Source organism: Phaseolus vulgaris, chromosome 7, assembly GCF_000499845.2.
Source record: "Phaseolus vulgaris cultivar G19833 chromosome 7, P. vulgaris v2.0, whole genome shotgun sequence".
Classification (NCBI taxonomy): domain Eukaryota; kingdom Viridiplantae; phylum Streptophyta; class Magnoliopsida; order Fabales; family Fabaceae; genus Phaseolus; species Phaseolus vulgaris.
In genome coordinates, this window is record NC_023753.2 from 20,985,697 (window position 1) to 21,105,317 (window position 119,621).

Here is a 119,621-nt window from a genome sequence, read left to right on the forward strand (position 1 = left end):
GAATCCCTGCATATAACAAAGTCAGTTTACTTTTACAACCAAAAGTGTAAGAAAAAGGAAGACATGACTTAGCAGATGGAACCAAAGGGATTGCAGAAAAGGATGTCCTATAAATCGACCAAGTTGGAAAGATTTGTTTGGGAATGATGATGTTTTTTGGAAAAAGACCTCTTAAATGGTGAAACCCATTAGGAGGTATGAAAAAATCATCCCTAACATATTTTAACCAAGGTGGTGTTGAAATAGGAACCTTGGGTAATGAAAAAGATAAAGAAGAAGAAGACCTTGGAGGGTCCATTTGAGGTATAGCACGAGTCAACATGATGGATTTAGAGGAGAAAATGGTGTGACTCGGTGTAGTACTTACTTCTTTTTCTTTCTCATTTTCTCTTTTAGTTTTCATTTTTATTTGGTCCTCATGAACCTCTTTGGGAGAGAGGGGTTTTAATATAACCTTGCGCCCTAGGAAGGAAAAAGACATTGTATTGGATAGGCCATCATGTAAAACATGTCTATCATATTGCCAAGGCCTTCCTAAAAGAAGATGAGATGCTTCCATGGGCACAACATCACATAAAACCTCATCTTTATACTTTCCTATTGCAAAGTTAATGAGGACTTGTTTATTCACCATGATTTCACCTACTTCACTAAGCCATTGTAATTTGTAGGGCTTGGTATGAGAGATAGTGGGTAAGGCTAACTTCTCCACAACTCTTGTACTAGCTACATTAGTGCAACTTCCCCCATCAATAATCAAGGAACATAACTTGTTGTTGATAAGACATCGGGTGTGAAAAATATTTTCTCTTTGAGTATCATTCAAAGATTTTGGAATTGTGCCCAACATACGTCTTACCATCAATAAGTCACCTTCACAAGGACTTTCACTCTCATTTTCACTTGATGGTCTAGAAGGTGAAGAATGCCTAGGTGAATTGGAATCATGCTCACTAACTACAATGCCTTCATGCATGTACATACTTCGTTTAGAAGGGCAATTAGCAGCAATGTGACCATATCCCAAACATTTAAAACACTTTTGACTAGACGATATAATTGGGGATTTAGGCCTAGAAGTAGATGGCGTAGGATCCTTGGGTTTGAAAGAAGAATCTTTGGAAGGATGTTTAGAAAAAGAATTTTTGTTTCTCCAAGACTTGGAGTAGTATCCATCATTGGAAGCATTTTTGAAAGAGTTTTTCTTAACAAGTTGGGCTTCCACCTTCATTGCAAGATGAACTAAAGAGCCCAATGATGAATACTCTTGTAACTCAACAATGTCTTGAATATCCTTCCTAAGACCACTCACAAACCTAGCAATCATAGCTTCCTCACTTTCCTCTAATTCAATTTTAAGCACAAGCGTTTCTAGCTCTTTATAATATTCATCCACATTTAGCGTGCCTTGTTGAAACCGTTGGAGTCTCAACATGAGGTCTTTCCTAAAATGTGGAGGCACAAATCTAGCGCGCATTTGATCCTTTAAAGAGTTCCAAGAGTCCACGGGAGGACCCTTGTGATAGATAATGTCCTTTACAATTCCATGCCACCATTTCATGGCATAATCACTAAACTCTAGGGTGGCTAACTTAAGCTTATGCTCATCTTGGATCTCATGGATCTCAAATATTTGTTCACACTTAGCCTCCCAATCTAAATATACATTAGGATCACTAGAGCCATTAAAACAAGGAAGCTTGACCGAAGGTAGCCTAGCCTTTGCATCTTGGTAGTAACCATTGTCGTAGTGATGTCTTTCTCCTTGATGATGAGGTCTTTGTCCATGAAATTGTGGTGGATTCCTCCTTCTCCTATGCTCTTCTTCATGACCAAAATCATTTGAAGAGGCTCTTGAAGATGGTCTATGAGAATGATGCCCATCATGGATAGAAGGTGATGGTCTAGCTTGTTGGACCTCCATCTTTTGCATTTTCTCTTCCAAGCGTCTAATAGTTCTTTGTGCTTCATGTAATTCACCAAGGATTGAAGCTTTGGAAGGAGAATTCTGCTTGTAGGATGCATCACTTGAAAATCCAGCCATTTGAAATTAAAAACAGCAAACACACAAAACAACAAACAAGTCAAGAAGCAAAATTAGCAAAAACAGTGAGTGTTTTAAGCAAAAATGCCGAAGTGAATTGAGGCAGAAAAATAGGTCACTCTCAAAGAAATAATGTCCTTGCACCAATCTGATCTTGAGGCCTTGGAATCCTCAAATGAAAGATGTCAAAGCAAGCACATCAATCTCAAAAGCAACCACCACAAAACCAATGAAACAATAAAGACAAACAAGAAAAGGTATAAGCAAGGAAAGGTAATTGCAAAAGGAAAACTATATGTAAGACAAACTCAAAGAGTAAGAATGAAAGACAATCAAGAAAATAAAGAACTCAATGAGAAAGTAGGCACACAAAATAATACTTGAGGAAAAGCACTAGAGTAGATGAAGAAAACAAAAATTTAGCTACTGGAATTTTTTTTTTTAATGCAAATTGTGCTTGATATTCACTGATTTAACTGGAATGATGTAGAGCGAACTGGATTATGAAATTTAAACCATAGAAACTTCAAGATGTTAACTCAATAATGGCACTGGAATAAATTAAAAACAGTAAGCCAATTAATTGAGATAAATTTTTTAAAATCGCTGCCAGATTACCGTATTCTTTTCGGTAGAATTGTACACTTTTTTTATTTTATTTCATTTTTTTGTGTACTATGAATTTTTGAATGATTCTTTTTTCTACTCTTTTCTAACACTTTGAATAACACAGATCCAGAATTTCAGAATTTTCCAGTGAGTAAATCAATTGCAATAAGGAAAAACAGTAAGCACGTTTTCAGAAACAGAGGAATCCTAATAGGAATGAAAAACAGAATTATGAACTAGCAAAGACATAATGGAAAATGATGTATAGGAACTTGTATAGGTCTAGAATACAAGCATGAACTCAAACTAAAACAGAAAATGCACAAAGGATCAATATCAAATTCAGAAAATTATATGACACTAAAGCAAGAAACAATCAAAAGCAATAAAAGTACTACTAGAAGTGATGACAATTATGGAAAATCAAGACTAAGACAAAACTTGTATGGATTCAAAAAGGAAAATACTCAAACATATGATAGGCACAAAAATTAAAACAGCAAGCAATACTCAAATAAGCCTAAAACAGAACCTTAAATTGCAAGAAATTAAAAGAGCTTTTGAAATAAAGTGCTACACAACTCAACAATTAAACAAGAACACACCTAAACTCTTGATACTACATGATGTGATTCCACTAGCACAATTAGAATGATTCTTGACATTCTTAGGAATCATCTTGAGTTGGTTAAGAGCTAGGCACTTTATCATAGAAATGGATCAAGGTTCTATGAACAAGAACTCACCAAAACTAGTGCCAAAACACAAACTCATATAGAAGATCCAATTATTGTCAAATTGAACCAACAAAAAGAGGTAAAACTTAAATCCACCAAATAGAATTGGAAGGGAAGCAAACTGAACCGAACAAAAATGTAAAAGAAAGGCATAGAACTGAAAATACTTGCTGGAAAAAGAAAAGTACCGAACCAAACACAAAGAAAAATAAGAACAGCTGTTGGAAAACTTAAAAACCGAACCAAAAACAACAAGGAAACAAGCTAAGACAAGGAATTAACAAAGAAGAAAGGAAGGAGAAGAGAATTGCTCATGAAGATGGATGAATGATGAATGATCACGCCACTAGAAGTGTGGTTGCTCCTAGATGAGTGTGTTGCCGCCACTTGAGGACACCATGGATCCTTCAAGATAAGACTAGAGAAGAAGGCTCAAAAGCTCTCCAATGCTCACTCCAATTTTGAGTATAGTTTCTTTAGATAAATTCAAATATGAAATTTACAAAGAGAGCACCTCTATTTATAACCTAAGTTGCTGAAATGTAAGCTACACAAATTCAAAAACTCCTTCCTAAAAAGCTTCTAGAATTGGCGCCTAAAACAAAGCATGAGGAAGGTGTGACCTCTTCCTTCACTTTGGCACCTCCTTTTCTACTCCTACACCTATCTACTAACACACACCCCCTAAGACTCCTAACTAAAGACTAAAAGATGCTTTAACAATAGAGGTTTCTAATGTTTTCCTCTAAGCACCTTCAAACAATATTCTTTATTATTTAAAACTTGGCCTTGCCCTTCATAGGATGGACTTGGGCTTGGGCCTCTCTTTATTTTATGTCTTCTTTTAATTTTGAGAAGACTAGAAGGAAGAACTTCAAGTGTGATGGTGAATTGCCTCTTCCTTCATTAATAAAAACCTCCTTTACTTGACTCTCATCAATAGTATTGTAATACTATACATATATAATTTTGTATCCCTAATTGAATCTCATACTAGTAGGGTTTCTTTTGGTACTAGATGTGTATTATATACAATATGTATGTTCTTATTAGTTAATGCATATTACTGTTGTGTACTGTGTATTATAATAGTAACCGTTTTTCTAGAGTCGTTGTATATTAATATTGTAAAAAAAAAGTATAACCCAAATAATAATATTTACGAAAAACAATCAAAATGAAAAGAAAGATACACATATATTTTTATAATGGTTCGATTTCACAAGAATCTACACCAATCTAAACCTTAATTAAATTATTCTACTATATTCTTAAATTATTCAATTACAATAACTCTAAGTAACTAAAAAAAGAATGAAAAAAAAGAAAGGTTAAATTGTATTTTATTTAATTTTAAATTTTAAAAAACGTTGGAATAATAACAATTAATACCAACAGTAAAAAAAAACAATAAAATAATACAACTAAAGCAAAAGAAACAAGACTATTCAACATCATAATTAGAATTTGTTGTCACACCAACAATATGTGGTGCTTCCTTAATCTTCTATATTAACAAATAAGTCAATTTTACTGCCATTTTACATTAGATCTGTTTCTTAGTTCGGTTTGAGAATCTCTCCCCTTTTTTTTATTTCGTTTCGAAGAGTAACTCTAGATCAATTCAGTCATATTTTCATGTTCCAATTGAATACTTTCCTTTTTATTATTCTAAAAGAAAAAGATTTTTCCTTTTCTTTTTACCAATGGATCCAATCAAAATATATATATATATGAAAATACTAATTGTAAAAAAAAAATATGAATGATAATTGTTGATATGTCCAAATGTCAAATATAAAAAAAAAAACACTAGAGAGTGAGTGATTTAAAAAAGATAATTATTTTATATTAATCAATTATTTATGCAAGTTTATAAATTATAAAAAACATGATTATAATTTATTATAACTTGAAATAATTGATTATAATTAATGAATAATCCAGCAAAATATAATTCTTTAAATTGTAAAAAACACAAAACAATTTGTACATATATCACATAATTCAATTAATAAGTGTGATAACAATTTAAAAATACCAATTATTTTTTAATAACATATCAAACAATCATTTAGGTGAAATATTTGTTGTGACAAAGTTGAACGCAAATTGTGCATGAGACCATATACTAACAACACATTTGTAATGATAATAGATGAAAAACATTTCTAAGTTGTTTAAAGAAATTTGACTGAATTTGTCCTAGTCACTGCTCATTTGTGCCTTGAGAAGCCAGTATTAAGATATTAGAAAGATTTCTTGGCTATAAGACAAATATGCAAAAATAGATTAAAAAGAGATTTTATATTATATTATATTATATTAGATCTTCACACTCCTATGATTTTGAAAATCTCAACACCCTTCCCACTACCAACACCATAATTTCAGATATAACAAACAATTAATACATAACCCTCTTTTCAAACAATATAAAAAAAAAAGCCACAAATAGTAATAATAGTTAATTTTGATATCCGAAAAAACAAATTATTGGATTATATTAAAGGTAGAAATGATGTGTAAATTATAAAAGGTGAGGGGTGAATTATTATGGTGTGAATGAATTGTTGACAGAAGAGTGTTGTTGAAAAGAAGAAAAAAGAAAGAAGATGAAGGGTGAATATTGAAGGTAGGTAAAAATAGTGAAAAACAGTATCTTCTTTGTTCTGTGTGTGTGTGTCTTATTGTCTGCATAAATTTGTTTTTGTAAGGCGATTCCACCAATCATCGCGTTCCTTCTCGCGCCAAATACAAAAAGCACAACCATTTCTCATTCTCCTTCTTCCTCTCTCACTCCCACACCGGTAATAATTTAACTTGCCTCTGTTAAACATCGTCCACCCATGTCACATTTGGGATCTCACCCATCCTTCACTTTCCATCACCAATCAATAATCCTTTCCCACATCCATCTCTATAAACAAACACCCACACACACACTCTGCGTTTTTCCTTCTCCGTTTCTCATCATTGCGTTTTGTAGGGTTTGTGAGATGTCGGATGCGCCAGCCAGCCCGAGTCATGAGAGTGGGGGCGAGCAGAGCCCGCGCGGTTCCTCCTCTGGGGCCAGGGAGCAGGACCGCTACCTTCCTATTGCCAACATCAGCCGCATCATGAAGAAGGGTCTTCCTCCCAACGGCAAGATTGCTAAGGACGCCAAAGATACCATGCAAGAGTGTGTTTCTGAGTTCATCAGCTTCATTACCAGCGAGTTAGTTCGCAACTATACATAACACAACTTTCAGTTCATGTTTCTTGTTTTCTTTTCTTTTGCCAATTGGGGTTTCTCAGAATGTTTGCTCAACATTATTTATCAAACATTTTGTTGCTCAGAATTATTTCTTTTCAGTTTTTTTTTTTAATCTCTTTTGGCAATTGGGGGTTTCTGAGGATTTTTGGTTACTGAATTCCATGAAGGGCGAGTGAGAAATGTCAGAAAGAGAAGAGAAAGACTATTAATGGAGACGATTTGTTATGGGCAATGGCCACTTTAGGTTTTGAAGACTACATAGAGCCGCTTAAGGTGTACCTGGCAAGGTACAGAGAGGTATTCTTTTTTTCTTATAGTTTTTCGAGGGTTCTTAGTTTTTATCCGTTTGCAGTGTTCGCGCTATCTTGATAATTATTTGCTCATATATATAAAATATTCTGTCATTTATTTTTTTGTTTTTAGTTGATATACAAATACGACACTGGGATACACACACACTATTGAAACTTGAGGAGACAATTGGAGTCATCTAATTAAATCGTTGTCTAATGCAAGTGCTGAATATGAATTATTCATCCCAGTTTTCATTTCCCTTTGCATCTTGTGGTGTGGATTAGTTTTTGTTTGGACGAGCTAGGTGCAGGGTGAACTTTTTCAAGGAAAAGATCCTTAAAGTTCTCTTCCATCCCCTTCGTTTAAATGATGGTGTTTTGATAATGTTGCTTATGACATTATAATTAACTGACTTTTTCTTTTTCCTTTTTGTTTGGTTGGTGACTTTGGAATGTGCACAATATCACAGGCGGAGGTTAGTTAGCCCTCCTCTTGGGTTAATTATGTTATTTGTTATTTATCTTGGACTATTTTTTCCTATGGAAATTTTAATGTTTGCGGACACAAATTCTTATAGGGTGACACCAAAGGATCTGCAAGAGGTGGTGATGGATCTGCTAGACCAGATCAAGTTGGCCTTGCAGGTCAAAATTCTCAGGTGTGGTTGCTTAACCTTTTTGGACTTTTGTTTTTAGTTTAACAATTATTACTCTTGTGATATTTTGTCTATGGAAATATGATTTGGTTCATTGCATGCTTTTGGTTAAATGTCTATGGCAGCTTGTTCATCAGGGCTCACTGAACTATATTAGTTTGCAGGTAATGTTCTTTCTTTCTCCTTCTATCTTGAACGCATGAATGCTCAATTTTTTAGCAAACACTTGCAAACCCAATTATGGAGATAGAAAAATAAACATATTCTTATTAAAAAAGAGCAAAATTGAATATTGTGTAGGCTTTTTATTGGCTGAATACCCTCTACCCTATGATGCACATATACAATACGGCAATACAATTATTTTAAAAATATATAATATATTATATGTATGAAATACATGTTTAGAAATATATAAAAATTCATAAAATAATAATATATAATTTCAATTCCGCAAATTCAAATTAAAAAACATACTTCTTGGACATTACTAAAAGCAAAAAAATTGTATCTCATTGTCATTATAAATTACTTTCAATTATTTACATATAGGAACAATACTATCCATTTCATTTCTTCTTTGAAATCATTCATAAAGAGAACAATTTCCACTTTTTATTCATCTAGGGACAATGTTATATGTACTTGCTTTGGTGTTTTATAAGACACTTTAAAAAGTTTGTACACTTTATCGATACATATTAGTGAAGTATCCAAAAATATCGGTGTCAAATATGGATATGTGAAGCAAATTGAAGTATAGGTGTATCATAACCTCTACCCTTGTTTGCTGTATTGATTCTGATTTCTTTGAAGAGGAGGAACGAATGATATTCACTAGCAAAGCTCAGTGTTTATATTCTGATTTCTTGATTTTTTAAATTAAACTTGTGGGTTTGGATTTAGATCTGATCAATATATTTGAAATTGTTAGTTTTATTCCATGAATACTTGGTGTCTTAAGCATACAGATTAGGTTGTCTTTTCAAAACATATGATTTAGAGGGAGCTTTTAACATTTCTAAATTGGGTTACAATTTTATTGGAAACTTTTTGCTTCAGAAAAGCACACTCACTTTGAAGATTAATGGAGAGAGGTTTCACATTTCCGGATATTTAATTGATTTTCAAATTGGTACTTTAACTAAGCTGTCTAGCTATTAAGAGGTTCACTCCAACAGGTTTGTGTTCATTCTTTTGTTTAGTTTTGGGTTCCTTTTCCCACCCGTTTCAATCCCCATGAATAAAAAAGCTTTTTTGAATCGCTCATAAAACAAAAGTGTCTCAATGTTCTTCTCCTTGTTGGATGTTTTTTGGTCTCTGGCGTTTGTTTCATCCATTCTTGTACCTGTTTCCTTATAATTTCTTCTTACACTGGATAAAGACTATACTCAAATTTCATTTCATCAATATTATGACCCTCTTCAATTACTAATGTCAGTATGTTAGGAATATAGATATATAATGTATTTTGTTTTGCTGCTGGGCTTGTGGTATGTAGTTAAGGTGCCCTGGCACTTGATCTATATTAGAATTAAAATATTTATTAGTGGTTTTTATACACTTTCCTTCGGAAACCTCCTTGTTTACAACCTTGTTTCCATATGTAATAGGTATTTGCTTAATCACTGCCGACAATATGCCAAATTAATGGGATGTTAGGGTTAATTTCCCCAAGCTCTGGATGTAATAAGAATGTGATATTCAAGTCAGTTACACACATTCTATGTTCTATTTGCAAAGAGATAAAGTGGTTTTACAAGTTTGTTTGTTTGTTTTTAGATGATAGAAAAATCATTGATAGAGAAAGAAGAAAATTACAATGCATTTGATTGGTAAGACATACTCCGTAAAATAATTAAAAAAAGAAAAAACAAATAAGAATAATGAAAACACATCAATGGCATAAAGCTACCCAATCCCTCTTCATTTTTGAAAAATCCCCTTAAAATACAATGTTTTAAACATGCAAAGAGGCAAAAAACTATAAAATCTTATGAATTCTCTTGTGTTCTGCTCTTGTTCTTTAAAAGGGAGTTACTATTTTTTTTTTTTTAAAAATTTTGTTGCAGAGAGAATCAATTTCCTTTATTTTTATGGAGACAACTTTAAGTTCGGGAAAACATTTTTTTTTGTTCAAGATGATACCGTATCCATTCTCTAGTTGTGTAACCCCTCTTCTCTTCGATGAAAACTTCTAACCCAGAGAAGAAAAAATTGTGCAATGATAATTTCCTTAGCCTTCAAGGCTTCAACCACTTTGGGATACTACAGTGTTGTCGCTTGCTTGTAGTCCTCTAAAATGGCATTATGATGGAATTTTCGTTTCAATTGTGACCTCTAATTAAATTAATTTTCAAGAACCTTTAATTTTTTGTATACATTCTTCTGGTAAGATTTAAAGCTGATCAAATTTCATAGTATATCTTGTGTGGCTTGGGATTTGTTTTTTCCTAGTCGGCATTTATTTATAAATTAGTACTTTGTTGGGTTAAAACATTTTAGGCATTTTGTTGAAACTAGCCAATGTTATTTCAGACCAATGCTAGTGATATTGCAATTTCTCTTTTTAGTGAATTAAAGTTTAAATCCTAGGTTTGGAGAGTCTGTTAGAATTACTGATTTCTCTTTAGACAATTTGTTTGAAATTATATTAAGCCTTTTCAAGGTGCTAGCATTCTGCACTGATGGCAATCGTAGCAGGAAAAATGCTGTATGCTAAAGGAACATTAGGATTATGATTCATTATAAGCTTGGTTCTTGGTACAAACAATGCCCAACGCAGTGGGTAGGGAGGTGTGAATATGTTGATTATTGGTCATGTGTATGAGAAAAAAAAAATTGATTAGAGGTTGTACACACCTCGTGATTTTTTTGTCAAGAAAGAATTGGTCGGTCGAGGAAAATGTGCAGTTATCCTAGTTGTTCCAGGGATTTGAGAGTTCCATTTAGTTATAGCTTTCTATTTAACAATTGGACTTCTTGGCTATGTTACTATGTACATTGATTTGCAAACTTAAGATTTAGGATTGATTTAGTTATAGCTTTCTATTCTCCCTCTGTTCTAATATCCCCGATCTCTCCATCTTTTCCAATCTTCTCTCTTCTCTATTAGTTATTGTTTCTCCACTTCTCCTCATCGAATATGATAGTAAGTTCCACGCACATGGTTACTCGCTCCATTCTCAGCGAAAACCCCTAGATCTGTCCACTACAAGTTATTTACTGGGTTGAGTGATGACTGTCCTAAACTTTCAGGTACTCTGTGTAAAAAGTAGAAAAATATAATAATTCTTTACCTTTCTATAAATAAAATATGGGATGGACTCATTGGGGTCTCTGACAAAAAGAAGGTTAGGTGATAAGATGGTTCTTTTCTAAAGTTGTCTCACGTTCAAACATAGGGGCAAGACATAGTTAGCCTTTCACCATTATATACTAGGCATTGGTATTTCGATCAGGTTTCCTGTGGTGCCTAAATAGGAAATCACTTGGGAACTACTTCAATACTTGTCTTAATATTCTCCTTCAGCTAAAGTCTAGGATTATAGTTGTCCACACAAGCCAAAATATAATTCATAACGGCAAGATTCGATAGCTCAGTATTTTTTTATTTCTATTTGCATGCTTCATCCCTAAAGTCTTCGTTCTTTGAAGATCAAATGTGACTTCTTTTGTTGATAACTGTTTTTAACATTTAAGATTGGCTGGGCATACATTGGAATTCAAATACTTGTTCAAGTGTATGAAGTGTGATTTCTTTGCTATGAGTTGTTGACATTTGTTCTACCTGCTTCTCTGTTTGACATTTCTTAAATCTGTGGGGATTTTCAGGTGCAACCACAACATATGGTTTTGCCTTCAATGCAAAGCCATGAATAGTCTCCACGCATCTTTTTTATTTCACTCGAATGCTTGTACGCATGACATGGATGGAAAGAATGGTGTAATGATAAAAACTTAGGTTCTCGTGTAGAAGGCTTGAATGTCAGAATTTTGTTACGTCACTAATGTAGATTTCTATTAACACATGTCATATTTAACTGCATCACCAACTGAAGGGAAAAACGTGTGTTGGGGTGGGGTTATGCATGTGATTCACCATGTAGCTTGTCATGGTCAGAAGTGTTTTCTTGATATTATATAATATAAGCAGACCAGACCCTCTAGTTCTTTTTTCTTTGCTTCTCTCTTCATTCATCATTTTAAAAAAAATCTTCACTTGCGAAAATACAAATGTCATAGAAAGGGTTCGCAGCTTCACTGTTGTTGTTCAAGTGATGCTGCATAAATTATTATTTTTTTTAAATAATTTTCTGTGCGAATGGATATATTTCTATTTCTATGCATACAGTTATGAGAATTAGTTACTTGCGGTGATTCGGCTTCAGGCCATAGTATGTTTTTAAAGCCAAAATGTTTAGTTATAACTTTGACCAAAATTCATCAAAAAAATCTTTAACCAAAAGAAAAAAAACAGTTAATATTATAACATTGATTTAAAAATTAATAATTTTAATTCCAATAATTAAAAAATAACATACTGATACGTAATTCGTTGCATCTTAACTGCCAAGTTTTTAATCTACCATCATAACCCTAATAATTAGTACATCTCGCTGCTGTAAAAAACATTCCTTCCAATCCTTTTTATAAATATATTGATCTAAAACGTATTTCTTGTTAATTTTTTATAAAAGTATATTTAATTTCTACAAATTTAATAAATAATACTAAACAAAATATATTTTTCTTAAATTTTTTGGATGTGACTTTGCCAAGAATTAAAACTAATAAAAATATCTGTGGGTAAAAAAAACGTCATTAAACTATTTAGAATGGATTAAATCCTTTTTGTTCCTATGGAAGACCATATTTTTACGATCTCTGTCACCATTTGGTCATGGATAGCAAAATTACAATTATTGAAAATATTTTTTAAAATTTTACGATAATCCCAAATGTATTAATCTATAATACTAACTAATAGAAGAATTATTTTTTAATAAACTATTTTTTATCTTTCCACTATAATCAAACTTAATTTTACTCGAACAATCTAATTGTGTGTATGATTATATCTTACATTAAAGTAAGTGTCCCACAAGAATAGTAAATCCAATACGCCTCACTGCATATTTTCTGAACATTATACTGCGTGTTTAGTTTTCCATTTGCAGGACACGAGGAAGTTCACACCCTTAATCATAAATTTTTTTGAACACAACACAAATAACATTTTGCTAATTAGTTTGGCTAAATCAACTGCTTTCTCCACATACTAAAGGATACAAGACCCAGGAAAATCATGAAAAACTAACATGCAATAAGACTAAACCCTAAATTCACTCCTTCAAAGTTACACAAGTCATCATAATAGTTTCTATAATTTTGCTCACTATATTAGTTCTTCAAAACTTCTTTTTGTTATCTACCGACACTATGTTGGGTTTTCAATTTGACACGCTTCAAATTTGTAGAATCTCAATTTTATGATGTGTAAGCTACCTCGTAAGTATGTCTGCACATTAAAATTTTAATTGGAAACTCAGTTTTGTATAAACAAGAGTTTTATATGCAAATTTATTCGAAACATCACCAAGTTCTCCAAAGATTTTCTTATACTATGGCAGTTATTTAGCAATAAATTGGTTCAGCAGTATTATTCAGTTATGTATGTGCTGTTATTTTCAGCACTCCCTGCAATTGCAAATGTAATTTATGTTTGGTATACTTACTATATTTGCTTCTCTTTGAGGTAAGGAGAAATCTACTGGTCTAACCTGCAAAATCAATTTGACAACTCAGTTAGCAGAGTAATAGTGTACTGAGATATGTGCTTTCCTAGTGTCTTTGCATATGATCTATTTATAGGACTCAAATGCAGCTAAAGTCACCATCTTGATGTGAGTGAATCAGCACAAGTATAGTCGAGCTTGGTTATGAAGTAATCCTGTTCGATGCAGGAGCCTCCAGTCATAAAACAGTCCTTGGCAAGCATAGCATGGGCAAGCTCCTAGGAAGCACCCAGAGGTGCTGGATGAGTAGCCTTCTTAGCCCAACAAGGATTAGTGACAATAATTAACTACTTCAATGAATAATTTCTTTGGAAAAGAATATTATGTAAACAATTATTCTGAATCTACCTTACCAGATTCCATTGTGTCTTCCATAATAGAATATGGCAAATTCGCCAAAATATATGCCATGGTCTGTTCTTATCAGAATCTACTGTTGGTGCTCAAAACAATCACATTTGAAGTAAATGACCAAATTGAGCCAAATGAAACAAAAGATGCCAAGTACACAACACAAAGAATCCTAGGAAAACCGAAGTATAAGTATTTTCAACTCTATACTCTACAGTGACATTTAATTTAGGAGGCCCCAAACTAGCTAAACCAAGGAAGATATGAGATCAGATTCCTGTTTCAACCGCAGAAACTGGACTACTTATCAACAATATACAATTGAATGTCAAAATGGATCTATCTAATGTTTTTGATGCTACTGCTCCCAGACTTAAAACTTTCATTTTGTAATGACACATTATCTAGGTAAATAGAGCTCAGCTAACAGAGGATGCATTGGTATCACAATACCTAAATCAATTATCAAATTTGTCCAAGTAATACCCTTGTTTTCTTCAATATTTTTTCTTCAGCAGTCTCAAGATTGTTGCCGCAAAAGTGCGAATTATTTTCCTTTTTTAGACTTGAAATGCCTGATTGAAAACTGAATGTTTGTTAACATCCTCCTCCTTATCTTCCCTGTTCTGTAGTGTTTGTCAGCTGACATGCTTCCTTAAAAACATTAGGTACTAATTCAATTAGTCTCAACTCAAAACTAGGAAGGAAAATAAGTAAGATAATTTTATCTTTAAGATATGCTCTATTGATGCTACTGCATCGTCCATTAGGATAGTATGCAGTTATTATCTCATTCATCATAGGACAAGCGTGCACCAATCAAAATTACCAAAGATTGCATATGCAATAGCAAAAAGTTACTTACCAAACAATTAGACTGTATTATGTTCAGAATTGGAGAGATCAATATGCATATCCTGGTCCAGAGTTGTGGCAAAAGATGAAGCTTTGAATAATGTACTTGGAGTATAGTTAAGCTTGTAATTTACGAGAATTGATCCAAGTATGTTGAAATTTTCAGCCCTGCTGAAAGCAGTCTCTGCATCCGCACACTTCAGAAAAACCACTCTAGCCCGGCTGCTCCCTCTGTCAACTTCTGTCTCAGATTCATTTAGAGGTCCAAATCGCCTAAAAATCTTATTCAGTCTCATTTCTGAGGGAACAGAATCCAGCTCAGCAAAGTTCAAAATAAGTTCAGCTGGGGAATTCTCATCTACACAACCAGAAGGCTTTTCGGGAACCGCAAGATGATTGTTGTCAGACAATTGTTTCCTAGAATAGGACCTACGAGTGTAAACTATAATAGGCGTTTCCGGCTCAGCAGGGGCGTGTTGATAGTCTCTTCTGCTGTTTTTCACTGACTGTTGTTTTTCAGAACCAATCTGGATGCCCATCTCAGTCCTTTCACCTGATCCACCCACAGGTTGTTTCTTCCTTTTACTACCAGCTTTCTCTGCAGGCGAAATTTCTTTTCCAGAATCATTGGCCACAATTATTGAATTCCTGAAATCAGAGAAGAAGCTCACTATAACATTCAAGGAACTATAATCTCCCAGGGGTTCATGTGCTACCCACTGAAGTAAATGTAGCAAATCATCTAGTGATGAATATTCCACTGGAACAATCAAGCTTGACTTCTGAGTCTTCTCAGAATCAGAGGAGAAGACATCAAATCCATTTCTCGAAAAACCTTCCGCACAACCACCTTCCATTTGAGACCTGTCTCCGGTACACTTCAATGTAGAGGGTGGTCCAGTAAGTTGATTAGCAACCCTTAGAATACGTTCACCAATTTTAAATGATTGCTTTGTGGTATTAGAAACTTTGGCAAGGGAAATTGTTTTTCTCCGGTCTCTCATCCTTGAAATACCAGCACAATGATCAATAGTCTTCTTTTTCTTGGAAGAGGCAGGACAAATCACATTTTCAGTGGCATCACTTGAGTGATAATCATCATGTGTAGAATCTGAAGTCCCACCGGCTGATTCAGACAAGCTTCTTTTCTTCTTTTCTTGATATATACCATCTTTCAAATTATGCTTGCGTTTGTGACTAGAGCTGTTCGTTGTTTTCATTTTTCCAGCACCAGTTTCACCAGCTTTTTTACTCGAATGACTTCCATGCTTATTAATTTCACTCAAACTTCTATCAGCATCCTTAATTAACGCATCGGTGTGATTATCCAAACCTCCACAGTATTGTAACTCAGGCAAGCAAGAGTAACCCTTTAAACGGTAGAAAGAAAGCAACTGAGCCTTAGCAATTAAGAGCTCCAATCGATCAAAGCCACCAGTTGGAAACTCGGAGAGAGTTTTCAAGTATTCCAAAAGATTCCCAGGTGAAAAGGAGTCAACATTTAAAGATTGATCCACTCTGCGTATGAAACTTAGTTCTTGCTGAATGCCAGCGTTTTCAACAGTCTGGAGTTTAATCTTGTCATGAGTATCTTCAGGTATGCAGGAACATGCTAACCCAAATTCTGCACGTCTCATGGACTCTTCCAAAGCACAATCTACAGCATTCTGAAATGCATCTGAATTGCACTGCTTTACAATATTAGAGAAATTAGTCCTAAAGGGCTTAAGCTGAGACGAATCATTCCAGGCAAATGTTCTATCCCCAAAATATGCAACCAAATAGCGATCCTTTTTTAAATGCTTCTGTGCCTCCACAGTTGAATCAGAGGGATCAAATATCTGCCCCGGCCACCATGGATGGCTTCTCACCTTGCCCCATACCAAATCATACACAGAAAACTCACCTACCTTGTCTATTGGCAGCTGATAACTTGCCTGAAAAATTATTCCTGAGCTCTTCTTATTTGACACCTGCTTTATGACTTTTCTAACTGTTGTTTTATGCCGTTCAGCATCATCAAAATTTTCATCTTCAATTTCCTGCTCTCCATGTGAATCAACCTTCTCTGAAATGCCACCATTCTCTTTAATGCTTTGTCTGTCATCAGACTCAACCATAACATCGCTAACTGCTTCTTTCTCCACTGATTTATTTACCTCACTGTCATCAATGTTCTTCTGTTCATCTAATGCTTTCAAAGAGGCATCATCTCCACCGAATTCGGCAGTCTCATTCTCATTCTCCTCTTCTAAGGACCCCACAACTTGAGAACCCTCACCAAGAACCAAAACAGCTTCTACACCAGTAGGATTCACACCTTTACCCTCCTTATTCAAACCATCAAAATCCACATCATCATTAAGTTCAGCAACACCCTCACGAATGCAAACACCATATTCTATGCATAAATCAGAACCCACCTTTGGATCCTTTCCATCCACAACCAAAGATCCCTCCTTTACTACAGGCTCTTCTAGGGTTTCTATTTCACCAGCCATGCTTACAATACGGGTCAACGAGGATTCTGAAATTCTCCAAGCAGACAACTTTCATACGTGTGCTTCTTCCCTGGAAACGCTTGGCAGACACTGAAAACATGTTAGGAAGTGAAAAAAAAATCTCCTGAACCAAAAAAATCGGCTTAAAGCAAGAAAGTTATACGGGTAAAAAAGGCCATGCTCTCACACCTAGTAAATAAAGATGCAAACTAAGATGCCCATCAATGAAATGAACAACAAAAGGTCAAAATAAAGGAAGAATAAACAAAACATAGAAGTTGAATACCAGGTTAGATCCTTGGGAAGTGAAGGCTAGCTCCAATTTTGGTTTTTTGGTTATGGTTTTAGTTTGGTAGCCACTAGTTTTTTGGAATAAGGAGAAATATAAAACAATGCCTGTTGAAAGACATGGGCAAGTCTCTTACTGCAGCCAAATCATAACTAAGAATTAAGAATGCACATATAATGGTTTCTTTAACTGAGAGTGAATAAGAGTAAGGAAAGAAAGTAGGAGATTTTTTTTTCTTATTTAGATAAATGGAAACTTACGAAAATAAATAAATAAATAGTTGTGTGTGATTTTGTAAATGGAATCACTTCTAAAATTATTTTTATTTGGAATAAATAAATAACTTATATAAAAAATATTATATTATAATTAAAATTTATTTTTAACTTAACTTTTTATTTAAAAATTATTTTAATATATAAATTAGAAAAATAATCACTTCCCTTCCTTTCCAGTTCGATTTGAAAAAAAAGGGTTTTTGAAAAAAAATCTTTCTTCCATATTTTTTTTATGTCAAAAAAGTTATACATTTTTTTGGGTATGTTTGACATAGTTTGTCTTCTGTTTCTAAATACTTGGATAACAATTGTTGTTCCATCAGGCGTAGATATATGAAAACAGAAAATACATTAAAGTAATATAACAAATTTATGACTGAAATACAACAACAAAATACAAAAAGGCAAATAAAAATCTCCCAAATATTTTGTATCTAGTGATTCTAATTTTTACTTTCTTCCATTTCATTTCAATCAAACTATATCATATCAAACCACTTAATTAATTTGCTAAACATAAAATTATTTATTATGGCCACTGTAATTACTATATAATTCAATATATTAATTTATTTATGTGAATTAAAATAAATCAAATTTAGAATATAAACATATAATAATATCATTAGCATTTACTTATATTATAAATCTTATTCTAGAATTGATAAGGTGATGACCAATAATTAGTAAGAAATTACTTAATAGAAGAAAGTTAAAAGTTAAACTGATACACACACAAGAGCTTAACTTTCATTTTCAATATAGCCAAGCTGTAATATTTTTTTAAAAAATATTTTTATTTTTAAATTTTACATTTTAGTTCCTTGTATTTCAATTGAATTAATCAAATTATTCATTATATTTTCAATTGAATTAATTAAACTTTTTGCTATCTCAGTTGTACAATTTTATATCTTGTTTAGATTTAATAGCGCAATGTTAAGAAAACAGTGCAACATTCAATTTTAGATTATTTAATGTAATACTTAAAAAATATACTTTATAATGATTATGTAACAAATTGCATATAATTACAAAAGTATAAGAATGAATGTACATGTTTATATAATTTTTCTATAAACAAAAAAGCCAAATTTTTTTCATACAAACCATAAATTAAATTAATAAAAAATATAGTATGTGACATGGTTATATCATATTCTATTTTAATAAGTTCTCTTCAAAATCCACTTTCGACATTGCCCATATCATAAAATATGCCCAAATACCAGAGCATGCTGAACCCATATTTTCTATATCATGTAGGCAAAAACCCCCAACAATGTACGTATATTCCTAGAATAATATGTAATTATATTAAACTGCACCATGGGAGGGAAATTTTCACACAGAAGAATATCTCATTAAATATGACTATTATACAAAAGTCTCCAAAAAAATGGCAAAACTTTTCTATGATCCGTAACTACAACACTGCAACTGCAATTAGCACGTAACACTTAGTGGCAGAGACATCTCATGCTAATAGTCAATTAAAGCCATTGAAATTTTAACCAAGGAAAACCTATGGACATGTGAATTCAATATGTTTCTTCTCCCTTTGTTATCAAGTAGTGCCTTTCTCTGTGCTGTTTCTGCCAACCAATTCCCGTAACTGGCTTAACATTATGGAGAAACTAGTCCCTGCAAATTTCATAAACAGACATCAACCTCAACAAACAGATACTCGGAAACTAGAGTTAAAATTGATAATGGTAGATACTGAGAATATGGATATTAGTAGATGTGATAAAAATCAATCCTTGAGCACGCAACTACTGCCAAATGGTATACATAATAAACAAATAGAATATTTTAGATACATCAACATTCCATTTGAGGATAGAGGTACGGAAAGTGTTGGACAAAATACACTGTTATTTGATCAGAAAAGATTACGTTACTGTACAAGGAGAAGGAGATATTTAATAAGATACTTAGAATATTAAGGTGTTAGATATAAATAGGAGAACTATAAGATAGATATGGATTTGTTGTTACTATAAATTGGGCGTTGGCTCTTTGAGAAAGGAAAAATCCTTTGTGAAGGAGAAACCGTTGAAGGAGAGATTTCTCTTCTATTTTATTTTTTATCATATTAAATAAAAATATTTCTTTTCTTTTTCTTTTCAATTATTGATTCCTAGCAAATTGGTCCGACCTGCCCATCCCCAATCATGATGACTAATCAGGTGGGAGCATGGGAGAAAGTTGTCACTGAGCAAGGCTTGCAACTGGCAGAAATTAAAAACTGTTATGGTTTACATAAAAGATTTGCTATTATGGATGAAAAACAAGAAACCATAATCTTTTAAGGGGGATTCTGTTAATAAAGGTGAGAAATCTGCTGAAGAGGGGGGAATAGTGGGTTTGAGGAAGAACATGACTTTCTTCCTTGCTCCTGGGCAAATAAAGTTGAATTACCGACTTTTGAAGGTTCAGTAATCAAGAACCACACCCTTTGTGCTGGAGAAGAAACCAAAAAAGGTGAAAGAAAACTAGCAAGAAAAACAAAGATTGAAGTTGTGATGAAGAAAGAAGTTGATATTTTCATGAATAAGGAGAAACACATAAAAAATGAATTTATCTGCTGGCTGTGGATTGTGAAGAATGTGGATTGTGAAGAATGTGGATTGTGAAGAATGTGGATTGCAGGCCATTTTCTGCTGGATGACCTAGCAGTACACTAGCTCAAGAAGCATGATGAAGATTCAGCCAACAAGCTTGGCAATGGTGCCAAAAACAAAAGGAAGAAAGTCAAAGAAAGTCTTGGTGATTATTATTATACAGACTCTATCCTTGGCTCCATCACCACCCAAGCCTCTGGACATGAGTTTGACTATGGAGGCAAGTGGGTTCTCATTCCCATTTCTAACCTTGAGGACAAGGTTGATTTTTAAGATAGTTAGAATATTAATGGATTAGTTAGTCAGTTAAAGATGTTGGTTGATTTTTAAGATAGTTAGAAAATTAATGGGTTAGTTGTTGGTTAAAGGTGTTAGTTAGGTATAAATAGGGGAAGAAGGATACGAGAGATGCAGATTTGTTGCTATTGTAAATTGAGCAACCCTTGTAGGAAAGACTTCTCTCCTATATCTTATTATTTCCATCTTATTCAATAAAAATCTCTCTTTTTCTTTTCAATTCTTGGTTCCTAACAGATTATGGCTAAATTCTATTGATTTCAGAGCAAGGAAGGTATATTAAAGCAGAATCAAAATATCAAATCCTATTTTCTTACACAGCATATTTGTTGTATCATGTTAGACAACCCAAACAAATAACATACTTAAATATATATTATGTTATCTTCTAAGATAGTAAACATTTGATAAATTTGAAATCTGCACAGATTTTGAGAATTGTGTGTACAATTAAAAGATCAACAATACTACTGAGATAAGAACAAGGTGTTTAAATCGTACATAAAGTTGTGCAAATTTCATGGTTTAAAAATATTACAAAATATTTATAGCTGCCACTATTAGCTATTCATTTAAGCAGAACACAGGAACAGCTGATGAAGACACTGAATCTGTTATCAAATGATGCTAAATTTCTATTGCCAAATCATGTCTATCAAAAGGTTAGACTATTTCATAACATTACACTTGTATTTAACAGTCTTAAATCGGCGATCTTCAATCTTACAAATAAACAGGTTCTATTATGATATAAAGGCTCTGAACAGCCAATGAATGCAGGTTGATCACAAAATAGTAAACAGGAGTCAAATAACTCAAAACTACTGAGCTAAAATATTACTTGTGACACATATTGAACTGGTGCAACAATGGCTAACAACATGGTTGCATACTGTGATGAAAATAGCAATATGGATGGGAAGCGCACATTATATCAAATTTAATATAATAAAAAAATATAAGTAAACTCTCCGTGTGTGTATGAGAAAGCAGCAGCTTATAAAACATTCTTATTATCATATAAACTTAACCAAATCACCAACCATTCATAATCCAAACGTATCAAAACATCAAACATTATGAAGATGTTGAAAGGGTTAGGAACCTAAGTCCATTCACACCACAAGAGTTTATTAGATTAATAATCATAACATTCTTCTCATTCCTAATAAAGATTCAGTAGAACCAAGGCATTTTTTCCCCTGAATATTGTTCAAGATTCAAACAAGTTATTTATGCCAGCCACAGACAGACTGTCTTTCACATTCAATGAAACGAGACAGCACAAAAGAAAGGTAGAGAAAGAAAATGAAAACAATAGACAGTACAAAGGTAAACGTCAAAGGGCTGAGTCTCTAGGATTGTGCTCCTAAAGGCTAGAGGTTGCAAATATGAGGATCATCAAGAGTCAGTTGACCAAATTTATTCACTATTCTCTTAAAATAGATGTCAGCCTCACAAAAACACGACAGATTTTGTGCATAGGGCAAGCAAAAGTTCAGAAAGGTTGTTCATAAATACTATAAATGTCTGCAGAAGCTTAGCTTTGAAACTTATAAAGGACATTGCAAATTTTTTCAAGATAAACTTGCTTCCAAACTGGTTTGCAAGACATAAAGAAATTTGGGATAGATTCTGATACTGATGGCTCTTTGCTGATATAGAATAAAAGACATCAAAAGTTCTCACAACTACTTATGCCTCAGGTTAATACATTTCAATTCAGAGGTCACCCCCCACCTCCAGCTACTTATTATGACATCCAAAACATATATTTTGTTCTTATAAACTCTGAGATGAAGACATCCCAAAGTGTCTACAATAGCTCATTATTGTAGAATAGATCCCTCTGTGGCTCTCTCATTTAGAAGGAAGAGATGGTATTGCGTTAAGGCTTTTGGAAAAAATGTTTGCGAGCATCAGGTTTAGAATGTTAAGGAAATTCAGATGTTGATCTTAACAGACCTGCATAGCTAAATTACTACGAGTGTGTTACCAGGTAAAGGGTTTAATAGTATACATGGAAAAGGAAATTGAGAACTTTCGATTGTTAGTCACACTTGTTCAACCTTAGATGACATTTGTGTACTAGCACCTGAATATCCCACGTCCGTGGAAATTCAAGAATAACACAGCAGACGCAAGACAGGTACATGGGGTTACAGACAGACAAACAGTTGTAGATATGTAGCAATGGAAGAGAATCAACTACAAAGGTAAAAGAACAGAGAAAAAACCTTCTTCAGTGACCTCACTTAATTAGAGCCTTACACAAAACTCAACTCGTAGACCTTCCCATGTCTCCTTTCATAGGCTATAATACCAATGAACTGATACTAACTAATCTGACCCCATAATAAAATGTTATAGACAAGGGAAGGTATCAAAAGAAAAGAAAAAGTAGAAATAAAGTCAATGTAAGGTCTATATATGTTTGGATTAGCGTATTAATAAAACTTAAAATCAAAAACATTTTAATTCACCCTAAAATATTACTAATACAAACATAATCTGAGCATTAGCTTGACAAAGTAAACATTGAACTATATCATTTTAGCAACAGAGAAACCAGGATAAAGTTCAGCAACTATAATACCAAAGCTTATTTGAAGAAACACCATATTAGATTATGTAATTAAATGCAGCTTAGCATTAGAGGTTTACTTACCAATACTTTATCATCCCATCCCAGCCACACGTTGCTACCTTGCTCTGTTCCAAAGGATGCCACGCAGAACCAATGCAAACCCCTTCATGACACTTGAGAGTTCTGAAGACCTTGCAGCTCTTCCAGTCCCAGAACCAACACTTCCCCTCACCATCCCCTGACATGACAAATCGCCCATCCGGAGAAAAATTGACCTGACAGGCATATCCCGCCACAATATGTCCTGCAAACCGCTTCTTCTTGTTAAGTTGGAACTTCTCCCTTGTGCTATAAATAAGTATCTGGTTATCCAAGCTCTGTGCGGCAAGCCAATTAGCATTCGGGTGAAGCGAAATGGAAGGCATGGAGTGCATGTGTGGCTCACTAATATACTTTATCACCACAGGAATACCAAATTCCCACACCCTGAGGGACTTGTCATCACTAGAAGTAACAAATCTCCTGTTGTTATCAACAAAGGTGATGGTGTTCACAGCCCCCAAATGCTGATCATACTCCTGGGTTATCTGTCCAGTATTCATATCCCACTGAACAATCTTCTTATCACTCATTCCAGCCAACAAAACATTCTGCTTGTCCTCATCCGGATTAAGCTTCACCACATAGGGAATTTTCCCTGTGGCAAAAGTGGATATCACCTGCCCCGTCTCAGTGTCCCAATACTTAATATTCTTGTCATAGCCAGCACTCAAAAACTTGGTCCCATCATTGCTGAAACAAATATCCCTAACAGCTTTCGAATGTCCCATGTAAGTCCTCATACACTTGCCAGAGTTGAAAACATCCCAAATCTTAACCTTGGTATCCATGCTGGCAGAGAGAATCAAATGGCCAGAATTAGGGAAAAATCGAATAGCGGAAACTCCTTTGGTGTGTCCACTCCAAGTATGAACCAATCTCTTAGGTATATAGCAATGATCATTACTAGCCTTAGCATCCTTAGGAGCCGCAATCCAAGACCTACCCTGGTAATCCCTCTCCTCTTTCCCATGAAAGGTACTCTTGTCTTTAACAACCTCAACTTTCTCCCCTCCAAACCCACTCTTCTCTTCCCCTTTCTTCTTCGCATACTCCTCCGCGTACTTCTTCTGTTCCTCCGTCAACTCTCCCTGCAACCCTTCCTTCTTCCCCGCCCAGGGGCTCTTCTTGTTCTTCAGTAGCCACGCCTCGGAGGCCGGGTTTTCGATCTCCTCTTCTCCATCCTCCTCCACGTCGCCGCCTTCCTCACCGTTTTGGTCGGCGGATATTTGCTTGTCTTTGGCCTCGGTTTTGCGCCTCTTCTGCTGTTGGCGGGGGATATTATAGACGGAGACGGCGTTGTTGGAGCGGAGGGCGTCGAGGTCGCCAACGTAGTTGTTGGCAGAAGGGTCGGCAGCGTAGCCGAACTTGTGGAAGGTGTTGTACTGCTCGTCGAAGAGGAAGGGTTCGATGGCGGCGTCCTCGACGAAGCCAAGCTTGTGGTTGCGCATGCCCTGGGCGATGCCGTCCTTCGCGTAAGGGTGGGCCGGGCCCTGGATGGGGGCCCAGAGCTGGTCGTAGGAGGGGTTGAAGCTCACCAGGTGCTGAGTGGGGTCGATGGGCCTGGAGAGGGCCGAGGCGGATGAGGAGACGGTGAGGGCCAGCATGGTGTCGTCCACCTTGGGCGCCCCGGAACGGCCCGGGAGGATGCGCGGCGGAGAGCTAGGGTTTTGGGATGGAGAGTCCGGTTCGTCGTCGTTTTGGTCGTCTGAGTATTGGTGAAGGAGATCCATTCTATGATTATTGATGAATGCGAGAATGGGAACTGCGGAAGTGATTTTTCACGATTGCACTCCAATCAATTTCTTCGTTCTTGCTGCTTCCTTTGGTTTAAACCAACCTTTTTATTTTCCCTCTTTCTTTTTCCCCCCAGGATTTTTCCATTTGCTACGGAGGTTTAACATCATCTCAATATATAATCAAAATCTTTTTAAATTATACCTACTCAATTTTTTATCTATATGTTACAAAAACAAAAACAAAAATCAACCCACACATATTATAAAGGACATTAATGGGAAGATGCTCAAAATCTGATTTCTCTACTTCACATCCTACCTAACTGATCAAATATTTGAGGGGTTTAAGTTTAAGAAATTAGTTTATATATTTTAAAAAATAATTCAAATTATATTTTTACAATATTTCTAAAACGAGGTCAATATCATGTACTAATAGTATATCATATTTATAACAATATTATTTGTTTTAAAGATAGTGTAAAAGATAACCAATTATCTCTCAATATCTCATGTGTTGAGATCATTCATGTTAAAAATTCACTAGTATCTACACATAGATACTTTCGGAAGGAAGACTGACATATTGAAATTAGTGTTTAGAGACTTGCATTTATCATATTACCATGTATTCATCACAACATAGTTTTTCCTTCACAAAATTTATCATCATATGACATTAGTAAATTCATATGATATGTTCTTATTAGTTCTTTCAAACCTCAGACTCAGTCATATGAATTTAATTCCACTGATGTTCTTCATTTATGTGATTTCAATATATCAATAAAGTCATTATCGTCCCTTTTACAAAGCAATCACAAATAAATACACTCTCTTAACAATCTAAAAAATAACAAATGTTGTCAAAATGGCTTTAGCTCAGGAAAGTTGGCCAAGCGAATTTGAGACATAAATTTTCCAAAAATTGAAATCTCAAATTTGCACTTGGGATTTGGCTAAGCGGATTTGGGGAAAAAAAGCACCCCAAAAGTCAACTACAATCCACTAAGCAAACTTTGAGATTTAAATTTCTCTTAACTCTGCATGTAAAATTTACTTTAAGCATAGGAAAAAGTTAGGAAATGCACTGAGCGATTATACAATTTTTACATACAAAAATCCAATTTATAACAGTACTCTAACATTTTCAACCACTCAAATATATTTTCAAGTTCTATTTAAAAACAATAGCTTCCCTTATATGGGAAAACTTTCCTCCAAATAGATATTCGAAATCAATAGTAGGATTACTCCAAAACTCTAAAGACACTATTTGAAAATTTGATTAGTTAAAATTTATCTACTTCCTAAACTATTGTGTGGTAGTATTAGACTCTGAAACATACTAAATTTGGGAGAAGAAAAGTGAGGAAGAAAGGACAAATGAGAACAAGGGACTACTCTTTTGTTTTCCTTCTGGATTTTCAAAATTTATATATATATATATATATATATATATATATATATATATATATATATATATATGCTGAGGGGGTTTTGATTTGGAGGAAAAGATTTGTTGTTTTGGTAAGGAAATTATAATTAATATACATTTTATTTTGTGTTCTTATAATTTATCCAAGATCAAATGTTCCTTGTCGAATTACTCATGTCTTCTCTTCAATTCTGATTGCTCTTCTTGGATGGGCGAGAGGGTGAGGTACCTACAAAGATACTCCGACGCTCAAGTTAGATGAGGTCAATTTAGGTGATCTAGTTCAAAGTTCAAAATAATATTACCTTTCACTATGAGGGTCCCCTCTTATTTATATTGTTCTAGTGGACCTTATCCTATCAGAATGATTAAGAAAAGTCCAATGAGCGTTTAATCACGCATTATAACCCCTAATTGGGATTAATGCTATTAACCTGTGATGTGACGTGGACATTGCCTTTTACTAAGAGGTTGTTAGGTCGTCTAGGTAACCGACCATTCGGACTTCCGGTTTTCACTGAGTGGAAGCTTTGTTGTTGAGGAACACTTGGAAGAATTCCAATGAGGCTTTATCACCATGGGGGAGTCGTGCACTCTCCATCTGTTCTTCGACCTGTTGAACCATGAAAACCAGACGTCTGACTCCCACTAATCCTTGGTATAACACTTGCCCCCAGGCTTGAGCTTTCGTGAGAAAGCGAAAAGTCGTAATAAGTTTTAACGGCTTGTTAGTGTTGGAAGTTGTGTCGCGTTGTCGAGTATTAACTGCTTGGTGTTGAGGGATAGTGCTCTACCTATACTGTTGGTGATGTGATGGGTGACTGATGTGTCATGTCAACTTGTGCACGATCGCATCTGAGTCGTTGCCTTCATCTTGATATGACGCTCGAGATTTGTGCGACGTTTGAGTTTCCTTCTCCTTTTCAACGTTATATAACATTTCAAACAATACAAAAAAATACATAACATTTGCCTTAAATTTTATTATGTTGTCAATTTTTCTCATCGGTCTTGGTCTTAATGTATGTAATTTTGCTTCAATATCTATTTATCGACCTTAATTACAACTCTACGATTACTTTAACATCAAATCATCAAACTAAGAGTTCAATACAAAAAAAAAACAAAATTAAGTTTATGTTAATATATTTATGTATCGGTTAGTGTCGTTGTCACGCAATGAAATCAATGTTCTCTACAATATCTTGAAATCAATACCTGATAAGCTGGTTTTGCACTTAATATAATCAACCACCATTGTATTTGGTAGAGTTGTCGTAAAATATGGTTCCAAAACTTTCATTGACACATTTTTTCATTGTGAAGTTGTTGTAGTAGAAGTTTGACTTAAGTCTCAAGGTCATAAATCCTCTTATCATTGGTCTCAATTTAAATTTGATAAAGTCATTCTTTGTTAACAATTTTTTTTTCTAGTCACTTGAAGAGGGGACATTACAATTATCCCCTTTTGAACCACTTCCTAAGATTTCATGCACTATTTCTAAAGCTTCTCATTCTTTAGTTACAACACAAACACATACAATCTGTTAAAAAAAATTAATTTTTATCATGAAAATAGAAAAAGTAATGTATCCATATCAACAAAATGGTTAGCAAATTTCAAAGTACATTATTCGATACAAAGCAACATGTATTTTCATGAGCAAACATTTATACACTCTCATTTAACAAATAGTAAAAAACAACAATTACGTCCACACCAAGATGTTCAACCACCCAAACCTGTTGTCAAAAAACTAATTTTCACTAGATAAGAGTTCTACACATTTAATTAAAAAAAATCATTAAATTTACACTGACCTGCAAGACTGCAACTTAGTCAGCTAAGCGATTCCCACAACATTTTTTTACTAGTTAAAGATTTTGAAGGCCAAGCTTAAACTATTAACCCACACATGACATCCCCTGAATTATACATTTGCAAATCATCTAACTTATCTAACAACTTAGAAGGAAAACAACTAACCGTCTTAAGCATTGTTTTTATTCAGGTGATTATTGTTCACCCAGTAACAAAAGCAAATAATATTTGTGTTTGTATCCAACAATTCATGCGAAATGAGGGACAAAGAAGGGTGCAGAAATAGCCAATTTGGTTCTTAGGTGTAGTGCAATGATTTGAAGAGAAAACCACAACTAAAATGTGGTTTTACAGTGTTACCCTTTGTTTTTTCAAATAACTCATGTCATTCAATAATATTAATATTCCATGCAGAGAAAGATTCTCGTGCAACAGGATTCCCTGATTTTTTTTATTGTCATAAAAGTGGTGGTTGATGAGTGAATGGAATAATAAATAGTGGAAGGGGAGGTGTGTGTGTTCTGAATGCATTGAGTTGAGGGAGGAGGTGTGTGTTCTGAATGCATTGAGTTGAGGGAGGAGGTGAGTGTGATGTGAAGAGTTTGGGCTTGGTGAAAAGGACCTTGGAGGTTGGTGGTGTGTGGTGCAAGTTGGTCCTAGTGGTGATGTGTGGCTCACTGGTGCTGGTCCGTTTGTGATGATCGGTGGGTGTGACTAGGTGTGGTGTGCGGTTGGTGGTCGTCGTTGGTTAGTGGTGCACAATGGTCATGACAGGACTGACTGATTCACTGAGGTACACAAATGAAAATCCATAATTGATGTTGACATGTGAGAATTGATTCTCACACTCAAAATTTGTGGAGAATCAAAATTTCAATAATGAAAACCAGTTTTACACTTTTTGTTCCGAATCGATTATCCCTCATTTTTAAATATTTTTTTTATGTTTATTTTTATTTTTATATATGTATTATGTGATTTGATTTATGTATATACGAAAAAAATAGTTTGACTCAATGAATAATTATTTAATTTATTTTTATTTTTATTTTCATGTATGTATATAAAATATATAATGATAATTAGGTAGTTTGTTTTTGTTGAACAAGTGTATTATTTGTCACAATCTAGCATATTGATTGATATTTGCATAGTGATTGATAATGGTAATTAAGTTTAAAAACATAAATATTTTTGAAATAATAATGAATTAATTAAGATACTAAAATTTGTTTATATTTAACTTGTATAACTGATTTTGATACATATAATAAATACTACTTGTACATTTTAATATGTAAGAAATAATTACAAGTATAAAAAATATTTAAAGATTATAAAATACTACTTGTACGTTTTAGTATTAGGAAAAACCTACTTTATGTATAATATTGATTTTTAAAAAATATCAAGTAAAAAAAACTTTATAAATATTATTTTGAATTTATTAAATAATTAAAACTATAAAGAATATTTACATTTTTGAAAATACTACTTTATAGTATTTATTTTTTTTAAAAAGTAAAAAATTTACAAATATTATTTTAAATTTAAGAAATAATTATAAGTATAAAGAATATTTAAAGACTAAAAAAATACTTGTAAGTTTTAATATTTCGAAAAACCTACTTTATATATAATATATTGATTATTTTTTTTGAAAAATAAACTAAAAAAACTTTCTAAATATTATTTTGAATTTATAAAATAATTAAAAGTATAAAGAATATTTAAATATTCGAAAATACTACATTACACTATTTAATGTTTTTAAAAATCAAGTAAAAAAAGTTTATAAATATTATTTTCAATTTAAGAAATAATTATAAGCATAAAGAATATTTAAATATTTGAAAAAACTACTTTACAGTATTTTTTTTAAATAATCAAGCAAAAATATTATAAATATTATTTTGAATTTAAGAAATAATTATAAATAGAAAGAATATTTAAGGATTTAAAAATACTAGTACGTTTTAATATTTGGAAAGTCCTACTTTACATATAATATTGATTTTTAAAAAAAAAATAAAGTAAGAAAGCTTTGTAAATATTATTTTGAATTTATAAAATAATTGAAAGTATAAAGAATATTTAAATATTTGAAAATACTATTTTACAGTATTTAATTTGTTTTTAAAAATCAAGTAAAAACAATTATAAATATTATTTTAAATTTAAGAAATAATTATAAGTATAAAGAATATTTAAAGATTTAAAAATACTACTTGTACGTTTTAATATTTGGAAATACCTACTTTACATATAATATTGATTATTTTTAAAAAATAAAGTAAAAAAACTTTATAAATATTATTTTGAATTTATAAAATAATTAAAAGTATAAAGAATATTTAAATATTTAAAAATACTATTTACAGTATTTATTTTGTTTTTAAGAATAAGTAAAAAATTATAAATATTATTTTGAATTTAAGAAATAATTATATGTATAAAGAATATTCAAAGATTTAAAAATACTACTTTACATATAATATTTGGAAAAAGCCTACTTTACATATAATATTGATTTTTTTAAAAAAATCAAGTAAAAAGACTTTATAAATATTATTTTTAATTTATAAAATAGTTATATGCATAAAGAATATTTTAATTTTTTAAAATACTACTGTACAAATACTTTAGATATAATTTTTTTTTAAAATGAAGTAAAAATAAGTTGATAAATATTATTATAAATTTATAAAATAGTTATAAGTATAAAGAGTGTTATTTTGAATTTATAAATTAATTATAAGTATAAAAATATTACTTTACACAATAATTTCTTTTAATGAAGTAAAAAAAACTTAGAAGTGAAGAGAGCACAATTTAAACCCCACAATAATTTTACGCTAAGATCTTATAAATTAATTATATAATTTTTTTTTTAATTCACATACTATTATTTTTTTAAAATGTTGTTCTTTAGACTTAAACTTATATGATTGTAAAATATTTGTAACTATAGATAATAATAATTATTGGTTTATTGGTCTATATATTTCGACATGTGGAGATGTCTGACACGAATAACATAAATCCTGATGTTGTTGGTGTCGATTTCACACTAATTTACAAAAGCAAATAAATTTATGGACACAAGTAACAATGAAATTCCTTTGCATGATTGGATATGGATTGAATGTGTTGTGTGTGTTAACAGAGACAAATAATGTTACGCCAGAGTTGGTTCCACAAAAAGAGTGTCGTCGACAATAATTAATGTCGTACTTGGTCCATACTGAAAGATGTCATGGGATTATTCGCATGGATCCGAAAACCTTTATTTATTTATGTCAATGACTAATAGGAACAAGGATGGTTAAAGATACATTTTGATCTACAGTTGAAGAACAAGTGGCTAAATTTTAAGAATCGAAGTGTTTCGTTATTCTTTCATCGACCCGGGGAAACGGTATCTCGTCACTTTCATAATGTTCTGAAGGCAATATTGATGTTGCATGGAGAGTTCTTAATTCAACCATCTAGGACCGAGGTTGAACCTCGTATCTTAAACAATAGTCGATTTCCATATTTTAAGGTATGAATATGAGAAACAATACTTAAATGTTTAATTGATGTTCTATGCATTTCAAGTTATTTATAAATGTGAATTTATTTCATATTAGGATTGTTTAGGTTCCATAGACGATACTCATGTCCGTGTCAAAGTCCCACGAGCTTATGCTCATCGTTTTCGTGGAAGAAAAGACTGACCAACTCAAAACGTATTTGTTGTTTGTGATTTTGACATGAACTTCACATATGTTATTGTCAGGTGGGAAGGAATAACCTCTGATTCTAGGATATTGAAGTATGCATTTGTACGAGAGGATCCATTGGTCATTCCAAAAGGTTAATTTAGTGCTTCGTTACAAGTGCAATAAATATTCATTTGATCACATTACTTATAAGTACTAAGTGTCAATGGATGGTTGTAGGCAAATACTACCTTGAAGGCGATGGTTTTATGCTCAAAGTCCAAGTTATAACTCCATATTGCGGAGTTGGATACCACTTAAAAGAGTATTTCCGAAAAGGTCCACAAAATGCGCGCGAGTTGTTTAATCATCGTCATTCCTCACTTAGAAATGTTATCAAAAGAACATTTGGTGACCTAAAAAACGATTCCCAATTATCGCTAGTGAAACAGAGCCTCATTACTTTATGTACACTATGACTGATATTGTTTTAGCATGTTGTATTCTTCATAACTTTCTTCGCGGGGTGGATAATGATGAGTCTTTGTTGGAGGAATTTGATCGTGACTTGATGCAAGAAAATATACACTCACAAACTCGTGAGGATGACTACAGGCTCGAGTCACAAATTAAGGATACTATAGCAAATGAAATGTGGACAGGTTGTTGTAATAATTAATTTTATGTAACATTCGTGAACTTATATTTATATTGTTGTAAAAAAAATTTCATGGTTTAATGTTGACATTCCACTTTTATTAATATTTGTGTATGCAACTATTTATTTTACTACAAAAGTTCAATCTTTTTTATTAGGTTTTATCTTGGATCGTGGGAAGGGTATTGCTCCGGAGTCATCTATGTTAGAATGGATGGCTTTAAACTAGAGGGGAGGTGAATGATTTAAGAGGGTTTTCGCAAACTTTTAAGACAAGAATGAAATTATCTCAAGAAACATTTGATAAGGAATCCAGTTTTCCAAAACAATAAGCAAAAACAACAGCACCAGAAAAACAATCGGTTGTTTCGCAGAAACAATCGGTTGTTTATACCAGTTTGCAAATATCAAAACTGAATTTAAAGAGTTTAAGGATAGAGAGAATGCACACAGATGTTTATACTGGTTCACTCTAAACCCAGAGCTACATCCAGTCTTCTCAGAAACCACTGAGGAATTCCACTAAGCAATCAAACCTAGATCACTTACAACACAACCAAGAAAGTGACCTTGATCCCCTCAAGACACACACTTCTCTTGGCCAACACACCAACACTAAGAATGCTGATCTTGATCCCCTCAAGAACACACAACACTTCTCAGCAAACACACAAACAAACTTGTTCAACAGAATACAAGGATTACACTTGTTGTAGAAGCAAATTTGAAATCAATACAAGCAGAAATCCTATCTCACACTCTTTGATCAATCTCAATCTCTAAGCAATCTCAACTCTTTGAAAATCAGAAAACTTGTGTTCAAAAGATTGTTACTCAAATCTGTTTTTCTGAATATATTCAAAGATATTGTTTGTTATCAAATCTTAAAAAACTTATTCATTGCATTTAAAAGATTGGCCAAAGCATTAAAGACTGGAGCGTAAAAAGTTAAAGCATTTAAAGCTCAGTCAAAGCTAAAACAATTTTTCTGTTATGGTACCAAAACAAACAATCGGTTGTTTCCTCGAATCAATCACTTGTTTTGGTTTTAACAGCTCAACCATTTGAAAAACAGTTTTCAATCTTTTCTAAAAACATCCAAGTATAAAATAATCGGTTGTTTCGACAAAACAATCGGTTGTTTTTCACTTAGTTTGAAAAATACTTTTCTTTTAAAAGATTGAGAATGCCTATGCTTTGGATTCAATCTAGAGTGGATTACAAGAATCAAACTACCCCAGATCCTAACTAAGACAGCTCAGCAACAGCAAGCACAACCAAGCCTTCAACATCCTTCAAAGGGTTTGGATTCTTCCAAGCTTGAACACCACTTGGTTCAACAATCTATAGGTATCCCTGAACACAAAAAATAGACTACCGACATGGATTTCCAATTGCTAAATGCCATGATCAATGAGGCGTTTATGGGTAATCTCATTAACAGTAGTTGGACGACCCAGGGTTACACAAACATCATTAAATCCATACATCAAAATGGATTGGTAGGGATTACAAAAAATCGTGTGAAGAACAAGCAGAAAAACCTTAAGGATAGATGGCGTGAGATCCATGATCTATTTAGTGGACTATGTGGTTTCGCTTGGAATCAAAGCTCGAAACTTTTTTAGGCTGAGAATGAAGTGTGGGATGTGTTGATAAAGGTAACTGTTCTCGCCGGTTGACCTAGCCGTCGTTGACTTCAAAGGTAAGTGGTGGCTCCTCCTATTTTTGGTGGTTTTTGCGCTTCTTCTTGGATGAGCGGCTCTATTGAAACAAAGGGGGCCCTACCTATTGATTACACTCTGACGATCAAGTCAGTAGTGGGCTAAGAAGCAATGAGTAAGTAAAACAATTTTTGTCTTAGAAATGTCGTACCTTTACCAGGGATCTCAACTCCCTTTTCATAGGTTGTTTTTAGGTTAACTTCCTTGTCCCACTAGAACCTTTCCTCTATTGAAATTAGGGTTACTATGAGGACATATTGTTGCGTTGTTACGCAATCTTAGCGCAGCCGCCGCACAGGACTTTCCTATTCTGGAGTGCAAAAATTAACGGTATGACCGCCAAGGTACCAACTCATGTACCAACTTTGCGGAATCCATCCGTTTTGTAGGTGCCCTAATTCTTCACGTGCCATGCATGCAGCTTTCCCTGAAAACCCTAACGCTCGTGGACTTAGGCGTCTTCAGGGAATATTTACATGTGTTAGACCCGAATGTGCTATATACAACCATGTGTATGGACCATCCTGTGAATTAGGTCTTTCTTGGTGTAAACTTCAACATTTATGATCCCTGGGCCCTGCTTACGTGGCTTGCCATCACAGTCAGTTCACCAAACCGACCTGCTCCACAGGTGCCGATGTCTGATGCCAATGTTCAAGGTCTAACCAGTACACAAGCCCCCCAGGCTCGAGCTGAAAATTGCTTCAACGAAGAGACTAACTGCTCGCCTGTGGCGACCTACTTGGTGAATGAGTGACAGGACGTGCATAGTGCCTCGAGGTGACGTTTCACCACACTTTCTCCCCAGTGTACAAGTGGCTAAATCAACGGTCGAGGCGCGTTGGTGCTTGCGCTGCCCCTTATAGGTTAAACCCTTCGATTCTCCCGCTCCCTTCACTGTTTCATTCCTTCTCTCGTGCATTCTTCGAACATTTCTACTTCTAAAACGCTATGCCTTCTTCCCTAAACACTTCGTCTCGTCGAAGCCTAATCACTCCAAGGTATGTTTTTTATTCCATAATCGCCTTCGTTTTACAATTTCGATGCTCTTAATCTGCTTTAACTGTGCTGGAACTATTTATATTTTACGCATTTACGATCGTTGTTCTTCGTTTTTCTACTTATCTGCTTTCTCTTCTGAAGTGCACACATTTCTTCATATGAGCTTTGCATTTTTCTTCTTCTTCTTTGTTTTAGCTTTTCTCCATAAGATGAATCAAACAACCCCAACTCCTCCCTCCCCGACTACAAATCAATGTACCCATGGGCGCCCAGTTACCGCTTAGGGGAAACCTCTGACTTTACCACCCATGCGAGTATAGTGACATATAAGAAGAGCGAGAGTTGCCATAAGTCTCGTATCTTTGGGAAAGAGCATGAAAAATTTGTGAGGGTTGTGCCTTGTAGGGTAGATTAACCTGTCTCCTGTGATGAGTCATCGGACTTGGAGGGACCATTTTGCTTTATCTATTCCACTGTCTTAAAAAAACTCTCCTTTCGCCTACCCTTTATTGATTTTGCACGAGCTCTCCTTACCGAGATCAACGTTGCCCCCGCCCAACTACACCCCAACAGCTGGGTGTTCGTTAGGGCCTTTTCCATCTTATGCGACCACTTCGGCCATCTTCCGTCTGTGGATGTGTTTCTGTATTTCTTTGAAGCCAAGAGCCCAAGTAAGAAGCTGTGGGTGAGCTTCAATGAGGTCGCTGGGAGAGTATTGTTGACCCTCTTCCAGCATTCGTACAAGGGCTTCAAGGGAAAATTCTTCAAGATTCGTTGCAGCAAGAACGACCCTACCCTCTTGGATGAGTTTCCCCTTTACTAGACGGAGAAATTTGGGCTCAAGAAATCCAGACGCCTCTAGGACTTACCCCACGGGAACGAGAGGTGTGCAACTTCTTCTTCATCCTTCAAGCAGTGTTTAGCTCTGTTGATCTACTTAAATTTGAATACAACCCTACATCTCTTAAGGGCTACATTGGTACCCCCCTTTCCCCTACTCCTGCTAGTGTTTTTCTTGCTTGTTGTGTGTTGCTTTTTTGAATTCTTATGTACCTTTATCCTCTTATGCAGGCATGGTGCTTGACGCGAAGAAAAGGAGACACTTGGTCGTCATGGTGGAGCAAAAGAAGAGTGCTCCAGACCCTTCTGCCCTAGGCCCTTTTGCTCCAGTCCCTAAAGATAAGAGGCTCAAAGGGGTAGCTGAGGTCGCTGACGTGGCTCTTTCTGAGGACGAACATACCTGTTCAGGTCTCGTCTTTAGAAGGAAGCGCAAGGTTGATGCTGCCATCCTTGTGCCATCAGACTCAGATGGTCAAGCCCCCTCTTCTTGGGTAATTGGTGGATGTTGAGTAGAGGGGGTGACTCTTCCTACTATTGCCTTTATTTTGTAACTTGATGAACGTTTGTATATATATTTTTTTATGTATGAAGCATTTCTTTTTCCTATCTATCCCTTTCATGTGTGAGTGCTTCCTTCTTCGAACTTAGTCTTGTGCCTATTCTCAGCTATCTTGCATGTTTTGAAACGATCTTGCGAACTAACAACGCGCTAATGACCGCCCCTACCTTAATAGCACGATCCTTTATAAACCCGCTTTCGTACAATCCTTACCTTTCTTGATCTTAACACATAGAGAGGACTTTGCTCGAAATTTTATTGGTCTTGATCTTGGTGTATAGAGACGAGAGACATGTCTTGCTTTGGAACCATACAATTCTCGACCTTGGTGTATAAAGGCAAGGGAGAGGTTCACTTGTTGTTCTCGACCTTGGCGTATAAAGGCAAGGGAGGCGTTTTACTTGGAACCATACTATTCTCGACCTTGGCGTATAAAGGCAAGGGAGACGTTTTACTTGGAACCATACTATTCTCGACCTTGGCGTATAAAGGCAAAGGAGATGTTCACTTGTTGTTCTCGACCTTGGCGTATAAAGGCAAGGGAGAGGTTCACTTTCTTTACTGTATAACACATCGCAACATGTTTTTCAACTAACTTTTTATTGGGTAAGCTTGTTAAAAACCCTGAGAAGGGAAAAAGAGTGTCCCCTTAACTGCATACAATGATATAACTATTTGAAATAAAATTTAAGGTTGGCCCCATTCCATTTTAAGGGAATTTTTCCACCTTTCAAGGTCTCGAGTTTGTACCCATCACACGGAATGGACCAGGCCACTGGGGAGACAACTTGTTCTTCAGCTGGTAGGATGAGCTTTTCTCATCACCAAGTCGGCGACCTGGAACTGCCGAGGCCTCTGTTTGGACTTGTGCTTGTACTCCATCCTTCTCTTCAAGGCTTCAGCCTTGATGCACGCTTCTTCCTTTACCTCGTCCATCAGGTCTAGGTTCACCCTTCTTTCCTCATTAGACTCCTCGACCACAAAGTTCTAAAAATGAGGTGAACTTTCTTGGATCTTGACAGGAATCATGGCGTCCGAACCATACATCAGGCTAAAAGACGTCTCCTTGGTGGTGGATTTGGGAGTGGTGTGGTAGGCCAACATTATTCTGGGGATCTCATCTCCCCAAGTTCCTTCGGCTTTTTCTAGCCTTCTATTTAGACCCTTGAGCAAAACTCGATTAGCAGACTCAACCTGCCCATTCGTTTGGGGGTGCTCGACTGATGCAAACACCTGCTTGATACCGAGCTTCGTGCATAGTTTTCCCAACTGCTCACTTGCAAATTGGGTGCCATTGTCAGACACCAAGCGTTTTGGAATTCCAAAACGGCAAACTATGTTCTTCCATACGAAGTGTTGGATCTTGTGAGCTGTGATTTGCGCAATGGGCTCAGCCTCTATCCACTTTGATGTCAATCCCTCAGGTGTGAAAAGACCATGGGTTGTGGATCGATCGTAACTCCTCTGAGGGTGCATTATGTCAGTCGGCGTGCCACTAGCACTGCTTGCATCGTTGTGCGTACCTCGTGCAATCCTCCCTCATGGTCGGCCAAAAGTACCCCGCGCGAATGGCTTTTGATGAGAGAGCTCGGCCACCGATGTGACTCCCACGTATCCCTTCATGGAGCTCCGTCATGATCCATGTGCATTGCTCATCACTCACGTAACACAAGATAAGATGAGCGTAACCATGTTTAAACAACTTTCCATCAACCAGAGTGTACCTATTTTCATTTTTCTTGACGATCCTGGCTTCTGTTGGTTCCAGCGAGAGCAAACCGTCAGCCAGTTATCGTCTATAGGGTGTCATCCAGGTTTCACCCTCATCGACTAAGCAGACGTGCAATGTCTCCCCCTTTAATGAATCATATGCACTTATTCTGGGTGTTTTCAATGTTTCTTCAGTCAGCGACCAATGACCTCTCTTATCGCCCTCTGAGATGCTTACTTGTTGGACCTCTAGAGTGCAGTCTATGGTGGTTCGAGGTATCCTCAAGGTCTCCTATATGAATGTCCTTTGTCTGCCCCCCTTACCCGAGCTGGCGAACTTTGCTCGCAAGTCAGCTTGAGCATTCTGCTCTCTGGGAACGTGCACCAGCTCGAACACCACAAAGGCCTCTTTCAGGATTCTGACATACTCCAGGTATGCAGCCATCTGAGGGTTCTTGGCCTAGTATTCTCCTGTAACCTGCCCTGTTACCAACAGTGAATCACTCTTCGCCAGTAGACTCTTAGCATCCATCTCCTTGGCTAGCAACATTCCTACGACCAAGGCCTCATATTCAGCTTGGTTGTTACTAGCTTTGAAGGCAAATCATAGGGCTTGCTCGATTAGTAACCCATTTGGCCCTTCCAAAATGACGTTAGCCTCACTTCCCAGATGGTTGGATGACCCGTCCACGTAGAGGACCCACCTGAAATTTGCTTCTTCTTGATGTGCGACCGCCGAGGAGAGTTCTACCACGAAGTCAGCGTAAACCAGGCCCTTGATATGTCCTTTTTGTTCGTACTGCACATCAAACTCGGACAACTCAATCATCCAATGCACCATCCGTCCTGCCACATCGGGCTTCTGTAATACCTTGCGAATAGGGAGGTCTGTCATCACAATCACAGTGAAACTCTGGAAGTAGTGGCGGAGCCTTCGTGCCGCAAACACTATAGCTAGTGTTGCTTTTATTATGCCCTAGTATCTCACCTCGGGCCCTTGTAAGGCTTTGTTGACAAAGTATATGGGCTTTTGCACGTGGTCTTGCTCCTGGAAAAGGACCGAGTTAATCGCTCGCTTTGTGATGGCGAAGTATAGGCGGAGTGGAGTACCTATCAACGCCTTGCACAACACTATAGGACTGGCTAAATATTCTTTTAGTTTGAGAAACGATTTCTTTGCACTCCTTTGTCCATACGAATATGTTGTTCCTTTTCAAACACTGGAAATAGGTCCCCTATCCCCTTCCGCCGAAACAAACCGAGACAAAGCGGTCATTCGCCCCGTCAACTGTTGTACCTCTTTCACTGAGATCGGGCTCCTCATAACTATAATTGTTGCACACTTCTCAAGGTTCACTTATATTCCTCACTCGGTGAGTAAGAACCCCAAAGCTTTCCTGCCTCTACCCCAAATACGCACTTCTCGGGGTTTAGCTTCAACATGTACTTGGTTATCGTGTTGAATAACTCCTCTAAATCTGCAACATGCTGGTCCTTTACCTGGGAGGTGACGACCATGTCGTCTGCGTATGCCTGAACATTTCGCCCTATCATAAGGGCGAGCACGTTGCCCATCAACCTATGATAGGTTGCACCTGCATTCTTGAGGCTAAAGGACATCACCTTATAGCAATAATAAGAGAGTTCTGTCATGAATGTTGTCTTGCACTCATCTCTGGGATGCATCTGATCTGGTTGTATCTGGAGAAAGCATCAAGGAAACTGAGAAGTTTGCAACCCAACGCGTTGTCCACCAGGGCGTCGATGCTAGGCAGCGGATATGAGTCCTTCGGGCAAGCTTTGTTTAGGTCGTAAAGTCAACGCACATCCTCCATTTACCATTGGCCTTCTTGACCAATACAACGTTGGCTAGCCACTAGGGATATTGGATCTCCCTTATGTGACCAGCACTCAACAACTTATGGGTCTCCTGCCCGATAACCAGTCACCTCTTTTCCTTAAACTTTCTCCGTCTCTGACGTACAGGTCAGACCTGTGGGTCCATGGTGAGACGATCGGGGTCGATGCCAGGCGTGTTTGAGGCAGACCATGCGAAGGCATCCAAATGTCGCGCTATTACCTCGACGATCTGGTCTTGTGACTTATGGCTCGGGGACCCGCCGAGTTTGAATTTCTTCCCCTCAATCTCCCTGCAGGCTCGGGTCGCCCTTCTCGGGTGATCTCAACTCTGGCGACCCCTTCTCCCCTTTGAGGCTGGCTGATGACAGTGCATACTCCTCTCCTTGTCTTCAAACTATTCGCATAGAACTTCTTTGTTGTCTTTTGGTCAGACTTGATGGTAATCACAATCCTCTCTAGGGAGGGCAGCTTCATTTTCATATGCTTCGTCGAGGCTACGACTCCTATCTTGTTTAGGATAGGTCTGCATAAAAGGATGTTATAAGTTGAAGGAGCGTTGACAACTAGGTACCTTATATTAACAATGCGGGATGCATCGGCGTCTGTGAAGGTCGTCCTCAACTCCACGTGTCCTCTCACCTCCACCTGGTCCCCTGCGAAACCGTATAGGCAACATTGTAAGGCCTCAATTGATCAGGCGACAGTTGCAACTTATTGAAGGTTGACCAGAATATCACGTCAGCCGAGCTCCCTTGGTCGATAAGAACTCAGTGCATTCTTCTCCCTACTGTCACCACTGAGATCACCACTAGATCGTTGTCATGTGGGATCACGTCTCGTAGATCGGTCTTCGTAAATAAGAGGTCGGGCTCAGGGGACTGGTCGGGCTCCCTAGCTTCTACTGCCATCACGTCCCTGACGTACTTCTTTCGCTGGGAGGAGATGCATCCTTCCTTCGAGAAACCCCCAAAGATGGTATTGACCTCTCCATGGACTGGTATCTCATGCCCCTGATCTGGCGCTGGGGCCGCTGACGTCGGGGCCCCTTGTTTCTCTTAAGGTATTCCTTCAGAAAGCCATTCCTCACTAGTTCATCTAACTAGTATCCTAGCGTTAAGCAGTTGCGCAAGTTGTGGTTGAAGGTTTAGTGGAATTCGCACCAAGTGTCCTTATTGGGCCACAGGCTTCTGTCAGTCTTTGGGGGTGACTTCAGCTTATCTGCCACGTTGGGGATAGCAATCAACTCCTTAAGGTCTATTCAGAAGTTGTGCTTGGTGGGAGCGCCTTCCCTTGTTCGTGCCCTGGCTTGAGGCTTCATGGGCTCATATGGCGGCTGCTTTGCCGGGGGTTCTTCTATCTTGGACTCATGCACCCTCATGGATTGAGGACAGCTAGTTCCCCGAGGTCTAGCCAGGCCAACACTTCCACGCTTTTCTTTCACCTCCTCTTCTACGCCGATGTGGGCACGGCTCGGCAGCGGATCTCGCAACACGTTTTTGGGTGACACCTTATTAGAGAATCACTGAAAGGTCCCGACAACACTCATCGCCTAAACGCATGTATCATCATGGCTTCATCTTTAGTGTGCAGTTTCACCACCAATGTCCCGAACCGGTTCATAAAATCTTTCAAGGGCTTTCCCTAGTATTGCTTTACGCCAAATAGATCGAAAAAGATCGATGGGGAGGAGCCTGGTAGACGATGAACTGCTCCCTGAACAATGTTGAAAACTAATCAAATGAGGTGATGTGTCCATCGGGGAGACTGATTAACCAGTCCAACATTGTGCCTGAGAACGTTCCCATGAACAACTTACAATGCATAGCGTCGGTTCCTCCCGAGATCATCATCTGGGTGTGGAAGACCGTGATGTGGGCCTCCGAGTCTTCGACACCTATGAAGGTGATTTTTTGGACCATGAAGCTAGCTGGTATTATCGTATCCATGATCGCTTGGGAAAAAGGCATGGGGCGAGCCCTAATTGGGATGAGTGGACCTTGCTCGTCGGTCGTACGCTCCCCCATGTGTTGCAAATCTCTGTGCAGTTCTTCATTGGTCTTGCGTAGCTCTTCATTGTTTGCTCACGACACGGCCAAATCGACCTGGAATCGGTTTTGGCTGGCTGCCTGCTCGGCCTGAACTTCAGTCAAGATCCTGTCCTAATCAGTTTGGACGCCGTCACCGCTTGCTGAAGGGCACGAATGGTCTCCGTGAGTTGTTGCATGGTGAAGTTGTCTCCTTCATCCAAAGCAAATGCACCTTGTCTAGTATTTCTCATACTGTTGGATGGTTCTGAACACGACTGTGGGTGGGATCTGGTTTTATCAGGCCCCACGGTAGGCGCCAGATGTTCTCGTCGGTTGACCTAGCCACCATTGACTTTAAAGGCAGTGGTGGCTCCTCCTATTTCTGGTGGTTTCTGCGCTTCTTTTTGGATGAGCGGCTCTGTTGAAACAGAGAGGGCCCTACCTGTTGATTGCACTTCGATGATCAAGTCAGTACTGGGCTAAGAAACAATGAGTAAGTAAAACAGTTTCAGTCTTAGAAACGGCGTACCTTTACCAGGGATCTCAACTCTCTTTTATAGGTTGTTTTTAGGTTAACTTCCATGTCCCACTAGAACCTTTCCTCTAGTGAAATTAAGGTTACTAGGAGGACATCCTGTTGCGTTGTTACGCAATCTTAGCACAGCCGCCGCACAGGACTTTCCTCTTCTGGAGTGCAAAACCTAACGGTATGGTCGTCAAAGTACCAACTCATGTACCAAATCTGCGGGATCCATCCGTTTTGTAAGTGTCTTAATTCTTCACGTGCCATGCATGCAACTTTCCCTAAAAATCCTAGCGCTCGTGGGCTTAGGGGTCCTCAGGGAATATTTACTTGTGTTAGACCCAAATGTACTATACACATCCACGTGCATAGACCATCCTATGAATTAGGTCTTTCTTGGTGTAAACTTCAACATTTATGATCCCTGGGGCCCTACTCCACAGGTGCCAATGTCTAGATGTCCGAAGTCTGGCCAGTACAGTAACATATTCAATTTGATGTTGAATTATCATATACATTAACCAATAATTATAAATATCAATGTATTTCTTTTCATTAATGAACAGACAAAACCTACAATCGCAAAGTGGCGTGTTAAACCCATCAAGCACTACAACTTGATGGAAGACTTATGGGGGTTAATCGTGCTAGCGATCACGGTAGGAGAACAATACTATAGTCATCAACTCGAACTTAGTCTCATTACTTTAATGTAGATCATAACAATTACAATATGGAGTACATCCCGGAGGAGTCGGATATTGATGTGACCCAATGTGAAACTCCTCGCTCAATTGGCCCTAATGTTGATTAATACAACTTTGACCCTAATTTGACACCCCCATCGGTGCCACCTCGGTCATCCCAACCATTAGGTGGTACTTCTTCTTCTAGGGGATAAAAAAGAAAAGCCACATGGTGGACGTCATTGACATACAATTGGAAAGACTTAATACAAGGTTTGAAGGATTAATTAATATCCTCGGGAGGGGTAGCGATCAGTCAGATAGGTTATGTCATATTGTTGAGCGACAAGCCATTTCATCTGAGGTTGTCGCTTTGTCATCAAAGCGAGTGACTAATGCTATAAAAGAAAATATGCAATATAACAGATTTCATGTTGTAGCAAAAGAAGAATGAAACTCCATATTTCTTGAACACACGTTCACACTTTGCCGTATATTGACTTTCCAGTACTCTAAATCTAATATCTGGAAATGTTAGTGGAGATGAAGATCTGTTGGATAACTATTATGACTTCTTGTGTGGTCATCCTAGGGGAAACAACTCTTTGGCCTGCCTCTCTTGCGACAAATGAGAAAGCTCATAAAGATAATGACTAAAAATCCCTAAACTATGTAAAAATTTGATTGTCTTTTATTATGCATGTGTGATTTTCTTTTCAAATATATTATCTTAATTATGACACGAATTCTATGCACATTTTTATTTAAATATGTTTTAATTCAAGTCTATTTTAACCGTAATCAAGTATTTCATGCTATTATTTTTTTTTTTTATCTATTTTATGTTATATGCTTGTTTTGGTTGTTATCATAAAATTTTATGCAAATCTTCATCGGTGCAATTATGAGTATTATCTTAATTTTGTAGATATGACGTCTTCATCTACAAAGAGACGGCGCAATCATCGATAGGGTAAGGGAAAAACTCTGTTGATGATTTAATTCATGCTACATCTACTCCTAATATTGAGGATGTTCTTAATCATTCTCGATATTTTTCTAACCAAGACTAAATGCTAGAATTTGGAACGGGCTTTGCTCACAAATCAACCGTACCCCCTAAGGTCATGCATTTTGGGTTCTTTGAAGAAGCAGGGTTTGAGTTCCAAAATCATTTGGAATGTCAACGATTAAAACAATTTTTAATGCTGAGATATTCATGCTTTGAAGTTATGATCAAAGTTTTTTATTCAAATCTTAGAATTACAGATGATGATATCCTCTGTTCGGAGGTAAATCGCAAGAGGATTATTATACAACCTCCAGATTGGTTGTCGTTGGTTAAATTTAATTATCAAGGACTTCAATTAAATGGTGCAACCCCTATTGAGCACCTAAACTACGACTATGACATGACATTAGCAGGAATGCTGAGGCTAAGGATGGAGGCTCATAATCTCAAGAATGTTGACGTTCTATCAATGAATGACAAACTACTTTACTACACGTTTGTTCATATTTTGTGTCATCGGCACAATAATTATCTCAATTGCAACACGAAGATATTTTCACGCTATGGGTAATAAAGAATAATATCCCAATTAATTGACCACATTATATAATGCAACATATGGTCAAATGCATGTACAACACCATGCATTTGTCATATGCCATGTTGATCTCGCATTTTATGACAACATGTGAAATCGATTTATCGCTGGAATCATGTATAAATCTCAGATGGTGCCACTCTTTTGGAAAAAAAGTCAATAAAAAAATTTAAATATTCATCAGGTACATGGTGTGTGGAAGCATGGTATGGATGACCAGGAGGATGACGAAGATGATGAAGATGACTCTACAATGTCACCACAAATTTTGAGTGCACTCCAAGCGTTGCAGGAATCCTTCTGAACTATGAACCTCAAAATGAACAGACATTTCGACAACATTGACACATGTTTCGACAAGGTTCATGACCGCATTGATGATATGTAAAAGCAAATTAAGGACTTCCATGACTCTTTTGAATGATACATATCTCAAAATATCCTTCATATAATTTTCTGAAACATTATTATTATTATTATTATTATTATTATTATTTATTTCATGCTTCTTTTATATATACATTTTTAGTGTATGTTTAATATTTGTTACGTATGGACTTTATCCATGAATTTTGCTTTAAATTATAATTTAATGCATCAATATTTATTTCATAAATATTTTTCGCTTTATCAAATTATTCCTCCAACACACTATCGAAATAATATGCTCTAACATAGCAACAAAAATAATATTTTAACTACATACAATTATAATTCACAAATAAATAAATTACAATTACAACTTTTTTTTAAAATAAAGTTTATGACAATCAACATGGTACGAAAATTTTACATCATTTATATTTTTTTCAAAGTTAGTTCTAATAGAGTACCGAAAATAACATTTCAATTACCGAAAATAATACTTTAATTCAAAACAATTGTAATTCAAAAATAATCAATCAAATTATTTTTTCAACAATTTTTAAATACAAGAGTAAATATATAAACTTACATTTTTATTAATTAAAAAATACAATTTCAATCACACTCATCACATCACTCATAATCTTTCATGAATTTTCCCTACACTTTCCACTCCATCTACCTTAATTCAAACATCCTAACTTTCTTCACACTTTCCCTTCAAATCATCTCAAATCCAACCCCTCAATTTCACTCCCTAATCCAAACAAAGCATTAAACATCTAAGAAAAATAAAAAAATGCAAATGCAATCAAAATGTACAACCTACAAAATTCATCTAATTTAACTAACAACCTAAAAGGAAAACAACTAACAATCTTAAACATCTAAGGAAAATAAAATAATGCAAAGACAAGTAAAATATAAAACCTACAAAATTCATTTACATATTGTTTTCTATTATATTCTTCTTTCACTCAATTTCTTAACAATACTACCTATTGATGGTAGATGCCTCAATTCAGGACCAACCATTAGAGTTATGACAAGGAGAATACAAGAAGATTGGAACTCTGATGGTAGAGACACTTTCTTATACATGTTTAAAAGTGTCATGACCTAGTGTAAATTCTAAAGTAAGATTTAAATTTTTTTGCTTGAAAAGTAAAGTAGGATTTTGGCTTGTACTTTTGCCTTAAGTAGATTATGGTTAGGGTTAGATTTATAAAACCTACCCAAGGTATAATTGAGCTTAATTGCAGCCCACATTAAACCCTAGGTTGGTCATTATACCTAATTAGGTCACATGATGCACACTTGATCATGCTTACCTTGTGACTTAATTTTAGGCGCCTAATTCAAACCATTTACATTTGAAATTTCCTACTCCTTTTTGCTTGTAAATGGACGACCTTCTAATCTATAGTGCTTGGCACATGTTTTAGTAGATTAAATATATGAGTGTTATGCTTCCAAATTGTAATCCTAAGCACTCCCTTATCTAGTCTCTCTAGAATAGACATCTTTGGTCTCTTCTCTCATCTTCTCCAAGTGATTTGGCTGAACCAATCACTCTCCCCACTCTTCACTACAACTCCAAGAAATCCATGGCTCCAATGGAGCTCTCCTTGACACATCTCTTCCATTAGCTTTCGCAAACTTTCACCAATCTCCAAGAAAAACCAATCTAGATGAAGAGAAGTTATCACCTACTTTGGTATCTTCCCCGACAAACAAGTTATTCATCAACCCACGACCATCATCCTTCAATTTATTCAATTTATCGGTTCTTCAATAATACACAATCCCAACCCAAAACACATATAAAGGAGTAAGTGGAACCAAATGTTGTTTCTGTTGAAGAAGAGTTTTGATGACTCCAAATCTCCATGGATTGCTTTAAGGCTGATTGTAGCTTAGTTGGATGTGTTCTAGGGTAGTTTGAATTTGTTAATTCACTCTTAGTTTGAATCCAAAGCTGGTTTAATTCAAATCTTTTTGAAAATAGATGTTTTATGAAGAAACATAAAAACAACCAGTTGTTTTATCATTTCAATCGATTGTTTCATACTTAAGGTTTTTGAAACTGGTTTGGGCATATTTGAATTTGGTTGACTTTGCTGTCAAACCAATTCAATCGTTTATTTCGACAAAACAATCGACTGTTTGTTTTAACTGTCTTAACAAAATTCTGTTAAGTTGGTTAAATCTGCTTTAAATGATTTAAAACTGATTTGGCTTTTATAATAAATGTTTTCAACTGCTAATTGAAGTATAAATGTTCTGTTTTAAGCTCCTACCATTAACTTTACAAGATCAATTTTTTAAATCAAGTTTTCTCCAAGATTACTTAAGGCTTTGGATATTTTCTCTAAGAGTGAAGTAGGACTTGCTGTGTACTTTAATTTGATTTGTACCAGGTGTAATCAATCATATTTCTTTCTTCATTTGTAATTCTGTAAGTACTGGTGTTCACAGAGTCAGAGGGTGTTCTGATCTGTGGTGTGATCGTGGTGTGCCAAAGGAAGTGTGAGTTCATGAGGGGATCAAGATCACTTTTTTGGTGGTTGTGTGTTTGTAATATGGTTTTTGATTACTTAGCGGATACCTAGAGGTTTCTGGAAACTGGATGTAGCTTTTGGTATAAGAGTGAACCAGTATAAAACTTCTTGTGTGATTCTTTCACTCCCATAACTCTTGTGTATTGATAAAAACAACCGGTTCGGTTGAATCGCATAAACAACCGGTTGAATTTCTAGAATTCAACTAAAACTGTTTTATAACTTGTGTTCTTTCATTCCTTTATTCCTTTGGATGTGATTCTTCTTTGAATTTCATTATACCTTCAAAGTTTGCAAAAATCGTTTATAAACAATTCACCCCTCCTCTTGTTTAAGGCCATTAATTCTAACAATTGGTATTAGAGCTAGGTTCTTGAAAGATATTCAATTTGATCAAAAATTCTGAATTGATGGCTGATAAACTACCTTTTGGGGAAGATGCTTCTATTAATAGACCACCACTGTTTTGTGGTGTGAATTACCAATTTTGGAAGGTACGAATGAAAATCTTTGTTGAATCTATTGGCAAAGGTATTTAGATTGCAATTAAAAATGGACCTTTTATTCCCATGGTTGAAAATGAAAAAGTTATTTCCGAAAAACCTTGGTCCCAATGGACTGAGCAAGAAAGTAAGAAAGCTCAATATGATTGCATTGCTAAGAACATTATCACATCTGCTTTAAGTTCTGATGAGTTTTTCAGGATATCTCAATGTGAGTTTGAAAAGGAAATGTGGGACACTCTTGAGGTGACTCATGAATGGACAAATGATGTGAAAAAGGAAAGAATGCATACTTTTATAAAAGAGTATTAGATGTTTAGAATGCATAAGGGTGAAACCATTATTGAAGTACAAAAACGGTTTACTCACATAGTAAATCATCTTATGAGTCTTGGAAAAACTTTTGATAAAGAGGAACTCAACATCAAAGTTCTCAAGTGTCTTGATAGGTCATGGCAGCCCAAAGTCACTGCCATATCTAAATCGAAGGATCTCACCTCCATGACCATTGCCTCATTGTTTGGAAAGCTAAAAGAGCACAAGTTGGAGATGGATAGGCTTAGCCTTCAAGAAAATGAGGAAAAACGTGTCAAAACACTGAAGGCTGTTGGGAACCAAAGTTGTCAAGACTCAAGTGATGAAAGTGATGAGGAAATATTTAGCTTGTAGTCCAATAAATTCAACAAGTTCCTCAAGAAGAGAAATAACAAGAAATTATCAATTTTAATTCTAACAAATATATTTGCTTTAAATATGGCGAACAAGGTCATATTAAAACTGAATGTCCTAACAAAGAGAGGAAAGACTTCAAGAAGTATGAGAAGAAAGGAAAATCAAGAAGAGTTTACAATGATAACTCCTCAAGCTTCTCTTCAAATGAAGAAGAAGAAGCAAATTTGGGTTTAATGACAAGGCAAGAAAGTGACGCAAGTAAATTCCTGCTCTTCTATTGATAGTGAAAAATAGAAGAAAATTATAGTCAACTTCTCAATGTTTTTAAAGAAACTAACAAACTGACTCTCTCAAAATTATGTTTTTGAAAAATCTGGACTGGAGTTTTACCCGCTGCACATGAACTTGAACTTATCAATGAATTCTTTAACGCATTTTTTGAAATGGGTGGAGGAGGACACAAAATGCCCATACTGTAACGGTCTAGAGTATACTGTATGTGATTTATGTGGAGGGCAAACTATGGTTTAGGAATGACATACATTTCTTCACCGTTACACAAGTATATATATTCATCAATTTCCTTTCCAATGCACAAAATTTTGCTTACCTATAAATCTTGTGTATTTATTATTTTTTGTTCCTCACCGTTCCTGATTGAACTGATGAAGATACGTAGTCCAAAACAAATCTTATTGTGTGAACGTTTGTGGAACTGTTAAAACCGAACTGATAAATATGAAGTTGATATTATAGAGTTTTTCAGGGCTTTGGAGCTTTCAGAACTGCGTGAAACTCTATAGAAAAATCCCCCAAATTGCAACATAGATTGAACGGAAACAGGCGCTTTTAAAGCTTCAAAATGAATGAGGTCATATTCAGACATACATTTCCCTCTTGTCCGAACTACGTCCATCTCAAATTTTATTTGTTAAAAGTGATTTCCGAGAATCCTTCGAATGACTTCGAAATAAAGGTGGTGTTGGTACCAAACAAACCTTCATGACTTTGTTTGAGCGACTTGAGATTGTGGAGCCTTTGATGATCGTGAATAAAATTGTCGGGAATTAAAACGTGGTTAGCAACAAATAGCCGTAATAACAGTAACTAATGTCCAAGTGACGAATTATTTATTTATTTTAGTCATTCAGTTAATGATAACATTTTCAACTGTGCATCAAAGAGAAACAATTGGTGGTGGTTTTGTTTGATTGGTCGACAATGCTGTTTCTTAATGAAGTTTTGAACGCATCTTAAATATTCTAAAGAAATACATAAAAGAACACCAATACTTTCGGCAAATTGTGTAGGATACCCACAATTTATTTATTTTTTATTAATGGGAAATTAAGTCAGAAAAGAAGAAAAAAAAAGAAACAATAGAACTCCCCAAGAAAACATATTCCTATAGCATGAGCTAAAAGGTCCTGAGAGATTACCGAAGAAAGACCAGCTTGTGCTGACCAATTGAGGTTGATAGCCATGTGATAAGGATGAATTGAAGGGACACTCTTTAATTACATAAATTCAATTCAGATATTGAAAAATGAATTGAAGTGAGTCCTGAGTTAGGCATCGAACTGAGAAGAATACGGTATGTAATATTAGCAAAATGAAAAATTCAATAATAAAATTGATATTATTTTAATTGTCAAATAATTGTATGAGTATTGGATTTTCATTTATAACATTTAAAAAATTGTATTAGGTTAGTCACCACCACCTTCAATGCGCCTTACCACACAAAGCAGTTGTCTATTTGCGAATAACATCCAGCAGCATATATTTATCCTCCTGTAAACCAAAACCATTGTCACCCACATCATATTTAACATTATTGTTGACAATCATTTAAAAAGACATTTTAGAATCTGGAATTTGAGTGATGAAATAAATGTATAATGTACAGTACAACAGTTACAACAGTGAAGGGTGGTGACTTGCGTTGCTTAAACTAATGGGCTATATAAATTACAAGTTACAATAGAACTCTGCTTATTTCTAAAATATTACCCTCAGGCCTTGACCGCCATTATTACAGCTTCTCTAGGAGAGGGTTGGGTAAGGAGTTGTGTGAAAAAAGTTACCTATACAAAAATTTTATGTTCTCTTACATGTTGTCGATCAGCAAGCACAATGAAACACAGAATTGCTAAAACATCTTGCTTTTGTTGCAATCTTTCTCACACCTGTTTCATTATGATGAGAGAATCCGCCAATAACAGGAGACAAGTGGATTCTGTCCATGATATTGATTTTAGGGGCCTCAAGAATTGCCTTGGGCCGATTCCTTGCATATTGCATACCCCAAATGGCCAGGGGCCTCATGTACATGAGGGACCGGTAGTGCCCATCCATTGTCCATGCCTCTGGAGTCTGAAACCAGTACCTGACATGGGATAAAAGAGATGAATGAATTAATTAATTAGTTTTCTAATAGTGAAATAATTTAGATCTGCCACATTTAAACCTCTAAATAACTTACGGAATGTGTGATTTTCATCAATAATTAAAATAATTATCATAGAACAATTGAAACTCTCCGGTGTCTGGAGTGAATACTAATTTGTAAGTTAATTTTAACATATAGATCATAGAAGCACTATGCACGAAGTACTCTTTGTACTTTTAGTGATAAAAAAATATTTCTTTATTTTTATTTACGCATCAGAAAAATCATATCCCTATTTCATAGACAGAAAAGTAAGCATGCAAGTGATAAAAAACAATTATGGATGACAGAGGGCATAAGAAGTTACCCATATCCATCTTCTGACCAGCCGGCTAGAAATATTCCCTCGGCTGTTGTGAAGGCCTCTTCTTCCATTCCAGCAAGTATCATTGTTGCAGCAACTCCATAGGTCACACCTGTCCATACTTCACGAGACTGCATACAGGTGTCATCAACCTTACCGTTGGGATGCATGCCATTTACAGCACCCATCCTACCTCCTTTAACTTTCATTACATTGAAATCATAAACCTTCCGGAGAGCACTTTTGATTTTAAAATCCTCAAAAAGGGAGGGAAGCCCTGAGGATGCAGTATACCATTGCCCAGCCAATTGATCTGCTTGAATGGATTTACTGTTACCACTTGATCCACTGTCGTAGTTAAAATATGAACCATTCCACAGTTTTTCTTCAAATGCTGGCTTAGCCTTCAAAAACTTTCTTTTGCATATTTCCGCAAAATCTCTGTCACCCAGTTCAAGGGCCATTGCTGCGGCAGCTTGTAGAGCAGCAAGCCAAAGACATCCGCAGTATGTGCTCACACCATGGACTGTCCATGTATCATATGTTTGATCAGGGAACCCATCATTCTCAATAAGACCATCGCGATCTCTGTCAAATTGGTCCATGTACTCCATTGCAGCCCGGACAGCAGGCCACACATCAATTCCAAATTGCAAATCACCTGTTGCAGCAAAATCTCGATACACCTGGAGAACAAATTTTGGGTTCAGGTCCTTCCACTTGCTAGTATCATGGATGTTATAGGCATTCATTTCATACCACGGATCGTGTGTCCCCAGATCATGTGGCACTGCCCCATAAACCTTGCGAATTCCCCAATTTCCCTCTGCCAAAAACTTTACTTTTCTTCCATCTTCACACAAGACAGCTCTAGCAAAGTCACGCTGTATATTTAATTCAATCCTAGGAAAGAGCTCTAGAAGAGCAAATGATGCATAGAAGTGCACGTCATATGTGCACCACATGATATATTCCACTCCTTCCAAGTACAAGAACCTTCCAACATCATCATCATTATCATGTCCATATAGCTTTTCATCCACACAATTATGTCCTGTACTAGTGGTAGATTCATAGGTACTATCAGTTGTACGCATCACAACTGTCCTTTTTCTGCCATTTATTTTATCTTCAGTTTCTTTGACGCCTGCATTTTCCAACTCCCTCACCTGATCTTGGTCATTCGGCATACTTGAAGATAGCAAAGGAGAGTCTGGCAGAAAGATTAATCAGTTTTAAAGATCTTATTAAGAATAAAATGATAAAAGGCATCTCCAATGAAAGAAACAAACATTAATTAAAAAAAACGCAATACAATGTGCTAATATTTTATACATACCAATCCAAATTGTTCCTCCGGCAACAAGAAAGTAGAGTTCATTAAATAATGTAAATTTGTACCTGTAAAAATAAATTATAAATACATTAATGTATCTTCTCCTGGAACAATAGAAGCCACAATAAGATAGAGGACAGCTTCACAATCAAGGTAGATGAAGACACAAGATATTACACAAGAGCATACATGATCAATCAGTTTTGACTTTAAACAGAAGTAACACTGTGTTACTAAATGACAGTGATTGAAAACCTCTGACTTAAGGTCCCATAAACCCAACCTTTGAACAAAGGAAACTTGTTACTTTAATGAAACATAATTTGGATGTGTCAAACAGATAGCATTTCTAGAACAAAGTGAAATTTTTTTGCAAGTCTAAAATGCAACTCTTTGCACAAAAAGAAGTGCCAAACATCAGCTGGCAAAACCCAAGTTCTGTTTTGCTTTAAAAAGCTTCCTACAATTGATTCTAAAATAATAATAAACTCAAACAAACAATTCAGTGATATGATACTTTAAAAGTAAAATATTATAGAAGTTAAATTGAGAATTACCATTCTGGTAGTGTCTCATCCTTGAGAATAGGATTCTGCCATTTCTCAATCTCTTCTTCCCACCGACTGTAATCTGTTTAGAATTAAAAAATCTAATAAGGTTTTTAAATGCCACAGATGAAACCATCAATCACTTTAGAAACATTTGTATATTTTTTCTCTTTTGAAATGTGATTATAACCAATGCAAGTAAAGCACAGGCCTGGAGAATATAAATTACAATCGAATCATACAACATACGAGTCAAAGCATCATGGGCCAAGTCCACTGCAGCTTTATCAGAAGTCCCATAAAATTTTGTATATCTCCTGCGGTAAAACAGTCAACCAAATTTAACTTAATAAAATATTGGGTTGTAGGTACGATGCATGTTTGGCAACAACAGGCACAATCTCCTCCAAAAAAACATCTGAGGAAACTAAAAAGATTAGGCTGTCCCAAATAAAGCAGTAGTGAAGTGACACTATTGATTTGTAGCTTCAGTAAAACTTTATTAAGGATAATCATACTTCAATAGGATCATGTACTACAACATAACAAAGAAAGATTGTCACGTATAATAATAATTAGGAGCAGGAAAGTAAGAAATCCTTCATAGAAGCAAAAGATAAGAATAAAATACCAAGAGATACAATGGTCACTTTAAATGCCTCTAATGTAAACGAAGAATTTGATCACATGGATAATATACCATTAAAAAAACAACAGCAGACATTTGGAAAGCATAATATTCAAAGAAAATGGCCTCCCTCCCTAACTAATTATATGAGAAATTGTTTAGCCAAATTTAGTATCCACCACCTGTTTAAATCACAAGGGTTCTGTTGGAACCGGGTGAGACAGATTTCAAAAATCTTCATGTAAGCTTAGCTACTCAAAGGCAGATCTGATTTACCAATAACTAAAAATATCATTCAAACTTAGCTAAAGCTAAAATGCAGCTCATGTAACATCACTGAAGGAAGTTAAATCATATCATGAATTACTTCACTCATACACGGAGGTGTATGCATACAACTATTATTTAATATATGGAGACCTTGGTCAAGGATAAATATTAACTACCTAATATTCTATTCATTACCTATTGAAAGTGCAACCTTTCACGAACTTTACTTTTGGAGATGACCATGCAAGACTAAATGCAACGGTGCATTTTCCATGGGGTTCAACCCAAGCGGAAGCTGCAACAGCAGCACATAGTGTCTCTCCAGGTGATGAGGGCATGCTAGGTCCAGAATTGAAATTCTCCTGGTCAAATTGCCCATCCTTAAAAAATATAATAATTTCAATTAGAACGAACTCTATATACTTTCCGTAACAAAAATATTTGGAAGAATCTAGGGGACAACTATAAAATAACATTAAGAAATCCCCAAAAAAGAGGAGCAACCAGTACCTTCACCATTTTACTCCACATGCCTTTTGCTGTTATGCTACTTCCTTCAGACAGCCCAAAACTTGGCAAAACAGAAACACTAACATTCTGTGTTTCACATGCTGCTATGGAAAAAGTAACAGGAGGGTTTCCTTTTGCTGTCCTGTATATAGAAATGGCCTTAATATATACACCAAAATCCTCATTTACATAGAAATTTAGGAGACAGGAGACCCTAATTACAATTTACAAGGACATACGTACCCCACAAAAACATATTCCGAATATCTACATGCATGCAAATATGTCAAACCAGAATAGTAGAAATTGTAAACTTAAGTGTAGAAACCAAGTACAGACATCATGAAAAAAATATTATTGCAAAATTGATAGCAATAAAGAATTGAAATTTCTTAGTTCATTTCTCAAGTAACCAACTTTTTAAGTCAAGCATTGCAAACCTTTTTTGGTAATTTATTACATCAAAGCATTTTTTATATAATCCATCCAAAATTCACTAGCCACAAATGACTTCTGAATTAACATAAACAAATGATGATCATCTAATAATTTATTTTCACTCACTTTTTATTTCTTTACATAATTTGTGTTCCCTAAATAATAAGTAACCAGCTTTTTCAATCAAGCATTGCAAACCCTTTTTGGTAATTTATTACATCAAAGCATTTTTTATAATCCATCCAAAATTCACTAGCCACATATGACTTCTGAATTAACATAAACAAATGTTGATCATATAATAATTTATTTTAACACTTTTTTTATTTCTTTACATAATTTGTGTTCTCTAAATAATAGGTATACCACAAAAAGACTTCACACAGTTTTGTTATTCCTCCCCTCTCCTCAATTCCAGTAAATCCATAATTTTTTTATGAATACCAGACACCTATCGATAAAAACCTAACTTATGACCACAGTGCACAATATTATTATGACAAAACAATGATCTATAGAGAATGATCCCAATCATAATGTTAGGACTAGCTTTAAATTGTTCTTTTCTTTCTGAAATCAAATCAAAGACCACCAGAAAAAATTGTGTCACCACAACATTAAGTTGTGATCCCATACTACAGCTCACTACAAATTTTCAATCTGCTAAAAAAATTCCTTACTGTTTTTTTTGTCTCATCGTATCACATTGGACAAGCTGGGGAATGAATTCTCAAAAAACAGTAGTAGTCTAAGGAAGGGCATCTTTCTGTTCATATCAGGCTATTGTTAATAAAGACAAGCTAGAGCACCTTTAGACTAATCAGAACCTTTAAGTCACTGACTTATTATCCATTTCCATGTAAACAATAAAGAGAAATCAAACCAACCGTCATATATATCTATAAGGTTTGATAACTTGCTTGTGATATAGAAGTACACCGGAGACTCCATCTTCAGTTCTATAAAAGAAAAATGAAAAAAGGAGTTAAAATATTGTTTAAGGCTTACTCTATTTTGAAGCACCCATATATCAGATTAAAGAAAAAACTTACTGGAATGGTTCATTCACATGATCTCCTGACAGGTGTGAGCTTCCACCAATGGAATTCTGCAGAAGATTAATATGCAATGGTTATTTATCAATGGCCCTGTCATTGTACCCCCAACTCAAGTATATTCTTGTGACAAATAAAGACAACACTTCAGAAAAAGGTAATATCTTACCGCCCAAGTAAATAAAAGGCTGACTTTAGCTCTTTCCTTACCTGCGTTCACCAACTACCAAAGAAACAAGTAAATTTTTTTAATAAGCCTGATAATATATATTACTTCACTCTGAAATTAAACATGGATACATAAGATAACATGAAAATAATGTAAGATATGGAATATTAAGTTCTTCACCCACTTTGCTTAATAGAATGGAACTCCATTAAGCATGATAGTTCAAACAATCACATAGGGAGATTTGGCACCCAAAAGAATTTACCAAGTTGGAACAACGCCCCATTCAACAGCTGATTTGGAAAAATGATTTCTCAAACATCTCAAGGGATGAAAAGAGTCCAAGTGAAAGTAATTTGCAACAATCAAAAACAGCCTTATACAATGCATCTAATCCAATTTTTCAAGAGAGTACCAAAACATAAACAGGTGAAATGTCATTTCATACAAGAGGACACAATAGTAGATTTTACACTAATGTAAACTAAGAAAAATGCAATTAATTTTTCTCTAAAAAGTTAAAGTGCAGCAACTAGTTTGTATTTAGTATATAATATGATGTGTCAACAAAAGGGAAAACAAAAATATCAAACAATAGTGCAAGGAACCTGACCCTTCTATTCTTTTACATACAAATTTAAGTAACAATGGTAAAAGAAAATTACACACCGTATAAACAAAAACAGCAGCAGGTAGACTGCTTTCTCTATAATTATGTGGTACGAATGGGGATATCTGCCGACAAGATATTTTTAGTTCTGGGTCAGGCTCACCTGGGAATAAGAAAACACTTATTAATTAAAAAGGATCATACATGTTTAGCAAAAGACCAATTAATATAAATGAATATACCATCATAAACTGTCCAAGCTCTTGGAAACAAAGCATGGTAGGTTGAGTGCTGCCCACTTAGATTCCATCCCCATGATGATATGCCCTGATCATCAGGTTTCCTGGTAGATCTGAAAAACAAATTAACATGAATTTGAGTCCATGTATCCGTATCTATACATGAAAAGCACCCAAAAACCCATATTTTAAGCAGAATCTAAAATTCAAATGATACTAATCGCCAGTTCGGAAGAGTAACACTTTTGCAACTAGGTTGATGTTGTCAATCTGCTCTCAAGTGTTAAATAGGTAGCAGTTAGCAGTATATTGGTCAAAGCTTGGTAGAGTATTGTGTTATGCCTCTACATAAGAGTTAGAAAGCAAACATATATTATGCTAAGCCCATCAATTATTTTTATCATCAGAAGCTTTTCTCAAAATGCAGATGGAAATATTCTGCAAAATTAGTTTTTTTTTCATACATAACTTCATGTAAGCAATAAAAAGGTCATCAAGACAATCATAGGGCAACTATGAAATCTCAGACTGTCCAATAAGAGAATTTTTTTGGTACAAATGACGGGTAGTAACTTATCAATCATTATCATCCAAGTGAACATCAGATAGTTATACTTATATGTAGGGACTGATTGGGTCTAACTGTACCAATGATATTTTCTATACCACTCATTAGTATTCTCTTAATAGTTAAGATATAAAGACAGGCATAGTGTAACATGAAAAAGAAATTTCTACAAATGCTAAATAGTGTTGCTTAATTTGTTTGCAAGACTTATAGTTATGAAACATTGTTTACAAACTTCTACACAGGCCACCTTACCCTAAACCTTCATGCTGGCCAGGAGCCAAAACTGACGAAAATTTTTTGTTTCCTCCCTCTCTACTTATAAAAATCTGCAAGAAGAGTAAATAAACCATATAATATGTATTATAAACCACATTTCAGAATGGCCACAAACAATACAGATCATTATGGTTAAAAGGGAAAGCCAGATGTTTTACTAGAAGACTCTAACACTATCTTTGAATTAAAATTCATACAAAGTAACAACTAGTGAAACTAGAAACCATGTTCCATACTTTATTTTTCTCTTGTCTGGACAGAGCTCGGGGCTCTATCTCATCAAGTGCATAGCAATTGATACTGATAGAATTAAAAAAACTCATACACAACACACCAATCACATTTGATTAACTTATTCTATTTCCTTTTGCACAAAAGCACCCTGAATCCTAAAATCATCAGTTTGCTATTTTGCATGATTGATTTGTGATCCTTATCATCTTCTTCTATATATCTACCTCCAACCCTCAATATAACTGTCTAACAACCTCACTGACCAACTCAGCCACAAACCATTCCACTGCAAAAATCTTGTATTTATATTTAAATATACATTCCACCTATTATCCTTACTCTGTTAAGGGTGCACAATATAATTTTAAATAATTCATTTAAAAAAGCTACATGCTGAACACATCAGTGACAGTCAGGGAAATAAATCCACACATTTAAGCCATATAATTAGAGAAGAACATAGCACATCAATAATAAGTGGAAAAACAGGAAGACTCACAGAGAACTGATTGGCCATGACTGGTGACGCTTCACATAAGCTAGGAATAATTTGCCATTGTCGGAACTCACCTCTAAATCCTCTTGATATGCTACCACTCCTGTGTAGGAATAAATGATGTTCAAATCAATACAAGAAGAGATTTGTTTGTTCTAAAGGCCAAATGGATAAACCCATCTGTAAAAAATGGTATTCAGGATTAACAAGTCAGGCAATTAATTGGTAGCTTTCAATTGCAACAAATCATACCCCATCCCACCAAGTGGAACTCCTTGAGATGCAGATGGCTTGCAACTCTCGCGAGTGAAAGGATCAATAGGTGCTTTCTGCAGAAATCAGACCAACAAAAAGAAGTCTGGAATCCTAAGTTTCAACCTACTAATATAATGTACCCACCACACAATTAAACAGCAATGAATGACCAAAAAAACAGAGAATTTGAAATTTACCCTTCCATGAGAAGCCTCTTCCCTAACATATGACCAAATACGTATCCCTAATCGAACCTGGAATTTTAAAACACAATAGACAATCAGATAACATAGAGAGAGTTGCAAAATAATAATAAAACCAACTATAAATAAGAATATGCAAAGGAATTCCATCCACTAAACCAGTGAGTCCACGTTATGGGTTGTAGCCTGGGAAAGAGAGAGGGAGAGAGGAAAAAAACTTGCCATTTTTATAGCTTCCATAAAAGTTACTCTAAATTCTTTAAGAAGATTGGCATGGCTGTTCAATCTCCTTCTCCAAGCTTGCTCAGGGGGAGCAGAACTATCATAATCAAACTGCAAAAAACATGCCAGGGACACGGATTACATTTATAAATGAAATCAACTATCAATATAAAAAACATGTGAATGTAGCACCATGTAATCAACTACAATTAACAAAAATCACACGCTAACGTAAACTTTCCAGATAAAGCATCATCACGAAACCAGGACGCCAATTCACAAAACAACGAAGAGCAACTTAATAAATAAATAAAAACAGCACCGAATTTCTAAATGAATTCACTAATCAACAAAAAAAAAATTAGCAACCATGTCGACCAGCTAAGTAATAGTGTTCTCTTAATTCACACTTAACTTCTCTCTTTTTTTTTTTCCTTCGGTTAATTGAGAACGGGCAGATCGTCCGTGTTTTCCGCCAAGAACACACAAACATTCAGACTTTAAAATTAAAATTAAAACCACATGCAAACGCAAAATTTTCAGATATCACAAAAGCGCGGCGTCGTCAGAAGGCAAAACGCCAATTCACCAAAGACGGAGAGCAACTTAATAAAAAAAACAATAAAAAAAACGCCACCGATTTTCCAAAATGAATTAAGTTATCAAGAAAAGCAAAATCGCTACCATGTCAATCAGCTTCAGAAGAATCCGATATTCCAAATACGAGAAAGAGAAAAAGTGAACTATATACCAGCAGCAGAGTGGATTTACTGATATACTCTTCCGGAGGCCACGAACTTTTTCTACAATGAAAAATGTTGCCGCTAACCATGCTTCCACAACACACAACTCTCTCCAAACAACGAAAAATAAACAAACGTGCGGTTTCTTCTCCAAGATCTCGCACACAAAGCGGATATATAATAATAAAAAAAAAAAAGCGTTTGTGTGTGAGTTTGAAGTTGGAGTGAAACAGTTACGAATGAGATCGAATATCTCGTGATTGATCGGAGAAAAGTGATTATCGAATATCACGTGATTTTTCGGGAGATTCGATTCGGATTTAAGCGCAGCGCACCAGAACAAATGATGCGTGGTCAGAGGAGAAAACGCCGCTTGTTCAGCCGAGTTCGCGACTCGCTCCTTCAAATCCAACTCAGATCGATAGTGGAGAAGGAAGAAAGAGATGAAAAAGGTTTTGAATGGAAAAATTGCATAGTTCTGTTAGTGGCCACTCTTTAATTGTTTTTTTTTTATATTTTTCTCTCTCATAATAATTATGATTCAAGATTTGTGTTCGTAAAGTAAAAGTGTGTGTATGTTTGGTGGTGAACAACTTTCATTTGGATTTAAGTCTAAATCACCATTCTCACTTCATCACTTTTAAATAACGGTCCACCTTCATGTCGGTCTCCAACACTCTACATTTTCGTATTTTTCTTCTCTATTTTTACCACCTGCTTAATCTTAAACTATCGATCACGCCGTACAATTTTAGGTAATGATAAAACTGATTAATTTAAAAATAAAATTATTTTCTAAATAATTTATATGAAATCATTATACTAAGGGTGGAATAAAAAAAAATAGGATTATGAAGAATATTTTTTTTTTATCTATAACGCAAACGTTGTTGACGCAGTTTGACACTGTTCCAACGTGATAAATTGCATTAATCGTGACTAAACGCAGTCTCTAAAGTGATTCTTTCGATCTACACACGGAAGTGGTCAAGGGGAGTTGTTACGCTCTTTTTCACACAGAGAGAGAACGCCAACCATAATTTTATAATTTGTTATCATTCTCGTATTCTAACTTATCACCACTATTCTTTTTGTATAAATGCGTTTTATAATAAATCTTCCACGTATACACTTTTTTTTCGCGTCTTTTATATATGCAACAAAATGTAAGTTAGTTAATGATATCATAAATTTAAATTGTATTCTAACTACTTTATAAATTAAATGATTTAAGTGATAGTGACATTGGGTGACTATATAAAATCATTTTTAGTGACTTGTGTTATTAGGCTATGTTTAACAAAATTGATTAAAAAACTAAAAGAAAATCGAAAAATAATTTAAAGTTAAAAAACTAAAGTTTGTAAGTTATTTATTAGAAGCGTTTGATAAAGTTTTTTGTTCAAATAAATGGTAAATATAAGATGATAAAAAGATAGGTATCTTTATATTACTTTAAGTGGTATTGAAGTTAATTTCTTCAGTAATATTTTTTAATTTCTCTATATAAATTAAGTTATCAATAATCCTTACCAATAAAATAATTAAGAACAAAAATTACTTAAATTTATTTAAACTAATGAAATATTATTCTAATAGACCTTCACTCAAAGGAAATATAAACAGATATAAAGTTAAAAATAATTTAGAATCTTTAATTTAAGTTATGAATACCCTCTCTAGGTAACGATTTTTAAAATTAAATAATAAATTATTTTTACTTATTTTCTGTTTTCTTTTCTCTTTAATAGTTGTGGTTGATAATCAATATGGAAATTTATTTTTCTCTCAGGCTTCATGATAAGACTACAGACAAGACAAGGTCTTAGACAATTTAGTTTAGTTTGGAAAATTAATTACACTTAAAACATTCTCTTTTAAATTTTCATGAGTTTAATAATTTAGCTGAGAAATCTAGGATTCATGGCAAATAATTACTTTAATTAAGTTGATTCTCATTAGATACTCATAACGTTGAATGATTGTAAAGTTTTCCTTTAAAGATATATTATATATAAACACAGCTAATATTTACTACACTTTTATTATATCCTATTTTATATATGATACAATATATTGAGATTTTTTTATTGCCAATAATTGTAAATACCTAAGTTTTTTCAGGAATTAAAATATGAATTATGTTAGAAGAATTTTGCCTTTTTTTCAATATTGTATTCTTATTTGAGGACTATTTACCTTAGAAACTCATGGTTTTACCATAATCAGGTGTGAGAGAGACTCTTTGCAATATTAGAAATGAAGAAAGTTATCAGAGAGAAATAAAAAAACTTCTCCACTTATCTACTCGTTTGTTGATGTTGCAATTTTAGTTAGGTAGGTTCAGTAGTGAATTTAGACTTTGTCATATAGAATTTCTTAAGAAATTAGGTAGATAAATAAGAAGATCTAGAAGTATGTGATAAAATAAAAATACGTTTAGATAAACTACTTCCTAAACATCTATAAAGTATAATACTGGAAAGGAAAATAAAATAAAATAAAATAGCTTTCTTCATAAACCAAATTTCAGTTTATAAAAAATATCTCATTTTTTTAAAATGCTTATGAAGAAGTCTGTTCAAAATAGACTTCAATTTGTATATAACTTTTAAATTAGTGGTCATAAAAATTAACAAATGTATCATATATGATAATTTATAATTAAAAATAATCCATACTGACATTACATTTACTCAGTAAAGAAAATCTGTAATAATTGCTTTAGGAAAATAATAAAGTAATAATAAGAAATTTATATAATAGTAATAAATAATATTAAAGTATAAATTCATATAGCTTTGATTTACTTTATTTACAAGAACCGAATCGATGGGAACACATAAACTCCCGTTACTTGATTCAAACTAGATTGAAACTTTTATTTACATGAAAACAATCTACATACACAAACTTTGTTACTGGCATTTCTATATCCCAACCATACATACACTTGCAACATTTTAAAACACATAATGACACTGCTGAGTCATCTTTATAGGTTAATTTTAACCTTAATAGGATTCTGTTTGGAGTGAACTTCAAGCATTGTGCTAAGTCATTACTACTGATAAGGACAATTAACATGACAACATAGATATATGTACTATATTCCAAGTTCTTTTGAAAATCACTACAATCATTAACTTTAGTTTTTTTTTTTCAAATAACTGAGGCACAGAACATTTTCAGCATATGCCCTTAAAGTGAGCTAATTACATTGAAGTGAAAATAACTACACTTTGTGTGACTTGCCTGCATGGAGTAAAAGGCTCAAGAGTACATTGGTATGAAAATTCCTCTCAAACACATGTAAAATGCCCAATTAATGCCAATCTATTATTCCCCCGAGTGTGGTGGATCCCACCCCTTCCCATACTTCATTGGAACCCAATTGCTCATTGTCAACACCTTCCATGTCGTAATCCCACCAGCCATGGCCATTCGCATCTGCTCCAAAAAATTGTAAATTATAATGTCTAACCTTTCAAACCCATTGTCTAGACACAAAATATACGTAAGCAATCATACAGTGATTATAAAGAGGCCTTGGCCTTTTGTTGCCAGACCCATTCTCGATTTGTCTTTTTGGCTTCAACTTTGATTCGCCTCCAAGGACTACTACATGCTTTCGTGCAGTTTGACTCTCCTTTCCACCTATGAAATGCCACGAAATGAAAAACCAAAACCTTCGCAGAAAAGGTCTAGCATGCCTTTATATTGATTCAGATATCATTGTTCAGTTGGAGACCTTGTAGCATCTTTATGTTGGAAGTTTCTCAAAGAACCGTAAACAGTGTAAAAAGTACTTGTTTGTCTTGTTTTTATCGCTGTCCATTTAATCTCAAACACTCCTAGTACATGGTTTCTGGATATATTTTCAGGCAAGCTATATTACATTCACCCCAGTTTTCCAGTAACTAGTCCTAAGAGTGAAAAGTGAAAACTACGTTATGGTCAAAATGTGTCAGCAATCAAGTCAAACGAAGCAAGTTTCTAACCGTTACCACGAATCGCAAAACCAAGCTAGCCACAGCAGAAAGGTGTTTTTAGGATATTGACAACAACCATCTTCTCCTAATACCCCGATAATGTTGTCTACTTTTGTTTCACTTTCAAGGCGAAAAGAATATTTAATAGATGTAAAATATTGTAGTATTTAAACAAAAATATCGTACATCTTTTACTTGTTGCGATAAATTATTATTGTAGCAATTGTTAAATATGTATAGGTGGAAAACAATAATCAATGATAGTCTACATTTGAAAATTATCATTAGTTTTGAGAAAAAAAAAACATCAATAGATAAGTAACAAAGGTGGTAATTCATAAACATAAAGTCAAATAGAGCTTCTCGACCATGACAAAATACTTGTGAAAGTCTCAATTAAAAGCAACGCAAGGTTAGGTTCCCACTTCTCACCAAACTCAGGCCGAACATACAAAAATACTAAATTAGGTTAAATCATACTAAATAGTAAAGTTCCCAAAGGAAAGCTGATGCCTTGGGCAAGGGGGAAAATGACGAAATCAGAGACCTAATTATATTTGATTTTCCAAAGATGGATTTAAATAGGTTCTCAGTAAAGATTTGAAGCAAGATAGACAACCAAATTTTCTTATAACATTAATACATGCTTTTAGGCAAAGAAGCTAATGTGCAACATTATTCAGGGAAGGTTCAGGCAAATAGTACTGTAATTGGAATACTGGTTTGAAAATTCCAATCAGGATAGTGAATAACATGTAAAATAGTAAATGTAAGAGCATTGATAAATAAATCTTTTTACCTCGGATCTGGCTTTCAGATAGTGGATATTCTGCACACATAAAAGGAAAGTAAAACAAGATAAACGTAAAATACGCTAAATTTAACTTTTAAGAACCCCGGAAAGGTCAAATTTGTTAGGACAGGGGGAGGCAAACCTTCAAACCGGATTTTCCTTTTCTTTGAGTCTTGATTGTTATCCGCAACTGAATTTTCTAATTCATCAACACCAATTTGCCTGACAAAGTCTCTTTTGTCCTCTTCAGTGTGCTTGAAGCTTTCAAAAATCACCTTACTATCATTGTTACTGTTTCCCTCCTTTTCAACTTTTTTGACAGTTCCATTTTCCTCCCATTTTCTTAAGCCGAGAGGTGACAGAAAAGGCGTCGATTTCCCCTAAAAAATAGAGAATTTCATGAATAAAAAAAGCAACTTTTATTGTGTTTAGACCGGAGAAAACGTGCAAATTATCTAATAACATATTATGTAATACATCCTCTCAATAACCGATTGGAAGAGTTTACAGAGTTCTCCATGATAACAAGTGAAATACATAAAGAAATCAAATGGGTTAAAAAAACACAAACATGATTAGTAGCGTCAAAGTCAATGATCAAACTGGTTTTGTAAGAGTTAGCATTCATATGTATAGATCCAATTTGATTAACTTGTGGTTGATTCACAGTTTTGATGTTATTGGACTACTAAAGAAGGTCTATAAGAGCTTGATACTACTGTGTTGTTATGCGTATGTCACCACCATTGTCTTTATTCGTTTGTTTCTTGTTGTGATTGAATTATACTATGAAATTGAGCAGTCTTGTTAAAATATTTGTGGCATGGTGGATATCCATGCTTCCGATTGCAGACTTCAATGTGACTGGTTTTCCCTCAAAGACTGCAGGCTTTTTTGTTGGAATTGTATACGTTTTTGAAATTCATGCTTCCTATTGCAAACTTCAATGTGACCTGTTTTTCCACAATGAGTGCAGACTTTTTTTGTGGGAATTGTAAACATTTTTAAAAAAATTGTTTCCTAGGATGGAAGGAAAGTCTGTTTGTTGTAATACATTGCTTCAGTATGACCAACAGAGATTTAATGTTGTTATATTTATCGTTCAGCCTCGAAGGAATTGCATAGTCTGATCCTCATGTTTTCCTCTTAACTATATGGAGAGAACATCACAAGAACACTCGTTTTCACATATGCAAATAAGTTTTGGGCGATTATTATCTAACTCGTCCCATATAATTCTCAACTTGATAAAACACTGTTATAGACAAATCACCTTAATTGAGAGAAGCATCTTCCGATTGAAGTCTACACACACGAAGAAGATCTCTTTGCAAATATCTGCCCTTAAGATTATTCCAAATATAATTGCAGAATCCATCCAAATAATGCTTTGCTAAATAGTAATCGAAAGTGAATGAATGATCCAAGAAGCAACCATCTTGTTGCAATGGTTCCAGGCAGGGCAATTAGCATTTGTTCTTGATGGCAGAGAATGATTTCTATTTATGAATTCTACCTTATTCTTGGCACTAAGGAACCTACTCCAAGGCTGGTAGTTGTTAAAAATCTAAAAGTGGAGAAACAATGGCTGCGTAGAGTTTTCATTTGGATGAAGATACAAGAAGCTATGCACCAACTGTTCTTCTCCCATTTGTGGCGATCAAGGAAGGTAGCAATAACATATAGTATACAATAAATCCTCTCAAGAATCGATTGGAAGAGTTCATGGAGTTCTCCATGTTAGCAAGCGAAAGATGTAAAAAGGGAAAAAGAGAGAGAACCAAAAAAAAAGAGCACATATGTTTTTATCAATGTTCTGCCAAAGACAGGCAAGATGTTTATATATACAGTGAAAACAAAAAGAAAAACTAACTAAACAGAGCGTAACTAACTAACAAATAAGATAGTCTAAACAGACAGACTAGATGGTCTAATATAAAACAAGATGGTCTATCAACAGAACAAACTAGAGAATTTAGTAAAAATAAACAAAGTAAAGGATCTAGTGTTAGATAATCTACTCAAACAAATGGAATGGTCTAGTAGAAAATCATCTATACAAAAACTAGACTCTCTAGCGGAAGACGTCTAAACAGAAACTAGCCTAGCGAAACGCCGTCTATATAGAAACATAACATTCTAGGGAAAGACTTTCTGTACAAATACTAGAGAGGGTCTACCAAAAGACAATCTAAAGAGAAAAAAACAGCGCAAAAAAGAGTTTGAAAGAGTTTATCATTGTGATTTTTTTTTTATGAAATAAAGATGTTCACGATTACATAACTTAAATTCTAGAACGTAGATTAAACTTGAACTATGCGCAACTGATCCAAAAATTGCTAACCAGTTAAGGAAACAATTTTACCATCTAATTTTAATAAACGAAAATAAAATTATTAAAAAAAGAAGAAGAAAATGATAGAAAATAACCGGGACGGGTTGTGGAAGATGAGGAGATTTTTGCTGCTTGAAGGAGAGGAAGTTTGAAAGCGAGGAATGCGAGGTATCGCTCTTGTGTGAAGCTTGACTTCTCACGCTTCCTTCAGAACTGCTTCAAGCAAAAATGCTTCATCACAAAATTAATCAAACTTTTGAAGTTTAGGAACGAAACAGAGGTGACTCACAGAGGATTGCGTGGTGGGAAATTGCGGAACGCTGAAGCAATGGTTCGCTGCCCGAAAGCCCTAATTGACGTTTCGTTGTTTGAGTTCATTGCATTCGTAAAAACGCCCACAACACCACAATTTCAATTCCTTCTATTTTTTTTTTCTTTTCGTTCCTTTTTTCGATTAAGCAAATCGAATGGGCAAACTCGTGTTTTGAGAGACACTCGTAAAAGTTTTTTCCGGGAAAGTGGTCAAATTCAAAATTCTCTCCCTCCGCGCCAAAAGAAAAATTCAAATATATATATCACTATTTACGTACTTATTTGGATTGGTTTGAAGGAGACAAATTGTCCTATTCAGTTATTTTAACTTTTTCTTTCATTGTTAAAATAATTTAAATTCAAATAAGTATAAAAAACATTAAATTAAATTTATTTTTCTTTTAGATTTAATTTATAACAAAAAAATATTAAATAATCTCCAAACAAAACAAGTATAATTCCGTTAAATGTTAAAAAAATAGTTTTGTTAGTTATAATAACCGTATTCAACTCTACTAGGATTTCAATGAAAATTTCTTATATCTGCATAAGAAAAATATTAAATATAATTAAAGTATCAAATATCTTATTTATAAGTTGTTCTATTACTAATAGCACAATATTTTTTCAAATATACAATTTTGAAAATAAATGTATACGGATTGATAATTACACACTATATATATTAGAATTATCTATATATATGTGTGTGTTTTAGATTTTATTTTGTTTCTGTTTCTTGAAAGTTTTTTATTTGATATTTGGTCCCTATATTTTTTTTCTTGGGTTTTATTATTTGTTTCAATTCATTATAAATGTTTTAGTTCTTACAACATCTTTATGTTGAAATAATAATAATAAATATATTAATATAATAATTAATTAAACGAAACATTAAAAAAAATAAAGTTATTACTAATATTTTTAATTATTTTATTTTTGTATTTGTTTTTGTGTATCAAAGGAGCATAAGCATGAATAAGATGTGGAATAATTAGAAGCATCGGAAATATTGAATGAACATAAGGTACACACAGATTTCACCTACATTGTTCGAAGTCAAATATTTATTGAATTTTAACTTTATGTAATTTTATAACTTCAACTCAATAAAATACAACAGTTTATTCATACTTCATTTACTTGTTGCTCAGTTATCGAATTAAATTAAGACTGTGTTTGTCTTTTTATTCGTTAGTCTGAAGATGAGTTAAGAATGTTGGATGAAATAGAAAGAAAAACTACATTTTCAAATTAATTAAGAAGAAAAGAGTTTTATTTTTATTTTTATGCTTTTTATCATTGCCTTTTTTTCTCCGTGTTATAAATGCAGATGATAATCTTCTACTCTCAAATATGTCGCTCTTTTTGACCGTAGAAGTTTGAGCTGAATCTAAAATTCCAAATGAGTTCTTTGAAAAACTTAGCAATGGGTAGACTATGAACAGAAATAACATTTTATTATTTTATTTTATTTTTCTTTTTTCTAAGACAACATGAACATACACTCCTATTGCCTATTTAAATATTTTTTGAAAATCAAGTTGTCGTTGTTTTTAAAGTCAACACCATCATTTCATCAAATATATTAATGAAAGGTTCACTAACAAGTTAGTAATAGTTTTTTATTTATTATTATAGTAGTTTTATTGTCAAATTGATGGTCTCAATCATATTTGTTAAGAAAATGATAATTAATTTTTACATCTTTGTGTAAATATAAAAGGCACATTTATAGAAGGAAAAAATAAAATAGAACAAAATAAAATAATGACACGAATAATTTTTAACATACAATTTTTTCAACTTGAGAAGTAGAAACTCACATAATCTGATTTAGAAAATGTATTCAATATGAAAGTAGGATTATAATATTTGTTTCTTTCACTTTATGAGAACAACACGTAATATCACACAATTAGGATGAAATACAATGTCTTTTTAGTCGCTCACTAGGATTTATAATGTCACACTATGGTGGATATCAATTATCATTTACTCTATATGTTGTTCTTCTCACTTGTTTGTTTTTCTCTTCCTCATGAATTCTCTTTATATAGAGAAAAAGATAAATAATTGTTCATAAAAAGACAATAGATAATTAATATTTGTTACATTTTCAAGATACCTTGAAAAAACTATATTCTACTTTATAGGTTGAACTTCATAGTCTTCAAGAGTTAAGGTATAATTCTAAGACTTTGGAATGACCATCCTTGAATATAATCAATGGATCACTTATCAAGATTCATTGATCATGGTCTCCCATTAATTAAGGAGGGATTTCAAACAAATCTCTCCCTCCATGACTTAATTTAGGGGTATTATTAATTCAGCTACCTACAAGCGTCTGTTAGCTTCTTAATTGAAATTGTATTGGTCAACATGTCAGACCAGTTGTCATCCGTATGAATCTTCTTTAGCTGTAACTCACCATCCTCCAAAGCATATCTAATGACAACAATAATCAATGTGCTTTGTTCGAGAATGAAATGTAGGATTCTTAGCTAGGTGGGTTGCACTTTGGTAGTTACCCTCAAATATCTCTGGTCTTGTGCAAATCATGACATACATTAGGCTTCCTATCACAAAAAATTGTAGACAATTTGCTCATTTATTTATTTTTTTCTTCTTCACTGGTCAGACATTGCATTGTGCTTAGCTTGAAATGTTCAACAAGTGCAACACTAACAGGTTTTTCCTTATCCATGTTGAATATCTTAATAACTTTCTCAATGTACTTTTCTTGTGATAGTCATATCAACTTCTTGGAACGATCTCTAATCACATTCATCCCATGGATCTGCTTTGCAGAACTTGAGTCTTTCATGGCAAAAGACTTGCTTAAAGCGTTCTTCAAACTAGCAATATTGGTTTAATTTTGTCCAATGATCAACATATCATCGACATATAATAGTAGGATAATAAAGTTTTCATCTTCATACCTCTTGATGAACACATAATGGTCACCATTTGACTTCTTGAAACTATTTGTGGTCATAAAGGATTCCAACTTCTTATACCATTGTCTTGGTGTTTACTTCAGACCATACAAACTCTTATTCGGATGATACACCAAGTGTTCCTTGTTTGGTTCTTTATAGCCCTTTGGCTGCTCCATATAATTTTTTTCTTTGATGTTTCCACGTAGGAAAGTTGTTTTGACATTGAATTGTTCAACTTTTAAGTTTAGGCTAGCTGTTAGACCCAATGTTAATCTTATGGAGGAATACCTTATCACTGGTGAGAATATCTCATCAAAATCAACTCATTTCTTCTTATTGCACCCTTTCACAACAATTCAATGTACCTTGGTCTCAAGCTTCCTTCTTTAGTTTTAAGATTGTACACCCTTTTTTTTCAAGCCTTTTTCTTCCTTTGGGTAGCTCTACCATATCATAAGTATGATTTTCATGTAAAGAGTTTATCTCTTCTTACATAACTTTGATCCACTCTCCTTTTTCAGTGTGAAGAAAGAAAGGGAAAATCACGTTGACAACTTGGTTTTACCATGGTACCCTCCATTTTTGTGGTTCACCTTGGGTGTGTGTGGTGGTGTTGTGTTGCTTTGGTGGTGGTTGGTTGCCATTCAAAAGTGTTACAAAGAGTTAAGGAGCCATGAAAATCCAAGAAATAAGCACATTGGTGAATGAAGCATGGATAATCGATTCTCCAAAGATCGATTATGGTTGGTATTTTAGTTGATAATCAATGTTCCAAAACTCCATCATTGATTATGGTTGTTTTTTTTTTACTTCATAATCGATTATGCATTTCTTTTATTCAATTTTGTTCTCGCCTGCTCGAGGTCGGTCGGATTCTGGATGAGCTCCTGTTGGTTCTCCTTCAAGCTCTAGGTTGGAATCTGGATGAACTCTTGTTGGTCTCCCTTCAAGTTTTAGCCAACCAACCTTCAGAGAACGAGGGAGGCTCCTCTTGCGAATACACTCTGACGTTCAAGTCAGTAAGAGCACAAAATATTGTGTATATATTGAATATAATGCAAAGATGCGAGTTGAGATACTCCCTGTGGGTGGTTGTCTATTTATAAGTCTTATTGGGTTGGATATTTGACTCTGGTTTCTCCAAGCATTAATGTGTTATATTATGGTAACTTTGCATAAAATACGAACATCATGTATATAAATCAGAGTATTTCTATCATATAATTGGAGCATTTATAAAATATAATAAGGGATATTAGGCAAGTAAATTAGAGCATTTATATGATATAATTGGGGATATTGTACATGTAATTATAACATTTATTATATGCGAAAGTTACGTTAATTAGGTTTTGATGTGAGTGTTTTCTCTTGATACCATTGATGTTGAATTAATGATATGGGTTATTAGGCTCAAACTGTCACATTCTGGGTCAACTCGGTTGATCCCATGAATTACCTGATGGGCCAAGCAGCTCGATCCAATTCCTAGCAGTTCAGGACAATACACAGAGTGGGTTTAATCGACCATATTCCTAGTAGTTCCGGCACGATACACAGCCCCCCAACCTTGGGGTGAGCTCGCGAGGCACAAAGGTTGAGTTCCAAATTTCACTTATACGTAGGAGCATAATTGGTTGGTTGGTTTGATTGACAATATTTCTAGCAAGTACAAGGTGGTACACAAAGTGGAGGAGGTCAGTCTGCTCGACCTAGGACCACGAACTGCCAGAATGGAGGAGGTCGGCTGACTCAATTTTCTCACAATTTAGGCCTAAATGGAATATATCTGACTTGACATTGATCGATATGAGTTTGATCGAATCCAGGACAACAAACAACCTTCTAGCTTTGAGACAAACTAGCGAGGTGAAAAGGCTTGTCGAAAACATTTGCGACTAAGTCCGACTGTTCAATACATTTGTCTTGAATAGTAGTATAAGTTTTTATATGAGAAAGATCAAGTTAAAAATCAAACCTGAAATTTGATCAGCACATGTGTGCGAGCATTTGTCGAAGTCGTTTGCGGTTAAACTCGATCGCTTGTTGGATCTAGCTTTGGAAAACAATATATTTTTAAGAAATAAATGGTCTATCCTTTGGCGAGGGTGTGGGTTCGGTTGGGTAGCTCGGTTCTAAGTTGATTATGAGTTGCTTCGAAGTTACTATTGATTGAAGATGCCCAGATCCGATATGGGGGTAGCTCGGTTCGGTTTTTGTTCCAAGTTGCTTGTCGATCGCGAACTCCCGGGTCCGATGTAATTGGATAGGCAATTAGATTGAAAACTCTAGGTTGTTTTTTATCGAATCACTCAGATTTAAACTCTGGGTTGGTGCCGACCAAACTGCTCATGTTCGTTATTGTGGTGACTAGAATAAAAAACCTAAGTTGGTGCTGACTGAAAAAATCATGTTCGTTATTGTAGTGACCAGATTAAAAACTTTGGTTTGTTGCCCACCGAACTGCTCAGGTTCATTATGTTGAACCAAGTGGTGTTCAATGTTTTGAAGAATCCAAATCCTTTGAAGGATGATGAAGCCTCTGCTTTGCTTGATGTTGTTGTGCTGGTTTAAGCTTTGTTCTGGGGTAGTTTAATGTTGTAATCAACCTTTAGATTAAATCTCAAAGCAAATAGCATCTCAATTTTAACAAAGCAAAATGTTTTTCAAACTAAGTTGAAACAACCGATTGTTTTGTCGAAAAAACCGATTGTTTACACTTAGGTGTTTTGAGAAAGTTTGAAAACTGTTTTTGAATGGTGAATTTTGTTAAGTAACAAAACAACCGATTGATTCGAGGAAACAATCGATTGTTTGTTTTGAAACCATAACAGAAAAACTGTTTTCTTTTACTGAGCTTTAAATGCTTTAACTGAATACGCTCCAGTCATTAAATGCTTTGACCAATCTGTTTTAAATGCAATTAAGAGTTTGTTAAGATTTGACAACAAACTATATTCTTAGATATATTCTGAAAAACTGTTTTTAAGTTTTAAGAATCTTGAAACAAAGTTTTGATCTAAGAGTTTTTAAAAGGAGTTATGAGATTGCTTAAGAGTTGAGAGATTGATCAAGGTGCTGAATAGGATTCTACTTGTATTGATTTCAGATTTTCATCTGTAACAAGTGTAATCTTTGTAAACTGCTGAACAATTCGTGTGTGTGTTTTGCTGAGATTGGTTGTGTGTTCTTGAGGTGTTCAAGATCAACAATCTTAGTGTTGGCCAAGGAGAGTGTGTTTCTTGAGGTGTTCAAGGTCATTCTCTTGGTTGTGGTGTAAGTGATCAAGTGGTGATTGCTTAGTGGATATCCTCAGGGTTTCTGAGAAGACTGGATGTAGCTCTTGTTTGGAGTGAACCAGTATAAACAACTGTGTACAATTTCTCTATCCCTATCTCTTTAATTTAGTTTTGTTATTTTGGAATTGGTATAAACAACGATTGTTTCGCTAAAACAACCGATTGTTTTTCCAGCTTTGTGCTTTTGCTATTTGTTTTGGAAAAACTGAATCCTTAATCAAGGTTCTATCAAAGAATTTTCATTCTAAGTTTAAAAGTTTTCAAAAATCCTTCTTAAACAATTCACCCCCCTCTCGTTTAAGGCCATATATTCTAACACATTATTGTAGTGACCAGATTAATAACTCTAGGTTGGTGCCGACCGAACAACTCTTGTTCGTTGTTGTAGTGACCATATTTAAAACTCTGGTTTGTTGCCCACCGAACTGTTTAGGTTCGTTATTGTAATGACCAAATTAAAAACTCTGGGTTGGTGTCGACCAAACAACTCATGTTCATTATTGTAGTGACCAGATTAAAAACTCTGGGTTATTAAGATATATGCTAAAATTTGGAAAACTGACAACTTTTATTAGGATAAATATGACCTCATAAAAAAACCTTGAGAAAACCATCAAAAAACTCAAGGGAAAAGAGTGTCGTACGACTATTACACGAATGTTTATAGATGAAAAACATTAAACAATTAACTAAAGTAAAAATTTATATTTGAAGCATTCCAAGTTTGAGGGATGACTCTATCGTTTAGGGTTATCAGACTGTTCTCATAATAGGGCGAGTGGAGGCGATGGTAATCGTGATGTATCTCTTTGTTCGCTTTCCTTTTAGGCCACATACCTATTATCCGACCGCTTGAAAATTGTCTTGGACGAACTCGGCTAAGCTTCCCGAATCTTCTCCTTGTATCTCCCTTCACCCTGTTGTTCGTTTCGACTTCTTTTGTTGCATGGCCTCTTCGGTTATTATGTGGATTGAGGCTCGTTCCTTGACTTCCATCAATAACATCGACCTCTCTCTGAGTAGGGAGTCATTGAAAAGGTTCGTCCGTAAACCTTTTACGAACGCGTCCACCACCATTTCGTCCCACGGGTTCTGGATGCATACTGAACCTCATAAAAACGATTAAGGTACTCCTTTAGGCGTTCTTCCCCTTTCTTCCTTATGTGAGAAAAGGTTGGCCATCCGTGGTGGTTTCACGATATTGGTCGCGAATTGTTGCTTGAATAGTTGGGAGAACTCCTAGAATGAGTTTATTGTTCCATCTGGGATTCCGTTGAACCATTTTAAAGCCATCCCGATAAAAGTCACCTGCAACATCTTGCATCTGACCACGTCTGAGCCCCCCCGAAATCAGCATTTGAGCTTGGAAAAACTTGAGGTGGGTCTTGGGGTCCTCGGTTCCCGAAAAACGGGGCATCTTGGGCATTATGACATGCGGTGGGATGGGCTCCTCCATGATAGCCTAGTTGAACGGTGGGGTCCGCCCTCATTCTCCTCCCATCTAGATCGGTGAACACCTGTCTCGTTTGTCCCCGAATGTCCTTCTCAGATCTTTATTTACTTTTTGCAACTCCCTATTTGTTCTGAGGGCTTCCTCCATCATTCGCCTCGAGACCTCAACATCGTCCCTTAGCCTCTGTTGTTCAGCCAGGGATTCCTCACGAAGGCGCTCCTACTCAGCTTGGAACTTCTGAACTCTTATTCTTGATTCCTCATATTCGCGTTGCAAAGCCTGCATTACCTCTACAACCTGTTGCAGAGTAAACGCCTCTCGTGACTTTTCTTTAAGATAATCTTGGACGTGGGAGCAATTTTTATCGGGCCCCACGATGGACGCCAAATGTTCTCGTCGGCTCGAGGTCGGTTGGATTCTGGATGAGCTCCTGTTGGTCCTCCTTCAAGCTCTAGGTCAGAATCTGGATGAGCTCCTGTTAGTCTCCCTTCAAGCTCTAACCAAACAACCTTCAGAGAACGAGGGGGGCTCCTCATGCGATTATACTCTGGCGCTCAAGTCAGTAAGAGCACAAAATATTGTGTATATAGTGAATATAGTGCAAAGATGCGAGTTGAGATACTCTGTGTGGGTGGTTGTCTATTTATAAGCCTTTTTGGGCTTGGATATTTGACTCTGGTTCCTCCAAGCATTAATGTGTTATATTATGTTAACTTTGCACAAAATCTGAACATCATGTATATAAATCGAAGTATTTTGTCATATAATCAGAGCATTTATGCTATATAATAAGGGATATTGGCCAAGTAAATTAAAGCATTTATGTGATATAATTGAGGATATTGTGCAAGTAATTATAACATTTATTATATGCGAAAGTTACGTTAATTAGGTTTTGATGTGAACGCCTTCTCTTGATACCATTGGTGTTGAATTAATGATATGGGTTATTGGGCTCAAACTTTCACATTCTGGGTCAGCTCCGTCGGTCCTATGAATTACTTGATGGGCCAAGCAGCTCGGTTGGTCCCATGAATTACCTGATGGGCCAAGCAACTCGGTCGGTCCCATGAATTACCTGATGGTCAAGCAGCTCAGCCTAATTCCCAGCAGTTCGAGACGGTTAAGAGGGATTTTCGCAAACTTTGAAGGTATAATGAAAATCAATGCTGAATTACAGAGAAAAGAATCAGGAAACAAATACCCAAAATTGTTTTAAGATGATATCAGAAAAACAATCGGTTGTTTTGTCGAAACAATCGGTTATTTTTATCAGCAGTTAATAAAAACAACTTAAAACAAATATATGTGAGATCAGGGAGAGAGAGAATCACACAAACAAATTTATATTGGTTCACTCTTACACCAAGAGCTACATCCAGTCCCCATAAACCCAGCAACAAGGTCTTCAAGCTTTCCTCTTGAATTTGGAGACATCAAAACATCTTGTTCAATAATCTCCCCCTATTTGATGAAGACAAATCTCTGGTTTGTTTGTGTTGTTGTTTTTGAACTTGATAGATCCTGCAAAAACATAATTTGTGCATATACAAAGCAAGTATACCAACAGGATACCAAGGCACACAAACCAGTTTTCTGCATAAGCCTTTAAGCAGAAAAACCAGTTAAATAACCATAAAAACCAGTGCCAAAATGAGACTTGTGTGCAACAAAACTTATGGTGAATAAGAGCATGGTAGCAACATAATTTAAACCATGATAAAACCAGATAACACCATAGTGTAGCAACAACAATACAACACATAAAACCACACCATTCTCCCCCTATTTGTCTTCTCAAATAGAATGAAAGAAGGGATAAAATCAGGATTAAGAAAAACCATAATACTAGTATGTGTAGCAACACCATTGCAACAACAAACCTGTGATACCATATCAAAATTGCAGCAAAGATCTATGGTGTATTACAGCTATGACAACAACAAAATCAAAGTACCATAGACCCCAGAAATTTCAGCAAGGAGACCACAGTTTGTCCCCGTATCTTTTCTTCATCCAGCAGTCCAAGTTGGTCAAATGATTGCTCAAAAGGTGGATTTGGTAGAAATATTCTTTCTTCTGTTAAGAGCAAACCTTACAGACATTGCAAAGATACATTCACAAATATTCATCAACCCCATGAACACCAATGTGGTTGCCATTCATAAAAAGCTTTGAATTTCAAGGATGACAAAGAATATATCTCTTTATGATCTAATTCAGAGGCATAAAGAATGCATATTTGACTCATAATGGGTTATGAAAGAAAATAAACAGTTGTAATCATGCATAAGAAATAATAACAGCTTTATTCAAATGTGTCAGAGGTAAAACAATCGGTTGTTTCGTGAAAACAATCGGTTCTTTTTCTGAGACAACAAGAAAATGTTATTTTTCAAAGCAAATCATCTTTCAAAGTGATGGGAAATGCATAATGAAATACATTCATACCTTTGCATTACCTCAAGCATGTTTAGAATCTGATTTGATCTTATGAAGCCAAAAGCATAGAATGAACATATACAACTTACTTTACAAATACCAAACTGCCTTGGAGCTTGCTTAAGCCCATACAAGGCCTTTTCCAGCTTGTATACATGGTTAGGATGTTGATGATCTTTAAAGCCCGGTGGTTGTTCAACATAGAGTTCATCATTGATGATTCCATTGAGGAAAACACTCTTAACATTCATTTGAAACAATTTGAATCCTCTCATACAAGCAAAGGCCAGCAGCAACCTTATAACTTCTAATCTTGCAACTGGAGCAAAGGTTTCAACATAATATATGTCTTCTTCTTGATTATAACCTTTAGCCACAAGCCTTGCTTTGTTCCTTGTAATTACTCCATATTCATCCAACTTGTTTCTGAAAACCCATTTGCATGCAATGATGTTCTCCACTGAAAGATCCCTTGGAATTCTCAATTCCTTTGGTAACTCTTCCTATTGCAGAATTTCAACTGGTTGTTTCGCATAATCAATCGGTTGTTTTTCTGGACAGGATTCCAGCTTTTCCAAGGTGATGTTCTGCTCACTTTCTTCTGCATAAACCTTTGTAGAACCCTGATCACTATGAACGATTTCATCAAACACCACATGGACAGACTCCTCCATAGTTATAAGCCATCAACAACACCAAATCAGACTCTTTATTCTTGAAGTTTCTTTACATAGGTCATGAATTTTAACTTGTCAAGAATATGAGTAAGGTGTATATGCTCTTGAACCATAAGCATCACTTTGATCATTCTTCATCATAACACCAGTACTTGAAAGGTCTTGTAACACAAAATTGATGCATATACAAAGCAAGTATAGCAGCAAGATAACAAGACACACACAAACCAGTTTTTTGCATATACAACATTAGCGGAAAAATCAGAAAAATTGAAGTAATCAAGTGCTTTCAAGTGCAGAGAAGCAACAACATAATGCATCAGTTTTTAAAGCTATCTTATACAACCAAATCAAGCATAAACAGTTCCCCCTATTTGCTCTCACAAATAGACAATGAGAAGGGTTGTACAAAGCATAAATCAGAATGATAATATAGTAGACCAACAGTACAAACAATGTTGACATTTCAAGAATAGAAAATGATATAGAGCTTCCAAGAAAACAAGTGGATATAATTTTTTATTATCAAATTCTGAGGCACAATCAATGTATATTTGTCCAAAAGCAATATTTGAAAAAGAGAAATGGTTTAATCATGCATAAGCAAACTTGGTAGCATTATACAAAGATGCCAGAGGAAAAACAATCGGTTGTTTCCCAGAAATAATCGATTGTTTTACTGTGACAGCAAAAAGAACATTTTTCATAACCAAAAAAATATCTTTTAAATTGATGAAAATGCAGTATGCAATTTGTTCATACCTTCCCAATAGATTCACTCAAAAAGAAGACTTTGAGATGTTCATATGGTCACAAGGCACATTTACATAAATTGAGAAATGAAAACACACATACTCTCTTTGAAGTTTCTCTTTTGATCAACACTATGCATGTGCCAAGGATGTCTCTTGACATTCAAAGAACCTTACAAGACATATACAATTGAAAGTACAGGCACAGAGACAAACTTTGCTTTCGATGGTTTTCCCTTTAGCAGTCACTCTTCAAGTCCAAAAGTGATTCTTTGCTGCCAAGGATACCTACAAGAAAAGATTAAGAAGCAAAATTTGGTCCCCTTATGAATTTGGGTCCAATGATGTTAGTAGGAACCTTAGAAACCTTAGGAACCCATTTCAAAATACCTTTAGGAACAAAAAACCTTCTTACTCTGCATAATCTAATAGTGTGGCCCCTTTTCATGCAGTAATGACAAATTTCAACCGGTTGTTTTGATAAAACAACAGGTTGTTTTTCAAAGAAACTTGAAAAGGGTTTTGAAACAGATCTGTTATTGCTATTTGGATTAAACCCCAACCCAGCCTTGCCAAAAACACATTTTTAAGAAGCAAGAATAGTTTCAAGATTGGATTGGCCTTTGGAAAACTTGTCCATGGTTTTTAAAAGATAGTGAACCTTCTTTTGAAGAGATTCACAATTTTCACAAAAGCTAGAATCACACTTGCAAGAAGAGTTTTTGTAAATAATTTCCAAACTTTCAAAATCTGTTTTTGAATGGTTCAACTCTTCTTCCAAAGTCTTGACTCGATTTTCCAACCAGTTGTTTAAACCTTTCAACTGATTGTTCAAAAGGGCCAACCTATTAGCTTCTTCATGAGTCTCATTGAAGGCCTCAAGAAGTTGGCTATAATTTTCAACATTAATGGAAGAGCTTGAACCTACACTGCTTGTGTCACTTTCTTGTCTTGTCATTTGACATAAATTTGCTTCTTCTTCATCACTTGAAGAGGAGTTTGATGAGTCATCATTATAAGCTCTTCTTGACTTTCCTTTCTTCTCATGCTTCTTGAAGTTTTTCCTCTTTTTGTTGAGACATTCGGTTTTAATATGACCTTGTTCACCACATCCAAAGCATGTATATTTGTTAGTGTTAAACTCAGTAGGTTTCTTGTTATCATACCTGTTGAATGAGTCACTTTTGTTGTTTCTCTTCTTTAGGAACTTGCTTAATTTCTTAAACATCAACCTAAATGTTTCCTCTTCACTCTCATCACTTGAGTATTGACAGTTTTTGTTCCCAGCAGCTTGACTTGATCCAAATTCTTCTTTTGTCATAAGACAAACCTCTTTTCTGGATTCTGAAGAGAAAGTTTCAACAAAAGATTCTTCTTTGTCCATCAAGGCACTCCTTGGATTCTTGTGATACTCTTCAAGGGTATTCCACATTTCTTTGGCAGAACTACATTTTGAAATCTTGAGCAATTCATTAGAATCAAGTGCAGATACAATGATGTTCATAGCTACACAATCAAGATGTTCTCTTTCAGAAGAAACATTTTTAGATATAGGCATGAGATAGCTATTTGTAATAACATTTCAGATTTTTCTATCTATAGATTCAACAAAGAATTTCATTCTAACCTTCCATAATTGATAATTCAGTCCACAAAACAAAGGTGGCCTGTTAATTGAGGCACCCTCCCCAAAATGTAGTTTTTCAGCCATAGAAAAAAGATTAAGGATCGAAAACTTGAATAACTTCAAGAACTTAGCTCTTGATGCCAATTGTTAGAATATATGGCCTTAAATGAGAGAGAGGGGGGGGGGGGGGGGGTGGGGGGTGTGAATTGTTTAAGAGGGATTTTCGCAAACTTTGAAGGTATAATGAAAATCAATGCTGAATTACAAAGAAAAGAATCAAGGAAACAAATACCCAAAATTGTTCTAAGATGATATCAGAAAAACAATGGTTGTTTTGTCAAAACAATCGATTGTTTTTATCAACAGTTAATAAAAGCAACTTAAAACAAATATATGTGAGATCAGGGAAAGAGAGAATCACACAAACAAATTTATACTGGTTCACTCTTACACCAAGAGTTACATCCAGTCCCAAAAACCACTGGGTAATCCACTATGCAATCAAAACCAGATTACAAACACCACACACCAAAGTAGTGACCTTGAACCCCTCAAGAAACACACTACCTTTGGCAAACCACACCAAGAATGTTGATCTTGAACACCTCAAGAACACACAATACTCCTTGGCAACACAACTACAGAAATACAGTAATCAAGGAAGAAGGGAATAAAATACACCTGGGTATTACAAAGCTTAAAGTTCAGAATTACAACCCAATCTTATTCCACACACTTAAGAATGATCCAAAGCTATTTCAAATCTTGGAAAAACTGTTTTGATAAACTCTTTCTCTTACTCCAAGATTAGGAACGTAAAACCACCTTTATATAGACCAACCAAGTGGTCATAAGCATTTAATAAAGGAGCCAAGTTAGCTAGGATAATTTAAAACATATTAAAATTGCTTAACAAAATTCTATTAAGGTTTTCAGGAAAACAATCGATTGTTTTGTCGAAACAATCAATTGATTTGGTTTGACAGCAAAGTCAACCAAGTCAAACAACTTTCAACCTTTCTAAAAAACTACTAAGGTAAAACAACCTGTTGAAATTTTGACAGCTTTTTAGAAAACACATCTTTTCACAAGGTTAAAGATTCAAATGAACTTGGATCATCTTAAGGAGTGAATTAACAAGTTTCAAACAACTAGACAACACACACACCCAGCAGCAAGGTCTTCAAGCTTTCCTCTTGGATTTGGAGATATCAAAACATCTCGTTCAACAGATTCGACACAATACAAATTCCAACATTGATAATGGTTATTTTTTAAGTGAAGATCGATTATGGCTTAACTGTGGGGTTATGGTTATGTAGTGATGGTGTAGGTAGTAGCTGTCGGTGGTGTGGTTAATTGTTGGTGATTGTGTGCTTAGTAGTTTGTGGTTGTGTGGTTAGTACAAATAACAATAACAACAATAAAATTATAATTATAATATAAAAAAAATATAATTATTTATAATAAAAAATATAACAACTTCACTCTAACATACCTTATTCCAAACAACTTCACTTTGTTCACATTTTCCTCTCAAATCTTCATAAACCCTAAAACCTAAACCACAACCTAAGTGTGAGGATGTACTTGGACCACTTGTTTATGCTTCAAGTGTATGTTGTCCATTTACTAAGTGTTATAATTGAATTGTGTTTCTATTCTTAATGTGTATTTGAATTAGGAAGTGGATTTTATAGAGAATAAAAAAAAATTGAGTAAAAAATGATGTTGTTTGGATTAAGAAAAAATAAGAAAAATAATGGAAAGTGGGGAGAAAGTTTGTCAATAATTTGATTCATGTAATATATATATATATATATATATATATATATATTTAAAAACAATTTTTAAAAATAAATTGATATAAAAAAAATAAAAAACTAAATTAAATTAAAAAATAATTTCGAAAATTAAAAAAATATTATTTTATTTTTATAATTTTAATACTTTTATTTTAGTTATTAACTAAACAAATTAATTATGAATAAAATGATAACTTATATAGTCATGTAATTCTTTCCTAATTCATTATATATGCACTTTCCATCCAAATCTTTTCTAATACGTAAAGAAAGTCTAAACCAATATTTCATTTGGTTTTTCATAAATAATTTATTTCGTGTGCCTTCTACTCATTTCTTTTTCTACAGTAAATCCACCTATATGTAAAAACAAGCAGATTAGTAGAGTGTCTGCACTTAAATATAATTTAAACATAAATTTGAGTCTCACGTTTATTAGAAATAAAAAAAAGTTAAATAATATTAAAAAAATGAACAGATTTATTATGTTAAAATTTTGGATGGAAGATTAAAATCTCTTATATAATTATTGATGTTGAATCTCTCAATAATAAAGTTAAATAATATTAATAAAAACATTCATAAAACTTATTATGGACTTTATATGAGTTTAATCTTGACGTTGAATATCCTCAAATATGCATCTCTATCTTGATATTTTGTGCTTTCACAAATCATTGACATGCATGAACTGAAACAAAATGATGACCATGGTTTTGCAGTAGCTTTGACAATTTTAAATTGCTTTGTCATTTTTACTTTTTATTTATTTTTAAATATGTTTTAATTGTTCTTCTTTGAATCTGTCCAACTTATCACGTTAATTAATAATAATTTCGTTTTTAATATTAGTTTCAAAATTCCATTTTATGTTTTTTCAGTGATGGAAACATAATTGATAATATTATTCAAAATTTAATTTCATATGCACATATCTAATATTAATTTAAATATTTTCTCTAATTTTTTTATATCAAATAATTTTGTCACGATGAAATAACTTAAAACATTAATTATTTTTAACTCGTAAAATTTCATTGCACAAAAATTTATATTTTAAAAATATTGTAGTACTTAAAAATGAAAAATAAAAACAATTTATTAACAATCATATCAAAATAATTTTAATAACATTTTAAAGCTGATTTAATATATTATCAAACAAGTACAAATTATCCATAGATTATATAATTAGCTTTATAAACGTATTTAAATACTCAAAATATTTCTTGCAAAATATCAACAATTTTGATTATTATAATCATTATTTTAATTCAATTTAATTTTAATGAAATTAGTAAATGAATTTAATATATCACTGGCTTTGTGTGTTTAATTATAAGCTAATTTGAAAAGTACTAGCTTCTGTAACTAATTAACTAATTTTAATTTTAATTTTAAATATTCTGAATGACATACTGTGCTGTTTAGAAAATTTTGAATTGCAATTTGCATAGTTTATTTCTTCAAAAGTGGGGTTCAGTTATTCATTAACATGTTGACTTAGTTGGATTTTAGTTAGATTTTATATCCTAAAATTTATATTTGAAAATTTAATTTATTGGATTAGTCAAATATAGATTATTTGGATTATTGAGTCAAATTATCTTTAAAAAGATAAAATTTGTTGTTTTGTAAGTTTTGAATAAATGAAACAAATATATTATACTAGGATGCGATTTTAATAATTATTTTTATAATGGACTAAGAATTTCTATAATTTGTCACTGAAGTTTAAAAAAAATAACCCTATCATAAATAAAATTAAAAATTTAAACATACTTTTTGACAAGACAAGATTAAAACACACCTTTTTTTTAACTCAAACCTAAACTAGGTTCAGTGACTTTGGAATAACTATTTTGAAAACTAAAATAAAAACTTTATGCAAAGCTTTTTGAATTGCTTATGAAAGGATGAACAGTTAGAAGGAAAGAAATAAATATATTAATAAGATTATTGGATCGCTTTTCAAAATCAATTTTTGTCTTATTTCATTATTTTTATTTCATTATAATATATCCAAGCAATGAAATGAAACTAATGTTCCAACAATATGCATAAGTGGGTGTTTCTTCCTTCACCTAGTTTCTTCTTGTACCTCCATAAATCTTTCAATTACAAAATTATCCTTGGAGACAAAAGGTCCAAAATTTATTTTTTGTTTTCAATTTTAGATTGTATAATCTTTATAACTTCCGTATTTTAAAATTTAGAATACATTTGTATTATGAATTATAAAGTTTGGAAGGTATTTTGGAATCCATAAAATGCATTATGAACTCTAAAATTCAGAATATAATTTTGTATTCCGAATCTTAGAGTTCAGAAGTTTAGAATGAAAAAAAAGGAAGAGGGGTGTCAATAAAAAAAATGAAAAAAAGATAAAATTGTCATTGCACATGATCTATGAAGGTGAGAAAGAAAGTATGGAGCATGGAAGGAAGTGCAGGAAAAATTGCCCTGCACGGGATATTTACATTCCGTTATTCATATGCAACAGTGAATCCAAAGAGATATTGATCCAAAAAATGCTTGTTATGCAGAGAGACTTTTTTTCAAGTGTAGACCAGTGAACATTTAAATAAATGGCTTTTACTCATTTTCAGCTTATAGTATACCTCTGTACACAACTGTTTCTTTTCTGTACAACAATGTCAAGAACTTGACATCTTTCTTTGGTATTTGCATTCATTAATGTACAAGGAAAAGTGTAAGCTTCATCGATTGGCAGTGGTATGTCTCTTTTTAGGAAGTGCAGCTGATATGTTGTGAAGTCTAATCTTAATATCTGTGAAGGTTGGTCTTGCTGCAGGATCAGGATTCCAGCACTCTTCCATCAGCTTTTTCCACTCCGAATCACATCGTTTTGGAATAGGAGGCCTTAGAGTATTATTCACAATACCTCCTTCATTAAATAATTAGTAGTAAACAAACTCATCATTCATAATTTGGATGATGCACTATGCTATGCTCATTCATGATTTTATCACACCTAAGTTAAACATGCACACAATTACACAGATGTAAAATTAATAATCTGTCTAAGGTACCAAAAATGCCAGAAACTTACAAGTTCAACAGCATGGCATGTCTTTCTCTTAGACAAGAATGTGATTCGGTTCTATTGGCTAAGCTTTCTAGGCACATCAAATGCATCTTTATTTTTTTCTACTTCTTTATGCTCAAAAACTCAATTCCAGTAGTCATATATTTCTTACCCCTCAAGATGCACAACTTCTATTGTAACACTTTTTTGGAGGATTTCATCCACAAACTCAGATATTTTTTCATTTAGCTATTCCATTACTATTTTACTTGCTAACTTGAAATTGAATACAGTAAAAAAGATCTTTTATAAGCACATACTCCTCCTGGGGCAAACTGGAACGTGGACATAAAGGTCTTCTTTATGTCAAGCAGAGTCTCCTTGAGTTACAAAAGAGAGCAATGCAATGCCTATAAGTTGTATTTTAATAAAACAAACAAGTAAAATGTGTATCAATAAAAGCTATACTATGTATCAGTAAAATGTATATTAATATCACTTTACCAGGAGGACAATTTTAATAAAGTTTAGGGTCTTTGGCTAAATTGATGCTTCATAAGAAGTTTTAAGCATCAAAATGTTTACTCTTGATTTGATTGAATACTAGCAAATGTTCAACTTCACATGTGACAGGTTACAAGAAGAAATATGATTATTGAGGCTAAACTGCAAAATACACTACAGTTGCCTGTAACCATCACAGAAAAGACCACTACTAGTAGAGATTTTGGTTACATATAACAAAACCTTACCTATGATAGCGCCACAGTGCATGTTAGCATATGGTTCTTCCCCAGTCAAGATTTCCCACATAGCAATGCCAAATGAGAAAATATCAACCTACAGAAACAAGGATAGACAGGCACTCAATATTACATTTTCCAATACAGTGCTTGGTCAAAATTAAAGTAAACAAGACGGTGGAGTTCCTAACCTTCTCAGATACCCTACAGCTGTTACCATCCAGTAATTCAGGTGCCATCCATGGAAGGGTTCCTCGAACACCACCCGAAACAAGTGTATTACGTTTTATTCTGGATAGGCCAAAATCTCCAACCTATAGATGACACATCCACCAAGGATGTTATTCAATAATTTGTCTCTCAACAAATTTCTAGAGGGAAAAATGAAAGATATCAAAAATTACATTTTACTAGACAGATGTTAAAACAATGAGAAAAGCTAATAATCAGTCCGGTAGTTGGATAACAATTGGGTTTAAATTTGTACAATAATTGGGAAAACTGACTTTAACAGGTAATATAAAACAATAACATGTATCTTATAATTGTGAACTTTTCTTTTCATTTAACATGACAACAATAGTTTAGGAGCATAACTTGTTTAAAATCTCTCAGAAAAGAAATTAAGTTATTGTTTTGTAACAATTCAAAAACTGGTATGGCTTCTCACACGTAAGCACTTCTTCAATCCTTCTGATAGAAATCACACACAGTGTCTCACTCACAACTTCAAAAAGAAGATTGTAGAGGTTGCAGAAAACTAAAGAACTTCTCATTATTCTCTAAATAAATAAACCAAAACAAAGACCTATATAAAAGTCTGGTTTTCAACACAAAACCAGAATTAATTAAATTTTTTTGAATCCTGTTTAAAAACTTGTTATTACATGTTTCTAAAATTACCTTGCACACAGGTCGTTCAGGATCGCCCAGATTGACAAGTAAATTATCACACTTTAAATCAAAATGAACAATATTTTTCAAATGCAAATACTCCATCCCAAAGGCTGCATCCATTGCGATCAGGAGCCTTTTACGGCGGTCAAGCACTCTGCACATAATTTAATTTAATAAGAGTGAGTGATGAATTGTAAATCTAGTCAACAGTTACCAAGTTAGAAATGTAGGTAAGCTTACTTTTCCCTCTTCATGAGAACACTCCTGAGTGATCCATGCACCATGTATTCAGTTACTGTCGCCAATGTTCCACCAGGACCATCTGGAACTACCCCATAAAATGCCACCACATTTGGATGGTGAAGAGTTGACAGAATCTGTGCCTCTCTCCAAAAATCCTTAGTCTGCAGAAACAGATGCAGTAAGCGTACAGCTGAGAAACATTGTCAAACAAGAGGTTTTTATTCTATGTGAATACACGTTAATGGCCAGCAAAACCAAGAGTTTCCAAATCAAAGAAATATAATTCCTCATTCACCATGAAAGTACTTTTCCAGGCATTACTTTATACAGGCTATGGTATCAACATAAATTTGAGAGGTAAACTAAATAGTTGATTCTAGAACATTCAACTAGATTATCATTTATGGGGACCTACCAACCGCTCTTGCTCTGAATTTCTACCCGAGAAACAACTGCTTTTTATTCTCTTAATTGCAACATCTGTTCCCCTCCACTTTCCATGAAAAACAGTTCCAAAAGTTCCAGATCCCAACTCTTGCAGTTCTTCAAGATCGTCATTCTCAATATTCTGCATTTGTTACATATGAACAACTAGTTTAAACACATGCATGTGGGCTTTAATCTGCATTCTTCTAATGCTACTAAAATAGATTTAAGGAAAGTAAAGTAAAAATATCAAAGAAAAATAAAAGAAGACAGAAACTGGAGGAAAGATTGCATTACCAGAGGGATCACACCTATCTAAATTTTCTTATTTGCAAATACTGCCATTAGTCGTCAAGTGATTAACAGAAATATAATTTATAACATTATTGTCTGATGATTCTATTCTGTAATATAGAAGATCATGAACATATAATTTCACACACAAATACACATAATAATAGGTTCAGACAGTTTCTGGATTTCTAACATATAATCCTCTTGTTCAGTTTGGTCACTAGCTCTAAAGGATCAATAAACTTTTTGAGCCAGGCCAATTTAGTTTTTTAATATAAGGACACAGGCTCCAATTTAAAAGTGAGGCAAATGGACTTTGCTCATTTAAGGTCAGCTACTTCTTTTTAGGCAAGCATTTTTCCAAGCCTGAATGAATAAAAAACATGAACTCATTATTTAATGAATAAAAAGGTTGACTATATTTTTAACCTGATGAAAACCCGGTTCACCAACCAAATCTCAAGATAAATGAAACTTGACAGAATGGGTAGTAATTTTTAAAGCCACAGGAAACACAATTTAGGCAAAAAGTTTAACAGGTTGGTCTATTGAGTCAATATCATTTTGCACCTCTAAATGAAAGTAAACACAGTCAAGCCTAGTTTTAGTATCAGAATTCATAGGAGAAACAAAACAATAGCTTTGAGAAAACTATTTATCCTTTAAACAGACAAGTAGACCATTGGGCAAGACTTAAATATCACTCTTAACTATTAAACACTAAATTTATGAAACTGAACTTTGGCAATACAATTTACAGTGTACAACTTTTATCATCATCCTCGTGTTGAAAAATTAGTCAGCAAACTGTTTCATCAAAAACAGAGACGGGAAAGAAATATTTTTATTTACCAACAAGGTAAAAATATTGAAGATAGAAATAGTAAATATATACCAAACTGCAGAAGTTCACCTGTAATCCATAAATTTCAGTCTCTATTTCAGCAGTTGCTCTATCACCAGTAGACTTGTTGAGGTTTCCACTATCAGACCTTGCACGCTATCATTTAGACAAGAACCTCATGTCAATTGTAAAATTAGTTATCCTGAACCATAAACAGCAAATTCATGTACAGATTCTCACCTTACTTTCAGATTCTGGACTATCACATTCTATCTCTTCCGTTTTAGGAGATGTAGGTTCAACCTCAGCCTTTTCATCTACATTTGAGACAACTTTTAAGCATGACTGGGTATCCGAAGAAATATAATCTTTTGGTCCCTTGGAATCAGACACTGGCTCGTTGACACAAAATTCATTGATAAATTCAGAAGACTGATTCTTAATGACTATGTTTTCTTCGTTATGGAGCAGGTAGTAAGCAGGATCTTCAACAGGGATAACAACCTCTCTTAGGGAAGAACCCATGTCCATATACTGAAATGAAATATGAAATACAGTGATTATTATATGCAAGATTGCTGTTGATTTGACAAAATTCAAAAGAGATACACTTACTGAGATAGGTAGTGAGGATTCTTTGTCATGTTGGGACCTAAAAGAGCCAGGGAAAAGCGGTTGACTGTCTTTTGCCACCGACATAGCATATTGGTGATGCATTGATGAATTTCGGCTCCTTGTGGAAAACTCAGAAGTGCTTCTGTCTAATGGTAGAACACTTGTTTGCCCCCTCAGGGTTTTTGGGGATTCGAAAGAGACAAAAGAGTCAGTAGATTCATTGCATTCACTTCTTTGTAAATCTGGAGAAGATGAGAAAACACCACGTGGAGAGTAGATGTACTGCATATGTTTAAAATCTACGGCATTGTCTGGGGACACTGCTCCAACCTTTTCATCAAAGAAATCATTGTTCTTTTCTGCAAGTAAGCTCTCTTTACCAATTTCTAAGACTTTGTTATAGCTATCAGTCATTCCAAAAATGGGCAAATTTTGATACTTAGCAAGGTGCTCTTTCCTATCAATTATCTCTCCAGGCTGTAATGAACATTCATCTAAATGGCTTGAATTTTTTCGTGATGGAAAATTGTCTCTCTCTACATTGCAGGGAAATGGCAAATGGAGTTTATAGTTCTCACCATTCTCATTAAGTGTTGAGTCAGAGCGTGCATGCAACAATGTGTACCGAGATCCCTCTCTAAGATCAGATTCTGACAATAAACTTGCAGACTCGTGAGGATGAGAGAAAATCTTTTTATGATGATATGGACTATCATTGGCAATTAAAGGTCTATCATAACTCATATTATTTAGATTACATACTGTAGAAGAGAAAAAGTCGTTGCTTTTGTTCTGTCTGTGAAGATTCTCACGAGGCCTCCTGATCTGGTCAGACTCCCTTATATATTGATTATTAGGATGGAAATTCACGCGTCTAGGCCCTTGAGCAAGATTGTTATAGTATGCAACTGGATCAACATAATTGGCATTGTCTACATACAAAGTATTGTCATGTGAAACTTTTTCCGTAACAAAGGGAGTAATGCTTTCATTAACAGCATTATATGGTTTATCCATAAATAGCTGTTCATTAGAATTTTGGGGATCTTTAGACTGTACACAAACAGGATATAAAGGAGACATTTGATTGAATGACTTGCCAGCTAGGGCTGTAACATACTGAGGACTGGGTTTTGAGAGTAGGCCTGCAAAATTTGGAGAGGTTGGGGTGCAATCTTTCATCTCTGAAGCAAATGCAGATGTGGATGAATCTCTGAGAAAACGTGGACTGTTGTAATCTGAAGTATTTCCAAACTGGCTAGTATGGCTTGCTAAACTCCGCCCACTGGAACTCTTTAGTGGACTTGGATCAAGCATACTGTTAACAGCAACAACATAATGATAATCTGCATCAATTTGCTGATTGACTCTTGCTTCATTGGAACTTGGACTCTCACATTCATTTAAAGGAATGAGAAAAATCCTCAGCCGTTGAGAGGCTCCAGCTCTTTCAAGCTCCTCATACTCCTCGATCATATGTTGAAGATCCTCATTGGAACAAACAGATATAAGAGAATCAAGGTCCTCTCCAGGAAGCTGGTACTTGATAGTGTGAGTTTGACAGCAGATAGCAGAAGTCTTCCTCATAAGCTCCTCCCATGCGATGTTCTTCCTGATTGATATTATCCGTGTCTCTCCACCCACATATCTGAGCTTCCCATCATTTGGTCTGGGTAGTATTCTACCTCCAAAGCTACATAGAAACTTTATCTTCTTATAGAAAGGACCCTCTGAGAATACTGGTCCATAAGGAAGGAATGAATGAGGTGAGTCAACGACGTACATAGATGGAGTATTTGGTCCTGAATTAACTTTATCAGAACCACCTCCCTCGGGAAATGTACTAGATACTTGTTTTATACCACCGTGTTCAAACTGGTATCTGTTCAAATTATTAGAATAGGTCCTGTTGTCAACTTCACCAACACATCCTCTGGCAAATGCAATCTCTGACAAATCCGAGTTACCATCTGAATCTGCTCTCCTTAGCCCGAGAACATGCTTTAGATCCTCACAAACCAACTGAGAATTATTATCTTTAATATTAACATCCAACCTGTTTGACAGACGCAGGTCTGTGTCAGTTATGACAGGAATTCTTCTTAAGGCAACTCGATCACGCAAGAACTCTGCAGAAAACTCTTCACCCGTCTGTTGACATATATTGTGTTCATCCTCAACGGAAGAGACTTTGTTGCCTAAACCAAAATTCACCCCATCTATATATAGGTTGCCTGAAATGCCGGGATCCTCATTGTTCATGGTGGATTATCATATAGTTAGTTTCATATAACCACTTTTTGCACAAGAGCACTGAATTCTCGACATCTAACCACGTTTAACCAGTGCTGGTGTTTTCTCCAATTGTAAATTGCCCATTCCAGACACAAAGTATAACAGATAAATCCTCTTTACTTTCACTTCAAAGCCAATTTCCAGTTGAAAACTAATCCAACAAAAAGATTTTCCGAACCTTAAACAGTGTGCAAATTCTCATTCGCCATCCACCGGTCTAAATTACCATATTCCGAAATCCCTCCCTTAGCAATTAAAGTCAGCAGAGAAACTTGATTATTTATGATGGAGAACCAACAAAAATTCTGGGAATTCTACACAATGATTCCGTTCACAATCATAAGAACACGAATGTTCACCACCACCATTTATGTATCCCCGTGATCACATAATATTTCTCGTAAACCTGGTCCTGGAAAGGAACCTGCACCTCAGTTCCATGAAGGAACTTAAAAGTTTCAACCCTGCAACCACAACAGGAAAGCAAAAACCAAATATAAAGTGAGCAAAGAAGGAATCAAAGGAGACCCATTTTCAGCTACAGACCATTTCTCCCTTTCAAATTAACCCAAAAGAAACAAAACCGTTGCATGTTGCAGAATTGTATAAAAAGTGGAGCCTTTGGTCTTTACTATACAAAAAAAATAAAATTGTGAAATGGGTACCGTCTTGTTTGGTCATGCACTGGAAAATGAGGTTTGAAGATTGTTGAAATGGGAATGCAAGGTTTTGGAGTAGGGTTAGAGGAACCCAAAAGAGAAAAATGGGAGTTGAAGCTTGGTTTTTGTTGGGAAGAAAGAGAAAGTTTGTTTGTGAGAGGAGAGAATGAGAGAGAGGAAGAGGAAAACGTTCCATGAGGCTCGGAGTTTCCGACGAAGATGTCGGAGAACAATTGTATTTGCTTAAAATGGCGCAGTAAGAATATGGATTGGACAGTGCATCAAAACAAAACATTCCTAAATCTTTCCGCTTCTATCTAGGTACGACTCAAATCTTCTTCTGCTTAAATATTTCACAATGTATATTAAATTATATTGATATAATGGCTAATACATTTAAATTTTTCATTGCTTCCTAATTTAGTCACAAGTTACTTATACAACATGTAATTTTTTTATAACAATTTCATAATTCGAGTACGTTTCTTGGGAATTTAAAAGTTTTTTTTTATAAAATTTGATCGTGAATTAAACTTGAATAATTTGTTCAAATTAACTCATAACCCAAACAATCCATATCTGACTAACCCAATAAGTTAAATGTTTAAATATAAATTTTGAAATATTAAATCAAGTTATACTGGATTTATCATATTACTTTAATTATTTCTTTTAAGAGAAACATCTTATTTGTGAAATGTACTCTCTATATAATTTTCTTCGTTAATATATATTACAATTAATAATTATTCTATAGTACCAATTTAATAGTGAGATCATTGAGATGTTTTCAAATATAATTTTGAATATTTTTAATTTTTGTGATCATTTTAAATTAAAGATTAACTAATAATATTAATAAGCTATGTAGCACAGATGCGGACATTGACACGACACAGATATGGACACGGAGATACGTATCATTTCTAAAATGTAGGATATGGGGACAAAGATCTATATATTATATAATTTTGAATTATATAAATTAAAAATAAATATTTATGTGCAAAAGTATGTTCCAGATTCTTTTGGGAGTAAAAATATATTTTTCATGATTGATTCAAAAGAATTTGTTCTTATTTTTATATCATAATAAAAATTTATACAATAAATTTGAGTTTTTAAAAAGTTATTGTATTTATACATTTTAAAATAGTGTTAGAACCGTGCTATAATTTTTAAAAATCCAACAAATATTTTTTTGAATTGAACATTTCACCGATAAATATCCTACCAGTGTTGTACGAGTATCAACATGGATACGTGTGTCCGACACGGATACGCCATTTAAGAAGAAGTATAAGTCAAAATATTATTCTTTTTTCGTGTCAATTATTCATATTTATATTAATACATTAAATAATGTTAATTGCTTTGAAAATTTAAATTATATTTGACAAATTTTGTTATAATATATGTACACTTTTTTAAATAAAAACATTCCAAAAAAAATTATCTTTATTGTTATGGACTTAGGTAGATAGAAAATATATATTTTTTAAATATAATTTACTTCATACAAAATTGTTATTATAATTGTATTTATGATATAAATGGCGTATCTTAACAATCTATCCAAATTATATATACATTTCTGCAGAATTTTTCTTAAAGAAGTATATAATATAACGACTTTAATAATTAAAATATGACTACAAGTTAACGAGATAACAATTTTATTAATAACATATAATTTAAACAAAAAAATTAAAAAGAAATTTTAGTTTCTACCATAAGTACATTTAAAAATATTAGTTATACAATTATTTTTTTAAAATACATAATTTTAGTGTCTATTTAATATGTATTCTGAATAATATAATTATACATAAATATTTAATTAAAATGTAATTTTAATCAAAATATAAATTGATCCAATACTTTTATAAAAATAAGAATTAAATTTATGTAAACAATTTCTATAAAAAAAATTAAGGTTTTATTAAAATTTCATTTTTTTCAAGAAACAAAATTATTAATTTTATGTGTTATACAAATCAAAATTATAATTAAACCTAAAATAAATAAAAAACGAAGAGAAAAGAAAAATAACCCCAAGGACAGGAGTGGAAAACCGGAAAAGAAAAAAAAAAATCGCTCGCATTAGTGTGGCATTGGCGGGAAAAAGGAAGCTAGAAAACACAATCGAAAATGGATATATGAAAAACGGAAAAAGAGAAGAGAACAGAGAACAGAGAACAGAGAACAGATAATAGAGAAGTGAGAGAGTGTGTGTAAAATGGCGGAAGATATTCAGAGAATACTCGCAGCCATTAAATCCTCCGAGGCAAGCTTCTTCTTCTTATCATCATCTTTGTTTCTACTTGTATACTACACTCTGTTACTGTGGTCTCAGATTTTAGGGTTTTATGCACAGATTGTTGAGGATCGCGTTCAGTTGTTTAACGATCTTGGACGCATAGAATTGAAGAACGTGTCCGACTCCGACTATGCTTCCGTCGTTAACTGCATTGTAGTATCCTTCTTTGCTTTCTTCACAATCACATTATCGATATTTCTGTTTATTTAAAACTCACTACTGCTAACTCCGTTAGAGATTTCTAGTCAATCACTTGTAACATCCTTATAGTTAGATGCCTTGTTAGATTTTTTTATCGCTTTGTTAGTGTTCATGTTTGAAATTATACGATTCATGTGAATTCAAGCAATATATAGACCTCAGATTTAAAAACAAAGAATAAGAAAGAAATCTGTTACCTGTTACTGAAACTTCCCGAATTTTGTTTTTCTTTTAGTTAATATGGTATTGTTACAAAGTATTGATGATCATCATTTATGACTAAATCCTGGCCTATGAGCCTGATTGGTTATTTTTAGTTGATTTTTTCTTTTCTGTCATGAATTTTTTATCCACAAGACTAAATCCAAGATCTTGCTTAAGGGGTTCAAACCTAATGCATTTGGCCTAATGGCATATTGGTGAAACTTCATGACTTCATCTATTATTGTACTTATATGCTATTTCGGAACTCTATGGATTGCATGCATTCTTGTTCCCACCTTAACTGCTAGCTTGACTTTTTGGGAGAATTTCACATGTCTGGATGTGACCCAGTGCGTGCTAAATAGAAGTATCATACAAGTGGCTTTGCGCCATATAGAATTTAACCTATCCGGTTGCCTACCACAAATGCTCACTCTTGGAGTCAAGGTATCTCTTCACTTATCTCATGTTTTTACTTTCTCTTTATCCTTTATATATCCTATAGCACTTCCACTTCCACATCTCTTAAATTTTTCTTTATCTCTTTTATTATAACCTAATCTCACTATTAGGCCAGTGTCTGGTGTGGCAAGCATCTAAAGATGAGCCTCCTTTCAATAGAAGAATCTCAGGAAGATGAACATAACTCTGCATTCTACCAGGTAGGAGTTCTACGCCATAGATTGAACTCTCAAATAATCCTTGAATAAGTTTTTTACTTCACAAAAGGAAAAAGAAAGCTTCATACTTTGTTGGTTATATGTATTTTTAGCAGTTTCTCATGATCATTTTATATTTAGTTCTTGATTTGTAGTTTTGGAATTGTTCTCTCCTGTACTAGGAGTAAAAGTAACTCTTGAAATGTATTTTTATGTCCCAAAGACCAGTAAAATAGACATTTAAGAGATGCCATTGCTGGAGAAATATAATTGGTCTATGCAGGGAAAGAAGAGATAATACTTGTATTATGTTTCTCTTGTTATCTTATTTTTGTATGATTTATTTTGACAATGTGATATAGCAATGCCGTCAAAGAGGGTTATGTATCTGAATTAACATTGGACAGTGAAGGACAACAGAAAAGCAGCAAGTGAAAAAACTGAATAGTCTCAATGTTCAATTACTACTCACTGGTTGCCATTATTGATGAAATATTGAGAAGTGAGCTTACAAGTGTTGATTAGTAACCATGAACCATTGATTGACTTGCAACTGACAATTAGGAAACATAGTTATGTTATGATGCCTACACGCTATGATTTGTGAAACCTAGCCTAATGTAACTAGTTATGTCTATTAATTTTGAGTTAATGCTAGAACTCAAAAGGACACATAACTGAGGTGAAAAAAAGAAAACAACAATGGAGCAAAGTTTCCCAATAGGCCAATACCTCAACATTGTTTTATACAAAATTTAAGTGAAGCACTTAATTTTATCCTAATTAGTTGATGTGCCAATGAAATCTCGTTGATCCTCGAAGAAGACAAATTAATTACTAATACTCAAAGTTACTCAACTTATGATTAATGATAACCTTGGAGACAATGAAATGCTTTGACTTTGATGATAAGGTGAAGAACTACACATTGTTGCTACTCTTAACTTAGTTATGGCATCAATGTTTGAATAAGCAAGGGACAAAAGACCTCCTTAAGCGCAATCAAATCACAAAACATATGTAAGGATTTAAGCACAAAAGAAGAGCCAATTCAAAAGATTAGTCAATTATCAAGTAGCTTATATTATTGAACATGGGACTCCTAACAACATATGAATGCAAATCATTAGCAGAAGTCCGAAAGGATGGAAACATGAGTTCTCTTGCCGAACTACAAATTGAAAGGTTTTGATAATTTTCTCTCTATATCTTCCAATAATTCGTTTGACCAAACATTAAGAATTTTTTGTAACTCTCTTTTGATCTCTCTCTCTTCCTCCCTTTTTTCTTCCGTCCCCCTTCTAGCATGTGTCCTCCCTCTTTTATAATGTTCGAGACTTCATGAGTAATCTCCATTCCTACTTTGGTGGGGTCGTTGTAGATTCTTCGTCACATTGTTTTCTAGTATTGTTTACCTCCTCCTCTCTCACACTCCATGTCGACAACATCTATCTCTTACTGAAGACACCCCTATTATTAAGGCTTTCGTGGAACCGGTTATCCTAATATCTTTCCTCAGCCTGCACCTTAGGATGAGATATTAATAAAATGGTATTTAATTTAGCTTATATGCCGAATTAATCGGACACCTCAGCATAGCATATTTGGTATTTAATTCGAGTTAAATAATCAATTTTATCCGACATTGAGTCGGTCAATTATCCAACCTATTCGGACGGTACACAACCCCCTAGCCTCTAGCCGAGTCGAGCTCGACAAAGAGATTTATGCATATTTACATAAGAGAGACCCATATGTGTAAACACGATTTATATGTGTCTCTTTCATTTCTTGTTTTGACAAGACTTGGTTTCCTAGGCTATCATACATAAATGCCCTGTCACATGTGTCTCAAGATGCTAGTCCTATTGGGGCCGTTGGTTATGGTCATTGCTTTACACATGTCGGGCATCTAATGGGTTTTAGATTGACTGCTTTGACTACCGTTTCAAAACTCCTTCTACCTTCTTGCTTCCCCTTTCATGCTCACTTCTTCACTGAGTTTCTGTTGCCTTCCTTTTCCTTCCTCCGCTGCGAATTCCCTACTAACCATCGTATTCTAGGTATGTTTCCACTATTTTTTGTCCTTTATGCACTTTGTTCAGTGGTGATTTTACTGTTCCGTTGAGGTACCTGTGTTTCTCTTGTTTCGCTGTGTCTGATTCACTTTGTAGGCTTCCCTTTGTAGCTTTCGTTCATCTTATTTTGTTTGTATAATTTGTTTGCGTGTTGGCTTGTTTGAATAATTTATTATTGCTTTGCTTACCCTTGGGACAAAAAGGATTTGCTCAAGGAAACCTTTGTATATACCTCTTTTGAAAAACTTAGAAATCTTCGTGAGTTGTGTAGCTTAAGTAAAATTGACGAGAACTTGATTAGGGTAGTCGCTTGTGAACCCGATGTAAAGATGAGTCTTGTGACTCTTTCGGTCAATATGTCGGGAGAACAAGCTCAGACATTCCTTCTCACTTGCCTGTGCACGGTCCTTAGTAACTTCTCATTCGCCTTGTGCAGTTCTTCATTCATCCGCACTGCATCCTCCATCATCCTTGTGGAACGGTCTACTTCTTCTTGGAGCTTGTTTAGTTAGCCGGGGATTCGTCTCGACTAGCTCAGGCCTCCTTCTGCAGTCGGTCCCGCTCTTGTCGAAATTCTTGGGCTTGCCTTTTCACTTCATTGTCGTGCTGGAGGGCTTGCATTGTCTCCATAATTTGGTGGAGAGTGGGCATCACGCCTTTTCCCCGTGCCTGCTGATGAACGTCATCCATTCCGTATGAAAGTTGGTGTCCCTCGTATCTTTGTGGTTGGCAGGACCAATTTTACCTATCCCACGGTGGACACCAAATGTTCTTGCCGAACTACAAATTGAAAGGTTTCGATAATTTTCTCTCTATATCTTTCAATATTTCGTATGACCAAACATTAAGAAATTTTTGTAACTCTCTTTCTTCTAATCTCTCTCTCTCTTCCTCCCTTTTTTCTTTCGCCCCCCTTCCAGCATGTATCCTCCCTCTTTTATAATGTTAGGGACTTCGTGAGTAATCTCCATTCCTACTTTGTTGGGTCGTTGTAGATTCGTTGCCGCATTGTTCTCCAATATTGTTTACCTCGTCCTCTCTCACTCCACGTTGACAACATCTATCCAATACTGAAGACACCCATATTAATAAGGCTTTCGTGGAACGGGTTATCCTAATATCTTTCCTCGGCCTGCTCTTTGGGATGAGATATTAATAAAATGGTATTTGATTTGGCTTATATGCCGACTTAATCGAACACCTCAGCATAGCATATTCAGTATTTAATCTGAGTTAAATAATCAATTTTATCTGACATTGAGTCGGTCAATTATCCGACCTATCCGTACGGTACAATGAACATATCTGATGTGTTTTCCTGTTTAAATGCTTTTTTACTGACAGTTACTTATGGCATTGATTGAACTTTTAATTTTAAAGTAAAAAGTAGGAAATAGAGGACCTCATAAAGCACCATAAAAGTGCAAGACATAGCAGAAGTCCAAAGCTAGTGGAAAACAAACACATCCAAAATGATTTTTGTTGCTGATAAAAGCTTTTGCTGAACCTCTGTTATTATTGCTGTTGTTGCTATTATTATTATTATGATGATGATGCAATGCTCAGCTATAGTCAAGAGACATAGCACAGTTCACAGAATTAAACACTTTTTCATTTTTCTGAAGCCTTAAAATATAAACAGAACAATCCAAAGTATCGACTGCTTCTTTTCTTATGTGGAATCTTTTATATATTTGTGGTAAATGAGATTGTGATTGCTCTTAAGCACATGCACAAGTCTTTTTGACTTGTGTAAAAGCTCTTGGACGAATTGCATGGTTTTCAGCCTTGAAATATTCATTTTGATAATTTTTAGTTACATAATTTTCTACTTAGTTATTTTTATGTCGTGTTTGCAGCTTCTTGTGGAGATCCTAAGGTTTTCTGCATCAACATTTTCAACTTTGTTGAAATTCACTGATTTTGGTGACAAGGAATTGATGGACACTGTAGAAATCTTCATTTTAGAAGTATTAGATCTGACGAAAGATTCTATATCTCATGCTAAGGTAATATGTTTCTCTCAGTAAACAAAAGTAGACAATGTGGGGACATTTTATATGATATTTTTTGTAACTAAATAATGTGGGATTTAATTTTGTGCTATTGTCAGTTATTATTTTCTTTTAACCTTACTACTTAATCACGCATTTCTACATTAATAAAGGAGTGTGACTTTACTGCTTAAAAAGTCAATACAATGATGAGTGGTACATAAAAAACTTCTCTGACTGTAGATCAAAACTGAACTCAATAATTTACCAGTCTTTTGTCAATGGCATGCCTATTATTGATATCCTTGAAATGTTATAAGTTTGAATGAAGTCGTTGAGTGGTTAAATATACGATTTCTATAAATGTTTTATGATAGTGAAAGTTGGGTAGTAAAGTCCAGTGGTAGCAAAAACTAATGATGCAGAGATGATATTTTTTGTATTCATATTTTACCATGCAAAATTTTGTATCTGTTCCTAAGCATAGATCTTTTAGTGCTCCTAAGCAGAACATTCAATCATTTGGGTCAGAAGTATTGAAGGTTGCACACACAGTCCTTGATGCTGTGGTAAAGTTTTGCAAGGCACGTTCTGAATTAGTAAACTGGGAGGAAAGTGATGAAAATGGGTTGGGGCTTAACAAACCTATCACTGTTGATCATGTTATCAGCATAACAAAATGTGCAATAGAAAAGCTGTCTCAGATTGGTGTTTTTGCTGCAAATGATGGTGGCAATTCTGTCAATATTCTTAATGTCTCCTGGAAAGGTGTTGTTTCTTTGCTTCAAATTGGTGTTGGGCATTTTACGGAAGTTAACGTAGCAAATATTGTGTTAACTTTGCTTGGGTTGATAACGGAGCCTCTGAAATGTGCTGCCCAGGCTTGGTCTTCATCACTGAATGAATCCATTACTGTAATTGAAGTTAAAAGAATCATTGTGCCAGTGAAATTTTATCTAATAAATACTCTTAAAATATGTTCTATGTATCCTCATCAGGCGTATACCGTTTACAGGGAAATTACACTGTGTGTTCTCAAGATCACATGTTTTTGGCTTTTTGTAAGTAATGAAAATCTTCTGAAATGTGCATCTGTGATAATAACCGAACTACTGGAAGAAACAACCCTGGGTCTGCTATTGTCTTTGCTAAATTCTTATAAACTGAAATTGGAAGAGAAGCTTGAGGTGCTAGAATGGTTGTTCATGAATAAAGGGGATTCTCACTCTGTCCTTGATTGTCCAACCTTAAGTGATTGTAACCTTGAATGGGTTAATGATATCTTTTGCAATAGCTGTGAAAGTATGAGCAGAGCAAAAATACTAATACTTGGTCGGGTCGTATTGTTTATTAACATTCTCAGATATTCTCCTGGGCTTGATGGTGATGTGCAAATAGCAATAACTCGAAAGCTCAATTGGTTTTTGGATATTTTAGTGGAGGAAGATGTCTATTCTCACATACTTGTTTTGCAATTTCCTTTATTTTATGGCTCTGGGAAAACAGCAGAACTGGTGTCACAGCCTATTTTTACTTCCATCTTGCTAGCATTCAAAACCTTCATGATTGTGATCTTTTCAAGTACAGCTTGGGAGGAGTTGGAGTCTTTCTTACTAGAGAACTTCTTTCATCCTCACTTTCTATGCTCGGAGATTGTGATGGAATGTTGGGGCTTTATGCTGCGACATGCTGAAACACAAATGGCAAACAACATCCTTGGCAAACTAAGCTCATTACTTAAGCTGTTGGCATCCCCAGATTCAGTTTTCTTGCCTCATTCTTCCTTCAGAAAGTTGGCAAGATCCATATGCATGCTTTTAACCTACGGTGCACAATCAATAGTTAACGAAGTGTACATATCTCTTGTCGGTAATGGGAAGTCACAGTTGTCACCAATTATTTGTTTGGCTCTGTTCATGGAAGGTTTTCCACTTGATTTACTGGCAGATGAGTTGAGAAACTCTTCCATTCAAAGAATTAAGTCTGATTATTTAGACTTCATAGACAACTTTGATGAAGCATCAATGGTAGCATACTCCTCTGGTTTGTTTGGTGTTCCAGTTTTTATTCTTTCTGCTTCTTTGCCATCACTGTAAGTATTCTGGGTTCTGTTACATTCCATCCATTTTTGGATTATGATAAGTCCCAATGAAATAGATAAAGTATAAACTTCATTAAAAATATAGAATGCATACTTGTATAATTTGTTTTTTATCTCTATCATGGTTACTTGTATAGTCCGCGTACAACACATGGGGACATGAACACAAGGATTTTATTAGTTCTGTATAATTTAGTCTTTCTTTATGTCAAACTAATTATATCTTGCAAGCGAAAGTCAGATTTGGGTTTGACCTCTCACAATCACATGCCTGTTTCAATCTGATCTGAATGTTTTACTGATGGACACGATTTTGCTTCATTTCAACCTAATTCACTTTATTCTTTCATTGAACCTGAATATTATTGGTGTCAGCTTTAAGATTGGTATTCCCATTTCCGTGCAGCCAAAACAGAGTATCGGATATTGATGCAAGGGCCTTGAAATTTTTGGTTGCAATTTCTTCTTATTACAAAAGCACTGTAGACGAAGTAATTAAGAACCGTTATCTCCAGCTTTTCCGTGAAACTCTAGGGATAATCTCATATTTGGAACGACTGTATACCTCAAATGATATTGAACAAGCCATCATGGAGATTCAAAATATCTTTTTGTCTGAGCCTGGAGCCCATTTGAACAAATGCAAACCACAGTTGGCTCAATTCCTTGCAGGACTTGTACACATGGAAATTTCAGAAAGTGATGATGATGCAAAGAGCTGCGCTGTGTGGGAATTATATCATTTGCTCTTGAAAGAGCAGCACTGGGCACTTATTCACTTGGCAATTACCGCATTTGGATATTTTGCTTCTAAGACTACGTGCAATAAGCTATGGAGATTTGTTCCACAGGATGCAGCACTTTCATATGATATAGCTTCAGGACTAGAATCAAATCAGGAAACATTTATGGTTGAGTTTGGAAAATTTCTTAAAAAGGAAAAAGCTCTTCTTACAGTTGCACCAAACCTTGAACAGCTTGAGCTGCTAGGTAGAGAAGGTCTTGTGTTGAAACAGACGGTCCAAAAGGTTTCAGCCATTTCTGAAGAGAAAGAGAGATGTGATAACATGGAAGTTGATTGCAAGAACCAATCAAATAAAAAAAGGAAAGTTCCTGATGGAATTAACAGAGGAGTGGAATTGCTGAAAAGCGGTTTAAAGATTATTGGCGATGGTCTTTCCCAGTGGCAGCTTAATCATTTTGATACTGCTGAACAACATATAAAATATTTGACTCAGTTTTCACAACTTGAAAACGTAATTACTCACTTCGAGGAATTGACAGGGAGCGGCGAGGTATGTTCATCTTCTATGCAGAATGATTCTTGAGGTTGATTATTTATTGATGCATGTTTTATTGTAAAGAAATGTTCAGTAAAATTTAGTTCCTTCTCCTGATCTTTTTTATCTTGTATGATAGTGATTTGGCATGATGTAGCATTCTAGTACAAATTCTGTCTAGGTGAGGGCAATGTTACTTATGTCCCATAACAATGTCTTCACTTGAAAATGAGGTTTTCTTTTTTGTCCCCTCCCTAACTTTCTTATATTGAGAAGAGAAGTGATAGATATAAGTTCTATTTATGGGTGAAGAGGTGACAAGAGCAGATAAGAGGAAGGAAAAGAGAGTGAAAGAGGAGATAAATAACCTGCTGTAATTCATTGAGTAAAGATGAAGTCATAAATGTCATACTTAGTTATAATTTTAGTTCCTATATGTTTTAAAATTTGTAATTTTGGTGCTTATTTTTTACACAATTTTGGTTTTTGCATTTTAATTTTGTAATTTTAGTTTTTGATTTTATTACAATTTAATTTCTTAATTTCTTTATATTTTATATTTTTTTTTTCATTTTTTAATTTAAAATATCTATCTGACTAATTTTGGTCCAATAACTGAACTAGACTTGTAGTTATTCTGATTACCATTTCTCTTCAGTTGATATATCAAGCCTTTTTTTTCATTCAATTTTGAGTACAATTTAAAATAAATCTATTGATCCCAGGTCTATTTGTTAAATGTTACGAAGATAATAATTTACTAAAAAACAAGGTGATATAAGTTTGATACACATGAAAAAATATTTGTATAGTTGCACAAGAAAATGCTTTTTAAAATAAAAAGTTAAAATTATGGATACATAAAAAGTTTAAGGACTAGAATTGCAGAAAATAAATTTGGGAACTAAAATTATGAATTTTGTAGAAATATAGTAACTAAGATTCTAAGGAGAATTTAGAAGCCAAAATCATGGATTTCATTAAATATAAGAATAAAAATTACTATTAAGCCTAAATACCACCGAATGAATAATATTGTTGTACTTTAAAACAAAACAATGACGAGAAGCAGTTTGAAAATATGATGAAAATTGTATTATGACTCTGGTTTATAACACTGAACCCACCCTTTTGTCCTAGATTCCTAGTATGATATGAGCACAGTGAAAATTTAATATTGTCTTTAAGAAATTTATCAGAATGAGGAAAATTTAATGTTAATTAAGAGATTAGGTAAGTTTTGTATATAAGATTTTATTTTATATATGTTTTTATATTTTACTGAAGTTGTATATTGTAAATACTATTTTTATTTTTTTTACTGAAATTTAGTTTGTTTTTTACTGAAGTTTTCTTTTTAAAAAAGACTTGTTTTTATTACCGAAATTGTGGATCGTAAACACAATTATGTGTTTTAGTTTTGTATTAAAGTCATAAATATATTATTAATCTCGTAATTAATTTCAAATTTACTAATTTCTTCAAGATATTAAACTAGAATGATAAATTTTCTGAAAATTCGAATTAAAATATCTAGATAATAATTCTTGAATATAAAAAAGTTAGGTTAGTGTCTATAGTTCTCTTTAGGGATATTTATTTTTCTTTAAGAGCTAAAAATTAAATTTGTTTAAAGACTGATAATCCAATTCTATTAAAATTCATTCAGTTAAGATGGTATAGTATATATAATGTGGCATATTGTGTTGAGAATAAGATTTTCTGATTAAATGTAAATCAATGTGTGTTAGTGGAAAGGTTAGAGTTAGTGAAACCCATCTGTCTTCAAAAGAATCAGTGCTGTATATTTTGATTAGAAATTATCCTTAATTACACGCACTTCTTTCGAGTTTTAAAATGCATAATTATGTTTTTTTTAATTTTTTAATAAAATAATATTATATCTCTTCTAGTTTTTAAAGCATACCAATTTCAAGAATAAATACTTTAAATATATTAAATCAAGAAACAATTTTCTTCTCTCTACTTCTGAGGAGAAAGGAAGCAAGGTTCCGTAAAAAAAATGGAGTGATTTGATTAATAAATGTCATAAAATTAACATAGAGATTTCGCTGCATTTTCATGTTTATATATATATATATATATATATATATATATACTTTATGAATCTAAATATTCTTTTATACTTTCGATTATATGATATAAATTTTTTTAGTGCTTATTTGATCTTTTATAAGATTAAATTTAAAATATCTATTATCCTACATTAATATAAGAATAATAAACGAGAAATATATAAGATTCATATCGAGTTGAATTTACTACTTTGGTATTAATACGTTATTGTATAAACTAATGCCATTTTATGTTTTAGTCAATTATAGAATATATTTTATTATATTTATTGTAACTTGGAAATAAAAACTTATATGAATACGTCTTAATAAAACAATTAATTATTTAAGTACAAAAGATAATAATCAATTATTAAAAATAATTGTTTTATGGAATAATTAAATGAGTATATCAATAAGTAAAGGTTTGTGTATAAAAAATACGTATTAAATAAATTGAAGTTCGATTTAATGTATTAAAGCAAATACAATTATTTTTAACTATTGTTTTCACAACTATCAGATAACATTATAATAATTTTTCAGATACAAAGCATTTCATACTTGATAGGGGTGACTGACATGCCAGTCCTTTATTAACCACTCCAACAACATTCACATTGTTTATTTCTTTTTATATCCCAAAGTGTCAAATTACATAAGATGTTACATTTTTTGTTTCAAAGATCACTTTCTTAGGAAGATGCCAAGATCTTTTCTCTAATAGCCTTAACAAAAGCTGCCATTTTGTCATGGTCTGGGAGGTTATCTTTAATAATGGGAACATTCTTGAAATTATTATACCATGAACACAGGTGAGGGAATTTCTCATCTTCAAGGACCTTCACTTGAATTATATCTTCTACAACCTCAAAAAATTTAAAGATGGACCCAAAAGCTATGTCCACAATGTTGAGAATGTCGCCTCCAAATATTTTCTTCTGATCATCAAAACACTGATTCTCAACAACCGCGAGATGCTTCCTTACATTCTCTACACTCTTTTCTCGTTCTTCATCAGTATTGCTACGGAAGAATGGCACAACTGCAGAAACCTTCAAAAGTTGATCCGATACACGTGTTAATTATTGCTAAATTTAAGAATACCAATAAGATGAAAAAGTAGAAATTTATAGTACAGAATGAAAGAAGTACCAGATCATCAGTATAATTAACCCAAAAGCGTGCCAAAGCTCTGTGGTAGGGATCAGCAGGAAGAAGTGAGTTATGTGGCCAGATCTGATCTATGTATTCAACAATAAGCATGGACTCACATAAAGGTTTTCCATTATGAACTAGCACTGGAGTTTTCTTGTAGACTGGGTTGTATTCAAGAAGTTTAACACTCTTGTTGTAGCGATCTTCCTCTATATTTTCATATGCTATATCCTTTAACTTCAAGGTCCATACCACCCTCAAAGTAAAGGGACTGTACCAAAATCCATGAAGCTTCACCTCTCCCATCTTACCTTATTTTTTCCAAATCCAACACTATCCTATTTATATGCCTCATCCATGGCCTTCATAACTTTCACAAATAAAATAAATTATTAATTTCTAATTAAAAAAGTATTAAATTTTTTAAATCTACTGGAATCCGTGTAGTAGTAGGAGACTTACATAAGGCTTCATTCTTAGTTAAAACATTATTATTATCATCATAATATCCTGAAAAAATTCTAGGGGTGTGTCGTAATGGCTCACGTCACAAATTAATAAATATATGTACTTATTATTATTATTATTATTTTAAACTGATAATTGTAGCATTTGTAAGAATATATTCTTTTAATAATAATAATAATAATAATAATAATAATAATAATAATAATCAACATTAACTTTTCATTCTCTTTCTTTTTAACTTTTATCAGCTAACTATAAGAAATGAAAAATAAACAAATCAAAAACCAAAGCTCAACCCTTTTTTTTCTTGTTCCAATTTTAAAAAATAATATAAAAATAAAAATTACTATATATTTTCTAATGATGTTTATATTTTTTTTTTGAAAAATTAGAGCATGAGCTTAAAAAAATGAAAGTGGGTAGACAAAGACACTAATATTAATTTAGTAGTGAGAAATTTAATTAAAAAAACTGATAATATATTGAGTGTATAAAATAATTTTTATATTATCACTTAATAATAAATTATCATGTATGGTAAATTTATTAATTTTATACAAATTACTGAAAATTTATTGTCATAATTACTTTTTATTGATGCTCAAAACTACTTTATATAATCATTATATAATTTTGTAAAGTTTTAAATTTAAACTCTTTATTATCCTTATTTAGGAAAAAAAAAGGCAAATAGGGGAGGTTTTGGTGTACTCGTTGGGTTTATTTTACAGCCGCCCCCAAAATTTTCAAAGTCAAATCAAATATATATTTATATTCAACTTTTTGCACAAAGACGGATCAAATCGAATTCAAGAATCAAACTGAAGTTAAGTTTGATTGATTTTATTTTAATAAAAAATTGAATTCATTAAATATTAAATTATATGTTGGTAGGTGTACCGACCAGGTCATCGAGTGTGATGACGTGGACAAGAGAAAGGTAGGTGGTCAAGAAGTCAACGTAGTCGCCGTATGTAGAAGCGGCGTTCTGCAGTATAAATAATCGGTTATCGTCGAGATGTGTCACCGCCAAGATGGATCATCGCGCAGAAGTAAGACGTCGCGGAGTAAGACATCGCCCCAAAGTAAGACATCGCTCTAAAATTGGGTGGCGGCACTGTGGGACCCTCCGCATAGAATAAATGATCGAGTCAAAGGGGCACGTGGCAATGCCCACGTGCTCATTAAAGATATCCAGGGAAGGCTGCATGCATGGCGCATGATTAGTTAGGGCACCCACGGAGTATGATGGCGCGAGAGATACAACGCTCAAGTTAGAGCCCAAGTGGCCATAAGGTTATACATTGCACTCCAAATAAGGGAAGTCCATGGGCCGGATACGCTAAGATCCTAAAGATAGCGGCGCAAGGACCTTCTCCAAGGAACCCTAGATAATAGCAAGCAACGCAGAGGTAAACCCTAGTTTTCACCTATATAAAGGGCACGAAGAGCCCTAGTAAGGTACGCTTTCATAATTACACAGAACACTAGACCCTAGTTGTTCTTGACGGCGCACCCAGCTGTGAGCACAAGGCAATTAGGGCAACACAGTTTAGCCACACAGTTTCAGTCATTGAGACAATCATACAGTCTCTAGTCACTTTGGTGTTTCTCGCTAGCTGACTTGATCGTCGGAGTGCAAACGGCCGCGAGGGCGCCCCTTTGTTCTTCTTTTTCAGGTACTCATAGACAAGACAGAACGAAGGTGCTCTAGCTCGTGAGGACAAGCCACTCATAAAGACGACCCAGGTCAACCGGCCGGAACATTTGGCGCCCACCGTGGGGCTCGATATAAAACATCAGTCCCACCACACAAATTTTTCAGTTCCAGTTGCAGTTTCCAACCTAGTTCCAGCCCTCAAATTGCAGATAGTCAAGGGGGGCTTCCAGAAACCACGAACATGAGACCCGCACGCACTAGGAGCAAAGAGATGACCATACAACAAATCGTGGAGAAGCCCTCCAATCAGTGAATGAAGAAGCCAAGGCTGACCAGTTAAGGCCATTCCTTGAGCGTGGAATGTGGCAAACCTCAAGTTGTATTTCAGCTAAGATATTCGTGCTTAATGCATTTCTCAACTTTGTCATTGCCAGTCAACACAATATCATCCACATAGACAAGTAAAGCAGTTGTATTAGAACCAGAATGTTTTAAAAATAAGGAGTGGTATGCAGTAGAAATAATGTATTTATTTGAAATTTAGAAGGATGATAATTTTGCATACCATTGTCTTCCAGCTTGGCGAAGCCCATAGAGAGACCTTTAAAGTCTACAAACACTGTTGGAGTGGGGAATAACAAGGCTAGGAGGTGGTTTCATATAAACTTCTTCAATTAATTCACCATGTAAGAAAACATTGTTGACGTCGAGTTCAGTGAGAGTCCAGTTATTAGCTGCAGTAAGCGTTAGGAGCAGCCAAAGAGTGGTTAATTTGGCAACAGGGGAAAATGTATCTAGAAAATCAAGGCCTTCTAATTAGGTATAACCTTATGCTACTAAACGAGATTTATATCTATCTATGGTCCCATCATACCTATGTTTGATCTTATAAATCCAACGGCAGCCAATGGCAGTTTTATCAGGGGGTAGGAAGGTTATGATCCATGTGTTGTTGGTGGTTAGAGCATCTAGTTCATCTTTCATGACTTGCTGCCAACAACTATGCTTGGAGGCCTCAGTGTAATTACGTGGTTCCATGTGAGATGAAATAGAAGAAATAATGTGTTTAAAGATGGGTGATAAAGAGTGGTATGAAATGAAATTAGAAAGAGGATATTTAGTACTTACATTGCTTGTGAGGGGTAACTTAGTGTGAAAGTCTTCTAGGTATGTAGGAGGCCGTCATGGGCGTAAGGAGCGTCTCAGATGTGTATCCAGAACAACTTCAGGAAGATGAGGATTCGAAGTCTCAAGAGGAGCGAGATCAAAAGAGAAATCACAGCTTTAGTCATAGTTAGTGGGAAGGGGTAGAGATAAACCGTTGTGATTCTTTTGGTGATCAGTGTTCAGTTTATATGGAAAATTATTTTCATGAAAAACAATGTGTCTTGATACTTCAATGGTATGGTTAATGAGATTTAGAAAACGACAACCCTAAGTGTTGGGTTGAAAACTAAGAAAAATATTGTAAATAGAACGTGTATCAAGTTTCTTTATATGAGTAGTAAGAGTATTGGAGTAACACATGTTGGGTCTATTAGTGTCTAAGTTCAAGAGGGGAGGGGTGAATTGAGCTTATAAAATTTTCGCAAGAACACACAATTTTCAGTATACCAGAGGCAAAAAGAACAGATTGTTTTTACATGAAACAGATTGATTCTTCAGAGCAGTCTAGCACAATTTGAATTTGTTCAATATAAAATTGTGATCAACAGAGAATTATACCAGAATCAGATTAGCTGAATATTATGAGGATGAAGGATACCGCTATGCTTAGAAATCAAACAAATTTACTCAACACAAGGTTTTAAGGAGAATGATTCTTTCTCAGATTTTAATGATTAGACTGTTTGTTCACAGATCACTTAAACTATCATATACAACTGTCTTGTTTGTGATTAGAGAACTTTAACAAATCAGGAAGAACAGTTTTTACTTAAACCCAGAATTAACAGATTCAATTTCAAAAGAACAGATTTAGTTCTTGACAAAATTAAGCAAAACCAGAAATGAGTGCAGGGATGAGAAGAAAAGGCACACAAGTTTTTATACTGGTTCACTCATACAGAGCTACGTCCAGTCTCACCTTACCCCAAGGTGGAATCCACTAAAAACAGTACCAATTACTTACAAACACATAAGTTCTTGAACACTACAAGAACAACACAATCAATGCTGAAAAACCCTATTTCAGCACACCTTGCACTCCAAGAAACCCTATCAAGGAGTGACTAATACTTACACCTTTACAAACCAGAATAAAGGAAAGATTACACCTGAAAAGAAGATGCAAGAACTCAAAACCAGTAGTTCAATTTGCTGCAGAACTGCACCAACACCTTCACCAAGATCAAAGGTTTCCTAGAACAAGCACACTTGAAAATCTCTTTGGAAAACCTTTCAAAAATCTTTCAATCCTTCTTCTCACATGGAAAATGTTTGATCTCTGTCAAAAACGTAATTGCTCAGCACCTTTTCATGTGAGAGAAACTTTTCTTTATATAGAAAACAGTTTCTAACCTCTTTTCAAAAAACAGTTGAAAAGCAGTTATGAAAACAATAGATTCATTTTTGAACTTAACAGATTTATTTTGTGAAAACTGCCAACTCAGCTAACTGAAATAACTGTCTGAGTTGTACCTTTGGTGCCCTAACTAACTTGTGAAAAATCTTTCAGCTGACCAAAGAATAAACATGTTCTTTCACACAGAAACAGATTAAAAGATAACAAACAGGCCAGCTCAGCTTAACTGAAATAACGAACTAAGCTTTACCTGTGGTGCTCTAACAGAATTTTAGAAAAGCCTTTTAACAGAGAAGAAATAAATCGATTCTTTCTCCATAAAACAGATTTATTTTTGTACTGATTTAAATCTTTTAAGAGCACTTTTAAAAGCTTTTCAAAAACCATTTAACCACATCATGTGCTTGATCTAGGCTTGGTTAGGCATCTAGGATAGATCATGTAGCAAAAGGCAACCTTACACAAATACAAGCCTACATACAAGATCATCTAAACCTATTACAAACTTTACAACAAACTAGCTATTTTCTACATCAAAACACACACAACACTAGGTAGAGAAGAGGCTTCATCCATCTTCAACAACACAAGCATCCAAAAACACGTAAACAAGAGATATAAAAAAGCTTTCCCTTAAGTTTTTTTATAGGGTGAAGTGTTGTGTAAAAGGGGAGTGAGAATGCAATTAATGAGGAAGGCAACATGTTATACAACAAAATCCCAAAATAGAGGGGGCAAGTTAGCTTGAAAAAGCAAGGCACGGGTTACATTCAAAAGGTGTTGGTGTTTTCTTTCAACTATGCCATTTTGTTCAGGAGTTTCAACACAAGTAGTTTGATGAATAATGCCTTTAGATGAGAAAAGGCATTTCATAGCAAATTCAGCACCATTATCAGTTCTAAAAATTTGAACAATAGTTTGAAATTGATTTTCAGCATAAGCAATGAATTTAAGAATGTGATTACGAACTTCAGATTTAGTATGCAAGAGAATAACCCAAGTATAGCGAGAGAAGTTATCAACAATAGTCAGAAAATATCTAAAACTGCGCATAGAAATGATAGAACATGGTCCCCAAATGTCCATGTGAAGTAATTCAAAACTTTTAATAGTGGCATATTCACTTAAAGCAAAAGAAAGTTTCTTCTGTTTTGCACGGTGGCAAGTATCACATACATTCGATTTTTTAGCAGAAATGTAAGGGTATTGAATTCTCATAACATTTATTTTTTCTTCAGAAAGGTGGCCCATTCTATAATGCCACAGGTCCATGGTTTTAACAACACAATTGAAAAAAGGAACAATATGAGAAGCAATATTATTTCTAAAACTAAAGGATTAAAAAATGTATAGACCACCTTTTTAGCATCAACTAAACCAATCCTCTATTTGGTTTGATTGTCCTGTATCAAACAATGGGTAGAAGAAAAGATTAAACTGCAATTGAGAGTGAGATTGAGTTTCGAAGCAGAAATGGAGTTAAAAGAAAATTGAGGAACATATAGAACATCAGTAAGGTGCAGTTTGCTATTGAAGACAATGGTTCCAGAAAATATTGAAAAAACATGATGGCCAATTGGCAGGATGATTTGAATAGGTTTAAAGCTTTTATAAAATGTAAATTCGGATAAAGACATGCATACATGATCAGTGGCCCCTAAGTATATAAGCCAATAATTTTTAGCATTTTGTAAATTATTTAAAGTGTAAACATTACCAGTTGGAGACTGTTCAACAACTTTGTGTTGGAATTCACAGTGAAGGATCCCACTTGATTCCCTAGTGCTTGGCTGACAATGGCTTCAATAGCATTTTGCTTGAGAATGTCAAACATGGTCTGATACTACTGCATAGTGAGGCGAAAATCATCATTTTCCCATTCTTTCTTGGCATGCTAAAAAAAACATCATTAGACATCACAACATTAGTAGCAATGGTTTTATGAAACTTATACCCAGGGGGTAACCATGCTTCTTGTAACAGGTATCAACAGTATGACCTGTCCTATTATAGTTGGTACATAGTTTCTTGTTGCTGTTACTGCCAAATTTATAAACTTTGTTTTCTTGATTAGGAAAACCAATTTTGCAGAAACAAGTATTTTCGGTATGACCATTTTTACCACAAAAAGAGAAAATAACATGGATAATCCGATTGGAATTGACATTATTTACATTAGTGATCAGAAAATTGCTAGCTAATTGGCGCTCTTTTTGAGCCACAAGAGAAAAAAAAATCTTGGTCATGGGAGGTATGAGTTCCATAAGGAGAACATGGGATCTTATATTATGATACCGATCATTCAGTCCATGCAAGAACTGCATAGCTTGATCTTCACACTTTCTTTTATTAATAATAGAGAAAACGGAACACAAACATTTGGTTGTGCAAACACATATAGGATTGGGCCTAAAACTTTCCAATTCATCCCAAACAATTTTGAGTTTAGTGAAAAATTTAGTAACAGATAAATCCCCTTGTTTTAAAGAAGCTACTTCCAATTGAAGGTAAGAAATTCTAGATAAATCCCCTTACGAAAACCTAATTTTAAAATCATTCCATTTATCCAAAGCGACGTCCATCCCAATAATACTTTTTCTAATAGGAGTGGATGTAGAATGGACTAACCACGATGCCACCATATTATTGCATATCTTCCCAGCAACGTGTGTTGGATTGGATGATTCTCATCTGGACAGGGAAGCACAACTAGGATGAATTCCACCTTGTTCTTCACACTCAGGGTCGTGATCACTGACCTACTCCAAGAGTGATAGTTGGTGGAGTCTAGCACCGGAGAAACCAATGGTGCGACTGGATTTTTGTTAGGGTGTAGGTAGAGGTAGCTAGCTTGTTGATTTGGTTGACAAGAGGAAACCTGTTGCGTTGCTCATTCTTCGGCCATGATTGGAAAAGAAAGGAAGAAACGTAAGATTAATTTCAAGAACATAAGAGATTTAAAAGAAAAGGGATCAAGATTCAGAGTGCGCACCAGAACTCTTCAAAAGAAGAGCTCTGTTGCACACTCTGATACCATAATACAGTAGCCACTTTTAAGTAATCAAACGAGATTGATGCATTGATGATGCTGGATGACGGTAAAGCAATTTGTGTCAGAGAAGCATGAAGCGCCAGAGAAACAAAATTGAGAAAGGCACAAACGGGATGAGAAAAGTAAAATCACAATTCTATTGCATTCTGTTTGATTACAAGATAAAAGAGGTTAAAAAGAAAACTATTGCTAAGATATCCAGGCCTTACATAATTGGATCCAAATCAAAGGAGAAAGAAAGGGTACAATGAGAAGAACCCAAATAGGCCCATAACAAAAACAATTATTACATAACAAAAACTATTATTAGTAAATAACATAAACTAATACTGTTAACATAATTGTTTAAAAACTATTCAATATTTTATAGGAAAAGATTATAAAAGAAAGAAACATGTGGTTAACTTTTTATAATTCTATATACTTTTAACTTTCTTTCATATTTATAAATAAATTACACAATTTTATTTTATAATATAAATTTATTATCATATTTTAATAAATATAAATATGTTATACTTATAATATAGTAATTAAATCATGAAACAACTCTAAAAAATATATTCATATATGTTTATTTAATAGTTATTATTAAATATAAATGTATAATATTATTTTGAATATAATAACTAGATTTGTTTTTTATTTTTAATTTAAATCAAAATACTGGATTGAGAAAAAGACCATAGATTTTAAATTTCGCATAAACTAAGATATTATATAGTGAGAAATTAAGGTAAGAGTTCTTACATATCATGGTCATATATAGATACACAATTTGAATTGTGATGATCTTACCATGCTTTTATGTTAGCTTGTAAATTAAAAGTATTAAATATTAGATCAAATATTAGTCTTTGGTCGATTATACTTAATACGAGTTGATACAAACCACAACAAACAACAGATGACTAAGGACACATTAAACACGTCACAAAAATGTTAATCATCTTAGTATACAAAGTCAGACCCCACCAAACTTCGAGAGAGCATCAACAGAAGAAGAATCTGATATAAACCAAAATGTCAGAAGTTATTCCTTCTTGTCTTTCCACAAGAGAATTTATGTAAATAAATTGGGCTCACTTTTGGGGTCCAAATAGAATAATAGGCTAGAGTAAGTTCACAACATAAATGAGAGTGTACTTAATGAAATGAGCTTGTACCAAGCCCACTCTTTCAAGACAAGGCACATAGAATTAGGGTTTTTAATCTAACTTCTAGAAGCTATGTCTAAGGGGCGTTTTGACCATGGTCAACAACCCTAGGCCGCCCCTCTCCCCTTCCATTCTTACCCTTCACCCATCTTGCCCACCAAGGAATCCCTCCCTATAAATAGAGTGTCTTGCCTCATGTATACACATTGAAATGGAATTAAGTAAAGAAACTTTGCATGATTGTTTTTGTGAGTTTGAGTACTCCACTTATCTGGGTCTTGTCTCGCGTGCAATGCACTTCAAGTGGCGGCTCCACCACTTATCTTGGAGCCTCCCACCCTCCAAGTGGTGTGACATCATCTCCAAACTCATAATAAGCTTTCTCTATCTCTTCATCCTTTTCCTTTTATTCCCTTTGCCCCTTTTTTGCACCAACTTCCATATCATCTTCATATTCTTATGTCTTTACCATTCGATCATCTTCATTCATTCTTTGCTTCATTTGTTCTTTATTTCCTCACCATTGCATCATCCACACCATATATTTGTGTTTTTCCCTTTGCCCTATAGAGGTGAACCTTCACACTTAACCACTTAGTTAAGGCAGTGAGAGTTCCAGTTCGTTGAGAATCTTCTTTGGATTTCTCACCACGAGTCTTCCGATATTGATTGATATTTTCGCTTATTGAATATTCTTGATATATAGATTCATATGTGATTTATATTGATGTTGTAAGTTGATATTTAAAGAAGATTGAATAGTTGTGATCTATTAATTGAGATGTATATATAATAAATATTAGTATTTGTTTTATGAATTATGATGATTATATTATGTACATAGCACGGATGGAGGCGCATGAGGAGTAGTATCTGAATGATCATAATTTTTTTATCGTACTTTGAAGTGTTACAAAAGATTAGTTTTTTTTTTATTGAATTTTAATTATTTTTTTTAATTTGGTTTAATAATTTTTATTGTTTAAAAAATATATACAAAATTATAATGTAAGATACTTCACCATGAATTCAAATGACATTTTTTTAAACAAAATGGTGTAACCTTTTTAAAATCATCCAAAAAGATAAATTTAAAATATAATAAATGTACACGCCAGACCTCGGTCATCGGCCTAAGAGAAAGACATCGGACATCGGTGGACTGATAGCAATAGTGGGCCACGTAAGCTGGGCCCCACAAATAGTATGAATTAACATGAGTTAACACCCAGATACCAAAAAGACCTAAGTCATGAGAGGATCATGCATGGGGTGTGTATGGTACATTCGGGTACAACACAAGCAAGTGTTCCTTGGAGGCACTAAGGCCCGTTAGGGTTAGGGTTAGGGTTTCCAAGAAAAGACTGCATGCATGACACGTGAATACTTAGGGCTCCCACAAAACAGATGAGGCCGCAGCGTTGGTACGTGAGTATGTACCTTGATGGTTATGCTGTTAGGTCTATGCACTCTAGAAAATGGAAGTCTTATGCGCCAGATTATGCTAAGATTGTGTGATAGTGGCGCAAGGACATTCTCACAGGAACCCTAAGCCCACTAAGAGACGTGTGAGCATCACATAAGTAACTCTAGATACAACCTATAAATACGGTGGTAAGAACCCTAACAATGTACGCCATTTCTAAGACTGAAACTGCTTTACACACATTATTGTTTCTTTAGCCTTTACTGACTTGAGCGTCGGAGTGTAAACGGCCGTAAAGGAACACTCTTGTCTTTACAAGTGCATCATCCTTCTACCCAAGGAAGTTCGACTCAAGGAGGAGACAAATGCCGTTCGAGTCAACCGACGAGAACAATAAATATGGGAAAGTCTATTTTTAAAGACGATTTAAAAAAAATTGTACTTGTATAAATAATTTAAATTTATTATTATTTTTGTAAAGTTAAATGATATAAAAATACTATTTATATAATTATTACGAGTAATTTTATTATAATAATAATATTTTTATTTACTATTATTATTAAATTGAAACGGAAACCATGTGAAAAGAAATATAATTTGAGTTTAATAATGTTAAGAAAACGGAAATCATATTAGTAAGTACGATTTCAGTTGATTTTCTTATTAAAAATCAAAATTATACTTTAGAATATATATTTATTAAATAAAATTATCTTTACAACAAATCTTCATCCATTTCCGTCATTATTTTAAAATATGTTCATTTTCATAATTTGAAAATACAATTATACTCGATTTATAAATATATCATGGGAAAAAAACTATTCTAATAAAGAAAATAAAATAGTGGCCCACAGTCCATTAATTCGACAGTGAATAATAACCCCTTTTTTGTTTTAATCTAACATTACCAAACAAGTCTAAAACTATGACTTCAAATAAATGTACATTTTTATATGATTTAAATTATAATAAATAATTATTTTCAAGTTTGATAAGAGTTGTCTTTGCTTTTATGCATTTTCTAATTCTATGTGCTAAGAGATGAATTTTGAAGAACGAATCTTTCTATTTTGATTTTTCCCTTAACTAATAATAATGGTTGTGTTTGTTTCAATTCTTCACTTTGCCCCCAATTTTTACAATAAATAAATATATATATATATATATATATATATATATATATATATATATATATATGATATTGGTACTAAAAATAATTCACAATCTAAAACTAAAAATTATATCTGACAAAATATTGTATTTTTTTTATCACTGTGAAGATAATAATATTTTTTTTTCTACATAAATGCACTAGTTTTCTTTAAAGTTTTTCATATAGAGATAGCTATTATTTTTATTTTTTAAAATATAATTTATTCAAGGTTTTTATTGTATTATATTATGAACTATTTGTGACTTGGAAAGTGTTAATTAACCTCTGTTATAATATGGTAAGTTGAATTTTGAATAATATATACGGATAGTTTGAAGTTTGAGACTCACTAATAAATATTTTCTTTTCCATCACTTATTAGTATATATTTTTTTTGGGTTTTAGGACATTAACTATATGTTTAACATATTTTTTATATTTGAATATGACTTTATAAACCTTTCAGAATGAAACACATATAGTTTTTAATCATATATCTTTAAAATTTGCTTTTAGACACAACAACCAGTTTAAAAATTATTAGGTGATTATTGACTATAATCTAAAGAATAACTCATGTCATTTTAATTTAATATTTTGAAGAAAATAATTAATATCATAGTTTTTAGCAAATTTAGGGTTAGCACACAATTTTTTTTACTATAAATTTATAAGTATTTTATGTAACATGTGAATCTAGGGAGTATAATTAAACCCTAAATAAATTTATAAAAAATTATAAATTTTTACTATAAATCCAAGGTTTAG

The 119,621-nt window shown here is 34.2% G+C and overlaps 8 protein-coding genes across 26 annotated transcripts; 2 read left to right on the forward strand and 6 right to left on the reverse strand.

The window, feature by feature from the left end:
- The first annotated feature begins 5,952 nt into the window (after window positions 1-5,952).
- LOC137828404 (nuclear transcription factor Y subunit B-1-like) lies at window positions 5,953-11,775 on the forward strand. Of its 2 annotated transcripts, XM_068634968.1 has the most exons (7): window positions 6,010-6,200; window positions 6,380-6,607; window positions 6,814-6,943; window positions 7,410-7,415; window positions 7,518-7,598; window positions 7,721-7,759; window positions 11,430-11,775. In XM_068634968.1, exons 2-7 carry the CDS (start codon window positions 6,390-6,392, stop codon window positions 11,475-11,477), a joined length of 522 nt encoding a protein of 173 aa, XP_068491069.1. In that variant the 5' UTR covers window positions 6,010-6,200; window positions 6,380-6,389; the 3' UTR covers window positions 11,478-11,775. The 2 variants fall into 2 exon arrangements, with proteins under 2 accessions (XP_068491068.1, XP_068491069.1); XM_068634967.1 differs by lacking the exons at window positions 7,410-7,415; window positions 7,518-7,598; window positions 7,721-7,759; window positions 11,430-11,775 and having other exon boundaries at window positions 5,953-6,025; window positions 6,814-7,263.
- A 1,012-nt stretch (window positions 11,776-12,787) lies between these two features.
- LOC137828403 (PWWP domain-containing protein 5-like) lies at window positions 12,788-17,571 on the reverse strand. Of its 8 annotated transcripts, XR_011083871.1 has the most exons (6): window positions 17,387-17,571; window positions 14,610-17,190; window positions 13,747-14,398; window positions 13,493-13,644; window positions 13,334-13,378; window positions 12,788-13,116 (listed from the first exon to the last, which is right to left on the reverse strand). XR_011083871.1 is itself a non-coding variant. In XM_068634965.1 (3 exons), the coding sequence occupies exon 2, from the start codon at window positions 17,098-17,100 to the stop codon at window positions 14,617-14,619; it is 2,484 nt and encodes an 827-aa protein (XP_068491066.1). In that variant the 5' UTR covers window positions 17,101-17,190; window positions 17,387-17,571; the 3' UTR covers window positions 13,148-13,378; window positions 14,610-14,616. The 8 variants fall into 8 exon arrangements, 3 of the variants coding, with proteins under 3 accessions (XP_068491066.1, XP_068491067.1, XP_068491065.1); XR_011083872.1 differs by having other exon boundaries at window positions 13,493-14,398; window positions 14,610-17,170; XR_011083870.1 differs by having other exon boundaries at window positions 13,493-14,398.
- A 1,437-nt stretch (window positions 17,572-19,008) lies between these two features.
- On the reverse strand, window positions 19,009-25,306 carry LOC137828405 (uncharacterized). Of its 2 annotated transcripts, XM_068634969.1 has the most exons (2): window positions 23,260-25,306; window positions 19,009-19,311 (listed from the first exon to the last, which is right to left on the reverse strand). In XM_068634969.1, the coding sequence occupies exons 1-2, from the start codon at window positions 25,008-25,010 to the stop codon at window positions 19,305-19,307; spliced, it is 1,758 nt and encodes a 585-aa protein (XP_068491070.1). In that variant the 5' UTR covers window positions 25,011-25,306; the 3' UTR covers window positions 19,009-19,304. The 2 variants fall into 2 exon arrangements, with proteins under 2 accessions (XP_068491070.1, XP_068491071.1); XM_068634970.1 differs by lacking the exon at window positions 19,009-19,311 and having other exon boundaries at window positions 23,256-25,157.
- A 25,267-nt stretch (window positions 25,307-50,573) lies between these two features.
- On the reverse strand, window positions 50,574-61,454 carry LOC137828411 (uncharacterized). 4 transcript variants are annotated; one of them, XM_068634976.1, is made up of 19 exons: window positions 60,849-61,454; window positions 60,098-60,208; window positions 59,870-59,926; window positions 59,670-59,746; window positions 59,421-59,520; window positions 58,664-58,737; window positions 57,844-57,953; window positions 57,661-57,764; window positions 56,992-57,045; window positions 56,820-56,875; window positions 56,688-56,726; window positions 55,330-55,471; window positions 55,015-55,199; window positions 54,171-54,238; window positions 53,931-54,003; window positions 53,377-53,438; window positions 52,041-53,250; window positions 51,471-51,670; window positions 50,574-51,075 (listed from the first exon to the last, which is right to left on the reverse strand). In XM_068634976.1, exons 1-19 carry the CDS (start codon window positions 60,927-60,929, stop codon window positions 51,068-51,070), a joined length of 2,811 nt encoding a protein of 936 aa, XP_068491077.1. In that variant the 5' UTR covers window positions 60,930-61,454; the 3' UTR covers window positions 50,574-51,067. The 4 variants fall into 4 exon arrangements, with proteins under 4 accessions (XP_068491077.1, XP_068491078.1, XP_068491076.1 ...); XM_068634977.1 differs by having other exon boundaries at window positions 60,782-61,260; XM_068634975.1 differs by lacking the exon at window positions 50,574-51,075 and having other exon boundaries at window positions 51,144-51,670.
- A 2,466-nt stretch (window positions 61,455-63,920) lies between these two features.
- Window positions 63,921-68,446, reverse strand: LOC137828412 (uncharacterized). The gene is made up of 6 exons (XM_068634979.1): window positions 68,250-68,446; window positions 68,056-68,173; window positions 65,768-66,005; window positions 65,632-65,661; window positions 64,372-64,497; window positions 63,921-64,290 (listed from the first exon to the last, which is right to left on the reverse strand). Exons 1-6 carry the CDS (start codon window positions 68,336-68,338, stop codon window positions 64,166-64,168), a joined length of 726 nt encoding a protein of 241 aa, XP_068491080.1. The 5' UTR covers window positions 68,339-68,446; the 3' UTR covers window positions 63,921-64,165.
- Window positions 68,447-85,709: 17,263 nt separating this feature from the next.
- LOC137828729 (uncharacterized) lies at window positions 85,710-93,656 on the reverse strand. Its single transcript, XM_068635416.1, has 10 exons — window positions 93,344-93,656; window positions 90,384-93,142; window positions 90,009-90,302; window positions 89,838-89,924; window positions 88,620-88,772; window positions 88,202-88,365; window positions 87,968-88,115; window positions 87,256-87,378; window positions 87,074-87,161; window positions 85,710-86,180 (listed from the first exon to the last, which is right to left on the reverse strand). The coding sequence occupies exons 2-10, from the start codon at window positions 92,643-92,645 to the stop codon at window positions 85,993-85,995; spliced, it is 3,507 nt and encodes a 1,168-aa protein (XP_068491517.1). The 5' UTR covers window positions 92,646-93,142; window positions 93,344-93,656; the 3' UTR covers window positions 85,710-85,992.
- A 1,831-nt stretch (window positions 93,657-95,487) lies between these two features.
- Window positions 95,488-104,742, forward strand: LOC137828464 (uncharacterized). 7 transcript variants are annotated; one of them, XM_068635057.1, is made up of 7 exons: window positions 95,488-95,624; window positions 95,715-95,813; window positions 96,371-96,509; window positions 96,635-96,724; window positions 100,659-100,808; window positions 101,303-102,885; window positions 103,301-104,742. In XM_068635057.1, the coding sequence occupies exons 2-7, from the start codon at window positions 95,788-95,790 to the stop codon at window positions 104,220-104,222; spliced, it is 2,910 nt and encodes a 969-aa protein (XP_068491158.1). In that variant the 5' UTR covers window positions 95,488-95,624; window positions 95,715-95,787; the 3' UTR covers window positions 104,223-104,742. The 7 variants fall into 7 exon arrangements, with proteins under 7 accessions (XP_068491158.1, XP_068491156.1, XP_068491157.1 ...); XM_068635055.1 differs by having other exon boundaries at window positions 96,375-96,509; XM_068635056.1 differs by having other exon boundaries at window positions 96,387-96,509.
- Window positions 104,743-106,756: 2,014 nt separating this feature from the next.
- LOC137828414 (probable glutathione S-transferase) lies at window positions 106,757-107,771 on the reverse strand. Its single transcript, XM_068634981.1, has 2 exons — window positions 107,405-107,771; window positions 106,757-107,304 (listed from the first exon to the last, which is right to left on the reverse strand). The coding sequence occupies exons 1-2, from the start codon at window positions 107,711-107,713 to the stop codon at window positions 106,945-106,947; spliced, it is 669 nt and encodes a 222-aa protein (XP_068491082.1). The 5' UTR covers window positions 107,714-107,771; the 3' UTR covers window positions 106,757-106,944.
- Between the last annotated feature and the right edge of the window lie 11,850 nt (window positions 107,772-119,621).

Bases quoted from the DNA above. Each gene is read 5' to 3' on its own strand.
- LOC137828411 (XM_068634975.1), bottom strand. From the start codon at position 60,929: ATGGTTAGCGGCAACATTTTTCATTGTAGAAAAAGTTCGTGGCCTCCG. The intron at 53,439-53,930 runs GTAATTCTCAAT...TTATTTTTACAG, and splicing joins GATGAGACACTACCAGAATG to GTACAAATTTACATTATTTA. The intron at 51,671-52,040 runs GTAACTTCTTAT...ATCCCATGTCAG, and splicing joins TGGTCAGAAGATGGATATGG to GTACTGGTTTCAGACTCCAG.
- LOC137828414 (XM_068634981.1), bottom strand. From the start codon at position 107,713: ATGGGAGAGGTGAAGCTTCATGGATTTTGGTACAGTCCCTTTACTTTG. The intron at 107,305-107,404 runs GTACTTCTTTCA...CAACTTTTGAAG, and splicing joins TTAATTATACTGATGATCTG to GTTTCTGCAGTTGTGCCATT.
- LOC137828729 (XM_068635416.1), bottom strand. From the start codon at position 92,645: ATGAACAATGAGGATCCCGGCATTTCAGGCAACCTATATATAGATGGG. The intron at 87,379-87,967 runs GTAATTTTAGAA...TGTCATCTATAG, and splicing joins CTGAACGACCTGTGTGCAAG to GTTGGAGATTTTGGCCTATC. The intron at 86,181-87,073 runs GTAAGGTTTTGT...TATTTAATGAAG, and splicing joins GCACTGTGGCGCTATCATAG to GAGGTATTGTGAATAATACT.
- LOC137828405 (XM_068634969.1), bottom strand. From the start codon at position 25,010: ATGGATCTCCTTCACCAATACTCAGACGACCAAAACGACGACGAACCG.
- LOC137828464 (XM_068635055.1), top strand. From the start codon at position 95,577: ATGGCGGAAGATATTCAGAGAATACTCGCAGCCATTAAATCCTCCGAG. The intron at 95,814-96,374 runs GTATCCTTCTTT...ACTGCTAGCTTG, and splicing joins CCGTCGTTAACTGCATTGTA to ACTTTTTGGGAGAATTTCAC. The intron at 96,725-100,658 runs GTAGGAGTTCTA...TCGTGTTTGCAG, and splicing joins ATAACTCTGCATTCTACCAG to CTTCTTGTGGAGATCCTAAG.
- LOC137828404 (XM_068634968.1), top strand. From the start codon at position 6,390: ATGTCGGATGCGCCAGCCAGCCCGAGTCATGAGAGTGGGGGCGAGCAG. The intron at 6,608-6,813 runs GTTAGTTCGCAA...AATTCCATGAAG, and splicing joins ATCAGCTTCATTACCAGCGA to GGCGAGTGAGAAATGTCAGA. The intron at 7,760-11,429 runs GTAATGTTCTTT...GGGGATTTTCAG, and splicing joins TGAACTATATTAGTTTGCAG to GTGCAACCACAACATATGGT.
- LOC137828403 (XM_068634965.1), bottom strand. From the start codon at position 17,100: ATGGCTGGTGAAATAGAAACCCTAGAAGAGCCTGTAGTAAAGGAGGGA.
- LOC137828412 (XM_068634979.1), bottom strand. From the start codon at position 68,338: ATGAACTCAAACAACGAAACGTCAATTAGGGCTTTCGGGCAGCGAACC. The intron at 68,174-68,249 runs GTGAGTCACCTC...TGCTTGAAGCAG, and splicing joins TTCCCACCACGCAATCCTCT to TTCTGAAGGAAGCGTGAGAA. The intron at 64,291-64,371 runs GTATGATTGCTT...TTTTTGGAGCAG, and splicing joins AAGGCCTCTTTATAATCACT to ATGCGAATGGCCATGGCTGG.